The following is a 129,502-nucleotide window of genomic DNA, read 5'->3' as shown; positions in this document are numbered from 1 at the left end:
TCTGTTCTCTGGTTGCAGAGACTTGGAGCTCTCTCTCTCTCTCTCTCTCTCTCTCTCTCCATGCAGATCAGCAACTTCTTTGGAGGCAGAGGCAGCTATGTGGGAAGTCTCTGCAGGTCCAGAATCTTCTGATGGATCAGCAGCTGCTGCAGGTTCCTCTGGGTGGAAACACATTTCTGCCTTTAGGAACATCTGTTTGTCTTTGTTTGGATGGAAAACGGAGGAAAAAAACTTCTTTGGAGAGAAATCTGCTTTGTTTCTTGTTGCTATGAGGTTGTTGAACAAATGTGGTCACTTTCACAGCTTCACTTCAAATGACTTCCAATAGACAGAAATTATACATTTTCAGTTTATTAAAATAAGTTTGTGAAACATTTTTGATGTTTTTTCTGTAATTCTAGGTCTGATGTCTTCATCCATGATGGCTAAAAGAACAAAAACCAAACCAAATCAGTCAGGTCTGTAGTTTGAATTTGGATTAGAAATGAGAAGGGCGACACCTTCTGGCTGGATCCAGAACTGCACCTTCTGCTCAGAAAAGTGTTGAAAAACCTCAATTGTGTCTGTAAAATGTCTGCAGCTTTTTTGTCTGCAGACATGAATAAAGTCTGGATTTGATCCTGAATGAATCTTCATATTTCTTTGTCCTTCAGTCTTTCTTTCAGTCTCAAACACACTGGTTCATTTGATCCTAATGAGAACATGTGTGAGGCTCCAACATGGCTGCCTTCACTGCAGCTTCCTCTTCACAGCATGTGTTTGTGGATCAACACACAAACAACAACAGCTGCAGGTGAGGAAGTGTTGCTGTTGTTGCCTTTGCCTGCTTCCAGCCTACAGGCACAGTTTTCTGCTCCATATGAGCTGGAAAAGAAAATGAATGACACCAATTTTAGGATCCCAACTCCTGACAAAGAGAAGAAATGTGGAGTTTGTCACGTCAACATGCTCCAGCCTTCTTTCTCCAGAGGGGAGTCCAACTGTCCTTCTAGTGATGCTCCGGTAGTCTCAGTCTCCATGTGTTCTCGTCCCTCAGAAGATCAGATTTCAGAGGATGGGCTTGGAGAGAAAAGTGGAGTTGTGCTACTGCTTGTTTGGGAAACTCTGAAATCTGAAGCCAACTAGAGAATTTCTGCTCATATCTGTCTCCACCTGCTGGTGGTGACATCATGGTTTGATGGAGGAGAAGTTGTTGCTGTTTTCTGATCCTCCTGGTCAGGCTGGAAACAGCCTGGAGATGTTGTTCATCCATCACAGGGTTTGGTCCAAAGCTCCAGTGCAGCCTCTCACCTCCTCCACCTTCCTCTTTGAGGGAGGCAGCAGAAGCTCCTCCTCTTCTTCAGCTGGATGATGCTGTCCTCCACCTGCAGCTGGACCTGGATGTTCTCTCAGACCATGTGGCCTCATGGATCAGAAGGTTGAGGGTTCAAGTCCCTTCATGGTTGAAGTCAGACAGAAGAAGAGTTTGGTTTGGATCCTTTCTTGTCTTTCTGTTCTAGTTCCAGGTCTGGTTCAAATAGTGGAATCATCCAAAAGGATGAAAACAGTCCTCCAAGCAGACGTCAGATTGAAAAGCTCATCAAAGAACACATCCAACTAGCCAATCAGCAAAGCACTGACAAGCTGGACTTGTGCTCTCCTTCAGTGAAGAACCTCCTCCTGCTGCTCCTCCATCTTTAGCTCCTCCTCCTCACCATCACTGTGACTGTTGACGTCTTCCAACTCCTCCAGAAAGCTGTTTTCTGATGAACATCTCCTCCCTGTTGCTGCTTTCAGTCCAAACTCACTCTGTTCATGTCAATTCACTCCAGAGAAAATCCTTTTTCTGGGAAGAATTTGCTCCAAGTTTTCCTCCAACTAAGAATCTGCAAACCCAGATGAGAACTCCCAGCAGGAAAATAATTCATCTGCAGGAAACTAGAAAAAGGCCTTTTTGTGGGAGGAAACCATTCCAGATCTTTACAAACACCACAAATCCCAACTTTTCCTCCACTTAGCCTGAGTTTGGCTTCCAGGAAGCGGTGTGTGTTCAAGCTCCGCCCCCATCTCATGAAGCCCCTCCTCCAACATGAGGCCACTGGGGAATTCTGAATGAACCTTTACATTTCAACAGAAATTTCAAGCTAAAAACAGGAAAAAAACTCTCTTCATGTTTGAAAACAATCAAAGATTCAAACAGGAAGAGAAAACAAGGTTTGTCAGGAAATCAACCGATTTGATTGATTGTAAATCTTCTTCCTGTTGGAGTTTGATGAATGGAAGTAGAATGTGTAGAAAGTCAGTTGATGTTTTCCATTTCAGTAAATGAAGGTTTGATCTGCAGATTTCCTGATCCCTTTCTGACTGGGATCCAGACCTGATCTAGACGGGACTCATGAGGAAGCAAACAGCACAGAAACTTCAATATTTCAAAACTCCACATTTGGATCAGGCGTCTTCATCAGAGCACAACTCATGTTTCCAGGACTGTGACTCACCAATAGATCCTCATTTCCTTTACACAATCTGTTTCCATCATTTGGATTTTTCATAAAAACTTGAGTTAGAAAAGAATTGTTTCCCCAAAATGTCCAGTTTGAATAGTCTCCAGTTTGTTGTGTTTGGTTGCTAGGTAACAGGGTCTTTAATGTCTATGATGTCATGGTGGCTTTCAGAGTTGAACTCCTGAATATGACGGTAAACATTTGGATTGAACCAAAATGGGATTGAAGCTCATGCTAAATCCTGATCTCAATGCTGAAAAAACCTCCTCCTAGATTGTGGTTGTTTGGAGAAGTCCTCCTCTTCCCAGAATTCCTGAAAAAAGCCCTCATTTCTCCTGACCATCTTCAAAGCCACTTTCTGCTTTAGTTTAGTCCAAACTTGCTTTATGCTGACAACATTTCCAGCTTGAATCCATCTGAAGAATCCAAGGAAACAAACCAATCTAAGTCTGCATTCATGCCACTTCAGAACCAACAAAGCATGTTTCCAGTACGCTGACTTACCAATAGAACTTGGGATTTCCTTTGCAGAATCCTTCTCCGTGTGTTTTCCTTTGTTTTTCTCCCCAAAACCTAAAGCAGAGATTTTTGCTGAGCTGCAGAACAAACGTCTGACTGCTTTAACCGCCGTTGATGGTTTGTTGGGTTTCCCTCTATAGCTGCTATGGTCTTGGTATGGTGCTAGGTAACGCTGTCTTTGATGATGATGACGTCAGAGTGGCCTCTAGAATGGACTTTTTTCTTGTTACAGGAGCTGTAACCTTTAGGGCACTAGGACCCAGAAAGAGGTCCAGGAAGTGACGGTGTTCAGTGACGGACTGCGCAGCCGCACTTCCTCCAAACGCCACTATTCATCAGCGCGTGGAGCGCCAGAGTCCAAACGGGCTGAAGGCGCTTTGATAAAGCGCTCTGGAATCCAGCTATGGTGTGCTAAACGTCAGGTCCAGAACGGAAGATGCCATCAATGAAGTCTGTCTGTCAGCAGCAATCCAACGCTGATGGGGTTTATCAATTATTTCTATCACTAGAGGAGACATCACGTGGTTCCTCATGGGAGGAGAGCACCGCCATCTTGGTGAGGTCAAGTCACTGCTGCAGTGCATGCATGTGAACACAGTTTTTCCAAAATGCCAGTTCATTGTGCGGATTTCAACTGCCAAAATCAGAGTCCACAAAGGAGGTAAGGAGGTAAAGTACTTCACAGGTAAGTACTATAATTTTTTCTTTTACTGCTGGAGGGGCTTTATTAATAGAACACATGTTGACATGCATGATGCTGCAGGGCTATTATCTATGGAGTCCTATACTGTTCATAATTAAATATTTAAATAAATAAATGTGACCTCATGCAAATACACAATCAACCAATAAATCTCTCATAAATATATAAAAAGATCATGAATTGGTGAAAAAGCTGCACACTGATTTTAAATTAGCCATTATATTATTCAATATATTTCATTTTGCTTTAAAAACCTGTTCATTATTTTAAAACAGCATTTTAAAATATTCATTTTTAATCATGTGGAATCTTATTATAATTCTGTCTTTTTTCAGAACCTTGGATTTCAAAATCAATATTTTCCAAAGTAGCTTTGTTTTTATTTCATGTTGCTGTTTTTCACAATGGCTGATTTATTTCATCAAGAGCTTTTTCAGGAGAATGTCTCTGTCTGTCAATCAGTGAAAGTGGGCGGTGTCTAAACGCTCATTGGCTCATCCATGGAAATCGACTCTTATTCCTCGATACCCGCTCAGCGGTGTGCCAGTCAGAGAGATTACATGTTTCAGTGATATCCACGCGGCTTTGCTGACATTAGAGATCAAATAGAGACAAACTATCTGTCTGCTGCAGAAGACGCAAACATCCACAACTCTGTTTTTGTAGTTTGAGGGTTTGTGTGGACCAAACCACAGAAGAGCTCTGGTCGTCCACGTCTATAAGTCCCCACTCCTCATTCTCATGCCATTCACTCATAGCTCACATCGTGCCTTATGTCGGCTGCAGGAGGCGAGCTGGCGGACCAACAGTCAGACCAGGAGCTGTGCAAAGCGGAACAAGCCTGCTGAGGCCTCCTGAACCTTTTATTTTTCTATTTTCATTGAGACAATGATTATAATCAGGTCCTCTGATTTTATTTTTCCTGCGATGACGTTTCTGACCGTGGTCGGAAAACGCAGCGGAGATCCGGGATTGATTGTGCAATTCTGCAGCCAGGGTTTACTCCAAAAATCAGGCTCTGTACTTTGGAGGAAACCTTTTTTTATTATTACTTTTCCAGGGGACAGGGCAACAGACCCTTAACTTGCGCTCACACATACACTCTCGCGCTGCCTGGGCGCTCTGATTTACACGTAATTTAAGACGTAGTTTGACTGCGCTGAGCTGAAGCAGAGACTCTCTGGGATGATCTCATGAACTCAAACATGGAAACATTGTTATCATGTGGAACTATTCAAAATAAATAAACCTGATCTTTTAACACTCTCCGTGTACATTGTGCATCCATGCATTTTTACTGAGATAAGCACAGGCAACCGCTCCATGTGGCTATCAGGATAAAAACATTAGCTGGTAGCCCCTCCCACACGCCGCATGGTGCGTTCATGGAAACTCCAGTTCATAGAAGCTTAGTGGAACTCCAACAACCACCCAGCCTAACTTAGACCACTACTATACGTTCATGAGAAGATGAAAATTGCTGAACCGACCACAAAACCACCTGAATAATACACACTCGCCCAAAGCCACTTTTATCCGCAAATTTAGAACAAAAACTGCCCAATTTCTGGTAACACTGTGGATGTGTTGAAGTGCATACTCCCCCTAGTGTTGAGGATTGGGCATCGCGCCGTCAGGTTCGCTCAAGCTTCTTCCATCGATGTAGTCAGGGTGCTGCTGCTCATGTCTGAGTAAAGGAGTAGCCAATCACAAAAGAGTCTCCGCCTTGTCTAGTTTGATTGACAGATAGACCCATTCTCCTGAAAAAGGTCTTCATGAAATAAATCAGTCATTGTGAAAAACAGCAACATGAAATAAAAACAAAGCTACTTTGGAAAATATTGATTTTGAAATCCAAGGTTCTGAAAAAAGACGTAGAATTATAATAATATTCAACATGAATAAAATGAATATTTTAAAATGCTTTTTTAAAATAATGAACAGATTTTTAAAGCAAAATGAAATATATTGAATAATACAATGGCTAATTTAAAATCAGTGTGCAGCTTTTTCACCAATTCATGATCTTTTTATATATTTATGAGAGATTTATTGGTTGATTGTGTATTTTCATGAGGCCATATTTATTTATTTAATTAAATATTTATTTATTTAATTATGAACAGTGTAGGACTCCATAATTATCAACATGCTGCATGATGTACGTATAATTTGCTGTCGACATAAATGTAAACTTTATTTAGTTAAACCTATAAACAGCATCCTAGGACTAGGCTATTATAGTAATATAGATTTATACATTTCTGACTCAGTGACTGAACTTTTCTTGCAGGTTTCAGATGGATTCAGACTTAAGGAAAAAGTGGACCCTAGCAATAAAAAGAGCTAACCCAGATGGATCACTGTGGTACCAACTAGCAATACAGTCTGGCTATGTTCAAAACATTTTGTGGAAACAGATTTTGATAGGAGGCCAGACTGTTCACTTGAAAACCGACACCGCAGCATCTATGTTACACAAACTGATCACTCATATGAATCAGTAGTGTAAATCAATTGTTTTTTCTTTGTTTTTTGTTTATTTTTAAAGGGGAAAATCTGTTGTTGACTTTTGGACTTATTGTTGACTCATTATTATAATCTATTATGATTGACCTATCATTGATTTATTGTTATCATTTAATAATATTATTGACTAACTATTGATTTATTATTATTGATTCATCATTATTATTGTTATTGACTTATTATATATTGTTATTTATTATTATTATTATTGACTTATTGATTTATTGTTATAATTTAGTACTATTATTGACTTACTATTGATTTGTTATTATTATCATTGATATATCATTATTATTTTTATTATTGACCTATTGTTTATATATTGTTATTATTTATTATTATTATTGACGTATTGTTGGGCTTTTCTAAATAATTTAAATTACATGTCAAATATGTCTAAAACTTTGAAATGTTTAAAAATAATTTCAAAAATTCTTTGTCATTCTTATTCATTTCAGTCAGACAACTCATGCAGTAGTAATAATATTTATTTTTCACATCTTTTAGTTTGCTTTCACATACTTTGTTGCTTTCACATTCTTTCACATTCACTTTCCTCCAAGTAAGCATTTCACTTTCCTTCAAGTTAGCATTTCACTTTCCTCCAAGTTAGCATTTCACTTTCCTCCAAGTAAGCATTTCACTTTGCATTTCACTTTGCATTTCACTTTGCATTTCACTTTGCATTTCACTTTCCTTTAGTTTGGCATAAAACTCTGTGCAATTCCAAGAGACAAATTTCCATAAACTTTTGGGTAATAACTACCCCTAACGGAGCTCACAGGTGGAAGCCGGGGAGGAGGGTGGGGCAAAGAACGCAGTGCTGCAGTAAAGAAGGATGAACAACTTACACACCTGGACTTAAATAGGATCCTGCACAGGTGAGTTGATTAACTGACCCACCCTAGGGGAGTGGCCTAAGTAAAAGCCTGCCTGAGTTGCCTGCCCGAAATGCTCCCAAGGTCGCTCACTTATGAGAAGTCCTGCAACAATGCATTTTTCATTAAAGTTTGAGCTTATAAGGCTGACTGTTTCTCTTATTTAACAGCAACAAATTATATTTATATATATAAAAATTATATACATATATTATATATTAATTTATATGTATAAGTATATAGAAATATGAATATATATACATTATATAAAAGCTACTTAGATGCCACCAAAGGCTATAGAAATTATTGTCATGTGGGCGTCCTCGACCTCACCAAGATGGCGTCGCGCTCCGCCACTGTCGGCCAGGCTTCTAAAGCGGGCGTGTCTCCTCTAGTGATATAACTCATTGGGGTTTAGCATGTGGAGGATTTGAATGTTCATTTGCTCTCAGGTTGGTTCTGTGCTGGAAGCCCCAACCCTCAGTTCAGTCAAGTTAGAAAGATGCTAACCAGCTGTTCCCTCTGTCACCATGGAAACACTTTAAAGTGGGACAGGATTTTCACGGAGCGGACTTCTAGACGTGGAGGATAAATCCTCCAAGATGAATTCATCAGACATGAATCAAACAGTCTTTTCTCCATAGAACAGAATGAAATCCACTGTGTTTTAGCAGCGTCTGCAGCATCACAGAGACGGTGTTCCACCAAAAACTGGGACCTGTCACATGTTGTTTCCTGGTGACAGAGCTGCAGCTTTAATGTCAATGAGATAGAAGAAGAAGAATCCAAAACATTGGACTGTTTTCATGTGATCACATGGAAGCAGAATTAGGAAATCTCTAGGAAATCTGTCCTTGTTTAGTCAGCATGTTTGAATTGGAGTTTACAGTTAGACGACCATAAAGACGAGTTCACACCAAGAAATGACTTTGATGATATGTTCTTTAAATGAATCGGAGAAAAGTTCAAAACATAAAACATCTAAGGTATTTATGTGTAAAATAGTGTTTAAATTTAAAAACTGTTGTCAAAACTTAATTGTTGTCTCCTGTGTGGAGGTATTTCAGTTCATTACAAACTGACATAAATGAGTAACGTTCACTGCAAACTGTGCAGAAGGCATGTTCTTTCTAAAACTGGAAATAGCACCAACCTTTTTTATCACCTGAAGCTGAGTCTCCATTTGATAATTCAATAAAAATAACATTTCATTTCCTCATTATAAAGCAACTTTATTGGAGCCAAACAGCGCCTGCATTTCCTGAGAAGACTCAGGAAGAACAAGGTGAACCAGGAGCTGCTGGTAACCTTCTACTGCTCAACCATTGAGAGCATCCTGTCCTCCTGCATCACAGTGTGGTTCTCCCACTGCACTGAATCAGAACGGCAGAGTCTCCAGAGAGTGGTAAAGACGGCACAGAGGATCATGGGCTGCCCCCTCCCCTCACTGAAGGACATTTACCAGTCAGAGTGACTAGCATCATCACTAACTCCCCCCATCCTGCTTTCCCTCTGTTTGAACTGCTGCCCTCTGGAAGGAGGTTCAGGTCCATCAGAACCAGGACAAACAGACTAAGAAACAGCTTTTTTCCACAGGAAATCACCAAACGGAATACACACACCTCCACCAACCACACCCACTCTGACTTTATACAAATGCTAAATCTCTGACTACACATGTGTGCAATATCTTGACTTCTGTGCAACAACACAATATCTACTATGCTGCACTCACAGCAACTCAACTCATTCCATTATATTTTGTCCATACAGATTTATATTTAACAGTTTCTGTATATATTGTTCATTTTTTGTTAGAGATGTAAATACAGTTATTCTATTTTATTTTATTTAACTTCATCACTTCAAGGCTGCTGCAATTTTATTGTATCACCATCTAAAATGACAATAAAGAATTCTGATTCTGATTTCTTTCTGGAAGACGCCATTTTTGTCCCTAAATGTTGGATTCAGTGTGAATTCCAGTCCCACTCCCAGCATTCCTGCTCCTCTTTAGCTCCTCCTCTTCCTCCTGATCAAAGTTTGAAGCCCAGAGCCAAAAGTGCGTCTGCAGCTGCTTCTGCTCCAGCAGCCGCTCCCTCTGCTCCTCCTGCCTCTCCTCCTCTGGGAGCTCCTGCATCCTCCTGACTCCTCCCTGTCCTCCAGCATCATCAGGAGGCTTTCAAAAGGCTTTCTGGAAGGTTCCAAAGCAGAAAGCTTCATCATTTGAAGATGGAGGAAGACTCCAACACTGACAGACAGACAGACAGGAAGTCTCCTGGTTTTTCTGCTTCAGAAGGTTTCTGGGAAACTGCAGAGTTTTCTTTGTGGAGCTAAAGAGCTGCTGTCAGTCTGCTTTGGTCCATCAGGAATGAAGGTCAGGACTGAGAGGAACCTGAAGAAAGTGACTCTTCATCATCTGCTGCTGAAGAAGACAGAGGAAGATCCACTGTGAGAGCAGCTGCAGAAAGCTTTCTGCTGTTTTTCTCCTCTGAGAGAGTTTGGAGTTCCCAGCAGTTTGAGTGGAGCTGAAGCAGCAGAGCTGAAACAGACGTTCTTCTGCTCCCATTCAGCATGAACGGACAGATCCACTGAAGGCCTGAAGGCCTGAAGCTCTGGCTTCCAACACGTCTGCATGGATCCAAGCGTGTGCAGTGTGTGCTGACATGCTGTTCTCTGAGGAACATGTTGGTGTCTGACTGGATCTGAGGACACAAACAGCTGCTGACATCTGAGAGGGTCAAGCTGCAGAGTGGCTCCTCAAAGCTCACGTCTCTGCTGCTTCTGTCTGGATCCACCACTAAAAGGACTGTCCAGAGTCGGTCCTGATCCGGTTCCAGTCTTTCTGGCTCCAACTTCTCTTTGCTGTCAGGAAGCCTTCATGTTCTCTGCCTTCCTCACATTTCTGTCTTCTTTCTGGGCTTGAAGCCCAAAAGGAGCTGAAAGCTGCTGACTTCAGTCTGATCCCATGTTCTGGATCATCCGTGTTCCTGAAACACGCTGCTGGAGCCGTGATCAGAGGAACCGGAGAACTTCCCAGAACATGCAGACACATGTGGAACTGTTCTGATCATCTGTGTGTGTTGACAGTGAAGGAGAGCTTTGTCTTTGAAAAACCTTTATTGACTCTGACAGAGTTTCAGCTTGAATCCATGTGGTTTTCATTCTTCCATTGAAGTGGTCTCCAGAAACTAAAGATCTGCTGAATCAATGCTCCTCTGAGAACTTTGGAGCTTTTCTCTGCATCTGTTCCACACTTGAATGTGCAGAAGATCAAAGCGCCGGACGCTCTGAGCTTCAGCGTTCCAGTCAGCAGCTGCTGAACCAAAGCCAGCAGCAGGTGAGGATCTGGGCCTCAAAGCAAACGGACAGAAAGATGAATGGTTCCGATGTCTCCTGGACACATCCATTGGGAGGGGCTCTGGCATGTCCCCTCAGGGTGGAGGCCCCCGGTGAAAACCCAGGACAAGCTGGGGAGACGAAGCTCCGCCCACCTCTTCACATTTGAATCAAACCATTCCTGGAGATTTTGGTCAAAATGTCATTTACCACCCAAAACTACGGCGAGGAATATTTATTGTGTAATAACTTTTTTATATTCCTATTTCAAAAATATATTATGTCAAATAAACAGGGTTGTTGGTTGTTCCCTGCAGTATTTTATCTTCAGTATTTCAATCACTAGACGGCTAACATGGTCGAGTGAAAACCTAGCTTAAAATACCACCAACTCCCTCAAACTGGTCTTCAATTATATATATATATAATAGTTGTCCCCTGCCTTCGCCCATAAGTGGCCGGGATAGGCTCCAGCAGCCCGTGACCCCGAAAGGGAAAACGGTCAAGAAAATGAATAAATATATAATGAACATCTGATATGCTCTATTGTAAAGGACATGTTTGCTCTTTGTGTCATTGCCGTAACATTGAACCTTTTTAAGATTTTGAGAACTGATGAGCTGCAGGAACCATGTTGATGAAGACCAGACTGGTGATGTGAGAACAACGGAGCTTGATCTAAAAGAGTTTAGGATTGCAGGTAGCAGATTGATATTACAAATCAGCCTTTAATTTAAAGCTTTGAGTCCTAATTGTAATTGATAGTATTTTTTTCCTTATTTCTAATCCACACATTGCTTTATGGATGTTTTTTTGTCCTTGACTTCTTAGATATGGTGTTTGAAGAATATTATTTCATGAATCTGGTTTACACAATATTGTTTTTTTCCTTGTGTGACCGAACGCCCTCTTACATTTGTAACCCAAATGGAGACTGGATTTGATAGGTTAAAAACATATAATTTATTAAAAACTTGACACAGATTCCATAAAAGAGAAAGTTAAAATGGACTCGGACAGTTGGACTGCACTCCAACACTGCATGAGGGCGGCTGCCTCCAAGATCGCCTCAGCCCCACTGCACCGGCGGGTAGCCACAAACACCACCAAGGGAGATCTCTGATCCAACTCTCACCAGGAGCACCTGCTCAGGGCCCAAATGCACACAAAAACACACCACAACCCAAACAGTGATTAAAAGAAAATACAAAACAGAAGAGGTGCACCTGAGCAGGTCACCACCAATTTATGGGCTGAAAACAGGGGAGTCCCCCTTACACAGTACTATATATGGCACCCACCAGCTACCATAAGGATAAGAGGAGGCAGCCACCTTCAGCCAGGTCCAGACACCAAGATACTAAAAATGAGCACAAAGCAGTTTAAAAATAGATAAAAGCAAGGGCGTCAAGCTTGATTAAAACATTAAAAACAATGACTAAAAACACTACAGCAAAACAGCAGTGGCAACTCTGCTGGAAAAAGAAAAATAAGTTAGTTCTCCCCTGGGACAAACACATGTTTTACAAACCCTTATATTACCTCTCATGCCCCAGGGTCAGAACTCATGCCACCACCTGTTAATATAAATAGAATTTAAAATGTTGCAAACTCAAATGCTAAAAACTTTAGTAAAAGGACTCAAATGATTAAAAGCTTTAGTAAAAACGGTCCACACGTCAAGCTCACCTACCAAGGCCAAACCAGGAAACCAGCATCTAGATGGAACTCCCACTGCTGCTATTCATCAGCCTTGTGAGCCAATCACAGCTCAACAGACAGGTGCTGGCCATGAATGCTAAACTATGGAACACCATGAGGGACAAACCACCACCCACAGCTCTGTCTGTCACATTTTACCCCCCCTTTTTGTATCCGTGCCCCATGGATAAAAAAACAAAAAAACAAATCTACCTACTCAACACCATGGTCGAAAAATGGCAGTAATGCAACCCTTTAGCTCAGCTACCTGGGAGTTCGTAGCCCCATCTGCCTGATTTAACACTGATGCTGGGAGGTGATGCAGGTTTTTATGTCGTCCTGCTGTGGCGCGTGTAGACCTCCTTAGACCTTCTGCATCAGACCCAGTGGGTAACACAGGAGCTTGGAAAGGTTCTGTAGCAGGGACGCACTCTTCCTGAGGTGTAACATTGTCCACAAGGTCACCTTGAAGGAGGGTTTGTGCATAGGATGGTCCAGACTGCATTCCGGTTACCTGAGGCACTTCCTGCATGTGAGGCAGCTCTGAGGCCCGATCCACATTGGCTGCCTTCATCATGGTTCGGTGGACTTGACGAATCCTACCCAGATCTTGAACGGGTGCAACTGAGTACACAACTCCATCTGGTGTAGGGGCCTGTATTACCTTATGTAAAACAGGACTCCAGGCATCTTGAATCCTGGTGCGACCGCGCATGGTGCAGTTTTTCAGGTACACTAGCTGCCCCTCTGCCAATGGATCACAGAGGGTTTGGCGGTCATGCCGGTCTTTGCGTTTTAGGGCAGCTGCCTGTAGACGTTCCCTGGTGCCATGGAAGGCCACTGCAAGGCGGCGCTGATGTTCTCGCACCCAGTCAGTCACTTGCCCCCGTTCTGGCTCTTCAATCCTGCCCAGAAGGAAATCGACCGGCAGTTGAGGTTCTTGGCCAAACATCAAGTAGTACGGTGACTCACTTGTTGACTGATGAGTAGTGGTATTGTAACAGAACACCAATTGAGGCAGGTATTCTGGCCAGTGTCTTTTCCTCTCTGCTGGCAGTGACCGCAACAGGTCATGCATTGTCCGATTGAACCGCTCACACTGCCCATTTCCCTGGGGGTGGTATGGTGTAGTCCGGGATTTCTGCACTCCGTACAGGCTACACAGCTGACCGACAACAGCATTTTCAAAGCTGCGTCCTTGGTCGGAGTGGAGGCGAGCGGGAACACCAAAACGGAAGAACCACTCCCGAACGAGGGCGCTGGCCACCGTTGCGGCTTTCTGGTCTCTGGTAGGCACCGCCTGTGTGAATTTAGAAAACACATCCGTCATTATCAAGACATGCTCTCTCCCATCAGTAGCTGGTTCCAGAAGGGTAAAGTCCACTGCTAAGATTTGGTTTGGGCGGGAAGCCAACAAATGCCCCATGGGTGCACTGAGTTTGGGCTGAGAGGTCTTTGCCAGGATACATCGTGTACAGTCTTTGCACCATTGTTTAACGTCATCGCTCATTCCTGGCCAATAACATCTCTGCCTTACTAGCTCAGTGGTACGTTCAATCCCCTGGTGGCCATGGTCATCGTGCAGCTGCTGCAGGACTTCTTCTTTGAGGAACATAGGCAACAGCAGTTGTAGGATCTCCTCCCCTCCATCTGGCCGCTGTACCTTTCGAAAGATCAAACCATCCTTACTTGTGATCTTGTCCCACTGCCGTAACAGTACTCGAACCGGTCCTGACAGTTTGTCCCGAGCACTGGAACTTGGGGCTTTCTGTGCCTTCCAGAATTGAAGAAAGGCACCAATAGTGGGGTCTGCTTCCTGTAACAATTTGAGATCATTTAGAGTATATGAGGGAAAAGCAGAGACGGCATACTGGGTAAACTGCGGTTCCTGTCGAACAGCTTGATGTATAGCAACCGGGATGGCTACTCCTTCCAACATTGACTCAGTGTTCATCCTTGTCATTGCTGTGGGTGGCTGCCTGGACAATGCATCTGCATTTGTATTAGCCCGCCCTGGTCGATATCTTACATCATAGTTGAATGCCGACAGCTCGGCCACCCAACGATGCTCAGTTGCCCCCAGCTTGGCTGTTTCCAAATGACTTAATGGATTGTTATCAGTCCACACGGTGCAATGTTGGGCCCACAAATACTCCCGAAACTTTTCAGTCATAGCCCACTTCATTCCAAGAAACTCTAGTTTCATGGAACTATAGTTTTTCTCTGCTGGGCTGAGGCTTCGACTGGCATAGGCGATGGGCCTAACCCTGCCATTCTGCTCTTGAGACAAAACTGCTCCAAGGCCTGCATGGCTTGCATCAACTTCCAAAATAAACGGGAGGTTAAAATTGGCAAATGCCAGAGTGGGTGAACTCACCAGTCTCCTCCTAAGCTCATTGAAAGCTGCCTCACATGCATTGCTCCAGTGGCTCTCCAGGGGTGGTTCTTTTCCTTTTCTGCCTGCCAATTCAGCAACCAGGCGATGTAATGGCGCAGCCAGCTTTGAAAACCCCTCCACGAACCGCCTGTAATAACTGGCAAATCCAAGGAAGGACCGGAGCTCAGAGACAGTTGTGGGGTGTGGCCAATTGGCCACAGCTGATACCTTGGATGGATCCGTAGATACCCCTTCACGGGAGACCAGATGGCCAAGGTAATTGACCTCCTTCCTGAAAAAGCAACACTTTTCCAGCTTAACTTTTAGTCCTTCTCTGTGCAGTCGACCCAGCACCCGATCCAGACGATTTAAGTGGTCCTCTACACTGGAAGAGAACACAATAATATCATCCAGATATAGTAGGAGGGATTGACAATGTTCTGCCCCAAACATCCTCTCCATCAACCCCTGAAAAGTAGCTGGCGCGTTGCACAAACCAAAGGGCATCCTGTTGAACTCAAATAGCCCAAATGGTGTGCAGAAAGCAGTCTTTGGGCGATCTCTCTCATTCACCGACACTTGGTTATAGCCGCTAGCCAGGTCGAGCGTGGAAAACCATTTGGCCCCACAAAGGGCATCCAAAGACTCCTCAATGCGGGGAAGAGGGAAGGCATCTTTCCTAGTCTTGCGGTTAAGCTGCCGGTAATCGACGCACATTCGGAGGGAACCATCCTTCTTTCGCACCAGCACAATAGGAGAGGCATAGGGGCTACTACTTTCCCTGATAACCTGACTATCCAACAGCTGTCGCAAGTGGGCCTTCACCGCCTCATAATCAGAGGGGGGCAACCGCCTATACCGCTGTCTAACAGGCTTGTCATCGAGCAGAGGGATTTCATGTGAAATCAGGTTAGTACAGCCAAGATCACTTTCAGACGCAGAGAAAACTGACTCATGCCTCAACAGAAATGTCCTCACTTGTTCCTGTTCGGTCTCCGATAGCTCAGACAGATCAATGTTCTGTAACTGTTGGCCAACACTACTAACGTGACCCTCGTGGACCTTGATAGAGGCTGTAACCCCAGACTCCTCTGGAATCTCACAAATCCCTGAAGGGAGCCCTTGAACTGTGGCTTGGACCAGATTACCCACAATGCTGCGGGGGTACAGTTTTGTCTGCGTGAGTGCTACATTCACAACTGGAATAAAGGCTGTGCCATTCTCTACACGGACCAAACAAGGTGAAACCAAAAGGCCATCCGGTAACGGGCTACTAGCTGGCTCCAGCAGAACAGACGAGACATTGCCAAAGTGTGGTGCTCAAGTGGCCGCTACCAACTTAACTGTACCTCCCGGTATTAGAATAGGTCTGCGGCCTCTAACCTTGGCCAGGCCTGTTCTGACTGGATGACGCCGGGATTGATGACAATACTGTAGCGCCTGTTGCCATGGAGGTGAAGCATGCACTAGGGGTGGGAGATCAAACAAAGAAGGCCCATGCTGACCAAATAGCACATCATAGCACTGATTGATTACATTCATCCCTAAAACACCAGGCACCGCAGGACGAGGCTGGCCCGGGGGATCTTTGACCACTAGCCACCCTCGTTGAGGAATTACTTTTCCCAGCACCTCAACCGTGAACTCTGCGTAGCCTGTGTAGGGAATGTCCAAACCATTGGCCGCACGTAGGTGCAACCAATGACAGTGCTGAAGGTCATCTTTAAAATGCTCCAAGAAAAAGCTCTCCACCATTGTAGACACCATTGATCCTGTGTCTAACAAACAGTTCACAATTACCCCTCCCACTCTAACAGCTACCTTAGGGCACTGTGCAACAAGGGAGGTCAAGTTAGGGTCAACTGAATTCTCACTGTTAGAGCCAGTAAGGTCCCCTTCCAACGTGTGGCTCAGCATGCTGGAGGGAACTAGTTTCCCACCACCTGGGAATTAAGACCACTATCCCCCTGTTGGGGGGATAGGGTAGAAGGGCTCCGAGTGCGAACGCGTTCATTATCACATTCTTTTGCATAATGACCCACTTGCTGGCATCGCCTACAAATGATAGCTGCACGGTTTGGCTGAGTTTGCCGCGGTGCTCTCTGTAATGTAGCCATAGCATCAGTCAGTTTATTAATCTGCTCCTGTTGCTTTAAGATTAGAGCACGCAACTCCACCAGTTCAGGGCCAATTACACCAACTGAGGGAGGAGGGGCGCCAGGCTTCACATTTGAACCTTGCATAGCACAAATAGAAGGGACTGGATAAAGGCCACCACGACGATCCTCCCCTGGTCTACCTTCACGTTCCCACTGAATTGCTGTAGTCCGTGCCTCCCACATAGACATTTGCGGGGTTAAACGCACCAGCCTTTTTAACTCCCTACGAAGGTCTGGGTCCAGGACATGTTCAATAAACTGGTCGCGCAAGAGTTTGTCTGATTGAGGCACAGACTCAGGGGAGGTCTGCTTAATCTTGTCCATGACTGAGAGCAAGGCATGAGAATACTCTTGGAGGGATTCACCCTCCTGTTGGGTTCTGGAGAAAAATTTCTCTTGCAAGGCTACATAAGAACTTGAACAGCCATACAGCTCCTTCAGAATATTGATAATCTTTTCTGGGTCTTCCCTCTCACATCTCGGCCTATATCTTATCTCCTCTTTAGCCTCACCCTCTAAATGGTCAAAGATGAAAAACGCTTTATCAAGAGCACCTAGGCGTCTAGCACGTACACAAGCTTCAACTTCCTCCACCCAGTCATCGATACCCACCCCCACACGCCCTCGGAACACTGGACACTTTCGCTCCCTGGGGAGGTACATCAATCTGTCCAACAAAGCCGGGCTTGGTGGGTCCACAAAGTCTCTGGGATTAGCTGGGCCGGCTGAAGCTTGGTGCTGTAGCAGCCGATCATTGGCCTCCTGAAGCTGGCGAACCTGGTCTCTTAACTGCTCCACTTCATCTGCCATCGTTGAGGTGGAGTCTCTCTGAAGCGCTGGGCTGGCAATGTAGCACCCTCGTTATTCAAGTCCCACGGTGTGCCCACTGCTGTTTTGCTTTTAAAACAAACAAACTAAAAAGACATAAAAAAACAAAAATCCAAATCCAAGTCTTAAATTCAGTAGAGGAATCTGATCCTGCCGACAACGCCACTTTGTGACCGAACGCCCTCTTACATTTGTAACCCAAATGGAGACTGGATTTGATAGGTTAAAAACATATAATTTATTGAGAGCATCACAGTGTGGTTCTCCCACTGCACTGAATCAGAACGGCAGAGTCTCCAGAGAGTGGTAAAGACGGCACAGAGGATCATGGGCTGCCCCCTCCCCTCACTGAAGGACATTTACCAGTCTCGCTGCCTCAGCAGAGTGACTAGCATCATCACTGACTCCACCCATCCTGCTTTCTCTCTGTTTGAACTGCTGCCCTCTGGAAGGAGGTTCAGGTCCATCAGAACCAGGACAAACAGACTAAGGAACAGCTTTTTTCCACAGGAAATCACCACACGGAATACACACACCTCCACCAACTACACCCACTCTGGCTTTTTACAAATGCTAAATCTCTGACTACACATGTGTGCAATATCTTGACTTCTGTGCAATAACACAATATCTACTATGCTGCACTCACAGCAACTCAACTCATTCCATTCTATTTTGTCCATACATATTTAATATTTAACAGTTTCTGTACATATTGTTCATTTTTTGTTAGAGATGTAAATACAGTTATTCTATTTTATTTTACTTAACTTCATCACTTCAAGGCTGCTGCAATTTTATTGTATCACCATCTAAAATGACAATAAAGAATTCTGATTCTGATTTCTTTCTGGAAGACGCCATTTTTGTCCCTAAATGTTGGATTCAGTCTGAATTCCAGTCCCACTCCCAGCATTCCTGCTCCTCTTTAGCTCCTCCTCTTCCTCCTGATCAAAGTTTGAAGCCCAGAGCCAAAAGTGCGTCTGCAGCTGCTTCTGCTCCAGCAGCCGCTCCCTCTGCTCCTCCTGCCTCTCCTCCTCTGGGAGCTCCTGCATCCTCCTGACTCCTCCCTGTCCTCCAGCATCATCAGGAGGCTTTCAATAGGCTTTCTGGAAGGTTCCAAAGCAGAAAGCTTCATCCTTTGAAGATGGAGGAAGACTCCAACACTGACAGACAGACAGACAGGAAGTCTCCTGGTTTTTCTGCTTCAGAAGGTTTCTGGGAAACTGCAGAGTTTTCTTTGTGGAGCTAAAGAGCTGCTGTCAGTCTGCTTTGGTCCATCAGGAATGAAGGTCAGGACTGAGAGGAACCTGAAGAAAGTGACTCTTCATCATCTGCTGCTGAAGAAGACAGAGGAAGATCCACTGTGAGAGCAGCTGCAGAAAGCTTTCTGCTGTTTTTCTCCTCTGAGAGAGTTTGGAGTTCCCAGCAGTTTGAGTGGAGCTGAAGCAGCAGAGCTGAAACAGACGTTCTTCTGCTCCCATTCAGCATGAACGGACAGATCCACTGAAGGCCGGCCTGAAGCTCTGGCTTCCAACACGTCTGCATGGATCCAAGCGTGTGCAGTGTGTGCTGACATGCTGTTCTCTGAGGAACATGTTGGTGTCTGACTGGATCTGAGGACACAAACAGCTGCTGACATCTGAGAGGGTCAAGCTGCAGAGTGGCTCCTCAAAGCTCACGTCTCTGCTGCTTCTGTCTGGATCCACCACTAAAAGGACTGTCCAGAGTCGCTCCTGATCCGGTTCCAGTCTTTCTGGCTCCAACTTCTCTTTGCTGTCAGGAAGCCTTCATGTTCTCTGCCTTCCTCACATTTCTGTCTTCTCTCTGGGCTTGAAGCCCAAAAGGAGCTGAAAGCTGCTGACTTCAGTCTGATCCCATGTTCTGGATCATCCGTGTTCCTGAAACACGCTGCTGGAGCCGTGATCAGAGGAACCGGAGAACTTCCCAGAACATGCAGACACATGTGGAACTGTTCTGATCATCTGTGTGTGTTGACAGTGAAGGAGAGCTTTGTCTTTGAAAAACCTTTATTGACTCTGACAGAGTTTCAGCTTGAATCCATGTGGTTTTCATTCTTCCATTGAAGTGGTCTCCAGAAACTAAAGATCTGCTGAATCAATGCTCCTCTGAGAACTTTGGAGCTTTTCTCTGCATCTGTTCCACACTTGAATGTGCAGAAGATCAAAGCGCCGGACGCTCTGAGCTTCAGCGTTCCAGTCAGCAGCTGCTGAACCAAAGCCAGCAGCAGGTGAGGATCTGGGCCTCAAAGCAAACGGACAGAAAGATGAATGGTTCCGATGTCTCCTTGACACATCCATTGGGAGGGGCTCTGGCATGTCCCCTCAGGGTGGAGGCCCCCGGTGAAAACCCAGGACAAGCTGGGGAGACGAAGCTCCGCCCACCTCTTCACATTTGAATCAAACCATTCCTGGAGATTTTGGTCAAAATGTCATTTACCACCCAAAACTACGGCGAGGAATATTTATTGTGTAATAACTTTTTTATATTCCTATTTCAAAAATATATTATGTCAAATAAACAGGGTTGTTGGTTGTTCCCTGCAGTATTTTATCTTCAGTATTTCAATCACTAGACGGCTAACATGGTCGAGTGAAAACCTAGCTTAAAATACCACCAACTCCCTCAAACTGGTCTTCAATTATATATATATAATAGTTGTCCCCTGCCTTCGCCCATAAGTGGCCGGGATAGGCTCCAGCAGCCCGTGACCCCGAAAGGGAAAACGGTCAAGAAAATGAATAAATATATAATGAACATCTGATATGCTCTATTGTAAAGGACATGTTTGCTCTTTGTGTCATTGCCGTAACATTGAACCTTTTTAAGATTTTGAGAACTGATGAGCTGCAGGAACCATGTTGATGAAGACCAGACTGGTGATGTGAGAACAACGGAGCTTGATCTAAAAGAGTTTAGGATTGCAGGTAGCAGATTGATATTACAAATCAGCCTTTAATTTAAAGCTTTGAGTCCTAATTGTAATTGATAGTATTTTTTTCCTTATTTCTAATCCACACATTGCTTTATGGATGTTTTTTTGTCCTTGACTTCTTAGATATGGTGTTTGAAGAATATTATTTCATGAATCTGGTTTACACAATATTGTTTTTTTCCTTGTGTGACCGAACGCCCTCTTACATTTGTAACCCAAATGGAGACTGGATTTGATAGGTTAAAAACATATAATTTATTAAAAACTTGACACAGATTCCATAAAAGAGAAAGTTAAAATGGACTCGGACAGTTGGACTGCACTCCAACACTGCATGAGGGCGGCTGCCTCCAAGATCGCCTCAGCCCCACTGCACCGGCGGGTAGCCACAAACACCACCAAGGGAGATCTCTGATCCAACTCTCACCAGGAGCACCTGCTCAGGGCCCAAATGCACACAAAAACACACCACAACCCAAACAGTGATTAAAAGAAAATACAAAACAGAAGAGGTGCACCTGAGCAGGTCACCACCAATTTATGGGCTGAAAACAGGGGAGTCCCCCTTACACAGTACTATATATGGCACCCACCAGCTACCATAAGGATAAGAGGAGGCAGCCACCTTCAGCCAGGTCCAGACACCAAGATACTAAAAATGAGCACAAAGCAGTTTAAAAATAGATAAAAGCAAGGGCGTCAAGCTTGATTAAAACATTAAAAACAATGACTAAAAACACTACAGCAAAACAGCAGTGGCAACTCTGCTGGAAAAAGAAAAATAAGTTAGTTCTCCCCTGGGACAAACACATGTTTTACAAACCCTTATATTACCTCTCATGCCCCAGGGTCAGAACTCATGCCACCACCTGTTAATATAAATAGAATTTAAAATGTTGCAAACTCAAATGCTAAAAACTTTAGTAAAAGGACTCAAATGATTAAAAGCTTTAGTAAAAACGGTCCACACGTCAAGCTCACCTACCAAGGACAAACCAGGAAACCAGCATCTTTTTTTTTTTTTTTTTTTTTTTTTTTTTATTTATTTATAGAACACAATACAAAACAATACCAGAACATTTACATAAAAATTACAAAATATGGCGAATACAAAAGAGAATACTATAATTGGAAAGGAAGCAAAAAGAAGAAAAATTCTTATCAGTATGCAAACATAAACCTATTTATATTCATAATCATAGAGAAATCAGGGAAAAGTATAACATAAGAGAACAACAATTTCAGAGTTGGATAGTGTTGCAAAAAGCAGGGGGATACAAAATATAAATAAACTGTCTTAGACATCAGGAATATCACTCAGGGTGTCATAAATTGTTGTGGCTTTAGGTGAGTCGATTAACTTTATGGATTTTAAGTATAAATTGACCTCATTATTAAAGAAGCTAAAGCTGGGGTGGCATTTCTGTAACCTATTTTTGTGTATAAAAAACTTGGCTAAACATAACACAGTATTGATACACACATTATTTACATTGTTGTGTAGTGACAGGCCAAAGATTATGACTTCTTTGGAAAAGAAGTCCATGATGAATGGAAATTTATGTCTTAACCATTTGTAAACATCCAACCAAAACACTTGTACAACATCACACAGGAAAAATATGTGGTCGATGTCTTCAACAGCAGTTTGGCAGAAGGAACAGCTGTTGTCATCAATGTTGAAACGTAATCTAAGTAGTTCTTTGGAAGGATAGATATCATTCATAATCTTGAAGTGTGTTTCTTTAACTTTTGGGGGAATAGGAAGTTTCATGAAATCGGTTCTTAATTTAGTAACAACATTTTGTTCAAATTTCTGCAGTATATTATTTTTGTTTTGTCGACCAGGAAAAAACCTTTCAATGAACCAATTTCTGATAAATGAGTTATTACATTTTCTGTCCATGAGAGGGCATCCTTCAATTGACAATGTGGCTAACTGTGGTTTTATCCTTAAATGTGTCATTGTGTTCCTTGTTAGAAATACAAATTGTCGAGGAAGAGAATTGCGTACTTTCAAAAATTCTGAAATAGGAGGATTAAAGTTATGTTTTAAACAAAATTGCTCATAATCTAATAAATTTCCCTCCGTATCCATCAGATCAGACACCGACCAGACTCCTCTGTCAAACCATTCAGCACAAAACAAAGATTTGTTTCTGTGGAGGATGTATCTGTTGTTCCAAATGATATTTGAGTGTGGCGAGAAATTATGCACATACAAGATTTTCCAGTATAGTAGAATTTGTTTGTGGAACTCTGATAATGCTATAGGGAGCTTATTAATGTCAAAATCACTAATAAGCACCAACTTTAACCCGCCTAATTTGTTAAATAAATAATTTGGGACACAAAACCAGAAGGATTGGTTGTGTTTGATCCACGATTTCAACCAGTTTATTTTCAGGGTTCCGTTAAGACAGTCAAAATCAATAACTTTGAGACCCCCATCCTTAAATTCTTTGACCATATAGTTTTTTTTCATGTAATGAGGCTTGTTTCTCCAAATAAAATTAAACGTCATTTGGTTGATGGATTTTATCATTTTGTTTGGGATGGCATTAGAGTAAGAGGGATAAATACATCTAGACAAACCCTCCATCTTTGTCAGATAGATCCGACCCAGCAGCGATATATCTCTTTGGAGCCACATATTCAACTCTGTCTTACATTCATCAAGTTTTTCACCCACATTCCTTGATTGGCTTATTTTTTGGTCTTTGTTGATATAGATGCCCAAGTATTTAATTTCTGATTTAATGGGGATATGATTGATTTCTTTTAAGGGTGTGTCATGAATAGCCAACAGTTCACATTTCTTTAAGTTTAAGTTTAACCCTGATGCTTTGGAAAAGTGTTTGACTTTTTCAATAGCTGCTTTAATTTGATGCTCATCTTTTAAAAACAGTGTTGTGTCGTCTGCTAGCTGGCTAATAATGATCTCTGTGCCCAAGACATTTAACTTTTTGATTTCACTACAATTCTTAATATAAATGGCCAACATTTCAGTAGCTAATAAGAACAGATATGGAGAGATGGGACAACCTTGAGGGATTCCTACATCGACTTTGAAACTTGGGGTGGTGCCATTAGGAAGGATAACACAGCTATTGATATTCTGATATAGACCATAGATCAGGTTTCTAAATTTAGTACCAAAACCAAAATTTTCCAGTGCTGTCATTATAAACGGATGCTCCACTGAATCAAAGGCCTTGTAAAAATCCAGAAAGAGAATAAATCCATTATCTTTTATAAGGTGTCGGTATTCAATGATGTCCATAACCAGTCTTATATTATTATGAATTGAACGGCCCTTCAGAAAACCAGATTGTGTTTCCGCAATAAGTTCTGAAAGTCCCGTCTGGAGACGAGAAGCGAAAATGTACGTTAATAATTTGTAGTCTGAATTTCTTAAGGTGATAGGTCTTCTGTTGTCTATAAGTCTAGGATCCTTGTCAGGTTTTGGGATAGAAACTATAATCCCATGTTTCATTGTGGTTGGAAGTGTGCAAGTTTCAAAGATTTCCAAAAAGACTTGATGCAGTAAATTTCTGATATCTTCCCAAAAGTGTCTATAAAAGTCGCCTGTGAGCCCATCTGAACCAGGAGATTTATTGAGAGAGAGTCGACTAATGACAGCATCAAGCTCAGAGATTAAAAGTTGTTTATCGCATGTTTGTTTAAAATTGTCGTCTATTTTGGGGATGTGTTGCGTAATCTCTTTTATAAAGTTGTCACAGTCTGTCCTTGAAAATTTAGAGCTGTAAAGGTGGCTATAAAATCTGTAAATTTCTGAGGATATGGCCTTTTCATCAGTAATTTCTATATCATTCACTAGAAGTGACTTTAGGCTGTTCCTTTTTTGTCTTCTCTTCTCCAGGCTGCAAAAATATGCTGAATTTTTTTCGCCTTCTTCTATCCATCTTGCTCTGGATCTGATGTATGCTCCTCGGGCTCTCTGAGTATAAAGCTCATCTAATTTAGATTGTAGGTTTAATATCTGTTGTCTATCATCCTCAGACGGGTTAGGTTTACAACAAAGATCATTCAGCTGTTTTATTATGTCCAGCTCTTTTTTATCCAGATTTGATTTTAACTTTTTACTAAATGAAATTGAGAGTTTACGAATTCTGTATTTAAGGTATTCCCATTTTCTGACTGGGGAATCAAGTTCCTCAGATGTCTCTATTTCTGAAATCAGTGATTTAATTTCTTGGCAATAATCAATATTTTTAATAAGGCTGGAGTTGAATTTCCAGTACTTATTCAAGTACTTTATACTGTTTTTGGGTTTAATGTACAATATTACGCTACAATGGTCTGTTAGCGGTGCTGCTGATATATTACATTTAACTTCATGACATAACAAGTGATTTGAAATTAACCAATGATCAATTCTTGATTTTAACTTATAATTGGAATTGAACCATGTGAACTGAATTATACCTGGATTAAGGTGTCTCCATGTGTCAGTTAAGCCTTGACCGTCTCAGAAATTGTTAAATGTTCCATTAGGGTGACTAGAATCAAAATTAGAGGGAAATCTGTCCATCCAGTCATCTTGCACTAGATTCAAGTCCCCTCCCACAATGATGTCATTAGATGAATATGCTAATCTGAGTTGGTCCAACTGTAATGAAATTTGCTCCAATAAATTTTTATTCTCTTTGATGTTATTGTAGCCATATATGTTAACCAGGATGAATTTTAAATTATCAATATCTACTATGATGATCAGCCAGTGACCGTGTGCATCTGCTATATGGGAAACAATTTTGCCTTGGAAGTTTTTGAGAAGTACAGCGACTCCTGCCGATCTGGAATTGCCATGGCTGAAAAAAACCTTGTCCCCCCATTGCTGAGACCAAAATGATTTATCTTCATTTGTAGAGTGCGTTTCTTGTAAAAAAACAAAATCAACATTTTTCCCTTTACAAAACAAAAAAAAACTTTTTCTCTTTGTTAGATCTCTTAGACCTCTGGCATTTAAAGAAAGTAAAGAAATACCTGTTTTAAGGTGCAGCATGTAACAAAAAGGGAAACTTAACAGACCTAAATAAGGCTGAAAGTATTACTGAACAAAAACTTTTAAGCAACAAAACCTTGAATTCACAATAACCATCTTAACTAAATATAATGGAAGACTAACTAAAGTCATGGAGTGACTCTCTGACCATTAATGAAAGCATAAGGACCTCGAAACATTGTCTTACAACCATTCTTTCTCGCCTGCTCAACTTTGGGCCACACAGCTTTCCTTGCCTCTCTGTCTTCTTTGATGAGGTCTTCTGCAAAGCGAATGTTGAGGTCTCGACAGACTGGATGGTGTTTAGTCATTCGCCACAGCTCGTCTCTGTATCTCCTTCCTGTGAACTGAATGATGATTTGACGAGGGCGGTTGACGTCGGTTGGGCCTAGCCGGTGTACCGTGTCCAGAATGTGGTCCACTTTCTCTGTCCAGGGTGGTGCGATCTTTGTGATGAGATCTGCCACAATTCCTCGAGTGTCTTCCCCTTTCTCTTCTTTAACACCATTCAGTCTCAAGTTCCATCTTCTCTTGTATCTTTCTGACTCCAACGTTTTCTTTTCCATCTCTGATGTTCTCTGCTCCAACTCCACATTTTTCTCTTTCAGGCGTTTCACTTCTTCTTCCAACTTTTTATTTCTGTCTTTACATTCTTTGATTTCAGCAGAGTTAAACTCCACGGCTTTGGCGATAGCGGATATAGTCAGAGTGTTTTGCTGCAGCTCCGACTTAAAGTCCGTCATCATGCTTTTGAGGCTTTCAATTGCAGCCAAGATTGCGGCGTTTGAGGCCTCTCCGGGTCTGAGAGAGCAGGTTTCATCTGGTTTTGGCTTCTTTTGTGGCGCTGCTGGTTTCAAAGGTGATGCCACGCTGTTTTTTGTCCCCTTTGCATTTGTTTCCATGTCCTCAGGCGTGCAGTAATCATGTGGAAAAAGCATTTTAGCTCTAGCAGCATTAGCTGTAGCTTTAGCATTGGGTTTACTAGCCATGCTTGTATAGTTGTTGGGCGTTTAAGGATCTTCAGTTGGCTCAAAGCTTGCTTTATTTTATCTTGACATCCAGTGGAGAGTCGGTTTTAAAAGTATTCCGTCTTAAAGTAACGTTTTCGAGGTTTTGTTGCGCAGGACGCTTACCGGACGTTTGCTCCCATCGCCATCTTGCCGGGGCACTCCAGGTGATTATAAAGATCGGCGGAAAAAAAAATTATTGTGACGTCATATCCGCTTACCAAGCATTCTTGACAAATATTTTTGTTTTTTAGACTTTTTATTAAAATATATTTCGTGACTTAAAAATGTTGTAAATTATTTTCGTAAAAAAATTAATATTCGGATTATCGAAATGTAAAAGGCTTTTTCAGAATGAAGTCATCAGCGTGACCCGGAAGTAAACAGCAGCGCGCGACGCTAGCAGCTTGTAGCTAGCTTGTGTTCAGAGACCGGCGGCGGTTTTGTCCGGACGTTCGTGACGTTTTTGGACCGAAAGGAGGATACGAACTGTCAGCTTCGAGTGAAAAAGCAGCGTAAAGAAGGTGTTTGTGGGAGTTGGAGCTGAAGATCGGAGCAGGAACCATGTCTTCCCTTCAGTCTCTGAGAGAGTTGATCAGCGAGCGACTAGCTGCTGCTGCTGAAGAAATCTGCAGACTCTGTGAAGGAACCATCGTCCAGTACGAGGAGGAGCTCTGTCGTCAGCGCAGACTGCTGGATGTCATCTGGAAACCACAGCTGCAGCTCCACCACATAGGTATGTCACCTTCAGCAAACAAACACACAATTGAACAACACACGCATGCGACAATTTGACATTTGGCCAAAATGTGCAAGAAATTTAAGCAAATCAGAGTCATTTAGCATAAATCTTCTTTAACTTCAGGACAATATCAGAATAGTTTCAGTGGAATTATGCCGCAAAAACTACAGAGTAGTTGACAACATGATAGCATCGGATACAGATAATTGTAGGCAGATATTGGACAGTACAACGTCCTGACCATGATTCCCATAAGGAAAGAAATCCCTGATTAAATTGACAGATGACTTAAAGCTTAACCTGTTGTCACTTTCTATGGAAGCGATTCTGTAGCATAATTAAAAATAAAAGTCAAAACCAGAAATGCTTTTTCATTTTCAAAATGAAGCTGCATTTTTTGACTCAAAATTTAAAAGAGAAAACAATCCACCAAAATGCTTTTTCATTTTCTACTTCAACATTGATTATTCTGTCTCAGAATTAAAATGATAAAGAGAATGGTATTTGACATCTCTCAGCGTCTGCCCTAAAGACCTCCGTCTGCAACATGTGGGCTTATTTTACCGTGTCTGAGACCAACGACTCACTCGCTGTTTGCAAAACGTCTTCAACAGAAGTGTCACAAAGAGGGTCAAAGGTCAAGCTTTAACACCACAATCTCACAAGCTATTTGAAAATTCACCACCACCATGTGTGGAAAGAATATGAAGCTGCTGTCATTGCTGGTGCTTACCACAGTTTTAGGGGCCACCAAAAAAATTGCAAGATTTAAAGTTGTAGATTTACGAGAAAAAAACTCGTAAACTTTAGAGATTAAAGTGGAGGTGAGCATACAGAGCAGCAAGTGAACGACACGCAGCAGCAGAGCAGACGGACTAAACTTACAGGTGAGTTGAATGTTTATTGATAACGTTTCAAATGCTTGGAAGCTCCTTTGTTTAAGATTTATTAATGTTTTATTTATTGATGGGTGGTTTGCAGGATCTCTTCAGCCGTTGATGAAGGCGTTGGTGTCCCTGCAGATGTCCACTTCAATCCTTTCTTCCTCCACCAAAGACCAGATCTCTACATTTGTGGGGTTTTTCCATCTGAGGAGGAGCACTTTTTGGGGATTTTCAACGTTCTAATGCTAATATAACAGACTATTTTCATTCATCTTTGTTTTATGTTGAAACGGGGCGTTTCATCTGGAGGAGGGGCCGGAACACTGTTTTCCTCTGTATTGGTGTTCTGCATATGACAGGTTAATGACGTCAGGTCACAAAGGGGTTTCTGGGTATGTGAATTAAGGAAAATAAAGCTGCGGTCCTCTACACACAAATGTGTCTTTGAGCTCCTTATTTTACATATGAAACTCTGCTTTACCAACACTGACAATAATTTGATTTTGAGTCGCCAAAAGGTTCTGAATTTCTTTGTTTTTCAAACCTATCCTATCCACATATTTCATCTTTAAGCTAGGCTCCAATAAACAGACAACTTTGGGTTTTTTTCCTCGTTAATCTATGACTTTGTTCTTGTAAATTTGACTCAGAAGTCGTGATTAAAAAAAAAGTCTATCAACTGCCCTAAAACTCCATTTTAAGCGTTAGCACTCATTCAAAGAAAAAAAAGGAAAGTTTCTGGGCATTTGAGAAGTATTTTAAAAAATATCAGTTGACTATTGGTATCCGGATTGGTTCTAAAAAGTCATAATGTTGCATCACTGCTAATCAATCTTCTTCCACTTTCGGCTTCTCCCATCAGGGGTCGCCACAGCGAACAAGTCGCATGGTAAATTTTGGCAATGTTTTACGCCGGATGCCCTTCCTGACGCAACCTTCTCAAACCGGGCTTGGAGCCGGCGTAGAGAAGGGAACAGGAATCACTGCTAATCAATGTTTAATCTAAATCTAATTTGAATAAAAGTTTTAGCTTGGTACATTATGTGGATAATCTTAAAATGAACTTTTTACTCTATAGATGATCAAGAATTTATTACAGATTATGAATTAGCCAAACCTCCTTCCATGCAATATCTTCAACAAACATGTTCCAATAAGACTCCTTCTCAATCATTTTCTGCCAGGCCCCCCTACAAAAAAGAAAATGTTTCGCTTTCGTTTTAACCAGTTTGTTAAGCGTCTTCGTGTCACTTTACCACAGCTGAAAATATCTTTCATTCTCCATGAGGATGGATGGACGCTTTACTTGTAGCGTTCCTTCCTCTCCTGGTGCTTAACTCAAATTCTACAGCCTCTCCTGTGACGGCGTAACTCTTTGAGAATCTCCAGTTGCTTCTCTGCTAGCATGTTGATGCCTGGTGACAACAGCTGATTGCACTTGTAAATAATATGCCTGCTGATCATTTCAGACCCTGACGTGGTGGAAAATAATTCAGAAATGAGTAGCAGGTGTGCCACTACTCTGATCAAATGTCAAAAGTCCATGTCTGTACTAAACCGGTAAGCTGAGGTAACTGACAGCCTATTGTTGCGCCCATCGCAAAACTGATGAGAATCATTAAGTGATCTGTAATTCAGACTAGTTAAAAACATGTCTTAATAGTATTTCACTGCAACTTCATTACAAATATTTACAGCATCTAACAAAAGATCAAAAGGTTATGGCCTTGCCGTATGAAAGTTATTGAACCTTTGCTGAACTTTTGTCATGTTACTCAGCTGTTTTTACAGAAAACTTTCAATTCCTTAAATCAGGATAAAACAATAATAACACAATTTTGTAAGTGCCTGAAGACAAAAATGTGTTGAGCAGGTTTTTCAATGAATATGAATGTTTTTCCTCCCTTGTTTGCTCAGTTGAATCCTTCACTAAGGTTCAGCCATCTTGAATTTTCTTAATACTTGTCCTAATTCGTTGAATATTGTGAGGTCAGATGTCACGCTAAGTCCCTTTGTGAAGGCCTGTTAACATAAACGTTTTAAGTTATGTAACATTGTTCCCTTCAACGTATGAAGGCTTGTAAAATCAAAACCAAACCTTTTGTAAAGAATATCTGCTGTTTCAGTGTGTGTTGAACAAATTAGTCCACTTAGATTTAGTTACCTGCAATAGTCATACGTTTGTAGTTCCTTATCTGGTTTTACAGAGTTTAGTTAATCTCTTACCTCTGAAGGATAATCTGAGCATGAATTGAGTGGTTTCAGTGTTAAAAAGTTCTATCTATGAAAAATTAAAAATGTTTTGAAACTAAATTCTCTTGTAGAATCATTACTATGTAAAAAAAAATAGATTTTCTAAGTAACGGAAGCAGAAAAACCAACTTAATTCTTGTGTGGAACTGTTCTTGAAAAGATTGTCTGACATCCCCCAGATGGGATGGCGTAGAGGACAGGAGGTCAGTGACCACATCACTTCTTGTGTAACGTGTGTGTTCATAGTGTGTTGGTGTAGGGAGTGTGTGAATTAAGAGCTGTAGTTGGTATTAAAATTGGTGGGTAATATTTTAGAAATCCTTGGAGTTTTTGATGTTAAGTGTTTGACCCAAACTCTCACCTCACAGAGAGAAGGCTCTAGTTCAGGGTTCGGGAACCTTTTTAGCCGAGAGAGCCATAAACGCCTCATATTTTTAAATGTAACTCTGAAAGAGCCTTACATCAATGTAGCGTCCCTTTCCAACACTGAGGCACGGAGACTTAAACTCTTTTAAGGTTCTTTATTCTGGTTACTGCAGACCTTAACCACCACTCTACAAATTATTCAGCAACTCCTCAATCTGTCCCGCTGAGAGCGCTTCCCCCAACTTTTCATTCCACCGCTCCCGTACCAGCCCTCCTATTTCCTTATTTGGCCCATAGCTGAACATCATTGGTCCAAACTCCCCAACGACAGAACTGAGGGCCAATCAGATCTCTGCTTGATGTGTTCAATGAACTCCGGAACTTAGAACGCGACCCAACTGCCACCCAGTTAAACTCAGTCTGCTACAATATGTTTAAAAGTAAAAATACAAGTGAATGTGTGCATTTGATGTAATTTCAACACTTTTGAAGTACAATAAATATGTGGATTCTTTTTAAAACCATTATTATGCTGTTGCTAATAAATGATTATTATTTCTTAGCATTAATGTGACTTCTGGTGCTGCATGTTGGTTCTGCTGATGGTCTAGTCTGGTTGATACGTGGTGAGTTTCAGCTTCCTGCAGGCTTTGAGACTTCCATCCGTTAAACGTGATCATAGGTTGGTCTGAATGTTCTGTAGATGTAAGACAGACTGCTTACATGCAGACGTGAAGCCAAACACACACTCACACGCTGCAGTATGTGACGGGCAGCATGTATTAAGTTATGACATTGCATGCGCGATTCACCTTGCTGCCTGTGCCCACCCCCACCCCACCCTTTTCCCTCACACATCCAGTCCCTGCAACTGCATGCTCTTTCTAAGAGACGGAAGTGTGCAGTTAAAGGCAGTTGCAGGCACGGCAAGTCACAGGTTTCAGGCTGTTACAAACTCTGTGAAATAATAAATCATTATAAACTGATAAGTGCACAGATTATTTTTCCTCCAAACACCGCTACTACAGCGCGCCCCTCTAGCATCGGATCATGCCTGAGAAGGACTGGTCTAATGAAAAAAAGATTTTTTGATTAAAGATCAAAAGAGCCATATATGGCTCACGAGCCATGGTTTCCCGACCCCTGCTCTAGTTGAAATCCCAGCCGTAGGTGTGGATATGAGTGTGTGTGTTCTGTGGTCATGTGATGGACTGGCAACCTGTCCATGGTGGACCCTGGCTTCGTCCAACTGTAGCTGGTATAAACTCCAGGATTCCCATGACCCCAAAAGGGGTTCAGAAAATGGATGAATGGGTGGATTATTTTTTTTAATTGAAAATTTAAAGCAATTATCTTCTGACTGAAGTAATTCAAATTTTTATTTTGAATTTGGTACTTAATAAAGAACAAATTGTTTTAAAAGTGTAAACAGGCTTCTTGTTGTTTTTGTGTCCCTGCAGTCCTCCCCCAGCATTGGGTGACTGAAGAGGAAGATCTCTGCAACCAGCAGAGGAACTTCAGAGTGGACCAGGAGGAACCAGAACCTCCTCAGATTAAAGAAGAACTGAAGGAACCAGAACCTTCAGAAATTAAAGAGGAACTGCGGGAACCAGAACCTCCACATATGAAAGAAGGACTGCAGGAACCAGAACCTCCTCAGATTAAAGAAGAACTGAAGGAACCAGAACCTTCAGAAACTAAAGAGGAACTGCAGGAACCAGAACCTCCACATATGAAAGAAGAGCTCTACATACGTCAAGGTGAACAGCAGCTTGATCTGAAGCAGGAGACTGATACCTTGATGGAGATTCCTACTTATGAGGAAGATGAGAACAGTGAAGCAGATCTAAACAATCAGCAGAGCTTTAATGTAACTGATAGTCAGGATGAAGAAGGAAACCAACATGAAGAATCAACATCAACTACAGATGGAGAGACAGACCCACAGAACAGAGATCAGAGGAAGAGAAGAGACAGACATCATGTTCAAAGTGTGGACAGCTCTCACATGTCAGAAAGTCAGAGTGACATCAACTCGGAGGAAATAACTGAAAAACGTGTTCGTGACAAAACTTTAAGGAAAATTGCTTCAAAGAAGAAATGTAAAAAAAAAAGAGAAACCAAAGAAATACTTTTGTCAAGAGTGTGGAAGAAGTTGTAAAACTGCTCAAAGTTTGAAGTATCACATGTCTACCCATACAGGAGAAAGGCCTTATTCCTGTAAGGAATGCGGCAAAAGGTTTGTTCAGAAGTCTCATGTCACGTGTCACATGCTAAGTCACACCGGAGAGAAGCCTTATTCCTGTAAAGAATGCAAAAAATGTTTCCGGTATAGTTCTGTGCTCACTCATCACATGTATACTCACACAGGAGAGAAGCCTTTTTCCTGTAAGGAATGCAAGATGAATTTCAGAAAAAAATCTCATCTCTCATCTCACATGCTAACTCACACTGGAGAGAAGCCTTATTCCTGTAAGGAATGCAGCAAAAGTTTCACTCAAAGGTCTCATTTAACATCTCACATGTTAACCCACACTGGAGAGAAGCCATATTCCTGTAAAGAATGCAACAAATGTTTCCGGTATAGATCTGTGCTCACTAATCATATGTTAACTCACACAGGAGAGAAGCCTTATTCCTGTAAGGAATGCAACAAGGATTTCAGGAGGAAATCTAATCTCTCATCTCACATGTTTACTCACGCAGCAGAGAAGCCTTATTCCTGTAAAAAATGCAGCAAACATTTCACCCAAAGGTCTCTTGTCACACGTCACATGTTAACCCACACACGGTAGAAACAGCTTCGTATTTCTAATCCAACAATCATTCCTCTTTTTCAGGAGAAATAATTGCAGGTATCACAAAAAATAAATAAATTACAGGTATCACTGTAAGTTTCATTTTCTGCAACAAATGATTCTTGTTTACAGAGGTTCATTTTTTTAAAGTAAAGTAAAACCTGTGTTTAAAGAAAAAAAACAAGAAAAAAACGTTTTTTATATGTTCCTAAATAAATGTTCTTCAGCCGTGTGTCAATTTGGAACACAAAACTTTGTGGGGTTTTTTGTTAGTTGCTTTTAGTATCCTGTTACAAAGTGTCAAATAGAAGACAACATTTGTTAGTTTGTATTGGAGTTAATATGAAATAATATTGTTTATGAATTAAATTTGAAATGATAACCAAGTCATAGATCCATCAACCGATACCTGTTAGGTAGCTGACCTCAGTCTAGACCTGTGTTTCTAAGTGAAGCAGGTTAGTTCATCAGAGAAAATGTTTATTAAATGTTTCTAAATAAATGATTTTCAGCTCTTTCTTAAGCACTCTGTGTGTGTCTGTTATTTCTAACAAAAACATTGTTTCTTGGTTAGTTGCAGTTGCACTTGTATTAATTGAAACATATAAATAAATAAAACAAAATATTTTTCAATTTATTTTTTAGCTTATTTGAAATGATATTGTTTTTAATATTAGCTTTACTAAATTATAATTAATAGATCTCTCAACCAATACCTGCTAGTTAAACTTAGTCAAGACCAGGGGTCGGGAACCTTTTTGGCCGAGAGAGCCATAAACGCCACATATTTTTAAATATAATTTCGAAAGAGCCATTCAATATTGAAGTGTCCCTTTCCCACACTGAGGCATGGAGACTTCACCTCTCTTAAGGTTCTTTATTCTGGTTACTGCAGACCGCAACAAACGCCGAACAATTAATTCAGCAACTCCTAAGTCTCTCCCACCGAGACGAGAGAGAGCGCTTCTCCCAACTTTATATTCACCAGCCCTCCCATTTCCCTTATTCGGCCCATAGCTGAACCCCATTGGTCCAAACTCCCCAACGACAGGCTGAGAGACAGAACTGAGGGCCAATCAGATCTTTGCTTGATGCGTTTAATGAACTCCAGAATTTATAAGGCGGCCCAACAGCCAAGTTAAACTCAATCCGCGACAATTTGTTTAAAACTAAATATACAAGTGAATGTGTGCATTTGATGTAATTTCAACATTTTTAAAGTACAATAAGTCTGTGGATTCTTTTTAATAACATTGTTAAGCTGTTGCTGATAAATGAGTATTTCTCGTAGTAGTTTTGCTGATGGTCTAGTCTGGTTTATACGTGGTGAGTTTCTGCTTCATGCAGGCGTTGAGACTTTAAACGTGATCGTAGGTCTGAATGTTCTGTAGATGTGACAAAGACTCACATGCAGACGTGGAGACAAACACACACTCACACGCTGCAGTGAGTGACAGGCAGCGGGTTTTACGTTTTTACAATCCCTGCGCGATTCACCTGCTACCTGTGCCCACAACTCCACCACCACCCTCTGCTTTCTTTCTCTGACATCCCGTCTCCGCAACTGCGCGCTCTTTCTCAGAGACGGGAGCGCGCAGTTTTAGGCACGTCAATTCACAGGTTTCCGGCTGTTACAAACTCTGTGAAATAATAGATAATTGTAAACTGAAAGTGCTGGCGCACATTTTTCTCTCCAAGCACCGATACTACCGCGCGGCTCTGGCATCGCATCGCGCCTGAGAGGGACTGGTCTAATGGAAAAAAAAAAAGTATAATTAAAGATTTGTCCGCGAGCCACATGTGACCATCAAAAGAGCCATATATGGCTCGCGAGCCATAGGTTCCCGACCCCTGGTCTAGACCTTTGTTGATGTTGTGACCTAAGCTACATTTTTTTCCGGGTTACGGGTAGGGCGCGTGGCGTGTCTCTCTGCGAATACAATTATCTTCAAATTACTTAAAAAGTTGATTTTCTCCAAAAAAGAGAGCTGACCATGGCCCCTAAGAAAACCCTGGAATACGAAGACCTCAAAAAGACCCTTGATGATATTCAAGCTACGATGAAGGGCTTTATTGATCAGGTGTCGGCTAAGCTAACGCCAATTTTGGAAATGATGGAAGAGTTCCGAAGATTTCGGGCTCAAAACGAGCAGCGAGAAAACCGGGTCGACATTCTGGAGAAAAGACTGGACGATGTTGAACAGCAAGTAAGGATGAATAATGTATTTCTCACTGGAGTACCGATCAAGCCTCGAGCGAAGCTGACAGCAGGAGCAAGCACTGCTAATGCTAGCGTAGCTAGCAGGGCTGAAACGGAAAGAGGTGGAGAATCTCTGGAACAGCAAATACATTCATTTCTCACATCTAAAGGGATTTCCCTGGATCTCAACACCATCAAGACCTGCCACCTGCTCCCCAGGAGAAAGGAGACGGATAAAGCACCGATCCTCATCAGATTTGTGAATCAAAAACACAAGTTAGTTCTGATGAATCAACGTAAAAATCTCAGAGGATCTGCTGCTTATCTGAACGACCATCTGACCAGAAGGAATGCTGAAATCTCCAAACATGCCAGGCTACTCAGAAAGCAGAAGCAGATTGAGAACACTTGGGTTAAAGGCTGCAGGATTTACGTCAAACCGCTCGGTCCACTGGATCGGTCCAAGGTTCTGGTTGTGAACACCATGAAGGACTTTGAGAAGTGCTTGATTACGGTTGTCTGAAACAACATGCAGTAATAAACCAAAGAGCCAAATAATTTCAAGAAATATGACACCTGGATTCCTCACTTTCTCTGTATGTCTGACGTAACCTGAAAAACAGCAGAGTTCTGACCTGCAGACAACTTGACCTCAACTTTCACCGCAGCTGATATCAGCTGAAGAAGGATATGGACCTGAATCTAATGTCTGCAGACATAACATCGAAGAGAACTATAAACTCTGTTTGTACCAAGAAGAACGGCTGTTATTCAGCAGAAGAAGAAATGCCAACCTTGGACAATCGACAGATTATGGACCCTTTTATTTTTTCCCCTACAGCATTACTTTATAATAAAAAATAAAAATACAAAAAAATAGTAAAACAAATGATTATCCAATTATTGAAAATGGTTAAATTGATCGATGTTTAATGATATTACTTCACTTGCTCCAAAAATTCATAAATTGATTCAAAAATCTTTCCTAATGTAGTATAATTTTGCACATGTTTTTAACTTTTGATACTTGATGAAATTTTGCTATTAAAATTCCTGAAACAGTGTTGTGTCCATTTTACTGATATAGTATTATGTTTTATTCATATGAATGACTTTTATAAGTAACATAATCTGCATATGGTGTGAGAATGGAACAGCAATTCTCAGCCAACGACTCTGCTTCTGTCTGGAAAGGGCTCAGGACAATCACCAACTACAAGCCCAGAGCCCCCCATTGTCTGAACGACCTGCGTCTGGCCAATGACCTGAATAAATTCTACTGCCGCTTTGAGCAGATAGCAGGCAGCCCCATCACCTTCCCCCCCAGCCATTGTCCAGCAACATCCTTTCCCCCCACAACCACTCCCGACCCATCCACACAGCTTCACACCTCAGTGCCCCCCTCCCCCCACTCCCCCCTCTCCATCACAGAGGGAGATGTAAACAAACTTTTTAAACGGCTGAACACCCGCAAAGCTGCGGGCCCGGACTCTGTCTCCCCCTCCACCCTGAAGCACTGTGCCAACCAGCTGTCTCCAGTGTTCACAGACATCTTCAACACCTCACTGGAGACCTGTCATGTGCCAGCCTGCTTCAAATCCTCAGTCATCATCCCTGTCCCCAAAAAGTCCAGAATCACAGGACTGAATGACTACAGACCCGTTGCCCTGACCTCTGTAGTTATGAAGTCCTTTGAGCGCCTCATCCTCTCCTACCTCAAAGACATTACAGACCCCCTCCTGGACCCCCTGCAATTTGCCTACAGAGCCAACAGATCGGTAGACGATGCTGTAAACATGGCCCTCAACTTCATCCTCCAGCATCTGGACTCTCCAGGATCCTACGCCAGGATCCTGTTTGTAGACTTCAGCTCCGCGTTCAACACAATAGTTCCATCCCTGCTCCATGACAAGCTCTCCCAGCTGAATGTGCCTGACTCCACCTGCAGGTGGATCACAGACTTCCTGACGGACAGACAGCAGTATGTGAGGCTGGGGAAGCTCGTCTCAGATACTCGGACCACAAGCACCGGATCCCCCCAGGGCTGTGTCCTTTCACCCCTGTTACTCTCCCTGTACACAAACAGCTGCACAGCTGGTCACCTGTCTGTCAAACTCCTGAAGTTTGCTGACGACACCACACTCATCGGCCTCATCTCTGACGGAGATGAGTCGGCCTACAGGAGTGAAATAGCCAGGCTGGTGTCATAGTGCAGCGCTAACAACCTGGAGCTTAATGCTCTGAAGACAGTGGAGATGACAGTGGACTTCAGGAAGGCCCCAGCCCCCCTCCCCCCTGTCATCCTCTGTGACTCCCCGGTGACCTCTGTGGAGTCCTTCTGCTTCCTGGGAACCATCATCAGCCAGGACCTCAAGTGGGAGCAGAACATCAGCTCCATCACTAAGAAGGTCCAGCAGAGGATGTACTTCCTGAGGCAGCTGAAGAAGTTTCACCTCCCTGAAAAGATGCTGGTAGACTTTTACACCGCCATCATCGAATCCACCCTCACGTCCTCCATCACAGTCTGGTTCGCTGCGGCCACGGCCAGAGACAAGGCCAAGCTGCAACGCGTCATCCACTCAGCAGAGAAGGTGATCGGCTGCCACCTCCCGTCTCTCCAGGAGCTGCACATCTCCAGGACCTGGAGGCGGGCAGCCAGGATTGTAGCCAACCCCTCTCATCCAGGACATAATCTCTTTCGGCCCCTCCCTTCTGGCAAGAGGCTCCGGTCCATCAGGACCAGGACCTCGCGCCACAAGAACAGCTTCTTCCCCACTGCAGTCAGCCTGTTGAACAGTACCCCAACTCCCCCCAGCTGACCCCCCCCCCCCCCCCCACACACACACACCAAAGGTCTATCGCTGCTACTTACAGACCATCCCAGCCCACCTGTGCTCCCACCTTACTCAACTGTATATAGTGTTGTTATGTTAATTTAATTTTTTAACTTATTTTAATTGTACCATACACCAAGGCAAATTCCTCGTTTTGTAAAGTGCGCTCTACTGAACCTGGCAATAAAACCTATTCTGATTCCGATTCTGATTCTGATTCTGATATATTTCAGATGACTGATCTGCATTTGCCATGTTGATTTCTAAAATATTTATTTTTTTACATAATAATTAAGTTATTCATCTTTGTCATGTGCTTTATTGATACTTTATGATTCTTAATTCTGTCTGATAAAAGCTAGGAACCGGATATTGATAAATCATGTAATAAAATGGTTATAGTATAACGGGGTGGGATTATATAAATTCGCTTCCTTCAACTCCCTTTCAAGCATAATTAATTAATATGTCTAATTATCCTACATTTGATTAGTTAATGTATGAATGTACAACTGCTGATTATATAGCTTTGGTGTATTATTTCTACTTAATTGCTTGAAATAAACCATTTCAAATAAAAAAAAAAATGAAGCAAAGTCACAGGGTGCACATCACATACTGTCGGCTCGTCTCTGCTCCTGCTCTAACACTTGGCTGTGGATCCTGTCTCTGGCTCGTCTCGCGCCTTCAGTCGTTCCTTAAATCCATCTGGATGAAGCTCATCTGATGGGACTATTTAACCCTTGTGCTATCTTAGATGACCCCACCCTTCCATTGACGTGTTCTCCCTACCACGACAAAGGTGGATAAAGGTGGAAAGATTTCATGTAATCCATGGACACCAGTGAAGATCACAAATCATTGAAGAAAAAAGGTTCAGAGCTCTGTCTAGTGGGTCTAGATGACCCAACTCCCAATGGTAAAGTGCCTAGGATAACACAAGGGTTAAACATGTAGTTGTAGTGTTAGAAAAGTTAATTGTTCTTTTGGGAGTCCAGGAGGGTATTCCAGGAAGCAGGTTATGCTAGCTCCCACGGTAAGTTTGAGGCTAAGGAAGTTGATAACCTTTTGGTCCCAGAAATGGAGGGATGTTTCAGGGTATGTCAAGTTGCCATAGCAACTCTTGCTCTGAACATAACCTGGTCTGGAGCAGGTTTAGTTGAAGGTTAGTTTTTTTTACAGAGAGGTGAAGCAGCATGGCGTGTCCATTTGAAGATTATTTAGTGGATGAAGAAGCTCAGATAATACTTTTTCCACCGTGAGAGGATAATAAGACCACGTATGGATGTTGGAAAATTAAACTTTTTAACATTTATCTAACTTAAAGATTTTGTTAAGTCAGTTTAAAAATAACACGTAGTTATCAGACAGTTATTTTAATTTCATTCAAATTAATTCAATGAAGTAGGTGTAACTTTGGTGCTGCTGTTAGATTGGCACCGCAAGGAATTGTGGGATACCATTCCCTTTGCCTGTCTGGACGGATTTGGGTTTAAGTGTGGGTTTTTGACCAAATGTGTTTAGTTGTTTAGCTGTTTTACTGTGTTTTGTCTAGTATTTGTCCTGCTATGTTTAATTCTTTCTGCACCATGAGTGAGAGGGAGGGAGAGGAGGATGAGCTAATTTAACATCCCTATTGCTATATGATGTTGCAAAAACTAAAGTTAAGATGATAAAAAAACTGACAAAAAAATTGGTAACAATTAATTGAGTTTTTATTCAACCTAATTTATTGTGTCTATCCAAATCAATATTTGTTTGTACAACTCAAATTTAAATATTTAACAAACTTTTCTATTTTCTTTTATTTAACTTCATCACTTCAAGGATACTGCAATTTCATTAAATCACCATGTAAAATTCTGATTCCAAACTTAATGTCGTATTACTCCAATTCAATTGAATGTTTTTGCATCTTAATTTATAGTACTTCCTGGACCCTTATATGTCCAAGTTTGAGGCCAAACCATCTGGGGCTGACTTGGCCTTGCTCGCTGGGATACGGCCAACATCCAGAAATCTACCAACAGACATTTTTAGCTCTAGTTGTTGAACATTCTATGTTTGGAAGAGGCAGGCTCTTCTAAAAGAAACTAGCAGGAGCCCCAGCGCTGGTCTTTGCTTGGATTTGGTTTAGACTTGTTCAGAGTCAAATGCATGTTTTAAGGGGAGGAGGATTATTTGGTTGTTGCTGTTTTTGTTCCTATTCTTACAATCCACTATATGTCCCGTGTTGAATTCTACTATTAAAATGTGGGAAACAAATGTTTATCAAATCCAAATCAATCCAAAAGCCTGGAGACTGGATGGCCGTGGTCCTCCCTTTGACCTGGACACTGGTTGCCATGGCGACCTGCACACTCACCAAGCTGGAAGTTAGAAGAAGAAAAAGAGACCAAAATGATTGATAAAGCAGGTTTTCCAGGGAAATCCCACAAAGTGCTTTCCAAGCTAGAACTAAGAATACCCAGCATGCATTTGGAAAAACTCCTCAGATTCTTGTGGAAAATGATGAGTCATTGTAAAAGCATTCTCTGAATGCTCAGAAAACTTCCTCTAAGGTTGTGGTTGTTTGAAGAAGTCCTCCTCTTCAAAGAAGTTCTCCTGACCATCTTCAAAGCCACTTTCTGCTTTAGTTTAGTCCAAACTTGCTTTATGCTGACAACATTTCCAGCTTGAATCCATCTGAAGAATCCAAGGAAACAAACCAATCTAAGTCTGCATTCATGCCACTTCAGAACCAACAAAGCATGTTTCCAGGACGCTGACTTACCAATAGAACTTGGGATTTCCTTTGCAGAATCCTTCTCCGTGTCTTTTCCTTTGTTTTTCTCCCCAAAACCTAAAGCAGAGATTTTTGCTGAGCTGCAGAACAAACGTCTGACTGCTTTAACCGCCGTTGATGGTTTGTTGGGTTTCCCTCTATAGCTGCTATGGTCTTGGTATGGTTGCTAGGTAACGCTGTCATTGATGATGATGACGTCAGAGTGGCCTCTAGAATGGACTTTCTTCTTGTGGAACCAGGAGCTGTAACCTTTAGGGCACTAGGACCCAGAAAGAGGTCCAGGCAGTGACGGTGTTCAGTGACGGACTGCGCAGCCGCACTTCCTCCAAACGCCACTATTCATCAGCGCGTGGAGCGCCAGAGTCCAAACGGGCTGAAGGCGCTTTGATAAAGCGCTCTGGAATCCAGCTATGGTGTGCTAAACGTCAGGTCCAGAACGGAAGATGCCATCAATGAAGTCTGTCTGTCAGCAGCAATCCAACGCTGATGGGGTTTAGCTTGTGGAGGATTTGAATGTTCATTTGCTCTCAGGTTGGTTCTGTGCTGGAAGCCCCAACCCTCAGTTCAGTCAAGTTAGAAAGATGCTAACCAGCTGTTCCCTCTGTCACCATGGAAACACTTTAAAGTGGGACAGGATTTTCACGGAGCGGACTTCTAGACGTGGAGGATAAATCTTCCAAGATGAATTCATCAGATATGAATCAAACAGTCTTTTCTCCATAGAACAGAATGAAATCCACTGTGTTTTAGCAGCGTCTGCAGCATCACAGAGACGGTGTTCCACCAAAAACTGGGACCTGTCACATGTTGTTTCCTGGTGACAGAGCTGCAGCTTTAATGTCAATGAGATAGAAGAAGAAGAATCCAAAACATTGGACTGTTTTCATGTGATCACATGGAAGCAGAATTAGGAAATCTCTAGGAAATCTGTCCTTGTTTAGTCAGCATGTTTGAATTGGAGTTTACAGTTAGACGACAATAAAGACGAGTTCACACCAAGAAATGACTTTGATGATATGTTCTTTAAATGAATCGGAGAAAAGTTCAAAACATAAAACATCTAAGGTATTTATGTGTAAAATAGTGTTTTAATTTAAAAACTGTTGTCAAAACTTAATTGTTGTCTCCTGTGTGGAGGTATTTCAGTTCATTATAAACTGACAGAAATGAGTAACGTTCACTGCAAACTGTGCAGAAGGCATGTTCTTTCTAAAACTGGAAATAGCACCAACCTTTTTTATCACCTGAAGCTGAGTCTCCATTTGATAATTCAATAAAAATAACATTTCATTTCCTCATTATAAAGCAACTTTATTGGAGCCAAACAGCGCCTGCATTTCCTGAGAAGACTCAGGAAGAACAAGGTGAACCAGGAGCTGCTGGTAACCTTCTACTGCTCAACCATTGAGAGCATCCTGTCCTCCTGCATCACAGTGTGGTTCTCCCACTGCACTGAATCAGAACAGGAGCCTCCAGAGAGTGGTAAAGACGGCACAGAGGATCATGGGCTGCCCCCTCCCCTCACTGAAGGACATTTACCAGTCAGAGTGACTAGCATCATCACTAACTCCCCCCATCCTGCTTTCTCTCTGTTTGAACTGCTGCCCTCTGGAAGGAGGTACAGGTCCATCAGAACCAGGACAAACAGACTAAGAAACAGCTTTTTTCCACAGGAAATCACCATACGGAATGCACACACCTCCACCAACCACACCCACTCTGACTTTTTACAAATGCTAAATCTCTGACTACACATGTGTGCAATATCTTGACTTCTGTGCAACAACACAATATCTATTATGCTGCACTCACAGCAACTTAACTCATTCCATTCTATTTTGTCCATACATATTTAATATTTAACAGTTTCTGTACATATTGTTCATTTTTTGTTAGAGATGTAAATACAGTTATTCTATTTTATTTTATTTAACTTCATCACTTCAAGGCTGCTGCAATTTCATTGTATCTGATTTCTTTCTGGAAGACGCCATTTTTGTCCCTAAATGTTGGATTCAGTGTGAATTCCAGTCCCACTCCCAGCATTCCTGCTCCTCTTTAGCTCCTCCTCTTCCTCCTGATCAAAGTTTGAAGCCCAGAGCCAAAAGTGCGTCTGCAGCTGCTTCTGCTCCAGCAGCCGCTCCCTCTGCTCCTCCTGCCTCTCCTCCTCTGGGAGCTCCTGCATCCTCCTGACTCCTCCCTGTCCTCCAGCATCATCAGGAGGCTTTCAAAAGGCTTTCTGGAAGGTTCCAAAGCAGAAAGCTTCATCCTTTGAAGATGGAGGAAGACTCCAACACTGACAGACAGACAGACAGGAAGTCTCCTGGTTTTTCTGCTTCAGAAGGTTTCTGGGAAACTGCAGAGTTTTCTTTGTTTTTGCTAAAGAGCTGCTGTCAGTCTGCTTTGGTCCATCAGGAATGAAGGTCAGGACTGAGAGGAACCTGAAGAAAGTGACTCTTCATCATCTGCTGCTGAAGAAGACAGAGGAAGATCCACTGTGAGAGCAGCTGCAGAAAGCTTTCTGCTGTTTTTCTCCTCTGAGAGAGTTTGGAGTTCCCAGCAGTTTGAGTGGAGCTGAAGCAGCAGAGCTGAAACAGACGTTCTTCTGCTCCCATTCAGCATGAACGGACAGATCCACTGAAGGCCTGAAGGCCTGAAGCTCTGGCTTCCAACACGTCTGCATGGATCCAAGCGTGTGCAGTGTGTGCTGACATGCTGTTCTCTGAGGAAGCAGATGCTGCTGCAGACTGGGGGCGGAGCTTAGAGATGACTGATGAAGGTCAGAAGGCGGAGCTTCAGCAGGATGAAGGTGGAATCTGGCTTGATGTCCGATCATAAAATCAAAGTAGATCTTAACCTCATAAATCTAAAACTGCTGTTTATTCAAAGTCACAACTGTAAAGTTTTCTCTTTGATCAAATGTGAATTTTGACAAATAATTCAGACAAATTCTCCAACTTGTGTATTTGAAGAATGTTTTTGACATTAAGTGACGTCATCTGATCAGATGGAGCAGCATGACCTCCATGATGAGCGGTGACAGCTCCATGTGTGTCACATGACTGACAGACGTCTGGATGGGATCTGGATCAGCACAGATCAGGGTTCTGGAGCTCCATTCATGCATGGATTTGGGGAGAACTCCTCCTTGAGGAACAAGCTGCTCCAATTTCTCCTTTAGTCCTCAATCTGAGAAAACACAATGAAAAGACTTTGGAAGAACATTTTTCTTTCATTCTAGGATGGAAATTCAAGGAAGAGAAATCTGGACCTGCAGACGTTTCGATCGAAATCCTTTAGACTAGAAAGAGGATTGTTCTATTTGAGTGAGGGTCGCCACAAAAAGCTGTTTTCAATCTCATCTCAGACTTGGAATCACATTTAATCCTGAAGCTTACTTTCCTGGAGAAAAACACTTTACTTCCTGGTTTGATTGACAGCAAATGTTCCTAAAGATCTGACCCCCTAAAAGCTCCAATAGCAGCTCAGCAGAAACTCTGATCTGTCTTGATGTGGAGGGGCGGAGCCTGAAGAGGAAGCATCTTTCTGCAGGTGGTGCTGCAGCTTTGGGCATGTTTTCCAACTCTTTAGCTTCTGCTGTTCATGGAGTCGTGTCCCTCTGTTCTTGGAAAGGAGAAACCTGCAGAGAACTTTTCCCATTTCCACTCCCTCCTTTCAGCTGCTGCCCACTGTTCCCCTCTGAATCAGGAGGGAGGGGCTCTCCTCTGTTCTGCCCACCCCCATCTAGAAAGACATCAGCACCACCTGAACATTCCAAAGCTCTTTTCCAACCCATTTCTACTGAGAAGGAACCAAACACATGAAGATTAGAACAGCTGGAACAGGATGAGGGGGAAGGCTAAAGATTCAAGTCTGTTTGTGAGTCAAAGACAGAAATCAATAGAAAACACAGAGTTGATTCAAAAGAGCATTTATTAGATCCAAACAGGCTGTGTTTGTTTGTCAATGAGAGTTTCTGGAGAACAAAAAATCAAGTGTGAAACATCTGGAACCAGAATCTAGTGATCCAGAGTTCTGTCCCTGTTCCAGAGACAGAACCAGGATCCAACGCCTGACCCACACATAGATCTATGTCATCCAGAAATGTTCTGTCTGATCAATGATTCCCTCAATCCTTGATTGGTCCATCCCAAACTCACATCTGTCCATCAAATGTAGATCAAAGAAGAAAGTGATGATCTAGAAAAGAATCTGTTTGTCTGCAGGTCTGTTTTTCTCCAGATCCTGGAGCTGCTGAACATCTGAATCCAACCCATGTTTCAGATCAACACTCCAAGTTAGGATGAGAAGAGGAAGTGCAGTTCTCCATCAGTCCACCGGGGGAGCTGCAGCACAATAACTGTCCACTTGATGCTGAGAGAGACAGTGGAGCTGATCTCAGATCAGTTCCTGCTGCAGCTCTGACACTCATCTCCACTTCCTCTGATTCCTCCATCACTCTGCTCTCCACCTCCCAGGAACACCGTCCAGTCACAACATCTCTGCAGACCAGCTGCTGCTGCTGCTCCTCTCTGCTCCTCCAGGAGGAACATCAGACTCTTTAGCTCCACCTGCAGAGAGAAAGTGTAGAGCCAGAGATGAAGGAGTGTCTCCTGATCCTGGTCTGTCAGTCAGTGATGCAGCACAGCAGCAGAAAGAGCAGCAGGAGCTTCAGTCCTGTTCAGAGCAGCAGCTTCCTGTCATCTTCACCTGTTGGAGCTTCTGCTGCTCTGATTGGCTGACTGTTGTCCTGAAGCCTGTCATCATTCTCCTCAGAGCTTCACTGAGAAGCTGCAGCTTCACAGGAAACTCTGCATCTTTGCTCTCAGACTAACTTTAGGACCAAACATCTGGAAGCAGCTGGACTGACTCCAACCCTCTACTGACCTCAGAGTCTGCAGTTTGGAGTTTGGACTCTTCACCAGATCCTGGAGCTGCTGAACATCTGACGACTGAAGGTCGTTGTAATCCAGGTCCAGTTCTGTCAGGTGGGACGGGTTGGACTTCAGAGCTGAGACCAGAGCAGCACAGCTGGTCTTTGACAAACTGCAGTCAATCAACCTGAATCCAGAACAAAGAGTTGAGTTTAAAGACAAAGTTCATGTTTTTCTTCCATCAATTCCTCTGAACAGTTAAGTGCTGATTCAGAAAGTTTAGAAAAAGTCCAAAGATGTGAAGCAACAGCAGCAGATCAGAAGAGTCCAGCAGAAGCAGAGAAGAAGAACATTCAGGAACATTCAGGACAACATGCAGCTGCTTCAGGAAAGAAGTCCAGATGTGTGAAAGTCAAACATCAGCCTGTGGCTGCATCCAAACCAACTGATGTTTCTGCAGCAACAGCAGAAAAAGTCCACTTCCTCTTTCTGCTCAGCTCTTCTCCAAACAGCACTGAATCCTGGGAGAATTTCAGCAGCAGGATGCTGGAAAGTCTTCCTCCCAGTTTTCAGGAGATGATCTTCCAGTCCTTCTCTGCTGCAGCCCTTCAAGCAGAGACTTTCAGCTCCAACAGATCAAAGCAGAGAGAAGAAGGAAGTGATGAGGAAGAGTCAGCAGCAAATGTTGGACATTGATCCCTGATCAAGCATGACTTCAGCTCTGAATGAAGAGTCAGAAGCTGCAGGGAGCTTTGATGGATGATGTGTTGATGTTTGTGGATGAAAAGGTGAGGATGTTTGTGGAGGATGTGTCTGTCAGAGCAGCATCCAGCTGCAGCAGGACTCTGTCACTGTCTGCTCACAAACATCAGCCGCTGGACTCTCAGCTGCATCTGCTGAAACACAGCAGCAGGACTCAGAGTGCATGTGAGCGTGCACGGCTGCTTCTTCTGCACACGCTTTAAAGGAGTCTGTTGGAGCAAAGACACAAAGAAGAGCTGATGGCTGCAAGCAGAACTTTGTGGAGAACAAATGTCAGCAGACAGCTTTGAAACAAGCAGCTGCAGGAGGAAAAGAAGAAGTTCTTCTGCAGATCTTTGAACACTGAAAAAGTGTCATTTATAAAAAAAACTGGCAGAACGCACTAACTTTAGACTTAGGGCCACAAAATATCATCTTGGGGGCTGCAAAGAGCCCGCAGGCCGCAAAAGCTTCTGCCAGTCCAAAGACAAAGCTAGTCCTGAGGGAGGTTACGATAAACCACGGTGCGTCCAAGTGATGGAAGTGAAAATAAAAATGCTATCCCCTCTTTGTATTTTCGCTTTAATTACGACATAGAATAAGCGTTTTTTAAGTAGAAAATAAAAAATGCATATTGAGGTATTGAAGCTTCATTTTCATTTTGGGTCATTAGATGCAGCTACATTTTGAAAATGAAAAAGCATTTCTGTTAATCCATTTTAATTGTCAATTTAGACATTTATAAATGAATTTTGTTACAGGTAAAACAGTGTTAAGAAACCTTTTAATAAAACAAAAATCCTTACTAAAAGTCAGTTATAATATTCTGGAGGAGGAGCTTACCGAGGTGGTTAAAACAACGTACAACTAAAGCAAACACCCTTTTGTGAATTACTGCACACGTGATGGAAACCACACAGCACACTGGGACCCCCCACCAGACACAGCAGTCCACCACCTCAGCCTCCCACCTCCTGAAACAAGAATAAAATTGACAATATCAATAAAAGACACACAATTAAAAATAAAGATAAAAAGGTGATTAGTGTTCAGGGGGGATGGTAAACCGCCCGACCACCGCAGATCAGCTGGTGAAGCCGCCCACAGTCCGGTGAGACGCCACAGCAAGGACGGGTCTCCGTAAGCTGAGAGTTGCGCTCCAGCCGGTTCCGTCGTGGCGGGGGTGACAACCCGGACAGAAATCACGGTTAAAAACAATAAAAGCAAAGCAGCAGCTTAAACCCCTATTTGTGGGGAGAGAAGGGCGTGCAGCCAAGACACGTTCCTGAAAAAAAAGGAAACAAATAGTTTGCAGGAGCCTTAACTGTACATGACGGAGGAAGGCAGCTTAACAATCCTGTCACTGAGAGGAGGCAGATCTAGGTGAAAAAAAGTCACATCACTCTTGCAGACTACTGCCGCCACGCCACAGATGTCCCAAAGCCTGGCCGATTGCTTGTTTACAGGGAACTTTGAACGAGTCTCCTCGTAAATTCCCATTCCCTGTTTCAGATCGGGGAACTAAGTCTGGCTTACCTTACCTACCCGCTCTCTCTTCCTGATGCCTTGATTTATGGCAACAACAAGAGTTCATGTCCGAACAGGGAGGAGGAGGACTTTTAAAGCACAGCCACCAAATTAACATGTGTGTTGCCTGTAGCCTCATGATTAGTAGCACAAATATTTGGCTATTTTCCTAACCTTGAATGAAGAGAAGCTTCAAATCCTTAAAGGTACATTTGTTTTGTGCTAAAATAGTCCATTTCTGAAATCTGTAGCATTATTATTTATGTCCTTACAAGTCTACCTTTTAGTCTCTATTTAGGACTTCATTTCATCTTTAGTACCATTTATTGCCGTTTTAGCAGTTAGAATAGCAAAAGTCATTTTAGTTTAAGGAAGTTAGCTGAGTTTTAGCAAATATTTCTACTTCTTGACATTTCTGTGTTAACATTCATCACCATCTTCGCAGCTTCAGCCGTCAACTCTCAAATATGCATTTAGCAGTAAATAGAACATTTAAAACAGAATTTTGTATTTGTTTTTATAGAAAAATCTGTTTACAAAACTTTTTTTTTAAACAAAGAAAATAAAAATAAAAATTGTGTTACCAGTCGGGTCCAGACAATTTTTATTTTCTTTGTTTTATTTTTATTTTCTTTGTTTAAAAAATTGTGTTACCAGTCGGGTCCAGACAATCTAGCCACAGGGGTTGCAAGCCAGTTGCCTCTGTGCCGGTCCCAAGCCCGGATAAATAGAGAGGGTTGCGTCAGGAAGGGCATCCGGCGTAAAAATTGCCAAAATAACCATGCGAATCATCCACAACACTTTTGACATACCGGATCGGTCGAGGCCCGGGTTAACAACGACCGCCACCGATGCTGTTAACCTACAGGGTGTCGGTGGAAATTTGACTACTGTTGGTGGAAGAAAGAGGGGAGGCAGAAGGGTCCGTGGCCAGAGAGAGAAGGGAAAAGGCAGGAACATAGGTTTGAGAATAGGGACTGTGGCGGGGTCCCGCCGAGAAAGGATGCAGAGGAGCCAAGGTGAGGAGGATCTGTTTTTATTAAAGACCCGGTGAGCACCACGCAGGGCCATGCAGCATGCAGCACTCTCTGTCACTCCCCTTTTCGCCACCTGCAGTGCTCACCTTTAAGTGGGATGCCACACCCACGGGGCGTTGCTCTCAATACCCAGCCAGGCGGCACCACAGGTGGAAATCATAAATAACAATAAATAACAAATACACAAACAAACAATAAAACACAGTGTGGTCCCCCTCGTCATCTGACGGTGCCACACCGTCACACCATCCCCCTCCTCTGAGGGATTGACGATGTGCGGCAATCCCCTCAGCAGTCCGCCGCCGTGCATTCCCCACGCCGATCCGCCAGAAACACGTCCTCGGGTCGCGTCGGTTGGTTGCATGGACTGCTGCTCCACGACGGCGACCCCTCCGATCTGCTCCTCGGTGCCGCTCCGGTCGGTCCCAGCCCCGGCAAAGGCCCTTCAAACGGCAACACGCCCCCGCTGGTCCCCTTCCGGATGGCACCTCCGCCGATCGGAGCCGCCGACAGCAGGTTACAGGCGAGATGATGCGCCTCTCCCGGAGCACTCCCCCGACGGCCCGGCAGACGTCGGTCCGCCCCTTGTCCCGCTCCGTGCAGGCCTCCAACGCCCGCATCCGCGGCAGTGGAACCGGGCGGTATGCCTGTCCCGCCTCCGGCCGTCTTCGCGCTCCGGCGGTCCGCCCCTGCTGTCCGCGTGGTCCGCCGCTCGCCATGGGCGCCGAGTTGGACGCCGTAGTGCTTTCCGGGCACAATGACAGGGAAAGGCAGAGAGCTGGCAGACATGATGGAGAGAAGGAAGGTAGATGTACTGTGTGTGCAGGAGACAAGGTGGAAGGGCAGCAAGGCACGTAGTATTGGAGGAGGATACAAACTGTTCTATCATGGTGTTGATAGGAAGAGAAACGGGGTAGGTGTGATTCTGAAGGGGGAGTTTGTAAACAGTGTTCTAGAGGTGAAAAGAGTCTCAGACAGGATGATGAGCCTAAAGTTAGAAATTGAAGGGGTGATGGTGAATGTAGTCAGTGGGTATGCGCCACAGGTTGGCTGTGAGTTAGAAGTGAAGGAGAGATTCTGGAGTGAGTTGGATGAGGTCATAGAGAGTTTTCCCAGAGGAGAGAGAGTTGTTATTGGAGCAGACTTTAATGGGCATGTTGGTGAGGGCAACAGAGGTGATGAGGAGGTGATGGGCAGGTTTGGTGTGAAGGAAAGGAATCTGGAGGGACAGATGGTGGTGGACTTTGCGAAGAGGATGGAAATGGCTGTAGTCAACACTTACTTCCATAAGAGAGAGGAACATAGTGACATACAGAAGTGGAGGTAGGAGTACTCAGGTGGACTACATCCTATGTAGACGAGGTCATTTGAGAGAGGTTAATGACTGCAAAGTGGTGGCAGGAGAGAGTGTAGCCAGACAGCACCGCATGGTGGTGTGTAAGATGACTCTGGAGGTCAGGAAGAAGAAGATAGGGAAAACAGAAAAGAAGACCAAGTGGTGGAAGCTACAGAATGAAGAAACTTGTGAGGAATTTAGGCAGAAGTTGAGGCAGGTCCTGGGTGGTCAGGATGAGCTTCCAGAGGACTGGGAAACTACAGCAGAGATTATCAGGGAAACAGGTAGGAAGGTGCTAGGTGTGTCATCTGGAAAGAGGAAAGACGGTAAAGAGACTTGGTGGTGGAATGAGGAAGTACAGGAATGCGTCCAGAGGAAGAGGTTGGCTAAAAGGAAGTGGGATGTAGAAAGGACTGAGGAAGGTAGACAGGAGTACAAGGAAGCGCAGCGTAAAGTGAAGAGAGAGGTGGCAAAGGCCAAACAGAAAGCTTACGATGAGCTATATGACAGGTTAGACACAAAGGAAGGAGAGAAGGACTTGTACAGGCTAGCCAGACAGAGAGACAGAGATGGGAAGGACGTGCAACAGATAAGGGTGATTAAGGACAGAGATGGAAAGGTGCTAACAACCCAAGAGAGTGTACAGAAAAGATGGAAGGAGTATTTTGAGGAGCTGATGAACGAGGAAAATGACAGGGAAAGAAGGGAGGAAGATGTGGTTGTTGTGGAGCAGGAAGTAGCAGAGATTGGAAAGGATGAGGTTAGGAAGGCTCTGAAAAGGATGAAGAGCGGAAAGGCCGTTGGTCCTGATGACGTACCTGTGGAGGTATGGAAGTGCCTAGGAGAGACAGCAGTGGAATTTCTAACAAGGTTGTTCAATAAGATTTTAGAGAGTGAGAAGATGCCTGAGGAATGGAGGAGAAGCGTTCTGGTCCCGATCTTTAAGAACAAGGGTGACACGCAGAACTGCAGCAACTATAGAGGAATAAAGTTGATGAGCCACACAATGAAGCTGTGGGAAAGAGTAGTGGAAGCCAGGCTTAGGAAGAAGGTGGAGATTTGTGAGCAGCAGTATGGTTTCATGCCCCGTAAGAGCACCACTGATGCCATTTTTGCTTTGAGAATGTTGATGGAAAAGTACAGAGAAGGTCAGAAGGAGCTGCATTGTGTGTTCATAGATTTAGAGAAGGCGTATGACAGGGTGCCGAGAGAGGAGCTGTGGTACTGTATGAGGTCGTCTGGAGTGGCAGAGAAGTATGTCAGAGTAGTTCAGGACATGTATGAGAGAAGTATGACGGTGGTGAGATGTGCTGTAGGTCAGACAGAGGAGTTCAAGGTGGAGGTGGGACTACACCAAGGATCAGCTTTGAGTCCTTTTTTGTTTGCTATGCTGATGGACAGGCTGACAGACGAGGTAAGACAGGAATCTCCCTGGACAATGATGTTTGCGGATGACATTGTAATTTGCAGTGAGAGTAGAGAGCAGGTGGAGGAACAGCTAGAGAGGTGGAGGTTTGCTCTGGAAAGAAGAGGCATGAAGGTCAGTCGTAGTAAGACAGAATACATGTGTCTGAACGAGAGGGATCAAGGTAGAAGCGTTAGGTTACAGGGGACTGAGGTGAAGAAGGTGCAGGAGTTTAAGTACTTGGGGTCAACAGTTCAGTGTGATGGGGAGTGTGGAAAAGAGGTGAAGAGGCGAGTGCAGGCAGGTTGGAGCGGTTGGAGGAAAGTGTCAGGAGTGTTGTGTGACAGAAGAGTGCCAGCAAGACTCAAAGGAAAGGTGTACAAGACAGTGGTGAGACCAGCTCTGCTCTATGGGTTAGAGACGGTAGCAGTGAGACAGAGACAAGAGGCTGAGATGGAGGTAGCGGAGATGAAGATGTTGAGGTTCTCCTTAGGAGTGACCAGGTTAGACAGGATAAGGAACGAGTACATCAGAGGGACGGCTCATGTTGCCTGTGTTAGCGACAAAGTCAGAGAAGCCAGACTGAGATGGTTTGGACATGTTCAGAGGAGGGATAGTGGATATATTGGTAGAAGGATGTTGGAGATGGAGCTGCCTGGCAGGAGGGCAAGAGGACGGCCTAAGAGGAGATATATGGATGTCTTAACAGAGGACATGAAGTTGGCTAATGTTAGGGTAGAAGATGTCCATGATAGAGTGAGGTGGAAAAGGATGATTCGCTGTGGCGACCCCTGATGGGAAAAGCCCAAAGAGAAAGAAGAAGTCGGGTCCAGACAAAATAAAGGCTGATCGTTATTCCAGTTAAGTTGATCCCCAGCTATCTCTGTTATTAGAATGGCTAATGTTGTTTGCATGGATGCAGTTTATTTTTCTAGCTTGTTCTGTCCAACAACTGAGCAAACAGATTAGAGCTGAAGGTCTTTTGTGTTGGACAGGTGTTACTATCACAAAAAGAGGTTATAGAACTCCATAAAAACAAGAGTGCAATTATTTTATTATCCATTTCTTACATTTAGTCTGTGTGGGGAGGGAGAGGGGAAGAATATGAGAGGGGGGGTGGAAGAGGATAAAAGGGAGAGAGGGGGATACAAGGTTATTATTTTAATCTGCAACAATTATACCAGATCTGCTGAAAAGACAAATCTTACATCAAAGGTAAAATTCTGACACTAAGATGAGTGGAAAACATGTGTCCATCAATTTACTGTGGGTTAGGGGGAGGGATGAAGCAGACAGGGAGCAGTGTGCATGTGTGCACGTGGGGGTGGAGATCCATGCTTGCTGCCAAAGTGAACCGTGTGTTCATAAGGGGAACCAGATCCTCCTCAGCCCGTCAGACGAATTTTCAAAGGAATTAAATCAATGCTGCTGCATTAGTATATAATAACATTGTAATTGTTGTAATGTAGGTCACAGATTCACCATTTTCTGCAAACAATGTAATTCTGAGTCAGTGCTTAAAACTTTGTTAATAATAAAGTATGATATTCTAGTGGTAAACATCCTCAAAATGGTTTCTCCCATTTTCTATGGTATGTCCAATCAGGTCGAAAAATCTGGGTGTGACTGTCTGTGATTGGTCCATAGCCGTTGAACTTTCTGGAACCGGGTAGATTTCATTCCCTTTCACACGGGATTTCTGACCGAATGGACGGTTTTGTCAGACTTCTTTGAGAAAAGAAGCTTTAACCTTAAAGGATGGCCGTTTTTTCTGACGTTAGCTAGTCCGCCTATGGAAGAACATAAACTTGGGAGTATTTAGTAAAATGCTTGTGCTGTATAATTCTGTTGTGTAAATGAGTGTTGCATTTGTGTAATTTATTCCTGACTTAGCTTTGTGTTGTAGTTATAGCTTTAACATCAAAGGATGGTCATTTTTTTCTGATGCTAGCTACCAAACGCAGCTGTTTTAATCGTTGCATGAAGAGAAGCAGAAGGTGAACAGAAGGTGAGGCAGCAGCAGAAAGTGTGATTACTCAAGCAGACTCTGGTTTGTTCGTTTGTGGGATTATTTTGCCAGCTCTTCGTCCCTGACTTCCCGCCTCGTCTCACTGCAGACATTTCTTCAACAAGACTTCAACAGGATGGCGGTGGATGTAGATTATCGTCTGTGAGAATGGTTCACAAACTTGCACTCCGCTGCAGGTATTAAGTACCTGTCTGTTGCTGAGCACTTCAACTTGGACGACTTGGCGCTGTGGGCCCGCGATGGGCTTGGTTGATGGTTCTGGTTGTTTTGATGCAGACAGCTTTTCTCAGTACGATAAGTACAACCATATCTATATAAGCAAATCTTGGGGGGGGGTCTCTCTCAAGTCCACCTGAGTGACGATGGAGGGATGGTCCTTCTGGCTTCCCTGCTGTGGAACTACTCTGCTCTGCAGCTGGTGGAGCCAGAGGTCCAGGCGCCTCCTCCTGCGTCGCCCCGGCCTGCCGTGCGGTGAGTCGCTCCTAAGGTGGTTGTGAGGGAGCACCCTGTGTCCCCTCCTCCAACCAACCCTTTTGAGTGGGCTTGCAAGGTAGGGAAGGCAAAGGTAAGCGTCAGCTCATTGCATACAAATGAAATGAATTTTCCCGTTTTAAACTTGTCCATGTGTTCAAGGTGAATCCAGCTTCCTGAAAGCCAGACCAGAAGTGGCGTGTGCAGAGCAGGTCTGTGGGACAAGGAAGGGACTACATCAAGTGTCTAAATAGTTTTCTCTTTTTTTCTTCTTATCCATAGAAAGCAGGTCAGTTTTAGGAAAAATAAAACTGCAGTGTGTGTGTTGTGTCCACATGATAACATTTCTGTGTTTTCTATTCCACAGGCTGCTCCTCTCCCGGTGTCGCCCGTGCGCTTCAGCCCTGCTATTCTGGATCTGATGGACAAATTCTACCCGTCAGATCTGGACTGTGCTGGAGCTGCTGCGCCTGTTCCTGCTGGGAACAAGGTAACTGTTTTGTCTTGATGCTCTGAGTTCAGAATAGCTTTATAACTGCTCCTAAATACTTTTTCTGGTGTTTGTCATCATTCCTCAGACGTCTCATGCTAGGCATTGCCGGAGGGCTGTGGCTGCATCCCAGAGGGCTGCCCCCAGGCGCCAAGTAAGAAGAGGACACATTACAGTGTAGATTGTTGTAGAAACAGATTTATAAATTAGATGTTTTTCATAAACATTTAATGCTGTGTATTTCTGTGTTCTTTTGTTTTTCACTAAGGCGGAGGTCCCCGAGCACGTGGAGGTGAAACCCCGGCCTTCACCTGCCAGGCGTCCCAGGAAGGAGAGGGTGTAATGAAGGTATAATGACTTTGTATTTTTTTTCTGTCAAAATGCTGCAGCACCTAGTTTATGGTAAAAGTCTGACATTAAATACGTTTCATGTTTGTATGCAGGACCGCGTGGGGGTGACACCTAGGTCTCCTACCAAGGACGTGACGGTGGAGCGGCCTGTGGACCAGGTGAGAGGAGAAAAGGGAAAAGCTCAATATTGATGATGTTTTTATTTATGTTCATTTTAAGATGTACATGTTTGTTTGTGTTCCTACTTAAGCTTTTGTTGTGTGCTCCTTTATTAACAGACATGATTCTTGGGCAAATATGATCAAATTTATGAATTTGATTTTAGGTGTTCAGGTTCGATTTATGATTTAACACAGAAAAAGAACATTTATGTTTTTTCCTTGAAAGTAATGTTTTCTTTTCTCCTCTTTTTCTAAAGGACCAGCAGCAGCGTGGACGGCCTGCTGCAGGAGGTAAGAAGAGCAGCAGAGGTAAGAGCTGTTCTCCTTCCTGCATCTGCTGTGCGGTTCAGCCAAGTTCAGACCCTGTAATCTTGTTTGGTTCCTCTGAAAACTTAAGTGAAGTGGTTCCTGCTCCTGCCAGTTGTAGTGTTGAGGCTGTGTCAGACTCTAGTTCAGTTGACATGGAGGTTGGTGTGACGTTTGGCTCCTCGGATGATGAGCTGGTAACCTCTGAGGTCCAGGAGCCTGGTCCTGTTCCTGCTGCTGGTACGTTAAAGTTCCCCAGCATCAGAGGATCGTTCCACCAGGGCAGTGAGCTGTTTGGGAGCAACAGTGGGCGGCAGTGCATGGCCATCTCTTTGGTGGCTGCTGCCAAGCACACTGTTCAAAGTGTGTTTCAGTGGGACAGTTGTGAGTTGGATTCTGTGCTGCTTGCTGGAGATCAGGTTTACTCGGACCTGCAGAGACAGAACAAAATCACTGACTCTGCAGGTTTTCTGAGAGTGACTGATCTTCCAGATCAAGTAGTGGTAGATGGGGTTAAACTGTCCTGTGTTTTTGGGGAAGTTGTTAGCGGGGATGCTAGAATAGATTGGGTGAGTTTGTTGATGTGGGTGTGTTGGTTCCCCTGAAGGAGGGGTTGGCTAGGATGACGGCACAGTACAACACGTGTCTGCTGACGCTGTGTGAGAACACGTGTGCCGTCATTGCTGAGAATGGACGCTGGGCTATTGTAGACTCCCATTCTCACAGTCCTGAGTGAACAGGTGTATTATTTTGACTCTGTGGGTGAAGTTCATGACTCCCTGCAGAGGTCAGTCCAGGGCATTGTGTTGACTCAGTCTGAAATAGTTGGTGTAGTTCTCTTTTCTGCTTCAGAAACGTTTGACCCTTTCTTAGGAAGTCCTGCAGAAAGTAACTCCCTGAACCTCTGCAAAGGGAGCCTCTTCCATGACACTTCAGTAGATGTTACTGTAGAAGCTAAAAAGACAGCAACAAAACGAAAAATTGAATTAAAAAGTGATAATGCAGGCCCTTCAGGTGAAAGCCTGAAGAAAGTCAAATTAGATGATGTTGCTGTGGAGGAACAGGATGTAATTTTTAGTGAGCCTGAGCAGGAAATTTTCTATTTTAACCCTTTAAATCAGCATGTCTGCCAGGCTCTGTGCTCAATGTTAAATATTGAGTTCCAAAATTTTAATGCCCCACCTGCTCCTCCCATTGGTTTGTTAGGGCCCCCCTGCACCAACCAAAGAATCATTGGAGATGGAAATTGTTACTTTAGGGCCATCTCTCAGGCTGTGAGCGGATCCCAAAACAGCCACAGAAAAATTCAGTTAGCTGCGTGAAACAATTAGAAACTAACCCACATCTGTACAGCTGGGTAATTGGGCGAGAGTTCTCCTCTGTGGCTGATTACATCATTAAATCTAGAATGCGTTTCATTAGAGTTTGGGCCACAGATGTCGAAATTCAAGCCACGGCTGATTTATTACAATAGGAGGAAACGTTTTTGTATTGTTTGATGGCAGGTGGCTTCAGCACCAGAGCAGCGGTCGACAATTATGTGAACACGCCATTTATATAGAAAATTGTGGTGGTACACATTTTGAGACTGTTGTGTGTGTAAAAGATCCACAACAGGACCGCTGTGCTGGTTGTTGTGCCTCTGCCAACAAACAACCAAAAACATATCACACGCGTTCACATGAAAAAGATGATATTTGTTCTACAGGCATAAAGACAACTTCCATAATTGAAAACCAGAGCAAATGCATAAAAGTTGCTTCTAAATACTTGGTATACCAAAAATGACAACAAACAGCAAAAAAGTTTTAAGGAAAAATCTACAGAGAAAATGAGAGGGAACGGTTAAAGCACGTAATTCGGAAAAAATACATGAAAGATGCAAGTTACAGATGGAAAGTCAAGTTAATAAAAAGGAGGCAACTAAAAGTACCATATTTAAAAAATGAGGATTACAGAGAAATGTTTAAGTCAAAAGAGAAAACAAAATATAGAGACGATTCCGCTCACAGGACCAAGGTGAAAGCTCAGAGCATTGGCAAATATAAAAAAGATAAAACACAAAAACTTAAATTAAAGACTCCAAACAAAAAGCGACACAGGGAGAATCCTGCATTCAGAAAGAGTGTCATAAGTAATGTTCAACAGAAGAGGCAGTTGAATAAAAAGAAGGCAGAGAGTTTCCAGGAAGTCATGCAAGACTTCCTAAAAAAGGTGGAAAAAGGTCCAGAGTTTGTTTGCTGTGTGTGCAACAGACTTCTGTTTCATCACCAGGTTTTGCTGTGCGTCAGGGAGACGTACAGCAAATCTATGAAGATGGCAGAGATTGCAGATGTGTGCATTAGTGAGGACTACCTGCACCGCTGCAACATGGACTGTGAGAGCCCGTGTTTGTTTTTAGGGACGGCGAGGAGCGCTCTGTGGATTTGCCACTGCTGTGACTCCAAGTTAAAAAGAGGTCTGACCCCGCCTGAGTGGGTCGGTAACAACTTGGAGGTGTGTCCTGTCCCACCTGAGTTGGCCTGTTTAGTTTAGAGCAGCATCTGATTGCACTGCATATACCTTTCATGAAGATGCTTGCTCTGCCTAAAGGTGGGCAGAATGGTGTTCACGGCCCAATCACGTGTGTTCCTGCCAACTTGGTGCAAACGACCAATGTGCTGCCTCGGTCTGACATGGAAGGGTCTCTGCTGCGCGTCAAATTAAAGCGTAAACTGACTTACAAAGGTCATTATGAGTATCAGTTTGTGGATACCATGCACATTAGGCGAGCCTTGCAATATTTGAAACGCAACAATAAGTATTACAAAGACATAGACTTTAATGAAGCTTGGCTCAATGATTTTTGTAAAGAAGAATTGGAAGAAGAAAATCGCAACGAACCAGAAAAGCAGACGGACAAAAAAGAGGATGAGGCCGATGATGGAGAAGATGAGCTTCTCCATGACAGACAGAATCACTGCATGTTCCAAGATTCTGCTCTGTTCCCAGTGGACATCGGCCAAGAAGTCCTGGACCAGTATTTTGAGGATATTTTGAATTTGGCCCCGGCGGAAGGAAATAATCCGGTCCGACTGTTGACTAATCGAGAAAATGAAGCTAAATGTTTTCCTGTCATCTTTCCCAATGGTAAAAACGTTTACCATGAAAACAGAAAATTCAAATTAACTCTCTTGCATTACTTTAACAACAGGATCCTCCATGCTGACGGTAGGTTTGCACAGAACGTCGAGTACATCTTCTTTGCACAGTACATGTCGGAGGTGGAGAAGGTTGTTTAGAGTGTGTCTGTGGCTCTCAGAAAAGAAAAAATCAGGAAGTGCATCTGAAGGTGTAAGTGCCGATGCACCTACTGAGAAAACCCTGAAGAAGCTGCTGGAAGCAGATCAGGGCTATTGTTTCCTCCGGCCTATTCGAGGCACTCCGGCATTCTGGCAGCTGTTCGTCAGCTGGGTATTCCAACGTGGTTCTGTTCGTTCTCTGCAGCCGACATGCGTTGGAAAAATCTCCTCGACACTGTGTTAAGACAGGAGGGGAGAACCCAGACAGCTGACCAGTTGGATTGGGCTGAAAGATGTGAATTGTTGCGCAGGAACAGTGTCACAGCGGCACGCATGTTTGACTTCCGCTGGCACTGTTTCCTGAGGGTGGTCCTGATGTCTCCGGCTAATCCTATAGGGAAAATTGTGGATTTCTTCTATAGGATTGAGTTCCAGCAGCGTGGGTCCCCTCACATGCACGTTTTGTTTTGGATTGAGGGGGCTCCACGGATAGGGAAAGAGTCGGAAGAGGAGGTCGCAGCGTTCATTGATAGATATGTCACCTGCGAGATTCCTGATGATGATGAGGTGCTGAAGGAAATTGTCATGGCTGTCTAGCAGCACTCCAGGAACCACACAAAGTCATGTAAGAAGGGCGGGACCAAATGTCGCTTCAACTTTCCAAAAACAGCATCCGGCCGCACATTTCTAATTGAAGACGAAAAGATTGTGAAATGCCCCAAATGTACCGACCCGAATGTCAAAGCCGGCGAAGTATCCAAATTAGAATGCATCTGCTGGAAGATTGACATGAAGAAGCAGATTGCTGCGGAGGCATTTGACTTTTTGACCGAAATTAATCGCGTTGTTAATGACGAAAAATCAGAATTCGAAACCCTGGAGCAGATCTTTGAGTATTTCCAAATTGACCAGGAAATATACGAGAAACTGTTCAGGGCCTGCCATCGGAGAAGCCAGGTCGTCCTAAAAAGAAACAAAAATGAAATCTGGATCAACCCCTACAACAAGTCCCTGTTAAAATGTTGGAATGCAAACATGGACATTCAGTACATCGTTGATGCGTTCGCTTGTGTTGTATACATCATCTCGTACATTTCAAAAGAAGAGCGCGAAATTGGCCTGTTGTTGCGAAACACCCAAAAAGAAGCAGAAAAGGGAAACACCAGTGCAAAAGAGACACTGAAGAAATTAGGCACCGTGTATTTACATAATCGGCATGTGTCGGCTCAAGAAGCAGTGTATAGATTGGCTAATATGCACCTAAAAGAATGCTCCAGAAAAGTTGTGTTCATTCCAACCGGGGACAACATCATTAGGATGAGCAAACCGCTTGCTGTTCTGCAGCAGCAAGATGAGTCCGGGTCCCAGTGGATGCTAAACATCGTGGACCGGTACAAAAATAGGCCACACGATCAGGAATTTGACGACCTGTGCATTGCTACTTTCGCATCGGAATATCGGCTATTGTCTAAAAACGAAAGCTCTAAAAATGCGATAGAGCTCCAAAATAATTGCGGTCTGGTCGTAAAACGCACACGCACCAAACCTGCAGTCGTCCGTTATGCGCGCTTCTCCGAGCACAAAAATCCTGAGCGGTTTCATTTGAGTATTCTCCAATTATTCCTCCCGTATCGCACGGACGACGACCTGAAACCGCAGGATTTCAAATTCTACGAAGATTATTATAAGAACGGTACAGTGCGTCTTCGTAGCGGTGAACACACTGTTGAAAGTGTTGGCGATCGGAACCGGGAGAAGTTCGAGCTTGGGGCTGATGCGTTAGAGCTGGCCCAGGCTGAGCTGACGGATGCAGAGTTTTTGGAGGCTGCATGGGACATTTTGGTCCCCGGGGCCCAGTTGGAGCAGCGGGAGAGTGAGATGGAGCAGCGAGAGCAGCTGGTAGAGAGAGGGACAGAGGGGGAACATCAGGAGGACATTCCAGATCTGGATGTTCTCCGTGGAGAAGCTGCTCGACTGGAGAAGAGTCCCGGTCTCAGTAGGGAGGAGGGGCTGTTGCTCATCAGCTCTCTGAATGAGCTGCAGCTCTCCACCTTCCTCCATGTCAGAGAGTGGTGTTTACAGAAGGTCTCAGGTCAGAATCCAGATCCTCTGCACATGTTTGTTACAGGCGGTGCAGGGACTGGAAAGAGCCACCTGATCAGAGCGATCCAGTACGAGGCTACGAGGTTGCTGTCACCTCTGTGTCTCCAGCCGGACGTCGTGTCGGTTCTGCTGACCGCCCCCACAGGGATTGCTGCCTACAGTCTGAAGGCAGCAACCATTCACACTACATTTGGAATCGGTACAGAATTCCGTCTGCCGTACTCTCCTTTGGGCGAGGAGAAACTTAATTCTATGCGCGTTAAGTACCACGATTTGCAGATTTTGATAACTGATGAGATTTCCATGGTGGACCACAGACTACTGATCTACATCCACGGCAGACTGCGACAAATTAAACAAACAGGTGACTTTTCCCCATTTGGAAAAGTGTCAATTATCGCTGTTGGAGATTTCTATCAGTTGCCTCCCGTTAGATCAAATTTTATCAATTTTATCTAAGCAACGATTTCATCTTTTGGTCACCTATGGATAATAAATCGACGTCAGCTTCAAACAAATGGGAACAAGTAGACTTTTTGATCTTGGAGCAACGGAGGTTTTTCTGCTAACCACGCCCACATTCCCTACATGTTCATATCCAATGTGAAGAGGATCCACTCAGATTGGTAATGGAGTGAACCCACACACAAAGGAAAAGAAGATGGCACTTCCCTCAATGTGTCGTTCTGGATTAGTTCTGGACCGGACCGTTTTCTCCTCCTGTCAGCTACGGACGCATGCAGAAGAAGATCCTCCAATGTGGGCCTGGTCCCTGGGAAAGGAGCCAAACACTTTTCCATGAGGTCCTGTGTAGAAGAAGAGAAAAAGGATGAAGCTGACAGATGCAGGGGTCCATCCAGTCATCCAAGTGAAGAAGGTTTTCTTACCTCCAGAGAGCTCACAAAAACAGCTCCAATCAAATGGGCTTGTTCGGAAAGGACGTCCTTGGAGAAGTTCCGCTTGGCGTTGGGAGGCCAAACTCCCCAAACTGCACCAAAAGGAGAAGCTAAGCAAAGACACCGTCATACCGGACCTATACAGGCCATCGGCCGGTGCCCCCACAAAACCTCCCCACCAGGTATGAAGTCCACATACAGAAGATTTCTTCTTTAGATCTTTTTTTCTATAAATATTTGAATTTTTTTCTTCATGGCTCCAGTTTTCAAGGATGGATGGTGTCATCCTTGCAGCCATGGATGGAGAAGAAGCTCCTCCACTGTGGCCCTGACATGCGGGTGCAAACTCAGCATTTTCCCAGGAATTCCTGGCAATCTGTGAAGAAGAGGAGAAATTTTTACTAATCCTGTTGTTCACTGAAGCTCACATGTTCCCAGATGTTTTTGCCATGGGGAAAGTGGGTGGTCCTCGGCTCAGGGAGGTTCTGATAGAGTGATGTTTAGCTTCTCTGGTTCTGAAGGTTTTGGAGGAGGTTCTGCCTTCGGTTAAAAGTTTGCTTGTGTCCGTGCGCAGACAGACGGCCTGAAACACTGACCCAGCTGGTAAAGACGCAGGTCAAAGTCATTGGAATTTATGGAGGAAAAAAAAAAATCATTGTAATGGTTCAACAGAGCTGAAAATCTATGAATAATTTTTTACCTGACGGAAAAATACATTTTTTTTAGCTTCAGCCTTTTCCAGTTTTTCCACATTCTCCGTGTCTACCATGCATTGCTGCACACAGACACCGCTCAATGCAGCGATCACTATTCAAACCACCCAATCCCGCGAGATTTGCGTTCAATCCCAATGCAGGCCTCTAACGGACAGTGTTCTTGAGTAATGGACTACATGCCTACCTGGCACGCTAATGCAAGTCACAAACTTCTTTACCTCCATTTCATTAGGAAGAATATATTATTTATCCCACTGTTTATATTTAATTCATCAATTGGAACATTTTGTTTCAGATTTTCCTGTTCATATAATGACTCAGGAATCCACAGCCGCATCCTCCTCAGATAACTCTAGTCAGGTATTGGTTCAATTCTTCATTCTTCCTTTTTTTTAATACTCCTGCAGAACAGAGCTGCCTGGTCCCGACAAACCTGCTGTTTGCTGCGGTTCCGGGCTGGATTGGACATCTGTAGGACCAGGGCTGAGCACTTCTGCTGTAAAAGGGCTTTAAAGTCCCACTCTGATCATCTGTTGATCTATTTTAAAAGCCTTCTCTGTGGAGGAGCAGAAAAAATAAATGGGCGAACTTGAGACAGAGATGAACGAGTTGGTACCCAAGAATGGAATTCTGCAGTTTGCAAACGGACCTCTTGATGAAGTCCTTTGCACAAATTCTTAAGACAACGATGAATAAAAACTGCAATAAAAGTGGTCTATATTTCGGTTTAGATTATGTAAGGAAAACCAGGAGCTCAAGAAAAAAGTGGAAGAGCTTGAAGAAGAAAAGCAAACACTCTCCACTCCGGTAAAACTGCATCTCAAAATTTTAAAAGCATATCTAACCATCTTTCATCTGAATCCTTTAGGAAACTTCTGGGTCCTCCTTTGATTCCCCCGCTGCTCAGACCAGCACTGCCAGGGACTGTTCTCTAAGGTTCCGGTCACACAGTGAGTTCTGCTGCTTTGAACCTCATGAATTAAGATGAAGCCATTTTTAGCCAAAATTCAACGTTTTTTAATCAACGTTGCTCTGACATTTCTCTGTAATTTCATTCTGAGGACCTCTGATTTTCAATACCTAAAATCTAATTGGTTTCAACCTTTTGTTTTCCTATTTCCGCCATGTTTCGGCGCTTAACTCCCTCTACAATTTTTAACCTATTTTAACCATTTAACTATTAAAATGTTCAGCTCTTTCAGCTTATTCTAGCTATGACTTTTGGTCCTTGAACTTTTCAAGATAGTTTTTTTCCTCTCTCTCTTTTTTAGAAGAGATTTTTCCTGACTCTTTTAGGGTAATAATATGACTAATGTCTTTTTTAAGCTAATATTATTAGATGTATTTTAATGTGTATGGATACTTATTAGTGGTAACAACTTATTTTAAATTATGTAGTAATAACTGAAGGACATTGCTGGGTAACATTTCATGTCTTTTATTTCTCTCATCTCAGAATGGCGCTGAGACAGGTGATTAACATCAGACAGAGGGGCCCATATGCAGCCCCCCCCACCGCTGCACATCTGCATTTTAAGGGAGAAGGAAAAGTCCAAAGTAATTACCTGGGACTTTTCCAGCAATACAGCTTCCCCACAAACTACCATAAATAATAAAGTGGTAATCATTACAGACGGTCACTCTGTAGAAAAAGTGACCTTATTCAAGGAACTGGCCTCCAAAACGTTTGTGGGAAGATATTATATAATGAAAGAGTATAGGCTCCAGGGACATACCCCCCTATCACATTCTCCCCACAAAGCACACGGCCTTCTATTGGACACCTCCTGGAGTCACTGGAACAGGAGGCAGACAGACTCCTGGATCCTCCATCAGTGGTCACACCCCTGATAAGTGTGGACCAGGTAGAAGGTCAACCCCTCCTCACCATTGAGGGAAAGGTTTTGGAGGTAAGAATGTACGAGTCATCTAAATGCTCACAATCTGTCTTAACAGAACATGTCATTTTTACACATTAATTGTCTTCATTAGGTGTTTGCAATCAGGAGGATAAAGAGTGGGAGGAACAATGTTCCAATGAGGCAGCTTCGATTACACCAAGTAGGTACTTCTAAATGTCTTAACACTGTGTGTGTGCATAAAATAACTTCTCACTGCACAGGACGGGGCAGAAGTGAACATCTCTGTTTATATTGGAAGTGGGTGGCCATGTGAGGCTCAGCCACATGAAGCGTGGATCTTTGGTGGGTGGGTTCCATCAGTCCACAAATTACACCACAATAGAGGTAGTCATGTCACACATCAAATCTAAGCTGCCCCCCACCCTGGACCCACACCAGTTTGCATATAGAGCAAAACGATCCACAGAAGATGCAATCTGCTCTGCCCTCCACCCAGTTCTCACTCACTTGGACAAGAAAGACTCATATGTGAGAATGCTGTTCATAGACTTCAGTTCAGCATTTAATACCATAATACCACAACAACTCATCTGCAAACTGGACAGACTGGGCCTCAGCACCTCCCTCTGCAACTGGCTGTTGGATTTCCTCAGCCAGAGGCCTCAAGCAGTTCGTGTTGGCAACAACATCTCCAACAGCATCACCCTGAGCACAGGGGCCCCTCAAGGCTGTGTGCTCAGTCCCCTGCTGTTCACCCTGCTGACACACGACTGCACACCACCCTACAGCTCCAACCACCTTGTGAAGTTTGCAGACGACACAACACTAGTGGGGCTCATCACCAAAAACCATGAGACCCACTATAGAAAAGAGGTGGAGCTCCTGACCATGTGGTGCAAAGACAACAACCTCTCACTTAACGTCAGCAAGACCAAAGAGATTGTTGTCAACTTCCAGAGAGGCCACACCCAACACCCCCCACTCACCATGGAAGGTGCTGCAGTAGAGGGTGAGCAGCACCAAGTTCCTGGGGGTGCACATCAGTGAGGACCTCTCCTGGACGACCAACACTGCATCACTGGCCAAGAAAGCACAGCAGCGCCTCTACTTCCTGTGCAAACTCAAGTGGACCAGTGCTCCACCACCCATCCTGACAACATTCTACAGGGGAACCATCGAGAGCATCCTTTCCAGCTGCATCACTGTGTGGGGGGGGGGGAGCTGCATGGACAAAAACAGGAAAGCTCTACAACGCACAGTGAGAACAGCTGAGAAAATAATTGGTGTATCACTCGCCTCCCTGCAAGACATATACACCACCCGCCTCACCCGCAAAGCCATCACAATCGTAAATGAAGCAAGCCACCCTGCACACAGTCTGTTCAGCCTCCTGCCCTCTGGAAAGACGTATAGGAGCCTCCGCTCCCGCACTACCAGACTCACCAACAGCTTTATCCATCAGGCTGTGAGACTGCTGAACTCACTCCCCTCCCCACTAACAGCGCCAGCCAGCAGGACCACCGGAATAGGACAAACACCCCTCCTCCACTAAGTGTTGAAGGACAAACACTTAAAAACTGAACTGAGATTTCAAATAACTACCTCTGCATAATGCAACTGCACATGTAAATAACATTTATTCCTACCAACTACCTTACCTACAACTAGTGTACCTTCCAGCACACTACCTGTAAATGCACACAGTTGGCTCATGTTGCTTTAAACAACCTGCACCTTATTTTCAAATATTTACTGTTTTCACATTTTATTATTTATCATTACTTAGAGATTAGGCCTGTTTCTTTGTAGTGGATCTGCACTTTACTGTTGTTCATGTCTACACACGGGACAGTGAGAAACGTAATTTAGATTCCTTTGTATGTCGAGCACATGTGAAGAAATTGACAAATAAACCTGACTTTGACTTGTATGGACTAAAACTGTAAAACTGACAATGAAAAAAACACTGCAAAATGACATGTACTCATAGAGTAAAGTTGGAAAATAATTACTAAAACTGTTTTTGTAGGTGGTCATCCAAGCCGTGGAGGAGGTGCAGCTAAAACTAATAGCCGTCAGGGAGGGGAGAGAGAAAGGGGGCCTGGAGCTGCTCCTAGAAGACCATGAGACCTTAGATGTAGGTGAAGAGCTCTGGGACTCTCTGGAGCACTCATTCAAAGATGGGCCTCTCACCATTTAGGCTGAGAAAACGGGGAAGAGGGTGTCAAAAATAACAGTCATTAACTAATCATTTTTTTAAATTTATTTATTTAATGACATGTAACAAAATAAAAGTGTATTTGTTACTATTAATTATAATTTATCATATTTAAAATAGAATTTATTATTATTATTTATTTATTAAAACTAAAATTTACTATTATTCTTTATTGATTTTATTTAAAATAGCATTTATTATTATTATTTTTTGATTGATTGTATTTAAAATAGTATTTACTATTATTATTATTATAGTTTAGCCAGTAGTTGTGGAAGTCATTGTTGAACGTAGGGCTGTGACGATAACCGCATCACCGCACTTTTTTTACGCACTTTTTTTTTTTTTTTACGTTTTGCATATGGTGCGTGTTTGGAACTATAATAAACACATTCATCTTTGCTGATAATTTCCTTTTTCTGCTAGTCCTGTGTTCAGACTTTCTTTCCTTCAGACTGTTGTCTCCTTTTCTCCCACCGCGCGTGCTCTCAGTGTCTGCCTTCGCGCTGCACGTGGCACGCGGCTCCGTTTACACAAACAAGCGCGCTTTCAGAAGCAAACATCCTTATTCTACAACAGAAGTTCCGTCTTGTGAGGAAATATGACAAATTTACTGCTTTCTAATTATTAATTTCATTGTATTCATTTCCATTACAAGCTGCGTGCGTTCCTAAGTGCGCGACACGGCCGCCCACGGGAGGATTTTGTGTTGGGGGGGGGGGGGGTGTGTGTGTGTGTGTTATTGTCCTCCTTCAATCCGTAACACCAAACATGAACGCGCGCTGTTAGATTTCCATGAAAATCACTACATGTTTTGTTTGGGAACTATTTTTTGCAGCGTAACGTTACGTGTCTGTATAAACAAAAGCGGAGCCTCCTGCCCCGCGTTCTTCATGGGTGTCAGGCTTCATGGCAACCGGAGAGGTGACAAAGTGTCTGCAGTTTGTTTATTACTGGGCAATAAATAATATTCTGAGAAGATGTCTGTACCAGAGAGCACAGGTGAAACTTGCGTGCAGCTCCAGAGCGGTCCGCTGCAGAAGAATCAACACACACCCCCAACACGTGGGCACAAGACGCTCCGCGCTCACACACACAATCAATCTACAACACCTATAGTTAGTTCACAAGTTAGATATGTAGTTGTTAGTTGTTGTCATTTGTTGTCATTGTTAACAAAGAATAGTACGTTGTAACTGTATTTATTTCCGATGCGGCCGCCGGGGGATTTTGTGTTTTTTTTTTTTTTTGGGGGGGGGGGGGGGGGGCTGCGGTTAACCGCGCCCCCTGGTGGTTCATCACCGCGGTGATGAAAAATTCGACACCGTCACAGCTCTAGTTGAACGTTTACTTTGAAAAAATGCAAGGCAGCCATCTTAACATAAGACCAAATAAGAAGAAAGTAGAGACAGATAAAGAGACTCACACAGACTGTAGAAACAAAGACTGACAACAGTTTGATCAAAAATGCCATTCAAAAAACATTCAAGCCGGACCCTCTTGTGTTTGCACTGTGTGTCTTGTTTCCAAACCAGGTCCTAGTCTGCAGAAGGTCCAGTTATGTAACACACCCAGCAGTCATTGAACCGTGTCTGACAGGTAAATATGTCCACGTGTGTGAAGGTTCCTGCAGAGACCAACCATGTTTAGTTCCTAGTGAGAGACTTTGTGTGCTATGCTGAAGGTCCCCCAAAGAGGAGAGATAGGGCCCACAACCTGAAGTTGAGACAGTAGAAAGACAATTCATGGATTCCATCCCATCTGGCTGTGTACCAGCAAAGGCCGACTGCATGAAATGTTTGGCAGCTGAACCACAAGCTTCAAGTACAAAAACGTGGCAACTTTTTAAATATTATGTCCAACATAGAATTTCTATTGAAAAGGGGAAGAATAAAGAAACCCAATGGTTAATAATTCTGTCCATGTGTTTGGTGTTTAAATGTTTTTCTAAATCCAGAAAAAGTCCCAAGTACTCGACCACATCCAGTCTGAGCACATTTAAGTCGTAGATTTTTCCCATCTACATTACCATGATCTACTCATAAATGCCCAACAAGTGTATTTGAACTCAACTCAGAGTGACAAACAAAACACCTCATCTCAAATAGACGTGTTCATGAGCTAATGAAGCAGCCCGGCCCCAACTTCTGCAACAACGGGGGCTCTCCTTCACTTCCCAACATCGTTGTTGTAGACAGTTGTCTGGATGAATGTCAACATGCTGCGTAGCATTGGGTTGTACTTTGTAGCAAAAACACAATTTGCCTTGAAAAGTTCATCAAAGACACCAAGTGAGGAAGCCGACCTGCAAGCGATGACATTTGTGTAAAGGGTGATAGAACTGGTGGATTTCTTTCCTACTTTGTCCTACAGCCAGGAGATCGGGTGGAGTGCTGGTCGTGATGCAATCAAGATGTTCTTGAATGTTGGTTCCTGTCTGACACGACATGAAAAACACATTGAGGCTTCTACAATGACACTGCAGTAATATTTCATTCCCAAACTTACTTGTAGAGCTGGGAAATAATGTAATTGGGCACAAGAACATTTGTGGTGCTAATCAATCATGGTATCTGCACATGTAATCTCAACATGACAGCACCAGGCGCATTGTTGAAAATAAAAACACACCTTCTTGAAGACCACCAAATGCTTTTCTGCTTGGGAAGCAGACACTTCCTGGTCTTTCACAACCTTGGGCAGAAGGAGGAACAAGGTGCAACAGCAGCAGAATGGATGAGGTCACTGTCTCACCCTGTGAATACACAAACATTTATTTCAAGTGGAGCATCGGCAAAAGTCAGACAAGTAAAAGAAAAAAATGGGAACTATTGCAACACGGTAGTTGAAACTGTCCTAATTTACAGGAAATGAATAGAGTTTCTACTGCCTGTAACTCTTACCAATGCTGTCATCCACTTCAGCTCCACTGTCAGGGTTATCAGCTGCAGGAGGAGATCTTCAGACTCACTGCTGGTTTGCAGCTTTCTCCATTGTCGGATGACCTTTTGCTTGAATGCAGTCGTCCATTTTTTTAAAGAACGTGTTATTTATTTTTATCTATTTAATATTTAAAAAGTACCTTTCAAAACCATTTATAGGTCAAACGTCTATTAACATTAATGTCATCATTTTTCATAACCGGTCCTGGAGAAAGGGTCACTCAGACGGTAAAGACGCTCACCATTCCCCCTGGCAGACATTTCTTTCACATGTCTTGGTGGTGACGTCCTGCAATACAAAGAAATAAATGAGTTGAATGCTTCATGCTTTGCTAAAGATGAGAATGACATGTTAATCATACACTGAGTCTACTAAGCCATGATGATGAATTAGCCATTCTTCTCTGTCATGTCAGCAGCAGTATGTCAACCATCTTTCTTCTGGTTTAAATACGGAGTTTTAGGGCCAGTTTACAAGATTTTTTTTTTAATAGCAACTTTTATTAAGTCGTTAATTTACGAAAAAGAAAGTTATAACTTTTAAATTATGAGATTTTAATCTCATAATTTTGATCTCATAAATTTACGACTTAAAATCTTGTAAATTTACAAGAAAAACTCATAGATGAACAAGGAAAAATCCCCAAAGGTTTCTGTTTATTGGAGCCTAGCTTGAAGATGAAATATGTGGAGCCTTTTGTGAAGCTTTATTTCCACATAGGTTTAAAAAAAACCAAAGATTCTGAACCTTTTGGCGACTCAAAATCAGATTATTTTCAGTGGAGCCGGCTTTCCAGGGTTCAGTGTCAGTAAAGTCATCTGTAAAATTAGGAGCTCAGAGACACGTTTGGGTGTAGAGGATCACTGCAGCCTTTATTCTCCTTTTCATTCACATAACCTGAAGTTCATCCGTCACCTTATATCATGAACCTGTCATCCCAACACCAATGCAGAAGTAAACAGTGTTCCATACTCTTCCAGATGAAATGTCCCGTTTCCACACGAAACAATAAAGAGGAATGAAAATAGTCTGTTATTTTAGCATTAGAACGTTGAAAATGCCAAAAAGTGTTCCTCCTTCTCAGACGGAAACGTACAGATCTTGTCTTTAATGGAGGAAGAAAGGATGAAGGTGGACATCTGCAGGGTTACGGGGAACTTCATCGACGGGCTGGAGAGATCCTGCAAACCAACCATCAATGAATAAAACCTTAATAATTGTAAATCAAACTAATGAGCTTCCAGACATTTGGAACGTTATCAAGAAACATTCAGCTCACCTGTTCAACAAGGTTTAGTCGGTCTGCTCTGCTGCGTTCACTTGCTGCTGCACTGTATGCTCACTTCCACTTTATCTTGTAAATTTACGACTTAAAATCGCATTTTTTTTATTTTATTTTTTGTGGCCCTAAAACGACGTCGTAGTGAAAGACTTGCTTCCATTATATCCATTTATTATTTGTTCCCCACCAGGTTTTTGGGTAACATGGATTCCATCAACTAAACACAGATGTAATACCATCCCATGTCACTAGAGGACTATCCACACACACAGTTAAGAGTCGGAAAAAAAGTTCCTTACAGTGAAGAAAAGGGTTTAGTCTTTTTTTTTTTCCAGGCCTGATCGATGCTCGGCTGCGTTGCGGCAAAAAACCAAAGAGGGCCTTTTCAATTGCTAAGCAAGCAAGAAAGAAACCGTGCACGTTCTCACGCAGCTGATGGTTTGTTGGCGGGAGAAAATCTCTGCAGGCAAACTCAGCGGTATCCGACTGTGCAGCGGGACAGAGGAGGCGGGAATCTCTGAGGCCTGGGGGTTGGAATCAGCTCAGCTCAGGTGTGCTCGGTCTCCCACAGGGTCCAGATAGACTCGGCTATGGTCAAATGCAGAAAAGTCCCCTTTAGAACTTTGGACATTTGCTTTGGCTCGTTTTTACCGAGCATAGACTAACCAACACGTTACATGCTAAAGCTAGTCGCAATTAGCATTTTTAGCTGCATATTGTAATGAATAAAACGAGCGGTTAATCACATTTAAGAAAATTATTACTTACATAACAACAGTTTCCACATTTCTAAACAGAAAGTTGACTCTGAAAACCATCGTAGCTCCAAGAATTCAGCGTCAGCTCCGCTCCTCACCAACGTCTGACTCTCTCTGCCCGGCAGTGAAACGATTTTTCAGATCGTTCTTCTTAGGACACGCCCACTTATCTCTGATTGGATGGATCATTATACAGACAGATTACACAGCAAATCACATCTCGGAATGACAAAAAAATACATACAGGTTAGGTTGTGGGGCAAACTCAAACTTTTACAACATACTAGACCAAACAAACTTGATTTCCAATGAAACTTTAAACAAAAAACAACTTGTTAACCAAACCAACAAGTGGCCATTGAACATTTTTGATAAATAATACATTTTTATCTTTTAATAGTAGCTTAGTCTGTTTTATTTTTTTATTTTGACTGGGCTACACAGAGAAAAGAACTTAAGCAAATTAAAAAGGGCATCAACTAAACAAGGATTGGACAAGAGACTAATTTCAGCAATTTAAGCAATATTTATTTTACAGGTTCATATCCTTAAAAAGAATTATTTGATTAGAATAATTCTTACGTGCTTGGCCTCTGAGTCCAGCCTTAGCCGTTTATTGGATGGACTCTGAATAGACGACGGTGTCTTGAGAATCAGATGAATCAAGGAATGATTGATGATTGCTCAGAAGATTGTAGCATAAGAACAGAATCTGAAAGAAGACATCAAACAAGTTCTTTTATCAAAAAAATTAAAAATGTGATTCACACAAACCAGTGGCATATTTGGTGGTTAATACTCCGACAGAAGGATCCTTAACTACATCCTGAAACACATGATCATCTAACTCAGACCCAAAGCTGTCAACAAGCTTTCCACCTTTGGTCACAGCAAGGACAACACATTTTGCAAATGGTGCAAGGAAAAAAACAATATTATGTAAACCAGATTCATGAAATAATATTCTTCAAACACCAACATATCTAAGAAGTCAAGGACAAAAAAACATCCATAAAGCAATGTGTGAATTAGAAATAAGGAAAAAAATACTATCAATTACAATTAGGACTCAAAGCTTTAAATTAAAGGCTGATTTGTAATATCAATCTGCTACCTGCAATCCTAAACTCTTTCAGATCAAGCTCCGTTGTTCTCACATCACCAGTCTGGTCTTCATCAACATGGTTCCTGCAGCTCATCAGTTCTCAAAATCTTAAAAAGGTTCAATGTTACGGCAATGACACAAAGAGCAAACATGTCCTTTACAGTAGAGCATATCAGATGTTCATTATATATATATTTATTCATTTTCTTGACCGTTTTTCCCTTTCGGGGTCACGGGGCTGCTGGAGCCTATCCCGGCCACTTATGGGCGAAGTCAGGGGACAACTATTATATATATATAATTGAAGACCAGTTTGAGGGAGTTGGTGGTATTTTAAGCTAGGTTTTCACTCGACCATGTTAGCCGTCTAGTGATTGAAATACTGAAGATAAAATACTGCAGGGAACAACCAACAACCCTGTTTATTTGACATAATATATTTTTGAAATAGGAATATAAAAAAGTTATTACACAATAAATATTCCTCGCCGTAGTTTTGGGTGGTAAATGACATTTTGACCAAAATCTCCAGGAATGGTTTGATTCAAATGTGAAGAGGTGGGCGGAGCTTCGTCTCCCCAGCATGTCTTGGGTTTTCACCGGGGGCCTCCACCCTGAGGGGACATGCCAGAGCCCCTCCCAATGGATGTGTCCAGGAGACATCGGAACCATTCATCTTTCTGTCCGTTTGCTTTGAGGCCCAGATCCTCACCTGCTGCTGGCTTTGGTTCAGCAGCTGCTGACTGGAACGCTGAAGCTCAGAGCGTCCGGCGCTTTGATCTTCTGCACATTCAAGTGTGGAACAGATGCAGAGAAAAGCTCCAAAGTTCTCAGAGGAGCATTGATTCAGCAGATCTTTAGTTTCTGGAGACGACTTCAATGGAAGAATGAAAACCACATGGATTCAAGCTGAAACTCTGTCAGAGTCAATAAAGGTTTTTCAAAGACAAAGCTCTCCTTCACTGTCAACACACACAGATGATCAGAACAGTTCCACATGTGTCTGCATGTTCTGGGAAGTTCTCCGGTTCCTCTGATCACGGCTCCAGCAGCGTGTTTCAGGAACACGGATGATCCAGAACATGGGATCAGACTGAAGTCAGCAGCTTTCAGCTCCTTTTGGGCTTCAAGCCCACACTGTAAACCCGAATAGTCCAATGAGCTCAAAAGTTTTATAATCACTGAACTCAAAAGTAACAAACAAGTTGAGTCAGCTTAAAACCTATAAGCCGATTCAACTTTTGCCACAGTTATATCTTTATTGGACTAAAACATTTTGAGTAAATGAAACCTTGGAGTCAAAACTTATGAGTTATGAGACGTGATGACGTCATAACGTACGCCCATGAACGTGAACTCAGCCACAGAAGTCTTCAAGATGGCGGAGGTCTGATGCGAGTGTCAGCTGGCCCAAGTTGATAACGCACATACGTCTAGGTAAGTCGTATTATTTTATTTTTTATTATATTTTATGACTTTCGCCTCTGTATTATATATTTGTTGCTTCTTTTGATGTTCCTTCAAGTATATCCTTTGTATTCATGACGTGCTCCATGAGTTTGTGTGTATCTTCGAATATTTGTTCTGAATTAAACAATTATGTATGTTTTGCAGTATCATGTCATCAGAGAATTATTGCTTGTGGTTAAAAGAAGTTGTTGGGGCAAAGTTTCAAGTTTTACTTTTACCGAGTTGGTTGGCGCACATTTTAAATTATCTAACCGTTACTAGCTAACCGTTACTACTAGCTAACCGCTAGCTCTGGCAGAGCGGCTGCCACAGCCACATATACGACTCGGTGGGAATTGCCTTTTTTTTCTACTACTTTTTACCACAGGCTCTGTGATTTGGTAATCGTTATGTTTTTGTGTAACTTTTATTTCACGTAGTAACCTAATAAATGCAAATGTGGGCTAAGCTAGCTGCCTTACGCTAACATGTTCTCGTATCTTCTTTTAGTGAACCGGCGGTGCGTTTGAAAAATAAGAGCGGAGGTAAGTTTTGATTGTAAATAACATGGCTGCAATATTTAAGACACGAGCAGCTCCCCGTCCAATGAATCCTCCGGCTATGGAGAACATTTGACCTTATTGACAAATTAAATTAATTATAAATAAGTAAAAATGTCTAAGCTACCTTAATGTTATGTAGCAGTTATAACTTTGTCCTGAATTGTGCTCGAGTTAAAATACTAAATGTATCATAAAGTTTGCTTAAGACTCAAAAACTGTATTTTGGCCACTGGTTTGGTTGTGATTTGTGTTTCACAATGTCAAATATTTTAAAATAACTTTTTTGTCTCTTCCTAAAACATCCTCTATGTCATTCTAGCTAATGCACAAGTATTTAAAAAATATTAATATGCATCCTAGATTACATATTGTGGACAGAGTATTGAGGCTATTGTGAAATGCAGCGGTTTTTCCAAGCTACCAGTAGCTTGAAAAAGCTTTAAAATGTGTTTAACATTTTAAAAAAAATTTTGTAGATGTGAGCGGAGTTTCATCGCATCACAAATGTCAAACTGTTAAAACAGTTTTATTTTGACCTGGACAGACAGACGCAGAGGATGCTGATCTTTTTGAGACAGAAGGCAGCACGAACCGGAAGGCTCTATGCGACTTTCTGCACCTCTATGATAAACAGGTGAGGTGTAACTGCATGGCATGATCAACATTATGCATTAGTATAGCTAAAAGAAGGGGCTGACTTGGGTTGATTCATATTAATTACTGAGCGTTTCTAATTCAGTGAATGACTGTAAATGTTTACTTCACTGGAGAAAAAAACATCAATGTTGATCCCAATGCATTTGTAAATATGAATTTAATGTCATCTGATGTTTGGTGTATTTTTTGAAATAACTATACAATTTTAAGATTATTAAAAAGACTAGATGAACTGAACTGAGCCAGACCAAAGGGTGCAGTCATTTGAAATATGTTTGCCATATTAATTTGTCTTTGTCTCTGTGCAGCAAGAGCAGACTGCTGATGTCAAAGGTACTCCTGTCCTGCACTGGCTTCCCATATACAAACGTGAGGAGGACCCACAGTTCTTCAAAGTTTGGAATGTAAGTACTTTATGATGGATATGCTGGTTAATACTCCAGCTGTGTGGGTAATACAACTTAACCATAAAGTCATGCCAAAGCAATATTATTTGGCAGAGCACATAGTCTCCTAAAATATTGCACTCCAGCTCATCTGTGCTCCTGTACCTGACCGTGGACCTCGACTCTGACTCGTCTCTGGCCCACAGCCGTCCTCTATTTCATCTGGATGACGCCAATCTGCTGGACTTAAAAAATGCAGTTGTTGAGCTAGAAAATGTAATTCTTCTCAAAGAGTTCTGGTACATCGCCTGTCCGTCCTGGGGAGGAGTTTTTTTTTTATTTTATTTTTATAAAGGAGTTTTTACTAACTGTGTAAAAGGGTCTAATGGCAGGGATGTGATGTGTGTAAATGTGATCCTGTTTTCAGATGTCATATTTTTTATTGTACAGTGCCTTATGGAATCATGAGGACTCTTACAAATAGTCTTATTTTGATTCCATTTGATTTTGTATTATATAAGCTCTGTTCTTCCAGATCCTTTTCAAGCAATAAATCAATCTCTACATGACTTTAGTTAAAGATCACTGTATTGAATTAAGCAAATGTGATTTAATTGACGTTTTTGTTTTATTTTCTGTCTTTTTAATCAATGCATTTTATCATTTCTGTAATGAGTTTGATAAATATGTGTAAATTTTTTATTGCTTTGACTACAATGCTTGAAATCATTAATTTAAATCAACTTTAATAATTTTCCTGATGTGTCATTTCTGACCTTCTCCTAAAATGTAAATTTCAGGTTGTAGTTTTTGCATAAAGTTTTCTTCCCTCAAACGATCAATGCTCTTTCTTTAATACTACACTGTTTTTTCATTTGCAGATTAAAGAGTCACCAGAGGCAGACATCAGCAGCACCTCTGTTGGCATTTTGACCGTCAGCAACAACAATACAAGTTCAGTGCATTTCTGTCCGCTCAGTACAGCAGTTGTGGTGGAAGATGAGCTTGTGGTAGGCAAATTTCCTAAATGGGTATTTTTTTGAGCGCTAATGTTTATAGGGAAATGGCAGCCTAAGAAAATACTGTTTTATGTGGGAAAAGTATAAAAAAAAAGGCTGATAAACAATTTTTGCTTTTCTTGAAATGTAAGAATGCTCTTTTTTATAAAGTTGTATAAAGAAATGGTGTAAAAAAGATTAGTGCTCATTTTTTGCTTTTCTTGAAGACTGATTTATTTATTTTTTATGGCTTGTGCACTTTTTCTTAACACAAATTGTGCAGTGTTTTACCTTTTTGTAGTACCACAAGTTGTTCAAATGTACTTGTGTAAGGTGGTTTAAAAATAAACTTGCAATTACAATTCTGCCTCAGTTTTTCTTTTGTAAAAATGGTCCTGACTAAGAAGGATAAAAAAGACTAGTTTAGACTTCAAATGATTAATTTTGAGTTGAGATATATTAAAGTTTTTTAGTTAATTAACTAATGTATTAAGGTTCAATAAAAACAAAATATTCTAGTTCAGTAAAGTAAGAATCTTTAAGTTAGTTAAATAAAAAGTTATAGTTTAATTTTAGTTAAATTGTTTTATTTTATTCAACTCAAAGATTTTAAGTTCAAATAACTTATACTTTTTAAGTAAGTCAACTTAAAAATTATTATGTAATCTGTTTCCTCAAAAATGTTTAGTTCACTGAACTTATTCGGGTTTACAGTGCAGAGAGAAGACAGAAATGTGAGGAAGGCAGAGAACATGAAGGCTTCCTGACAGCAAAGAGAAGTTGGAGCCAGAAAGACTGGAACCGGATCAGGAGCGACTCTGGACAGTCCTTTTAGTGGTGGATCCAGACAGAAGCAGCAGAGACGTGAGCTTTGAGGAGCCACTCTGCAGCTTGACCCTCTCAGATGTCAGCAGCTGTTTGTGTCCTCAGATCCAGTCAGACACCAACATGTTCCTCAGAGAACAGCATGTCAGCACACACTGCACACGCTTGGATCCATGCAGACGTGTTGGAAGCCAGAGCTTCAGGCCTTCAGGCCTTCAGTGGATCTGTCCGTTCATGCTGAATGGGAGCAGAAGAACGTCTGTTTCAGCTCTGCTGCTTCAGCTCCACTCAAACTGCTGGGAACTCCAAACTCTCTCAGAGGAGAAAAACAGCAGAAAGCTTTCTGCAGCTGCTCTCACAGTGGATCTTCCTCTGTCTTCTTCAGCAGCAGATGATGAAGAGTCACTTTCTTCAGGTTCCTCTCAGTCCTGACCTTCATTCCTGATGGACCAAAGCAGACTGACAGCAGCTCTTTAGCTCCACAAAGAAAACTCTGCAGTTTCCCAGAAACCTTCTGAAGCAGAAAAACCAGGAGACTTCCTGTCTGTCTGTCTGTCAGTGTTGGAGTCTTCCTCCATCTTCAAAGGATGAAGCTTTCTGCTTTGGAACCTTCCAGAAAGCCTTTTGAAAGCCTCCTGATGATGCTGGAGGACAGGGAGGAGTCAGGAGGATACAGGAGCTCCCAGAGGAGGAGAGGCAGGAGGAGCAGAGGGAGCGGCTGCTGGAGCAGAAGCAGCTGCAGACGCACTTTTGGCTCTGGGCTTCAAACTTTGATCAGGAGGAAGAGGAGGAGCTAAAGAGGAGCAGGAATGCTGGGAGTGGGACTGGAATTCACACTGAATCCAACATTTAGGGACAAAAATGGCGTCTTCCAGAAATAAATCCATGTTTCAGAAACGGGAACATTCTTGAAAGTCTACCCGGCAACAACTGGGGTTTGGATGAGGAGAAGAAGAAATGTTCCCATTTAGAGAGAAACCAGTTTCTACTCCATCCAGACTCTCAGCTCCATTTAGCTCCTGGATCCACTTTGGAAACGGTTTTTCACAATAAAAGCACACATTTTAGGATTATCAGAGGTAAAAACTAACAACTAACTTTGAATTTGTTCTTTTCTTATTGAAATACAGCAGAAATCTGTTCTCTCAAACTCCTTCAATGTCCTTTTTAGATCATTTCTAAACATTAGTCTGAGTATTAGAACCATAGAATCACTTAGAATCATCATTTTGGTCATTTTTTTTTATTCATAAACTCATTTTTGTCCATTAAAAATAGAACAATTGAAAAGAATCAAATGATCAAATTCAAAGAAAAATCAAACATCAAAGTCAGAGACATAAAGGGCTCATATCTTCACCAATTCTTGTTGTATCAAATGAAAAAGTTCCTGTCTGCAGACACCGATCAGACTGCAGCTCGTTTCTGAATCACAAAGCATTTTAGTTCTTTTCAATGATTAAAGTAACCTATCAATGAAATGTTGAAATATCTTCAACTCCACCAAGTATTCCCCAACATCTGTGTCCAGTTGTGTCAAACTATCTTCTTCTCTGTTGGGTTCAGCTGTCTCAGAGATTAGTAGTCATCCTCAAGCCTTCATCTATCTGATCACAGATGGATTGGTCCTTCTGGAACCTTATCAGACGTATCAGGAACCTTCACTGAGCCTCATCCTATGTTCATCTTTACTCTCCATGAAGTGACTGCAGCAGGAATTGAGAGACCAAACTGTTGACTTAGCAGTCTGTGATCTGCAGGAAAGGGGTTTATTCAGACATACCTCTGGTTTGTCTGAAGATTAATAACCCCTCTTGTTAAAGTAAAATATGTCCAACACAAGAGGCCCTCAGCTCTCATCTGCCTGCCCAGCTGTTGGACAGGACAAGTTAAAAAGAAAAAAAAAAAAAGGAAATGAGGATCTATTGGTGAGTCACAGTCCTGGAAACATGAGTTGTGCTCTGATGAAGACGCCTGATCCAAATGTGGATTTTTGAAATGTTCTTCATGAGATTCAAACTGAATTAACACAGAAAGGCCCAGAGTGACCCCCATTTCTCCAGTGGCTGACTCCGCCCCTTAGGACGTCCCCCTGTGTGGATCAGTGGAACCTGCTGCAAATGCAGGCTCTGGTTCTAACTGCTGGATCAGAAGTGGAATGGGAGCTGTAGTGGTGTGTCTGCAGCTGGATGTGGAACACATGAGGGAGGGGTCAAAGGTCAATGTTGTCAGTCTATTCTCCAACAATGCTCCAACATCTTCAAAGGTTTCTGGTCCCAAATCCAGAGTGGAGCTGGTAGGACGTGATCATTTCAGCCTCAGATTTGGGATCTGTCATCTCTCTGCCACCGTGACACCGAGTGATGAGTTCAGGCTCCAAAGCGGCCCCATCGCTGGCTTTAGGGACTATTCCAAAAGCTTTCAATGATGGCGGGGAATGAACATTAGGAACAGATGACGGCTTGAAATGTCTGCTGTTGGTTTCTGATCCAGACAGAAATTCAATCAAATGTCTGTGAATCCAGGATCTCCTTAGAATCTTTGACTCTAGATTCAGATCCATCTGCTTCAAAGGATGAAACTGCAGCTAAAAGTCTTTCAAAAGTCCAAATCCTCAAAGATGAAACAGAAAGTTCCTAGAAAGTCAAATGAAAAACAGATTGTCTTAGATAAACCCGTTTGGAAGTTAAAGCATAGAAACAAAGAAAGTTCCAAAAGCTAAAAGCCTGAAATCAAGAAAAGTCCAAAGAAAAACAGAAATCCCACATTTGGATCAGTAAAGACATGAATTCTCCAGAAAGATCCAGAAACAGCTCTGAGCAGCAGCCATGAAGGGACTGAGAACAGACGGACATCAAAGCAGAATCCAAGCAGCACCTTCATCCTGATGAAGCTCCGCCCTCTGACCTTCAGCAGTCACCTCCAGGCTCCGCCCCCAGTCTGTGACGGCTGGATGATGCTGTCCTCCACCTGCAGCTGGACCTGGATGTTCTCTCAGACCATGTGGCCTCATGGATCAGAAGGTTGAGGGTTCAAGTCCCTTCATGGTTGAAGTCAGACAGAAAGTGAAGAAGAGGGAACATTCAGAGCAGTTTCTGTGCTGTTTGCTTCCTCATGAGTCCCGTCTAGATCAGGTCTGGATCCCAGTCAGAAAGGGATCAGGAAATCTGCAGATCAAACCTTCATTTACTGAAATGGAAAACATCAACTGACTTTCTACACATTCTACTTCCATTCATCAAACTCCAACAGGAAGAAGATTTACAATCAATCAAATCTGTTGATTTCCTGACAAACCTTGTTTTCTCTTCCTGTTTGAATCTTTGATTGTTTTCAAACATGAAGAGAGTTTTTTTTCTGTTTTTAGCTTGAAATTTCTGTAGAAATGTAAAGGTTCATTCAGAATTCCCCAGTGGCCTCATGTTGGAGGAGGGGCTTCATGAGATGGGGGCGGAGCTTGAACACACACCGCTTCCTGGAAGCCAAACTCAGGCTAAGTGGAGGAAAAGTTGGGATTTGTGGTGTTTGTAAAGATCTGGAATGGTTTCCTCCCACAAAAAGGCCTTTTTCTAGTTTCCTGCAGATGAATTCTTTTCCTGCTGGGAGTTCTCATCTGGGTTTGCAGATTCTTAGTTGGAGGAAAACTTGGAGCCGATTCTTCCCAGAAAAAGGATTTTCTCTGGAGTGAATTGACATGAACAGAGTGAGTTTGGACTGAAAGCAGCAACAGGGAGGAGATGTTAGAGCTTCATCAGAAAACAGCTTTCTGGAGGAGTTGGAAGACGTCAACAGTCACAGTGATGGTGAGGAGGAGGAGCTAAGACTTCCAAAGTCACGTGACTGTGGGAGCTGCAGCAGCTGCAAACATCTGGACTTCCTGCTGCAGCTGCAGACCTTCATGTGACTGTGGGAGCTGCAGCAGCTGCAAACATCTGGACTTCCTGCTGCAGCTGCAGACCTTCATGTGACTGTGGGAGCTGCAGCAGCTGCAAACATCTGGACTTCCTGCTGCAGCTGCAGACCTTCATGTGACTGTGGGAGCTGCAGCAGCTGCAAACATCTGGACTTCCTGCTGCAGCTGCAGACCTTCCTGTGACTGTGGGAGCTGCAGCAGCTGAGCAGCTCAGCATCTCTGCAGACTCAGACGGAGCTCAGAGCTTCTGAAAGGAAATGACAGAGTTGTAGGAGTTTAGTGGCTGAACTTCTTGTAGGTCCTGCTTGGTTCAGGTTGTTGCTGGTGGTGGAAAGAGCTCCTGCAGACCTCTTTGCTGTTGGAAGGATCTTCTGTCTGCAGACTCTCTGATGCTCCAGCAGGAGGCGCTGCAGTGTGGTCCTCCTCATGAGTCCTGAAGCTGCACCATCAGCTGCAGAGCTTCAGAGCTGCTTCTTCTCAGACCACTTTCTTTGGCTCTGATGTTTTATTATATTATAGTTATTATTATTTATTAATCCTAATGAGTTTTCCTCTTTCACATGTGATCATTTATGGTGTTTACATGTATAAAGGGTACAGCTAAAAAAATGTACTGATTTAAAAGAGGAAAAACATTGTGGCTTAAACAAATAAAATAATGCTTTTATTAATAATTATTATTTATTTTACTTTGGTAGTAGGATCAAACAAAAGGAAAAAGAGAACAATGTTTGTCAGAAGTAAAGATCCACCTCTATTATTATGTTTTTAATTTTAAAATTGTTCAAAATTTGATGACACTAAAAATAAACAAAGTCAATGCAGAAAGTAAATCAGATGGATGATCAGAATCAGAATTACTTTATTGATCCCATACGTGGGAAATTTGTTTGATATATTCATATATAATATAATATTTAAACTATTTTTTTCCAAAAACCCTGAAAGGAGGTGATTTCACTTTTCCTACTAATAGTTTAGGTCATAATTTTCAGATTATTGCATATTTCCGTTCGTGAGGACCTGTGTTGTCCAGGAAATATATTACTCTTCTTTTTCTTTCGGTTAAATAAGCCCAAGAAGACCTGGCTGCAGACATTTCTGTTTTTGGCATTCTTCCAAAATTGCATTTACATGCAAAAAATGTTTTATTCGGTGTGGTATCGCATAATAGACCAGAAAATACTGTTCTTAATATCCTGATATTGCAAGGAAAGTTTTATATACACAAAAATACATATTTGAAGACCAAACCACTTTTTATAACATTTCATAAAGAGCACTATTTTTACTTTCAATCACTGCATTACATGAAAAAGAAGAATGGCTTGAAATTGCTCAGTTTTGTTCAGAAATACAAACTTCACGAGTATTACCCAGTATTAGACCATATAGATTGGTTCTATGTTCTTTTATTTTTATTTTACTTATTTGCTTTTATTTATTTGTGTCCTATGTTCATTATCTTTTTGTTTTTATTTCCTTTATTCTTTATTTTCTATTTTAATATGTTTTATTTGGCAATGTTGATTACATGGTTATTGTTCGTATTTAATGGATGTTACCTCAATTGTTAATAAAGTTAAAAAAAAAAAGAAAACCTGGCTGCAGACGACAAAATGGCGACTAACATCATTAGCCGGAACCGGAAGTCCCGTCCCTTTCCCACGTCTCCATTTAGGTTGCTCTTTTTCTGGTCGAAAAAGATTAGTGACAGAATAGTTTTGTTTAATGAAAACTGCCACTTTTTTCTTTTATTTGCCAGTAAGGGTGAAAAAGAAGCGATTTCATGCCGCCATCGACATCATTATGTGGGCGACAGATAACACTCCAGACCAACTGGTGGCGCTAAAGCACCATGACGCTGTTAGCCAAACAAAGAAGAACAGCACGAGGCGCTAGCAGCGTTAGCTTGTTAGCAGGCTAGCAGCGTTAACTTGTGTTCAGAGGTCGGTGGTGTTTTGTTGGGACGTTTGTGAGGTTTTTGGACAGAAAGGACGATACGTGGTTCGTGTGGAACTCTCAGCATTTTCCAAAGTGTCGTAAATGAGTGAAGAAGTGTTGAACGGAAAGACAACGTGGATTGCTGTGATTGTGAGACTAGCAGGTGATCGATCGGAGCTGCAGTGAAGAGGACGGCGGTGTTTGTGGGAGTTGGAGCTGAAGATCGGAGCAGGAACCATGTCTTCCCTTCAGTCTCTGAGAGAGTTGATCAGCGAGCGACTAGCTGCTGCTGCTGAAGAAATCTGCAGACTCTGTGAAGGAACCATCGTCCAGTACGAGGAGGAGCTCTGTCGTCAGCGCAGACTGCTGGATGTCATCTGGAAACCACAGCTGCAGCTCCACCACATAGGTATGTCACCTTCATCACACAGACAGAGAAGCTCTTAGTTCATCTCTCACTGATTTCTCCTTCAGATTTGGGTTTTATTGAGTCTTTATCAGCAGCTGATTCTCTCAGGTTTCTTTAGTGGATATCAGGGTTTTGACCTTTTCCTAACACAGTTGGTACAACAAGACAAAAGATTTTAAGGCCCAGTCAGAAAAAATGTGACCACACATGATAGAACAATTCTGAACAAAATAACAAATAAAATTAGCTCAATAGACTTAAAATTAAACAAGTTATTAACATTTCAAGTCTTAATGATTTCTATTGTTTTGTGAATAGAAAACAATGGGAACACTTCGTAATTACAGGAAAAAAAAACATTAAAATGAGCAAAAATGTTTTTTCTTTTTCTAGATATCACATCTTCCCTATTTTTGTTCCAAACACTCCAATTTTCACAGGACATTCTTAGGGTGCTTCAGCAAGTTTTAACATTTTTTAACTGATTAATATAATTAGGGTAATTCATTTATTGGTACATTTATTCAACATTTAAGTCATTTTTTTCCTTCTCTAAGGCAATTTAAGAGAGTAAAACACACACATTTCAAGTGAATAAACCTTTTCTTTTTAGTTTCATTAGCTATCATCCAAACATCCACAATACTCAATAACGCAGCAACAGTCAGGAGCTTTCAATGATGATCTCCAGACCTCCATCCATCAGTCTGTTGCTCTACACAGCTTCATCTCCTTCATAAATTAAATTAAACCAGGATGGAAGTCCAGGGACTTGGGAAATAACTTTTCCAATGTAGACTTGACCATCTGCAGATGAGTGGCGTACTCTTTTACCTGGTAAGGATGGGACGGTCCTCTTTTCTTGGGCACACTTGGAGACTCTGAGAAGAACCTGCAGCCACAGCAGATTGGATGAGAAACATCAAGTTATCTTTAAGTTCAGTCCATGGCTTATTTCTAGCTTTCCCTGTACTGTCTATTCTGGAAACAATGAAAACATCCTTCCTTCCCCTGGGGTCCTGCTGCAGCACTTCCTGCTGGAAATGAAGCTGATTTGTTAGAGCTCTGAATCTCTCAGCATCACCGTCACACTTCTCCATGTTACTATCATCTTTCTCTGATTGCCAAAGACCTGCATCAGTGATTATTTCAGTCAAGTTGTTCTTCTTTTCAAATGTTTTCTCCTGCTTTCTGTCAAAGCCTCCACTGCTTTTAGTTGCTTCTCTTCATGGCTCTCTGTGATGCTGGCCTCCCTTACTTTGGATTTAGCCTCCAGCTCCTTTCTTCTTTTTCTTACATCACCTAGTAGTTGTTCCAGCTTTTCTGGACATAACTGAGACATCCACTCTGATGTCTTATTGTAGGAGGACATCAGATATGCTTCATTTGTAACAGCTGATGCATTAGGCCTATGGTGAACAAGATAGTCTAACACACTGAATATCCTTTCTGGATCCTTGTTGTGTTTGGAACAGCTTTAGTTCATCTTCTCACATGCTCTCCTGCATCCCAAAATTCCCCCCAGGGAGATGTTCCTTGACAGACTTTTCCAAATAAGTTTTGAGGGCCAGCAGTACTGGTTGGAGCAACTGACCACAAAGTTCCTCATAATCACTTTTCTTGGTGAGAGATTGAAAAACTTCCTCCTTTTCAATGAGGTGGTCTGGAAACAGACGTTCCTCCTGCATGAAGATGAAGAGAGAGTCTTCATTCTCAGAGTACTCTCCAAGGAAATCCACCAAACTTTTGTAGTAGGTGTTCAGGTCAAGGATGTGTCCATCTCCTTCTGTTAGACGCCACAGTGGAGGGGTGACAAGTGGAGCCCTGCACGGGACTATTGTCTTCATCCCACTGCCGCCTGCACCCGCAAAACTCTGAAGATTTATTCCTGCACAATAACAGAGATGCATTGATTTTGTATCGTCTCCCGTCCCACAGGAAAAACACGTCTTTGTATTGATATTATTACAGAGATTTATAAACAGATACAGATAGACAGATAGATAGTCTTTATTGTCATTGCAACATTGTACAACAAGATTAAAGTGCAAAAATAGTCAAATAGTAAAAATAAAATCACAATAAAATAGTATAAAAACAATATAAAATAAATAGCATAAAAACAATATAAAATAAATAGTATAAAAACAATATAAAATACAGCATAACAGACATAACAGACAAAATACAGACATAACCCACACACACGTGAACATTCTGTCATGTTTCATTTATGGCTTGTTCTTTACAGCGTTTAATGTAGTTATTGCTACGGGATAAAACCTTTCCTTGAATCTGTCAGTCCTGGTTTTGATTGACATGAACCTTCTCCCTAATGACAACAGTTCAAAGAGGGAGTGTCCAGGGTGTGAAGTGTCCTTAAGAATGTCCTGGGCTTTTTTGAGGCAGCGCGAGCTGTGGAGTTCTTCCAGAGGGAGGAGAGGGCAGCCGGTGATCCTCTGTGCCGTGTTAATGACCCTCTGAAGAGCTTTCCTCTGAGCCACTGTGCATCTGCTGAACCACACACAGACACAGTACGTGAGGATGCTCTCAATGGAGCATCGATAGAAGGACACCAGCAGTCTCTGGGAGATGTTGTTTTTCCTAAGCACCCTTAGGAAGTGCAGTCTCTGCTGGGCCTTTTTCAGCAGCTCAGAGGTGTTTACTCCCCAGGTTAGATCTTCCTCTATGTGGACCCCCAGGAAGCGGAAGTCTGGCACTCTCTCCACACAGACCCCGCTGATGAACAGTGGAGAAACAGCAGTTTTCTTCCTCCTGAAGTCAATAATGACCTCCTTGGTCTTTGTGGTATTGAGGAGCAGATTGTTCTCCCTACTCCACATCGTCAACTGATCCACCTCGTCTCTATAAGCAGACTCATCTCCCCCCGAAATGAGTCCCACCACTGTCGTATCATCTGCGAATTTGACAGTGGTGTTGCTGTGGTGAGCAGGAATGCAGTCATGGGTGTACAGGGTGTAGAGCAGGGGGCTTAGCACGCAGCCCTGTGGGGAGCCAGTGCTGAGTGTGAGGGCCTTGGATGTGTGTGGGCCCACTCTCACTCTCTGACTGCGACCAGAAAGAAAGCTTTTGATCCAAGAGCAGGTGGAGTGTGGAAGTCCTAGTTCCATCAGTTTATTTACCAGTTTGTGAGGGAGAATGGTATTAAACGCTGAGCTGTAATCCACAAAGAGCATCCGCACATAGCTCCCCTGTTTCTCCAGGTGGGACAATGCAGTGTGGAGGGCTGTGACTGTGGCGTCCTTCATGTCCCTCCAGCCTCATCTTTTCATGCATTCCTCTTTTGTGTTATGTGCAACTTAATTATTAAACATATTTTCACTAATATGTTGTTCACTGAAGGTCACACGTTCCCAGATGTTCTTAGGGAAAGTGGGTTCTCCTCGGCTCAGGGAGGTTCTGATAGAGTGATGTTTGGCATTTCAGGTTCTGATGGTTCTGGAGGAGGTTCTGCCTTCGGTTTGGATTTACGGAGAGTTTTACGGTCAGCCTGCAGCTTTGCTCTAAAACGGTGAAAGAGAAGAAAAGTCTTCTTTTTTCATGTCTCTCCATTCAGCAGCAGCTCACTGACGCGTAGACTTGATGACTTTTGAGTGACGGCTCAGAGGGATGGGATTCCGCTTCTTGCTGTAAAATGTGACAGTCTTTAATGATCCTCCCGTGTGTGCGTGAGTCCGCACGCAGACACACAGCCTGAGGCGCTGAACCAGCTGGTAAAGATGCAGGTCAAAGTCATTTGAATTTATGGAGGAAAAAATAACATTATAATGGTTCAACAGAGCTGAAAATCTATGAATTCATTTTTTCCTGACGGAAAAATACTTTTTTTAGCTTCACCTCTAATGACCGTATTTTGTGCTCTCGTATTTTACGCGGGAAAATAAACTCTCAGCTGCAGAGGATGTGAACAGGTGAACAGCTAGAGAGTCGTGGGAGGGGCTTTGGCTTCAAACTCTGTCAGAGATGGAAACACGGCGTCAGATTCAGACACAACTTTCACTGCAGGAGTTAAAGCAGAGACTTTCTCTGGGATGATTTAATGAACTCAAACATGGAAACATGATTACAGAGTAGAACTCTTCAAAATAATAAACCTGATCTCTCCACATTCTCCGTGTCTAACATGCATTGATAAACACATCGCTCCATGTAGCGACCAGACCATAACTTTAGCTTGTAGCTCCGCCCACACGCGACCGTGGTATCAACCTATAAAGAACACAATTTCTAAGAGGCGGGATGGGGCGTAGCACACCCCCAACAACAGGTTAGATGACAGAGGCCATTAGGCGTCTCTGCCTGGTGCGTTCACTGAGCTTCAGTACATTAGACTCCAACAGCATGAACCTCTCTCAGCTGTTTATTTTCCTCCAAAATACTTTTGAACTTGTCTGACAGTTCATGTCGTCCCTCACTTTGCTCCTTTTCTTCTGCTCCTTTCTTCAAATTGGAAGCATGCTATCTTTGATTTTAATCTGCTAGACTCCAGTGATAACCCTTTTACAGCATTTTTTCTTCTTCTAGCTTTTCTGTGAGGGACTCATTTTCAGTTTCAAGATGCTTTTTTTCTGAACGTAACTCCTTGATATTTTCACTGTGTCGGTCTGCCTGTTTGGTTTTGTTGGGGGATTGTCTCTCCTTTTTCAGCTGCTTATTGAATCATCAAGGATCAAATATTCCCGGTTAGATACAGTATCTAGAATTATTCCTTTCTGTTGACCGCTGGCCAAGAACATTTGGACGGATGTATGGTCTCAAATTCCATTCATCAAGATTGCTGTTTTTCCCAAAATCTTCTTTTTCACAAAGGAGTCTCTTCCACTTCCTGTCCAAGTTTTTCTCTGTAATATCTGGTGCATTTTCTGGGATTAAACATCTCATCCACCTGAGGGTATCTTTATTTAAAGATGTCAACCCTTTCTTTTTCAGTTGGCTCAGTAGAAAAATGTTCCTATTGAAGATCTGCCTTGGAGCTCTGACAGTTTGCTCTGACTTGAGTGCTGCTAAGATTCCCTCTGATAGATCTACATGCAGCCCTGATGAAGCCATCTGAAAAAAGACTAACATTCATTCAAAAATGGCTCAAATCAGGAAAAATAAACTTTCAACAGTTTTCTTATATTTGCTATTTCTTCTTTAAATATTACCTTAAAATCTTTGAGAAGATGAAGCCACTACCACACCTGGCAGGGAGAATTTGAAAGAGTCTTGTTGATTCTTGAGTCCTGACAAAACATGCCACTCACAGAAAAGTGTCACTAAGATTAAAAGTAATCAGTTCGATCTGAAGTAACTGGGAATAATGGCATTGTGTTGTTGCATAAATAATTACTTTGTGGGTGTATTTTTGCTTTGATACATAACTTTTTAAAAACCATGGTGGAATCAGAACATGGGATTTTGTTAAAAAATGTCATTACATTCTGCCTGTACTTTCACACGGTTAAATTAAATAGCACAAAATTGGAAATAGCAAACATTTTTATCTACATTAACAGGTAACCCTTAATAAAAAAAGTGTTTTTCTAGGTATTTTCTTACAACTTTCTAAAATCAGTGATCAGTTTAACTTTGCTCTTGTAGTACAGTTTTACTGTACAAGTGAGAAAAATAATAATATGCCTCTTTTAGCAAGTGATCGCTCATTGTCGCTCATTAACATAATTCTTCTAGACGTTTCTATAGACAATTGAGTCTGTAAAATCGAATTCTGGGGGTTTTCTCAATGTTTAGGGTGGGCTTTGGGAGATTTTAATCACCTTGTAAGTTTCATGAAGCTGGGAGATCGACCCAAAATCAGAAAAAAAGCTGCGGTTGGATCACAAAAATGTCCAGTAAATACACTTTACTTTCCTGAATGAAAGTCGAAGTAGACGCTATTCCAAAATGCACCGCGATGCAGATATTAACTACATAAACTTTCCAATGCGGAAACCAAGTTTTTCAATGGCAGACTGAACATGCGTGAATGGTATGTGCAGTGACACGCATTGCTGTCCCTACTGTTATTCTCTTTTATGGTAAAAACCACAAGAAACAATTTTGCACACAACCTATAGTTTGGCAGACATTGTGTGCCAAAATCTACGATTTAATAATTCACGGTTTTTAGGAAAATGAATTTTTTTAGAATGATTTCCATGAAATTTCACACACGTTCCAATAATTTCAGTCTTCAAACACCGCAGGAGTTTTGTTGAACTTTGACCTCAGGAAGAAGCCGCCATCTTTGATTTTTAAAAACAGCACCTTTAGTATCAGATACTTACAAGAACTTGTCGTTGGGATTTTTATTGATTGTCTCGTAACTTTTTTGGGCATCAATGGCAAGCTACTGTTGTAAACTACTAAGTTGTAGATTTTGAACGTGTAGTGAGCTCGCTAAAGGGGCACACTCATATTACTCCTTTATTTTTCAAAGAGTTTTTCTGAGTCAGTTTATGATGCTGATAGCTATGCTAGCACTTGTAGCCATGTTAGCATAACTAGCATAGTCAGCATAGTTAGTATCTTAATCAATGAGGGCTTCTGAGTTAGTTGAGAAGGAGGAGTTAAATGTGCGTAGTGGCTGCTCAGGAAGCGGGGTTTGGTCAAAGGTGGGTGCTAAGAGTGGCGGTGGTGTCTAGACTCAGGCGGCAAGGACGACAATGGGGCCTAGATGCAGGTAGTGAGGGCTGGTGGACCATAGAGGTGGGCGGTGAGGGCAGGTAGAGCGGGCAATACAACGCCACTCAAGACTTTAATTTGCAATTTCATATTCTTAAAAGGATTAAGAAAATTAATTTATTTCCATTCAGCAGGTTGTGGACTGACAGCTCTTCTTGTAGGGGGGGGGGGGGGGGGGGCCTTTTGTAAAGCTGGGATACAGAGAGAACTTTTTTTTTAAACCACTTCATGACACTCTTACAAGGACGTTTACGTTCCAAACAATGGTCCTTCAGGGGCTCCTCCTCCAAATATCCTGAAAGAGACTGTTACATTTGTATTGGCGTTTTTACAATACATTCCTCCAAACATAAAAAAGCCTTCTTCTTTTGTTTTTGCAGGCCTCCCCCAGCATTGGCTGACTGAAGAGGACAGTCTCTGCAACCCACAAAGGAACTTCAGAGTGGAACCGGAGGAACCAGTTTTGAGGGTTCAGTTGGAGCTGAAGATGGGAGCAGGAACCATGTCTTCCCTTCAGTCTCTGAGAGAGTTGATCAGCGAGCGACTAGCTGCTGCTGCTGAAGAAATCTGCAGACTCTGTGAAGGAACCATCGTCCAGTACGAGGAGGAGCTCTGTCGTCAGCGCAGACTGCTGGATGTCATCTGGAAACCACAGCTGCAGCTCCACCACATAGGTATGTCACCTTCATCACACAAACACAGAAGAAGACCTTTGAGCTCCATGCTCTTCTTTATAGGGACCCGTCTGTCACTCAGTGGTGGTTCTACACTAACTTACTTCCCGGGCGAGTAACCCCCTCTCTCCCCGCACACATAGAAATTTGATGACTTCCTTTTGTGTTCTCTATCCTTATTTTTCCATTTTACACACAAAAAATCATAATTTCATAAACTACATGGATGTCAAACTCCGTCACACAGGCGGCCTAAATCCAAAACACGCTTTGAGTTTTGGGCCAAACAAGAAACATTTACTGAAAACACTAAAGCTAGACTTTTAAACTGAACTGAACATTAATAAAAACAGAAAGGAATATCAATCCAGAAGAAATCAAGTTAAACCTTAAATAACATATAATATTTTTCTCTCCATAAAAATACATTGTCAAAATTATACAAATATGAACATGCTACAGAACACAGCCTGGAGATATGTCATCACTTTGAGCTCTTATAAAACATTAAAAACGTAACCATAGAACTCCTCACTGGGGTTACTTCAAAAATATTTGGCATTTTCCTAATTTTGTGCAACACCAACAGTAAAAACTCAGCTCTTAGAGCTAATGGAAGAATTTCAAAGATTTCAGGTTAAAAACGAGCGACGAGAAAACCGGGTCGGCATTCTGGAGAAAAGACTGGACGATGTGGAACAACAAGTAAGGATGAATAATGTCATTCTCACTGGAGTACCGATCAAACCTCGGGCAAAGCTAAATGCAGCTGGAGCTAGCATTGCTAATGCTGATCGCGCCAGCATAGCTAGCAGTCCAGAAACGGAGAGCGGTGGAGAGTCTCTGGATCACCAAGTGGAATCATTTCTCACGTCTAAAGGGATTTCCCTGGATCTCAACACCATGGAGACCTGCCACCTGCTCCCCAGGAGAAAGGAGACGGATAAACCAGCGATCCTCATCAGGTTTGTGAATCACAAACACAAGCTAGCTCTGATGAACCAACGTAAAAATCTGAAAGGATCTGCTGCTTATCTGAACGACCATCTGACCAGGAGGAATGCTGAAATCTCCAAACATGCACGGCTTCTCAGGAAGCAGAAGAAGATTGAGAACACTTGGGTTAAAGGCTGCAGGATTTACGTCAAACCACTCGGTCCACCGGACCGGTCCAAGGTTCTGGTTGTGAACACCATGAAGGACTTTGAGAAGTGTCTTATTTCGGTCGTCTGAAACAACATGGAGTAATAAACCAAAGAGCCAAATAATTTCAAGAAATATGACGCCTGGATTCATCACTTTCTCCATCTGTCTGACGTCACCTGAATCAACAGCGGAGAGTTCTGACCTGCAGACAACTTGACCTCAACTTTCACTGAGCTGATATCAGCTGAAGAAGGATATGGACCTGAATCTAATGTCTGCAGACATAACATGGAAGAGACTAGAAACTGTTTAAACCCAGAAGATCAGCTGTTTTTTCAGCAGAAGAAGAAATGCCAACCTTGGACAATTGACAGATTATGGACCCTTTTATTTTACTTCACAGCATTACTTTATCATAAAAATATGTAAAAAATAAATGAATAAAAAAATAAATAAAAATACAAAAAATAATAAAACAAATGATTAATCAATTAATGACAATGGTTAAATTGATTGACTTGGTAACACTTTATATTAAGATTCCTTAACAAGCTTTGTTAACACATTAACAAGCATTATAAATTAATTTATAGGGTGTTAGTAAGACATTTATTAGAACAATAAGTCTAATAAGGTTTATTAAATTACTTAGTTAACACATTTACAAGCATTATTATTAGGATGTTTTCAAGATACTAATGATGCATTTACTGATATTATAGGTGCCTAACAAATGTGTCAGTGTTAATAAGCTTAATAAGATTTATTAACAACCTTTGTTAACAAATTAAGAAGTATTATTATTGTTTGGGGTTCTAGTAAGATATTTATTAGCATTATAGATGTCTCACACAAGCCTAAGTGTTCATAAGCTTAATAAGTTTTATTAACTAACTTAACAAATTAATAGACTTTATTAATGTGTCAGATGCTAGTAAGATATTTATTAGCATTATAGATGTCTTGCAAATACCTGAAAGTGTTAATAAGATTTATTAACATCTAAAGTCAGACCATTGTCTTCTAAATCCATATTACTCAACTGCTTATAAGCTTTACATATGTATTAATTAACTTTGTTAATAGTTTATTAATTGTTTTGCAGCACCTCATCTAAAGTGTGGAAGTTTTTTAGCACAACCACAAAGCATAAAGATTGTAAAAAGAACTTTATGACATTAAAACAGACTAAACATACACAAATCGTTCTATAAAAGATATATAATAATTTGATTCAGAAGAATAATTTAAACAAAAAAAACATAGATAGGTGTTGGATGACTCTAGCATCAAAGCTAACACGCTAACCTGCCCATCGAATGGGCAGGTTAACTAATGTCACCATTGGCTAATGAATCTGTCAATCAAACTCATCAGCGAAACAGGAGTGCTCACTTTCAGCCAATTGAATGGCCTCTTAGACTTTGCTTTCACACAGGTGACGAAAAAAGCCCCGCCCATCTTTGATTCTATACCGGTCGGTCGTTAGCGTGTTATCTTTAGCATGGCTCCTGTAGGTTTATTGTCTTCGTTCTTCAAAAATTACTGGCTTGTGCAACTTTCTTGTGGACTTTGAAGCAAGGCAACAGTGGTTGAATGCAGTTGCAGTGAATGCTTAGAATTGTCTCCTGGTGATGGGATTTGCAATGAAGGTTTCACTCAGGATAGATGCTAATACTTTATCCTTATTAGCTATGATGCTAGTCATCCAACACCAGTATATATGTTTTTTTTAAAAAATTATTTGTCTGAATTAAATTATTATATATCTTTTACAGAACGATTTGTGTATGTTTAGTCTGTTTTAATGTCATAAAGTTGTTTTTACAATCTTTATGCTTTGTGGTTGTTTGTGCTAAAAAACGTCCACACTTTAGATGAGGTGCTGCAAAACAATTAATAAACTATTAACAAAGTTAATTAATACATTTGTAAAGCTTATAAGCAGTTTAGTAATATGGATTTAGAAGACAATGGTCTGACTTTAGATGTTAATAAATCTTATTAACACTTTCAGGTATTTGCAAGACATCTATAATGCTAATAAATATCTTACTAGCATCTGACACATTAATAAAACCTATTAATTTGTTAAGTTAGTTAATAAAACTTATTAAGCCTATGAACACTTAAGCTTGTGTGAGACATCTATAATGCTAATAAATATCTTAGTAGAACCCCAAACAATAATAATACTTCTTAATTTGTTAACAAAGGTTGTTAATAAATCTTATTAAGCTTATTAACACTGACACATTTGTTAGGCACCTATAATATCAGTAAATGCATCATTAGCATCTTGAAAACATCCTAATAATAATGCTTGTAAATGTGTTAACTAAGTAATTTAATAAACCTTATTAGACTTATTGTTCTAATAAATGTCTTACTAACACCCTATAAATTAATTTATAATGCTTGTTAATGTGTTAACAAAGCTTGTTAAAGAATCTTAATATAAAGTGTTACCATTGACTTTTATTGATATTACTTCATTTGATAATTTGATACGTTGATTCATGATTTTTCCTAATGTAACATAATTTTGCACATATTTTTAACTTTTGATACTTGATGAAATTTTGCTATGAAAATTCCTGAAACAGTGTTGTGTCTATTTTACTGATATAGTATTATTTTTTAATCATATTAATGACTTTTATAAGTAACATAATCTTCATATATTTGGATACTTCATGGCCATGTTGATTTCTAATACTTATTTTTTACAAAATAATTTAAGTAATTCATCTTTGTCGTATGTTTTATTGATATTTCAAGATTCTTAATTCTGTCTGATAAAAGCTATAGGAACTGGACTTCCGGAATGCCGGCATAGAGGAGACACGCTCAGTCTGGGGCTCCCGCACTCGGTTCACTAAAAACTCCACAAACTCGAAAACAAAACAACAGAAAAGAAGATATGAGTGAAGGAAACACGCTGCGGAAAAGCCAAAGAAAAAAAAAAGAAGTGAACGAGCTGACCGAACCAGAAAGTATCGAGCACGAGATGGAAGAAGCGGCCAGCGAAGCTAGCTCGGACAACGAGAACCAGCGAGGCCACAGCGACACAAAGCTAATGCTAGACGGGCTAGCAAAAATTAGCGCTCAGATCCATGACTTGGACACAGAGCTGCGAGGGGCAAAGAACGAACTGAAGCAAGAAATATCTTCCCTCAGGCAAGATATGGACCGACAGTTCAAGGAGCACCACAACACGCTGGAAAGCCAAAAAGCCGACCTAGCCGAAGCCCAGACTCGCATTGCAACTTTGGAGGAGAGCAACATGGAGGCGAACGGTGAGCTCAAAACAATGCAAAAACAGATGCAACTTCTGCGGGACAAGGTTACGGAATCTGAAGCCAGAGCCCGGAGAAATAACATCAGAATCTTCGGGCTACCAGAAGAAGTTGAAGGGGGCTCAGTTATAACTTATCTAAACGATATGTTTAAAAAAGAGCTTCTCATACCGGCGGACTTTGATCTCCAGATGCAGCGCGCACACAGAACCCCCCCGATGAAACCCAAAGCAGGCCAGCGCCCGAGGCATGTCGTGGTCAATTTCTTAAGTTTTGCAACGAAAGACATGATCCTGAAGAAAGCTTGGCAAAAGAAAATAAAAGTGAACGACCAGCTCATCCAGTTTGACCACGACTACCCAGCAGAAATTGTTCAAAAAAGGCGCTCATACTCGGACATTAAAAAAGTTCTGAAGGAGCGGGGAATCCGTTTTCAAACCCCATACACAAGGCTGAGGGTTCATTGGAAAGAAGGCGTACAAAGCTACAACAGCGCGATGGAAGCGGCGGAAGACATTAAGAAGAGAGGGATCCATATCAACACTCCAAGCAGCGAAAACAGCAAGGGACTGGACCGGACCCCAGCAGCAGAGGGATGGCAGCGCGTCGGAGGGACAGCGCGGCGTGCACAAGAGAGGCTCCAGGAATACCAGAGGAAATAACCACAGGGAATCCGTAAATGGAGCCAATTTAAACAAAAAAGGCCGAGACGGAGCTCACAGACTGAGGAGGAAGGAACGTTGGACAAAGCTAGACTTATGTCTAGAGGCAGGCTCCCATCTGGAATGAGGACATCCTGCCCACCCACCAACGGGGACGAGAGAGGAGAGATGGATCATCCTTTCTCCATGTGGAAGTCAGAACTTACGTTTGTGTTCAGGTTTTACATTTTTTTACAATTTTTGTTTTCAGGGTCACGTTCTAGGTGCATAAATAGGATTGTTATAAGACAAAATGTGTAGTTTGAGTGTCGCCTCGTTAAATGTGAATGGGTTAACCACACCCAAAAAGAGGGGGATAATTCTGCAAAAATTAAAAAAAGAAAATATACAATTAGCTCTATTGCAAGAAACCCATTTAAATGATCAAGAACACGAGAAACTTAAAAAACTAGGATTCAGAAATACATATTACAGTTCATACAAACAAAGCCGCAAACGAGGAGTCGCTATTCTGATATCAAACAAAACTCAATTTGAAACTGACAAAGTCATAAAGGGGAAGGACGGGCAGTACATCGTTGTTAAAGGACGAATGGGAGACGCAGTTTTGACAATAGTCAATGTATATGCCCCACCTGAAAGTGATAAACAGTTTTTTAAATCCCTGTTTAACGTTATTGCTGAAGAGGCCGAGGGTATATTAATCTGTGGAGGGGACTTCAATGTAGCCTTAAACTTTAAATTAGACACAACTAGTAAACATAAACATAAAAAGACTATTGCCAAATTTGTTAAATTATCCATGGAAGAACTGGGATTGCTGGATGTGTGGAGAAGCTTAAACCCCCGTAAGAAAGATTACACAGATTACTCCGCAAGTCACAAAGTACATTCACGAATAGACTATTTCTTTGTTTTTAAATCAGATATTAATAGAGTGGAAGAATGTAAAATTGAGGGTGCAGACGTGTCTGACCATAATACCCAGCACATGAAAGTAAATATATCAAATAGGAAGAAACAAACAACATGGAGACTGAACGTTGGGATTTTGAATAATGAAACAATTATAAAGGACATAAAAACCGACATAAAACAATATATGGATGACAATGACAATGGTGCGGTAGACCCTACAGTGTTATGGGATGCTCTTAAAGCTGTAATTAGAGGAAAACTAATAGCGAAAACAGCATGGTTGCGGAAAAAGAGAATTCAAAAATATGAAGAATACTCTGTAAAATTAAAAGAACTCGAACAGCAGCTTATAAATAAAAATACAACAGAAATATACCAACAAATACAAAATATTAAAAAACAAATCAACCACATATTAGAGGACGAAATAGAAAAAAAGATGATTTATTTCAAACAAAGCTATCAGGAAGTAGGGCCTAAATCAACAAAATTACTAGCCAAAAGAATTAAAAAACAACAAACTCTGAATACAATCTATGAAATCCTTGATCCCGAAACCAATAAAGTAACAAATAATCCAGAGGAAATTGAGAGAATATTCACTAATTACTATAAAAAGCTATATTCACAACCTCCTTCAGCCTGTGAACAAGATAAAAGAAGCTTTCTGGAAAATATAGATCTGCCATTTATCGGATTAAATCAAAATAAACTACTTACAGCTGAAATTACTACAGAGGAAATATTAAAAACCATAAGCTCTTTGAAAAACAATAAATCACCAGGCAGCGACGGGTTTCCAGCTGAATGGTATAAAATATTTAAAGAGGAGCTGACTCCAATACTACACAAATCTTTGAATTGGACCCTACAAAATAATAAAATGCCTATTTCCTGGTCCGAAGCAATTATTTCAGTTCTGTTGAAACCAGGGAAAAACAAACAGTCGTGCGCTAATTATAGGCCTATTTCAGTACTAAATATAGATTACAAGATCTACACGTCTATAATCTGTAAAAGGATAAACACTTTTTTACCTGACATTATTGATGAGGACCAGACGGGATTCATAAAAAGTCGCCAGACACACGACAACATTAGAAGAACCTTACACTTAACTGAAAGAGCCCAAAGAGAACATATTAGTACAGTTCTCTTAAGTATTGACGCGGAAAAAGCTTTTGACCGCGTTAATTGGGAATTTTTATTCTTAGTCTTAGAAAAAATGGGATTTAATAACAAATCGGTTGAAATTATAAAAACAATATATTCACAACCAACGGCTAAAATTAAAATAAACGGGAATTTAACAGGAACATTTAAATTGGAAAGATCCACTAGGCAGGGTTGTGGACTCTCCCCGACTCTGTTTGCTCTTTTTATTGAGCCTCTGGCACAGGCAATTCGAGAAAAACCTGAAATTAAAGGAGTTTCAATGAATGGCGTTGAACATAAAATAGGATTGTTTGCTGATGACCTAATAGCGTACCTCGAACAACCAGAATCATCAATTCCACAGTTTATGAAACTGTTGGGAACATTTGAAAATTTATCGGGATATAAAATTAATATTTCAAAAACTCAGACTCTAACATTCAACTATGTTCCCTCTGAATACATTAGAAACAACTTTAAATTCAATTGGAATATGAAAAGTATTAAATACCTAGGAGTAGAAATAACACAAGACTTTCAACATGTAAACGTTAAAAATTATTCAGAAGTACAAGACAAGATAAAAAAAGACATAGAAAGATGGTCAACACTCCCACTAGATTTCAGCTCTAGAATCGAAATAGTGAAAATGAACATATTGCCGTGGTTTTTATTTCTATTTCAAGCTCTACCAGCACAGGTCTCCAACACTCAATTCGCAACGTGGGACAAAACAATATCCAGATTCATATGGGACAACAAAAGATCCAGAATAAAATATGGCACCCTCCAGCTTCCAAAGAACAAAGGAGGTATGGCTTTACCAAAGCTAAAAGAGTACTATATCGCCTCACAATTACGGTACTTATGCTGTTGGTGTAACCCCCATTATAATGGAAAATGGAAAAATATTGAATGTGAAACTTTACAAGAACCTATTCAAAACATTATTGGTGATAAAGAGTTATATGAAACAAAGAAAAGGCATTTAGATCCCATAACAAACCATACACTAACTATATGGTTCAAACTACTCCAAAAATACAAAATCTTAAATAGTGCAAAAAAATTAAAATGGGTAGCATATGACAGGCAATTTAAACCAGCAGAATATGATCAGACCTTAAATATTGGACTACAAAAGGAATAACAGCATGGTGCTTGCTAGAAAAGGACGGACAGCTGGAGAGTTTTGAGAACTTGACTAAACAATTTCACCTTGAAAAACAGGATTTTTTCAGATACTTACAAATGAGAAACTACCATAAGAAAGCAATACAGAGCGACTCCTCTGGGGATGAAGGCGGGATAGTTCACACAATAACAAAGACATATAAAGATAACAATACTAAATTGATTAGTATGTTATATAGATCATTGATGGAATATGACGAAAACACAACTTTGAAAGCAAAAGATAACTGGGAAAGAGAATTAAACATAAAGATAACTGAACAGGACTGGTTAGATATGTGGAGACACCACCATACCACCACTGGATCTCGAACGTGGAGAGAGTTTGCCTGGAAGAACCTTATTAGATTTCTCATAACACCTAAACTGAAGAGCAAACATTTGAAAACAAATCAGAGCTGTTGGCGCGGATGTGGAGAAATAAATGTTGACCACTCTCATGTATTTTGGAAATGTCAGAATGTGACAGGTTTTTGGAAAATGGTGGGCGATCTCACATGCAAAGTGCTGGGATACAAAATTCCTTTGTTGCCAGAACTGTTTTATCTGTACATGTTTTCAGGAAACTTAATCCACCAAAGTGACAAATACTTATTTAAAGTCATGTCACTAGCCGCTAAAAAAACAATAACCAGAAACTGGGGCACTACGGAGATCCCTTCAAAGGAGCAATGGACTTCAACAATCAACAACATATATTCAATGGAATTAATAACATACAGGCTGAAGCTGCAAGAGGCACAACTACACCGAAAGTGGAAAAAATGGACACTGTATAACAGATAGACATGTGAAACACCTAGACTTGACCTTTTTCTTTTCTTTCTTGTTTTTTGTGATGTTGTCTGAGATGTATGTTCATGTAACAAAAACTAATAAAAATAAAGTTATAAAAAAAAAAAAAAAAGCTATAGGAACTGGATAATAATAAATCATGTAATAAAATGGTTATAGTATAACGGGGTGGGATTATATAAATTCGCTTCCTTCCACTCCCTTTCAAGCAATATTTATGAATGTCTAATTAGCCTAAGTTTGATTAGTTATTGTACGAATGTATAAGTTATGATTGTATTGTTTTTTGTGTATTATTTCTATTTGATTGCTTGAAATAAACCATTTCAAATTAAAAAAAATCTTCACAGATTTCAAAAAATGTCCCATAGCTGCTCACAACAGAGGACACACTCTGGACTTGGTCATTACCGACTCCATTTGCGAGTTGAGTTGATTGGAAGTTTAATTCCAAACGAAGACGGAAGAGTAGTTTGTGTAGTTGGTGGTTTAGACATAAATCTATGTTTTTGTGGTGCCTGCGGAGATGCCCTACCATGTTAGAGTTGCCGCCTGTGAGAGAATATGGTACATGCACATACATAGTGCAGCTTGCAAACCGTTGTTTGTTTGTTTGTTTTTTTGTTGACAACGCGAACGTTGTCAACATAACTCAATGGAAATCCAATATACCTCCACACCAGCGACTTCCGTGAAAGAAGAGGGGATTCGAGTTCTGTTGATGGGTCTCCATGCTATCTTTTGAGTGGCTGTTAGAGGAGGTTGACTCGCAGCACTTCTTTTTTTAAAAACTATATCAACAATTAGACTCGCAGCCCTTCAACATGTTTTTTTCTGCTTTGCAAGTAACCAGACGCAGCATGGGGGCGTGGCAGCATCGACGATTCCATTTTTGAATTTGAAGTTCAAGACTGTGACTTAATTTCGATCGATTTCGATTTAAAGTCGAAATCGTGACACCTCTTATAGAGAATAATAGCAGAACTTTAAATGTGACCTGTGTAAATCATTTAACATTCAATTTAAATTAAATATTGACATTTTTAATGATATATTTGCTTATTTATTTCAAATTTTAAAGAATGAATGTCACATTTATTTAATTATTTAATGGCGTCTATATGTATTATTTCAATGAGTCTCTTCTGGTCCTCCAGACTCCTCAGACATTTTCTCCAATGATCACAGAGTTTATTGATGTTTGACGAAACCCAAAAGTCCTGGAAACATATAAAAGGCTCCTTGTTGTGTTTGTGTTCCTGCAGTTCTCCCCCAGCATTGGAAGATTGAAGAGGAAGATCTCTGCAACCAGCAGAGGAACTTCAGAGTGGAACAGGAGGAGCCAGAACCTCCACAGATTAAAGAGGAACAGGAGGAACCAGAACCTCCACAGATTCAAGAGGAACAGGAGGAACCAGAACCTCCACAGATTAAAGAGGAACCAGAACCTCCACAGATTAAAGAGGAACAGGAGGAACCAGAACCTCCACAGGTTCAAGAGGAACAGGAGGAACCAGAACCTCCACAGGTTCAAGAGGAACAGGAGGAACCAGAACCTCCACAGATTAAAGAGGAACCAGAACCTCCACAGATTCAAGAGGAACAGGAGGAACCAGAACCTCCACAGATTAAAGAGGAACCAGAACCTCCACAGATTCAAGAGGAACAGGAGGAACCAGAACCTCCACAGATTAAAGAGGAACCAGAACCTCCACAGATTAAAGAGGAACAGGAGGAACCAGAACCTCCACAGATTAAAGAGAAACAGGAGGAACCAGAACCTCCACAGATTAAAGAGGAACCAGAACCTCCACAGATTCAAGAGGAACAGGAGGAACCAGAACCTCCACAGATTAAAGAGGAACCAGAACCTCCACAGATTAAAGAGGAACCAGAGGAACTCTGCATCAGTCAGGATGAAGATCAGCTTGATCTGAAGCAGGAGACTGATACCTTGATGGAGATTCCTACTTATGAGGAAGATGAGAACAGTGAAGCAGATCTAAACAATCAGCATAGCTTTAATGTAACTGATAGTCAGGATGAAGAAGGAACCCAACATGAAGAACCAACATCAACTACAGATGAAGAGACAGACCCACAGAACAGAGATCAGAGGAAGAGGAGGGACAGAAGTCATGTCCAAAGTGTGGACAGCTCTCACATGTCAGCAGGTCAGTGTGACTCTGATCTTCATCTCCACACTATCGGTATGTTCACTTCAACAACGGTTCTATCTTGAGCTTCAAGCTCTCCAAACATGCAGTCCATCAACAGCGTGTCCTGGAAGAGTCTCTTCTGTCCCTTCCAGTTGAAAAGACAGAAGACATTGTTGGTCAGTGCAGCCCACAACATTCTTCAAATCAGATGATCTTAGTTAGTCCCTCCAGCTAACGACAAACAGGAAACCTTAACAGATCAAAGAGAAAATTGCTAGCAGATAAAAAAGTCCAATCTGTTTAGTCGTCTGTGGTTCTAAGTTTGTAGTTCAGTTCTTTTCAGCAGATTTCTCTGTCAAACCCAAAATCCCATCTAAACCTCTTTGATGTCTCCATGTCTGCAATTCCAGACATTCAGACAGATTCTATTTCCAAAACTACATTTCAAGGTAAAACCCAAAGACAGGGTCCTGCTCATGGATCTGCAGACAGAAAAGATTCAAATCCCTCCAAATCCCAAATGGTTGGTTTGTCAGCTTGCAAGACAAGGAAAACGTGTCATTCATAGAAACTGACGGGCTGCAGTAACATTAAACTTTCATTTTAAGGCGGGGGCCGCAAAATATCATCTTGGAGGCCGCAAATACCCAGCGGGCCGCGAGTTTGAGACCCCTGCTGTACACTCTGGCACTGGTACACTAGCCGCAGGTTGGAAGAACGAATCAATAGTTTGCTTGCTCATAGCTCAGACGCACATATCAGGTTATGATGATATTTGTCTCCGTTTCCTTCCCACAGATGTTTACGCATGGTCAATTATCTCAAGGCCCCTCCCCCTCCACGCATTTTAGCCACTTACAGTGGCTTTCCCTATTCTTCTGACTAGGGCTGGGCGATATGGCCTAAAAATAAAATCTCAGATTTTATTTTTTTTCATTCGATTTCCGATGTTTTTCCCAATCCCCCCCCCCCACCCCCCCCACCCCCCCAATCAAATGCGAGACAAATGTAACCCCCAGTTCTGGGATAAATAATAAATAAATAAACACACTCTTGGAATCAAAGTTAAGTATAAGATTTTTCTTCTTCTCACTCCCTTTTTGGACTTGTGTTTAAATAATTTTGTCTTGTTTTTGTCTAATTTTTTTAGTCTACACTTGTTTTCACTTGTCCACAATAAAAAGGTTACTTCCTTACTTGAGGTCCCAGCTGTGTTTTCAGTCCCACTTTGTAGTCTAGACTAAGAGGAGACAAACATTCACCTTGACAGTAGCACCATTTTAAGGATTAACAATACAGCTCATATCTGGGGTCTAAGGTTTTAAATAAATTAAGAAACCCCGTCTTCTGCACAGAGATGATCATGAAGCAGCAGGAGTCACAGTAAACATTAATTCATTTAATCGATTTATCGCCCAGGCCTACTTCTCACACGCATTGGTCGCCTCACAGACAGCCATCACTCAATGAAACGCGAGTGTGTGCTCGCGTCTCATGAGTGAGTGTTAGCGTGTGCGCTCGCATCTCATTGATTATTTCATTGATTATTTCACTGATCATTGACATGCCCCTTCCACGTTTAATGTATAAAAATATACGGAGGGTGGGGGAGGCAAATTTACTGGTAGCACATGTGCGACTGAATGTAAAATTTAGTCGCACACTCTCAAATTTTGGTCGCAAATGCAACCATTTTGTCGCAGTCTGGAGCCCTGAAATACAAGAAGCAGACATCAAGTCTAGAGTCTCCTATTTAAAACATAAAATCAGTAGGAACACTCTTTCCACGGCTAATGTTTTTAGCACGTATTAGCCTAATGCTAACCCTTTTTTCAGGTCCTTGCAGCCAAGAAAAAAACACTGGCCACAAAGATTAAAAAAATCATGAGTGAGCAGGCCCTTAATAATAATCATAACAGTAATAAAAGCACATTTAGAAGATCGTCTCCTGCAGCTTCCCGTTGATTTTGCTGTTCCAGGACAGCTACAGCCCCATGAACAATGCTAACAGACATTAAGTGTTTTTTTACTTTATTTGTGAGTCATATGATGCAGTTACATTTTTAAAATGAAAAAGTATTTCTGTTAATCCACTTTAATTGTCAAATTAGAAAAATCTAACCGAAATTTGCTACACATTTACTAAACAATTTTTTGAAAATGAAATGTCAAATACTATTTTCTTTATCATTTTAATTAAGTGACAGAATACGCGGTGTTGAGGAAGAAAATGAAAAAGCGGTTTGGTGGATTGCTTTTTCTTTTTAATTTTGAGTAAACAAATACAGCTTCATTTGAAAATAATAATAATAATGATCCTGTGTTTTGAAACTGTTGCCGGTGAGATGACAGGCGCAGAGATGTGGGCTCATCTGTGGATGAAACGTGAGTGCATGAGTGGGAAAAGCACAAAGCAGATCTGCATGTTTATGACTGCACAGCTGTTTTTTTTGGTCATGTCAGTCATTTTACATCTAATTAATGAAATGATTAAGATTGGACTCCGGTGTTTTCGGTTCATTGACCTGTCTTGCAGTCGAGAAAATGGATTCAAGTATTTCCATTTCATTCCAGAACTAAGCAAACAAGCTATTTTCGTCCAGCCTTGGATCTCTTTTGCTGGTCATGAAGGCCAGTATGGGGTGTTGTTACTTTAGGGTCAAACAGGAATTATATTATTCAGGAAATGCTGAGGCTAAGTATCCCATCGTGCATCACACATTTCCCATAATGCATCTTGACCAATCATGTCCTGAATTTCGGGCCGGGTCGGGTTCTGACTCGGGCTTAAGATCTTACCTGTACTTTATGCTGATTTTGCTGTTCCAGGACAGCTACAGCCCCTTGAACAACGCTAACAGATTTCACCATGCTAAACTTTTGGCTTTTGCTGGTTGGATCAACAGGCACTGATGTCATTGCCCCACCTCCCCGTGGAAATGCTAACTGGAATTGTGTTATGCAACACTATTTGCAGGGTGGATGTGAAAATGAAAAGACAATCCCCTCTTTGCACTTTTATTTTAATTATGACACAGAATAAGTGGTTTTTAAGTAGAAAAGGAAAAAGCATTTTGAATTTTATTTTTTAATATGAGTCATATGATGCAGTTACATTTTCAAAATAAAAAAGCATTTCTGTTAATCCATTTTAATTGTCAAATTAGATATATCTACTGTAACTGAATATTGCTACACATTTACCAGATAACTTTTTGAAAATGAAATGTCAAATACTATTTTCTTTATCATTTTAATTAAGTGACAGAATAAGCAGTGTTGAAGAAGAAAATTAAAAAGCGGTTTGGTGGATTGCTTTTTCTTTTTAGTTTCGAGTAAACAAATGCAGCTTCATTTTGAAAATGAAAAAGCATTTCTGGTTTTGTCTATTATTTTTAATTATGCTACACAAAAGCTACCATAGATAATATTGTCCGAAACAGAATTCATCGTACTGCTTTTGTCAGGAGTCACATCATCAATAAATGCAAGAGAACCAGGTCCAATAGCAGCCATACATGCCCACACCATGACATTACCACCACCATGCTTCACTGATGACATGGGATGTTTAGGATCATGAGCAGTTCCTTTCCTTCTTATACTCTTCTCTTTCCATAACTCTGGTATAGGGCTGTGACGATAACCGCATCACCGCACTTTTTTTTTTTTTTTTACATTTTCAATGTGGTGCTTGATTGGAACTATAATAAACACATTAAACACATTCATTGTATAGTTCCAGGGTTAAGTCCTCAGTTTTGACGCTCCTGCAGCTCTCCTCGTTATCCAACGATTCAATAAAAATCCACAGTCCAAAAGTAAAAGAGAAAAATCTTTAATTCCTTTTCTTTAGGTTGAAAAATGAACAATAATCCACAGTGAACTTAAGGGAAAACTGAATAAATATAAAGAAAATATGCTAATTAACGAGAAGAACTTAGCGAGGTCAAAAAACTGTTTGACTCCATTCCAAAATTGAGACCGACGTGCATCTGCTGCGTGACCACCAGTGAACTACCGAGTCAACCCCCGGCTCCCCCTACTGGCTGTAAAGTGAATAACACACTGAACGCAAAATGGTCATCTCTGGCATTAAGGCGTCTACATTACCGGCCCCTAATTGTTATGAAACCCTTTGAAACAATTACTCAATGTACTAATAAACTTAAATAAGCACTTCTGACAAACAAATAAACATGCGTCTAGCACCTATGTAAACATTGACATACTCATTAGTGCTCATGCTTACTCATCAGACTCCACAAGAAGACACAACTTGGTAATTGGTCGACAAAGTTCGTTGGTCTTAGTCTGCACTTTCACTTGTCGAACAAAACCTTGTCTATCAGGAAGGGTTTGCACGACTCTTCCAAGCGGCCAGGATTTTCTGGGTGAGGTATCATCTACGATGAGAACCACATCTCCCACATGAAAGTTCCTGCTAGGTGTAGCCCACCTTTGACGTTCCTGAAGATGGGTAAGGTATTCCTTACACCAGCGTTTCCAGAATATGTCCGCCAAGTACTGAACTTGCCTCCATCTACGATTGACGTACAAATCGTTTCTTTCAAAAATCCCTGGAGGCAGCTCAGGTTTGGTCTTAAGCAGCAACAGATGGTTAGGTGTGAGGGCTTCAAGGTCGTTGAGGTCGGTAGAAGCTTTCGTTATGGGTCGACTGTTTATGATCGATTCAGCCTCACAAAGCAAGGTATGAAGACTGTCCTCGTCCAAACTTTGCTCATTCACAGTGGTGTTCAGAACTTTCCTCACTGAGCGGATTAATCTTTCCCAGCTTCCACCGTGATGAGAACCTGAAGGAGGATTGAAGTGCCACTGGATGTTTTTCTGTTGCAAATCCTTTGTGATTTTGTTGATATTCCATTCTTTGATTGATCTCTTTAACTCACTGTCAGCTGATCTTAAGTTGGTGCCATTGTCCGAGTACATTTCTGTCACCTGTCCTCTCCTAGCGATGAACCTTCTGATTGCATTGAGGCAAGCGTTAGTGTCCAGTGATGCAGCCACTTCTAAGTGCACAGCTCGAATGGCTAAACACGTAAATATAACACCATATCTTTTGACTTGAGTTCTTCCTCTTCTTACCAGAAATGGGCCAAAGTAATCAACACCAACTCTGGTAAATGGAGGGTCATCAGGAATGACCCTGCATCTTGGTAAATCTGCCATAAGTTGTTTACCACATGAACCATACATCCTCTTGCAAATTACACATTCAGACAAAACTTTCCTTATAGCACCGTGAGCCCCTGGGATCCAGAACCTTTGACGCAAAGTGGCCAACACATGATTTCTTCCAGCGTGTCCAGTGCTATGGTGAATGTGTCTCAGCAGAAGTTTTGAGATGTGTGACCCTTTTGGCAGGATGGATTGATGCTTTGAGTCATCTGGCATTGCAGAATGCCTTAACCTTCCTCCAACCTTTAGTACATCGTCTTGCAGAATTGGGTTCAACTTGAAGAGAGGGTTACTTTTCTTCAAAACTGTGCCATTCCTTAATGCTGATACATCATCTTTGAATGTTCGTCTTTGACAGTATTTCACGATCTCTGTCTCCGCTCTTGTCAGATCATCACAAGTCAAACGAGTTCCATTGCAAACATTCTTACGGAGGTTGGTTGTCTTCAATTCAGTTGAAGCACTTGAATCCTTCTTGGTTTTTATTTCTTTTAGCAAGTCTTTCAACTTTAGGAACCAGGCCACTGCACGCTTTAGTTTTGTCCAAGATGAGTAATAGGTCATCAGTTTGTCCGTGGCTGTTTCAAGCTCTTCAACCTGAATAGTATGTGTTTGAACTGCTTTCTTGACCTCTGGATCAGTGTGATCCAACACTTCCGGAGCAGGATTTTTGGGCCACTGTGACTTATCATGGCGAATGAAGTCTGGTCCTGTCAGCCAATCTTGATGTTTCAGAAAAGCATCCACTGTTAGTCCTCTAGACACGCAATCAGCAGGATTCAGAGTTCCGGGCACGTATCTCCACTGAGAAGGTTTTGAGTGATCCAAGATTCTTGAAATCCGGTTGGCGACAAATGTCTTAAATCTTGCACTTTCGCTGCTCAGGTACTTTAGCACTGAGGTGCTATCTGTCCAAAACACTGAGTCACTGAGGTCCAAATCCAACTCTCTTCTTAAAAGCATATCCATTTTCACTGCAACTGTGGCTGCGATCAACTCCATTCTTGGGATGGTTTGTGATTTTAAAGGAGCGACTCTTGCCTTTGCCAGAATTAGCGTAGACTGAGCCTCTTTGTTTTCACTATGAAGTGTAAGATAACTCACTGTTCCGTAAGCGTCCTCGCTGGCATCTGAAAAATGATGAAGTTGTGCGAAGATTGGGTTTTTGAGTGGCTGTGATTTAACACATCTGTTTACTCCAAAGGAGTCAAGAGCCTTCAGACTGGAGATCCAGTTCATCCAATCCTTTAGAATGTTCTCTGTCAACTCTTCGTCCCAATCACATTGATTTCGACATAAACCTTGCAGGATGAGTTTTGCTGGCAGGATGACAGGAGCCAGAAACCCCAGCGGATCATAAATTGAACTCACGAGTGAGAGCAATCCTCTTCTGGTGTGTGGTCGTTTTTTCAGATTAATCTTGAACTTAAACTGATCAGTCTCAGTGCACCATTGTATTCCTAATGCTCTTTCCACCGGTAGGTTGTCTTTATTTAGATCCAAATCTTGATATCCTTGTGCTCTCTCCTCAGCAGAGATTGCATTAAGGACTGTGCGACTGTTGCTTGACCATTTTGTCAGCCGAAATCCTCCCTTCTTCAACATGTTTCGTAAGTCTTTACATAGACTTACAGCTGTGTCTTCATCACTGGTTGACTTGAGGCAGTCGTCAACGTAAAAGTTGTTCTTCACTGTGTTTGAGACTTCTTGGGTAAACTCGTTCTCAAAATCAGTAGCACATTGTCGAAGAGCGAAATTTGCAACACTTGGAGAGGATGTTGCTCCAAAAATGTGGACAAGCATCTTGTGATCACAGAGCTCTTGACTGTAATCTCCATCGGGCCACCAGACAAATCTAAGAAGATCTGTGTCGCTGTTATTGACTCTAACTTGGTGAAACATGGCTTCTACGTCAGCTTTGATGGCCACTGTTTCTTCTCTGAAACGCAGAAGGACTCCCACCAGAGAACTGGTTAGATCGGGTCCCTGCAAGAGCTCATTGTTTAGTGAGACACCTTGATAGCTTGCACCACAATCAAACACAACACGTAAATTTTGCTTTGTTGGGTGTCTTACTCCATGGTGAGGCAGGTACCAAGTTCGTCCTTGAACTGGTTCCTCTTCTTCATCTTTGAGCTTCACGGCATACCCTTTCTTCAGAAGATCATTCATAACTGCAACATATTCTTTGTGCAATTCTGGGTCTCTTGAAAATCGTTTTTGTAGGTTTAATGCACGTTGCTCGGCAACTGATCGATTATTTGGCATGATCAGTGCTTTGTTTTTTAATGGAAGACAAATATTGTAATGTCCATCCACCAACTTTGAAGATTGTGACACCATGTCAATGAACGTATGGTCATTTTTAGACATCTCTTTGATTTCGTCTTGTCCAGCATCTGGGAAATCTTGCTTGAACTGCAAGTGCCAAAGTTCCTCAAGTCTAGAAACCGATAATCTGTTTGATGTGACCTTTGTCATCATGTTGGTTTCCACTGTTCCACTTCCATTCTTCAATGGTCCGTTTAAGGTCCAGCCTAATGATGTTCTTATGGCATATGGTCCATCGTCCACACTGCTGATCACCTGCAGTGGCTCCATTGCCTTAGAAACATTTGCTCCAACAAGTAGTCCAATCTCTGCTTGGATTACAGGAAGATGAACTTCATTTAAATGAGGCCATTTGATGATGTCTTCTTGTCGAGGAATGTTATCTTTAGTTACAGGGATAGTTTTTTGTGAAAACACCTCTGGCAAACTGATGAAATTGTCTCCCTGTAAGTTGCTTATTTCCAGTCCGGTCACAACTCGAGTATTTACAAGAGATTCGTTTCCCATTGTTCGCAACAGAATGCTAGTTTTGAGTCCAGTCAGATTAAGCTGATTGATCAGAGATTCCGTTGCAAATGTAGCTGAGCTTCCTGGATCCAAAAATGCGTATGTTTTTATGATATGGGTTCCCTTCTGAGCCTTGACAAGAACTGGAACGATTGACAGCACACAGTCATCCCTTCCGGCCCCGGTAACCTCCGCTTTTTCTGTCATTTGCACCAAAGCACTCGATACTGTTTGCTGTTCACTGCTGTCCTTTTTTCCTTCTTCATTGGAGTCTCTTTGAACTTTATGGAGCAGTGTGGGGTGTAGCTTATCACACATTTGGCACCGAAGTTTGACTTTGCAGTTGGTGCTCATGTGTCCATGCCTCAGACAGGCGAAGCACAACCCTTTGCTTTTCAGGAAGTCTATCTTGTCTTTGTGCAATTTATTCTTCAGCCTTTCACAGATTTCCAGGTTATGCTGTCCACCTTTGCAATACAGGCATGGTTTGCTGTATGCATCTACTGTTGTTCCCTTTGATTCAGAACTGTTTTTAACATCTTGTGCCACAATGGTAGTGGTGAAAACCTTCTTTGGTTTTGGTGCTGGTACAATTTCTCTGGGACTTGAAGTGTCTTTGATATTTCCATAGAGCGGGTGCAGCAAATATTTAGCCTGCTTGTTGACAAATTCTACAAAGTCTTTAAACTTAACCCTTTTCCTGCTTTTCTCTTGAAGATCACAAGCCGTCTTCCTCCAGATATCTTTTGCTTTAAAGGGAAGTTTATTTACCAGGGATTTGATTGTAGCTGTGTTGTCCAGATCTTCCATGTAGCTGCTATCTGTCATTGCATTGAGACAGCTGGTGAGAAATAATGCAAATGACTGCAGAGCAGAACCATCTTCTGATTTGATTGGTTGCCATTCCAAAGCTCTTTTTATATAAGCTTCTGCAATAGTGTAGTCATCACCAAAAAACTCTTGTAACATCTGTTTAGCTTTCATGTAGCCTGCCGACGGTTCCATGTGGATGCAGCTTTTAACCAACTCGTGTGGCTGGTTTCCTGTGTATTGTAGCAAAAACTGTAGGCGATCACAGTCATCACTAGATCGACTTTCCACTGCGTGTTCAATGCATCGAATGAAAGATTTGTATTCAAGTGGGTCGCCCTTGAAAACTGGGACTCTGAAGTCTGGAAGTAGTGATGCTTTGTGGTTCTTCACGAGGTATTCTGTTACATTAGCTTGATGAGAAATAGCTTTGCACAGACTGTCAAGCACCAGTTTGTTATCACTTGGATCTGGTTCTGATGAAGCTGGTACAGATCTGGATGAAACATCGACTTTAATGTCGGGTGCAGGTTTAACTCTCTGATCTTCATCTTGAGAATCAGCATTCACGTTGACTTTGCAATCTTTCCTTTCAACTTTACTGCTGCTTGCCTCTGAATATGTTCGTTCAAATTTCTGTAACACATCCATTTTTGCATCTGATTCAGCGAGAGCAGCCTGTATAGCATGTAACTCTTTTCTAGCCTTTAGCTCAGTTTCCTTCCTTTTCTCTTGAGCCTCATATTCTGCTTCTCTTATTTTTCTTTGTGCATGCCACTCTGCTTCTTCTTTCTCTATTGCTAGTTTTTCCATCAAAGCAGCAGCCTTTGCCTTTAGTGATGCTTGCTCTATAGCCGCCTGCAGTCTTACAGAAGAAGATGAAGACAATAAAGTTCCACTCTCTGAAGGTGACTTGTGGCGATGTTTACTGCTCCTCTTTGAGGATGTAGATCTGCTATCTGAAGGTTTTATCTCCGTATTGCATTCTTCAGCCATTTGTGAGCGTTTTGTCACCTCTTTCATCCATTCTTCACATTTCCAAAAGAACTGGTTAAATGTTTGGTTTTTAGGTTCAAACCAACTTCTTTGATCTATTAAATAATCCTCTTGATCCATATGCCTTTGCAAATCCTCATTTAAATCAACAAACTCTTGGTGCAAGTTATGAAAATCAATGCGCAACTTGTTGTTTACAATGTCCACATTTGCATCATCTTCCATTAATAGATCGATTTCTTTTGTCATGCTTGTTAATTGTGCAAGCTTACTCCTGCGTGCTTGAACCTTTCTAGATATATAATCTTCCACAGCCTTTTCAGTCATTTTTATAGTCCGTTTTGTTTAATGTCGCTTTCCCTGCACAAACTCCACTGTAGACAATGTCTGTTTTACCCTTATCCAGGGGATGCTTTTAATAAACTCCTTGCTTCGACATTACAAGTATATAGCCTTCACTTCCGGTGTTACACTCTCAACTCCCCGGTCGAAACCCAAAACTAAACAAGCAATTCCTATTGCTACATCCCTTTTCTTTTAAAAAATTAAATAACTCAGATTCTAACAGTATCCAACTTAAATATTCACATTTTTCAGGTTCTTCAAAATAAAGTTATTTTCTACCAAAATAAAATTACATTCTTTTTTAATAACCTTACATTCTGTTCTAATGGCTTTCTTTATTCCAAATAATATAACATTCTTTCTCCTTCTTTTTTTTTTTTTTTTTTTTTTTCAAAGAAAGTCTCTATAAGCAAATATTAACATCTTAACTGCAAACATAGTCTTTCAGGTATCTTGGCTGGTGAACAACACGTCCTGACTTGGTGGTGGTACTTTGTAGGTCTCCTTGACTTGGGCCTGAGTTTAGCCTAACAGGTTTTGGTGTTGATGGTATTTTTAAGTCGACCTCCACAGCTCTTCTCAGATGTCGACGGTTCCTCCGCAGGACTCTGCCATTGTCCATCTCCACCTCATAGGATCGGTCTCCAAGTGTTTTGCACACTCTCGCCTTGTCCCATAAGCCATGTGGTTCGAAAGGTTGAACTCTGACTGAGTCTCCTGGGTTCAAATTGTCCATGTCTCTTGCTGTGCGGTTGTAATATTTAGATTGTCTCTCCCTGTTCTTCGTCAGTCCTTGGTTGTTCTTTGTTACTTTTGGTTGTAAAAGACTGTCACTCATTGGAATAAGTGTTCTTGTTCTCCTGCTTAAAAGTCTCTGTGCCGGACTTGTGTCCAAGCCTTGTGTTGGAGTGTTTCTGTGATCTAATAAGGCCAAATATGGATCCTGTCCAGCCAGTTTGGCTTTTCTCATGAGTCTTTTTGCTGTTTTGACTGCAGACTCTGCCTTCCCATTGCTCTGAGGGTAACCAGGTGATGATGTCTTATGTTTAAAGTCCCATTTCCGGCTAAAGCTGGCAAACTCTGTTGAGCTGTACTGTGGCCCATTGTCAGAAAAAACAACTTCTGGTATTCCCTGACGTGCGAAATGAGCTTTCAGTTTCCTAATCACAGTACTTGACTTAGTATCTGGTAGTTGATCAATCTCCCAGAAATTGGAATAGTAATCCACTGTAATTAGGTACTCTCTACCGTCAAAGTTGAACAAGTCTGTCCCAACTTTGGTCCATGGTCTGTCGGTCAGCTCATGTGGTCTTAGTGTCTCTTTTTGTTGTTTAGCGTCCACTTTTCTGCATATATCACATTTTGCGATATATTTTTTGATGTGGTCATTCATACCGTGCCAATAAATGCAGTCTCTGGCTCTTCTGAGGCATCCCTCTGTGCCGATATGTGTTGAGTGGATCCGCTGGGTTATTTCCGCCTGCATCGCATCTGGAATCACCACTCTTTCTCCTTTGAAGACCAGTCCATCCTGTGTACTCAGCTCGTCCTGCATAGATTGGAATTGGGTTATTTCTGTCGGCACCTCCTTTTTACAAGTTGGCCATCCCTTTTGAATTGTTTCTATCAGAATTTGTAGTTTATGGTCAGTTTTTGTTCCTGTGCGTATTTTTTCCATGCTCTCCGTTGAGACAGGTACATACTCTACCATGTTGACACATTCTGTCTCCAACTCTGTCTGACTTTTGTTGTTGCTTTCTTGTAGGTAGGCTCTGCTCAAGGTATCGGCTAGCAGCATGTCTCGGCCTGGAACATAGGTTATGTTTATCTCATATTTCTGTTGTCTCAATAACATCCTTTGCAGTCTCTTAGGCGCTTGCATCAGTGGTTTTTTGAAAATGTTTTCGAGCGGCTTATGATCTGACTGCACTCTAACAAGACGACCGTATGTGTATTGGTGGAATTTTTCCATGCCAAATACAATGGCTAAGCACTCCTTTTCAATTTGTGCATAACCTCTTTCTGTGAGCGTTAATGCACGACTTGCAAATGCCACTGGCTTACCTTTTTGAGTCAGAGCAGCACCTAACCCCGTCTCACTGGCATCACACTGCAGTGTCAACTCCTCTTCTGGGCTGTAATATTTTAAAACTGGGACTTGTGTTATTTTTTCTTTCAGTCTTTTAAATGCATCTTCTTGCACATCTGACCATTCCCACAGGCTGTCTTTGTGAGTAAGTTGTCTAAGAGGTTCACAGTCATCTGATAAATGTTTGTAAAATTTTGCCAAATAGTTGATCATTCCTACCAGTCTCTGCACACCTTTAATATCCGTTGGTGCTGGCATCTCTTTGATTGCTCTCACCTTTTCCGGGTCAGCTCTCAGACCATCGGCTGTAAGCAGATGTCCAATGTATGGAACTTCTCTTCTCCTGAGTTTGAGTTTCTCCGCATTCAGTTTTATGTTTTTCTCTCTGCATCTTTCTAGAAAAAGTCTCAGGTTTCTGTCGTGATCTTTCTCCGCTTCCTCAGTTGTATCACCTTTTCCTGTGATCAGAATATCATCTGCGATGACGTATGTGCCAGGTAGGTTCTCCAATGCCTGCATCATTCTGCGCTGAAAAACCTCTGGAGCTGGGCTGATCCCCATCGGCATCCTCAGCCAACGAAAACGACCAAATGGTGTTGCGAATGTTGTGAGCTGACTTGACTCCTCCGTGAGCTTTACATGCCAAAATCCATGTTTCACGTCACATACTGTGAAGACCTTAGCTTTTGACACATCTGGTAGTATGTCATCTATTGTCGGTAGTGGAAAATGACTTCGCTTTAACGCTTTGTTAAGCGGTCTTGGGTCAATACAGATTCTGGGTCTGCCATTCGGTTTCTGCACAGTCACCATACCACTGATCCATTCTGTACTGTGTTCGACAGGTGTTATGATCCGTCTGTCTTCAAGACTTTTCAGTTCTTCCTTCAGTGGTTTCATCATTGACACCGGGACTCTGCGTTTCGGCAGTTTAACAGGCTGCACTGTTGGGTCTATTTCCAGCTCATATTCACCTTTTAAGCATCCATCTCCTGTAAATACATCTTGAAATTCTGTTTTTATCTCCTCCAACAACCAGGTATTTTCTTCTGCAGGTGCTTTTGTCACTGAGCTGTCCAAAGCGTAGATGTTGTCATATTTGACTTGTATTAGCTTCATTGCTTCACTTGCTGATCTTCCAAGTAGAGGTGTCTTGCAGTCCTCTCCTACCACTTGGAACTCTACTTTGTATTTTTTATTGTTTTTTGGATTAACCATTTTGACTTTACATTTTCCTAATGGACACAACTTTGACTTGTTGTACATCACTAGCACCTTATCCGTGTGCTCCATTTTTACGTCCGGGTTCAACAGGTTAATGGGAATGACGTTGCATGTTGCACCACAGTCGATCTGAAACTGTACCAGGCTGTTGTCAATCATCATGCCTGCAAAAAGCTGTTCCTTCTTTTTCCCGACTCCTTCATCAAACTGGTTCACTTCTTCTGCAGTTTGTGTTATGGCTGTGACTGTCAGTATGTCCTCACCTGAGTCTGAATCTTGCTCTGTCACTGTGTGGACCGTTTTTCTTCTTTCTCTCGGAGTGTTTTCCTTCCTGACGGTTTTACTCCTGCATGTTATAGCAAAATGATTTTCTCTGCCACACTTTTTACAGTTTTTTCCATATGCTGGGCATTTTGATTTGATTCTTTCATGCGTTCTTCCACAATATCTGCAGGAAATCCCTCTCTCTTGACTCTTCCTCTCTTTTTGTCTTATTACATGTAACTCTTCCAATGTCTGTCCAGTTATGGTTTTGTTGTATTCTCTTGAAATCTCCATTGCTCTGCATATATCCAGACATTTGTCTAATGTGAGATTCTCTTCTCTGAGCAGCCGTTCTCTCCAACTGGAGCTGCTTGTCCCACAGACAATCCTGTCTCTGATCAATGAGTCTCTTAATTGTCCAAAGTTGCAGGTACTTGCTAGCATTCTCAGGTCTGTGACATATTTATCAATATTTTCACCCAGAGCCTGATTGCGTGCAAAAAATCTGTATCTTTCAACTGTTTCATTAACTTTGGGATTACAGTGTTCATCTATTTTAGCCATCAGACCACTCACTGTCACTCTTGACTCAGCTCCGATGAGCGTTCCACAGAGCTCTCTTCCTCGTTCCCCGATGAGATAGTAAAACAGCTTCACTCTTGCCTTTTCCTCTGTGTCTGGCAGAGCTAGTTCCGTGTAGAGTGTAAACTCTTCTTTCCACGTTTTCCATGCTTTCGGAAGGTTTGCTGCGTCCATACTCCATTGTGCAGGTGGTTTTAATCCTTCCATCTTTAATACTTTCTGTCGTGCTCCTTTCTTCGGCGTCTGTCCTGCCGCTTCAAGCCGTTAGCACCCACGCGGCTAACTAGCTTAGCCTAGCTTAACGGGACGGTCCGCTCCGCTTCTTCTTCACTCACGCACCGGGTGTGTCGCTCGAAGCACCGCTGCCACCATGTTTAATGTCGCTTTCCCTGCACAAACTCCACTGTAGACAATGTCTGTTTTACCCTTATCCAGGGGATGCTTTTAATAAACTTCTTGCTTCGACATTACAAGTATATAGCCTTCACTTCCGGTGTTACACTCTCAACTCCCCGGTCGAAACCCAAAACTAAACAAGCAATTCCTATTGCTACACGTTTTTCACTGCTTTGATCCTCCATATTAGGAAAACATCAAAGACGTTTGACTCTTTGATCTTTGATTTACGGTTCAGAGAAACGGTAGCAGTTACTTACTTCCAGCGATTTTCTGATCCTTTTCTTGTCCAATGTCAGTCTGGCAATAAAGAGTCAAGTTTTTTTGACTAAAATGTATAGTTCCAGGGTTAAGTCCTCAGTTTTGACGCTCCTGCAGCTCTCCTCGTTATCCAACGATTCAATAAAAATCCACAGTCCAAAAGTAAAAGAGAAAAATCTTTAATTCCTTTTCTTTAGGTTGAAAAATGAACAATAATCCACAGTGAACTTAAGGGAAAACTGAATAAATATAAAGAAAATATGCTAATTAACGAGAAGAACTTAGCGAGGTCAAAAAACTGTTTGACTCCATTCCAAAATTGAGACCGACGTGCATCTGCTGCGTGACCACCAGTGAACTACCGAGTCAACCCCCGGCTCCCCCTACTGGCTGTAAAGTGAATAACACACTGAACGCAAAATGGTCATCTCTGGCATTAAGGCGTCTACATTCATCTTTGCTGATAATTTACTTTTTCTGCTAGTCCTGTGTTCAGACTTTCCTTCTTTCTTTCAGACTGTCCTCTCCTCCTCTCCCACCGTGCCTGTCACTCTCTCTCGTCTGCGTGCGCTCTCTCACTGCCTCTGCTGCACGTGGCTCCCTTTACACACAGAGGCGCGCGCTTTCAGAAGCACACATCCTCATTCTAAAGGCCCGTACACACCAGGACGAATATTCGCCAGGCATTATTCGCCACGTCTTTTGTGTTCACACCCAGGCGATTTTCACTGACGACGAGCCGAGCCAACATGCAATTTCATTCCCTGACATTAGATGGCGCTTAATGTAAAACAGAAATACTCCTGTACACAAGGTGGTTTTCACTCAGAAGAAGAGAGCCAGTATTTACGCGCTTGTCAGAATCATAAAAAGAAAACATGAATATTTCAAGCACCAGTAGCTCCAGCTCCAGTTCCAATGATGAAGAAATTATTGTTCTGTTGAATGATGAAAGACGCCGGAAAAGACGCCGATTTTGGGTACATCCCATAGTTACGAGAAGAGAAGAACATGGTGAGTTTTATCGACTGGTACAAGAGCTGAAAATGTATCATGAGCGTTTTCGGGGATATTTTAGAATGTCCGTCATTATTTCTTTGCGTCAGTGTAGACGCTACTTGGCGTCTCTCTTCTTTGCTGGTATGTGTGCTCAGAAAGGCAGTGTTGTGTTTGAGCGCCCCCAAGTTGTGTTTTACTGTAACTTCAGAAGCTCCAGACACGTGTGCAAAAGCGCCATTCTCATTGGTCGAATAGATTTTGACGCGGTGCGTCAAACCAAAAAAACGAACCCGAGGCGTTTTTTAAAAAAGGGACGCTTTGACGCTTGGCGTTTTTTCGCGTCGGTGTACACACTCACATTGGTGCCCTTTGTTTAGTCAGGAGGCGTTAAACGTCGGCAACTATTATGTGCAGCGCAAAGTTAACATGTCTGTATAAACAAAGGCGGAGCTTCCTGCCCCGTGTTATTCATGGGTGTCGGGCTTCGTGGCTACCGGAAAGGTGACAAAGTGTCTGCAGCCTGTTTATTACTGGGAAATATAAAATATTCTGAGAAGATGTCTGTACCAAAGAGTACAGGTGACACTCGCGTGCAGCTACAGAGCAGAAGAATCAACACGCACCAATAACACACGTGTGCGCACCTTCCTACACAAGACGCTCTGTGCTCACACACAGTCAATCTACAACCCCTATAGTTAGTAGTTAGTTCACAAGCTAGATAGGTTGTTGTTAGTTGTTACTGTTATTTGTTAATAAAGAATAATGCATCGTAATTTTATTTATTTCCGATGCGGCCCCGGGGGATTTGGTGTTTTTTTTAATTTATTTTTTATCTTGGTCTCATCTGTCCATAGGATGTTGTTTCAGAACTGTGAAGTTTGTTTTAGATGTTGTTTGGCAAACTCTGGTCTGGCCTTCCTGTTTTTGAGGCTCACTAAGGTTTTACATCTTGTGGTAAACCCTCCATTTAGGGAGTTTTCTTCAACAGGGACAGAATTATTCCTTCATCCACCTCAGTTTTTTTCTGTAATCTCCCGGGTCGTTTGCCGTTGCTGAGCTCCCGGTGCATTTCTTCTTCTTAAGAATGTTGTAATTGTTATAAGGAGGGAATAACACACACCTGGCCATGGAACAGTTGAGAATTACTTACATTACTTTTGGTTTCTTAACCCTTGTGCTATCCTAGGCACTTTAACATTGGGAGTTGGGTCATCTAGACCCACTAGACAGTGTGCTGAACCTTTTTTCTTCAATGATTTGTGATCTTCACTGGTGTCCGTGGATGACATGAAATCCTCTCCACCTTTATCCACCTTAGTCATGGTAGGGAGAACACGTCAATGGAAGGGGGGGTCATAAGATAGCACAAGGGCTAACAAGTGGGAGGCACATATGCAAACTCTTGTAATTCACACACCGCTCACCTGATCTGGAAGTAAATACCCTCAAATTAAAGCTGACGGTCTAATTCATTGTGGTGGTTTATAGAACCATAAATGTTGGAATTGCTACTGTCCCAATATTTACAGACCTGACTGTATATCAGATTATTATTTTGTTGGAATTAATTAATTATTTAGTGGAAACGAAAACCTTTTTTTTTTTTTTTTTTTTTTTTACTTGTCCTGTCCAACAGCTGGGCAAACAGATGAGAGCTGAAGGCCTCTTGTGTTGGACAGATTTTACTTTAACAACAGGGGTTATGAATCTTCAGACAAACCAGAGGAATGTCTGAATAAACCCCTTTTGTAATTGAGGCCAAACTTTATTAGATTCCATCATGTTTGAAAATCTTTGGTGTTGGACCGGACGGAAAAGGAAAGGAGGGAAGAAGAGAGAGAGATGTTAGAGAGAGGGGGGATAGGAGGGTGATAATAGGAGGGGGGGGGGGGGGTAGAACCATGAAGCAGCCTAAAGCAACAACTTTACTGGATGTTTATCATTATGGTAAGGCTCAAGTGTAAAACAAATCTCAAAGGGCGGGGCCTGTCCACACACACATTCAAATGTTATAAACACACCTGTTAACTGCAAAGGTGTCCACATGTCAACATGTACACAAAACATGCACACAATACAGATATTGTTCACACACGCATACTTATGCCTTTAAACCAACTAGTGTGAAATATTTCATTCAATCATGCAAACTATTAGTGCAAAGGTGAGCTAGCACCTGTGCTCAGGTGAGTGTTTATGTTCTTCTAAATGAATGGTGGAATGTGAAAAGGAGGGAGAGTGCCCAGCCATCCCCACCCCAAGACCCCCGCCACAGCAACAGCGGCAGCCAGAACCCCCTTTTTTTTAACCCATGGCAGATCACGGGCTCCGTAGTAATTCATTACGTTACTCCATTACTGACAAAAGTAACTAAATTAAAGTAACTTGTTACTATGTAATTCATTACCCCCAACACTGTTTATTGTTAGTAGTCAAACTACGAGGAGCTGTCCAAAACTCTATACTAAAAAGCATAGACTATATCATCACTGGACATTAGAGTCACCCCCCCCCCCCCCCCCCCCCACTTCCAAATAGGAAGTAGCTGCTGTCGCCAAACTCCAATAGACCTCTATAGATAAATAGGCAGCTGTTACTCAGTCATTCTAAATAGACAGAATTACCATTCTTGCTGTGAAATTATTTTCTTAATATCTTGTGGGTAATCTAAGTTTTTTCATAACATTTTTTCTTTATTGCCAGTTACTCAAGCTATAAACTGACCAATCAGATGCCTCAGTAAAAGGTGTCGTGCCCGCTGGCCCCACCTCGAACGTTTGATTGACAGCTTCTTCCGAGCAGCTTTCAGTGATGTGGGCGTGGACTTTGAACTAGCTTATCATGATTGGCTACTGGTTGTTCTAAAAACGTGACTCAGACCACCTGACTAATCACTGTTGTCTGGCTCAAAATGGTGATTAGATTTGTTGTTGTTATTGACCAAAAAGATTATATCAGAACATTACGTTGTTGGCTTCAGTATCTTTTAGAGCTATTAAGCATTTTGGACCAATCATGAACCATATTTACAAAAAGTAATTAATTGACATACAGTTATCTTTGTTGTAGTTGGACAACAGGGTCATGATTAGTCAGTACAGAAAGTTTGGTGAAAATAGCTTCAGTATCTTCAGAGCTATTGAGCATCTTTATTATGAGTCATTTCTCTATTAAAATTTGATAAAATATAATAAATATTGACTTTTTTCACAAAGTATTGATTGTAGCATAAATATGCTGACGATTCTTCATTACCATATAACTGTAGAAATTCATTTGTTTTAGAGAGATGATTGATTTTTACTGAATGGTTTTTCCTCGGATATTGCACTTTGTTGACAACAGTCTCTTGGCAGCCGTCTCTCTGCTGTGTCTCCGTTTACACCTCAAAGAGATCACTTCTCATTAAAAGTCAGGGGGAAAAAAAATATTTTTTTCTTTTGAAATGTATTTGTAGTTCACTCAGTTGTAGTGTGCTGTGATTCACAGCAGCAGATTCAAGCAGTTGAAATCACTGATTTGAGGTTGTAACTCAAATGAACACATGCAAATGCGAATTTGTCAGTTGTGATTTTATTTGTCAAACTTTACAGCAGAAGATTTTTATAAACAGTTGCAGACTTTTTCTTTTGCCACATTCTATTTTACGTTTTTAAGTTCTCACATCAAATCTTCATGCTCGTCCATGTTGACACATTTTTACCGTCTGAGCTGCCAGCAGCACTTTTAGACTAACACGCACACATAAACACACCCACCAACACCACCACAGGCAAGTTTCTGACCCCGATTGATGGGGCCCCAGACCTCGGTCCTGGAGGTGATTTCTAAATAAAATAAATACAATAACAGACATCCAGGGCTCGACATAGCCATTTGTCCGCTGGCCCGGTCCTGTTTTTCGAGCAGTGCGGACCACAAGACTTTATTTTTCACTTGTCCGTTCGGGCCACTTAAATATCTAACAGTTAATATATTTGTCACCTTTTTCAATAAAGTATATTTTGCGAAAACGTGTAGATTTACCTCGTCTTCATAATTTACTTTTTCTGCTAGTCCTGTGTTCAGACTTCAAGGGTTTCTATGGGAAACTTTTTATCACTTCTCCTTCTCTCCCGCCTGCGCGCCCGGCTGTCACTGCCGAGCACCACGCGGCACGCGCTCACTCTACTTTTTTTTATTTTTTCAAACTTTATTGAATGTAACAATTCAATACAAAACAATGTTAAACAGCAACAACGAAGGAACAAGCCAGTGGGTTATTATTACATTTGATTATAAATCCGACACCGTCACTGAAGAGAGACTGAAGCATGTCAGAGACATGGCAGGAATAGATAGGAATATGTTAGATGGAGTAATGGGTGGAATTAGTAGTATGGACAGCAAGATATTTAATGAATGCGTTGAAGATGAAACTGTATGCACTAAGCTTTAAGCTGAATGTCAAAGAATCAAAGGCAACTCCAAATACCTGAATCTCAGACTCAAATGCAGTAGAATGTCAGAGTACTTCATTTAGTTTTTCTTTACAACACTGTAAGCAGTAAGTATTTCTAGTTAGCTGAACGATCTCAGTTAGACCTGCATGATATGAGGAAAACTCGCGATATGCAATATCAGAGATTAAAATTGCGATAACGATATAATTTGCGGTATATAAACAAACAGCAAAATAACCAAATAACCATTCCCATTTTATTGCAACAGTTTAAAAATTATAATCCAAATCACCCTCGTTGACATAGGTGACAAACATCTAACATAATAGGGCTCATCTGATTGGTCAACAATGTGAAGGCGTCCATCCGATTGGTCAAATGCATTAAGGGATTTATTTGATTTGTTAAATGGTTCAAGCTGCCATTAGATTGTTTTAGCACATTTAAGGTTTATGATTTATTGCGATATTTGCCGTCTTTTGCGATATGCATATTGCAGAGCTGGATTTAGCGATAACGATAAATTTGCGGTATATTGTGCAGGCCTAATCTCAGTAATTTATTTTTATTTAATTTTTCAATTATTTAATTTAATTAAGTAACTAAAGTAACTAAAAAGTAAATGTAACTTTGCAACAGTAACAAAAAGCAGAACGTCAAGGCAGTCAGAGCAGAAAAGTAAATAAAACTTCTTAACTATTGATTAGGAACAAATGTGAAATAGCAGTGATTAGAAGCAGCATGAAAACTTCTGAACTAGTGTTACCTACTACACTGCAGCGCTCTCTTCAAAAAATCTGAAACAGACTAGAGCAGATTTAAGTTTGATATGCTCTATTTTCAGTAATTGAAAAGTATAAAGAAGTGCTAGATGTCACCAGAATGCACCAAATTGCACCATATTAAAATTTTCGGGAGGGGCATGCCCCCGGACCCCCTTAAAGTTGCAACCACCCGCGGAGCGGCGGGTCCCGCTGTGCACTGTGTTGGGCCAGTAACTTTCAGGCAGGGCCAGTAACTTTCGAAAACTACTGGCCCTGTGGGCCACTGCAAATTTCTGGGCTGTGTCAACCCCTGACATGTGAATGTAACTTTATTAGCAGCATATTCCTAACATAACACAGCTGGTGTTGGGCTGAAATAAGCCTCAGAGACTGTGTCAAACATTTACTATAGATGCCTGCATCTTTACTGTCAATAATGGCAAGAATCCAAAACATTCCAATTGTTTTCAGACTTTTTTCCTTTTTGTAATTTCATATAAAAATAATTGGAGACAGAATCAGGTTAAAAGTACATTTTCTGTCAGTCCCTCTGTCCCCTTTCTAATAAAGCTATTTATTTCAGTATGATTTAATTTGAGTATACAGTTAAATGACACTAAAGACCTGTTTGTACCATTTATGAATTATTTATCTGCAAATTAATTTCCCTAAAAAAACAAATAAAATATTTTCTTTCTATAACTGGTTCAGACTACAAGTTATTGAGTGAAAAAGCTCTCCTCATATGGGGGAGGTGTAGGGGGCCTTTTTCAGCACAGTTTGATACTGTTGTGCTAAAGAAAACAAAAAACTTTTTTTTAATTAAAAGTTTTTTAATGTGCATATACTGAATGATACTGCAATCATTTGTATTGATAATTAAGAATAAATAAAGTCACCGTAGTATTTAAAAGGACCTGTTCTTGTGTTTCTGCAGCTCTCCCCCAGTGTTGGATGACTGAAGAGGAAAATCTCTGCATCCAGCAGAGGAACTTCAGAGTGGAACAGGAAGAACCAGAACCTTCACAGATTAAGGAGGAACAGGAGGAACCAGAACCTCCACAGATTCAAGAGGAAAAGGAGGAACCAGAACCTCCACAGATTAAAGAGGAACCAGGGGAACTCTGCATCAGTCAGGATGAAGAGCATCTTCATCTGAAGCAGGAGACTGATACCTTGATGGAGATTCCTACTTATGAGGAAGATGAGAACAGTGAAGAAGATCTAAACAATCAGCAGAGCTTTAATGTAACTGATAGTCAGGATGAAGAAGGAAACCAACATGAAGAATCAACACCAACTACAGATGAAGAGACAGAATCATCATCAACTACAGATGAAGAGACAGACCCACAGAACAGAGATCAGAGGAATAGAAGACACAGAAGACATGTCCAAAGTGTGGACAGCTCTCACATGTCAGAAAGTCAGTGTGACACAGATGTTAGAAAAAATCTTAAAAAGACTAATCTTGGTAAGAAATACAAACAATCTCCAATCAGGTCTGGTAAAAACTCAAGAATAATTACTAACCCGTCTGACTACATGGAAACTGGGTCTGATGAAAGATGTTATATCTGTAAAGAATGTGGTAAAAGCTTTTGTAACATATCTCAGTTCAGAATTCACACCAGAATCCATGCAGAACATAAAAGATTTTCTTGTAAAGAATGTAATAAAAGCTTTAGTCGCAGATCTAAGCTCAAAACACACATGAGAACTCATACAGGAGAAAAGCCTTTTTCGTGTAAAGAATGTAAGAAAAATTTTAGTGATGAATCTAATCTCAAAACACACATGAGAACTCACACAGGAGAAAAGCCTTTTTCGTGTAAAGAATGTGGTAAAAGCTTTAGTTGCAGATCTAGTCTCAAAACACACATGAGAATTCATACAGGAGAAAAACCTTTTTCGTGTAAAGAATGTAAGAAAAGTTTTAGTCGTATATCTTTTCTCCAAACACACATGAGAACTCACACAGAAGAAAAACCTTTTTCTTGTAAAGAATGTAAAAAATGTTTTAGTCAAATATCTAATCTCAAAACACATATGAGAACTCACACAGGAGAAAAGCCTTTTTCTTGTAAAGAATGTGATAAAAGTTTTAGTTGTTCATCTGATCTAAAAAAACACATTAGAACTCACACAAGAGAAAAGCCTTTTTCTTGTAAAGAATGTGATAAAAGTTTTCGTGATGTATCTACTCTCAAACAACACATGAGAACTCACACAGGAGAAAAGCCTTTTTCTTGTAAAGAATGTGATAAAAGTTTTAGTTGTTCATCTGCTCTTAAAAAACACATGAGAACTCACACAGGAGAAAAGCCTTTTTCTTGTAAAGAATGTGATAAAAGTTTTAGTTGTTCATCTGTTCTTAAAAAACACATGAGAACTCACACAGGAGAAAAGCCTTTTTCTTGTAAAGAATGTAAAAAAAGTTTCAGTCAAATATCTCATCTCAACAAACACATGAGAACTTGTGAGACCTTTTCTTGACAATGTAAGGATTTAGTGTAAACTCTAAATTCTAAACTTTTTTGATAAGAGGTCGACCTCTCAACCTCTGTACCAGAATCAGAATCAGCAGAAGACTTTATTTTACGGGAGGGAAAAGTTCTGCATCTCAGAAAAATTAAATATTTTAAAACAAGTTTTTAATGCTTAAAACTTCTGGGGAGAAACCCCAATGTTCTAATGAACTCCATAGCAACCTGAGCTTTCATTTCATGTACACAGAGCCACAGGCTGATGGCCTCCATACCCTATTGATGCAGTAACTTCATTAGAGGGAGGCACAAGTGAGAATTGATCTGTAGAAATGAAATTGTCTACATTTAAAAAAAAAACTTTGGTTGTTTTAATGTATGATTCGCTACAGTAGGTCCTTTGTCCCAACAGCAGTTAGACTATAGAATGACACAGTTTAGGACTGCTGAAACTGCTGTTGTATTTACTTATTTAGTTATGACGTGTACTTTTACTTCCACTTTTTATTGCTGTTTTAACTCTTACTGACTATTTGGTTTTCTAACTGCTATATGTCTTGTTTGGCTGCTGTAACAACTGAACTTCCCTCCAGGGATCAATAAAGTTTTGTCTTGTCTTATCCTGACTTTCCTGAACAGCTTTTTTAGGTTTTCATCTTCTCTAAGCCACAATTATCAAAAGCAAAAAAGTAAAGGATCAATACAATTTAGTCTATGTGTAATGATACTAGGCAATGAGTTTCACAAAATGTGCAAAAATTGTTCACAACATGAATTATTTTAGATAATAGGAATGAGTTGTTTTGAATCATTAGAGCTAACATCTAGTAGAGTTAACATTTATTGGAGATGGGTATTGTTAAGATTTGATCTATTAACTCCTCTTAATCTGCAGCTCTTCACTCTGGTACCTTATTAGTATTCTTTTTTGTGGTGCAAGTTTACACTAAAATAAAATGATCAATAAATACTGTTAAGATTTTTCTATCCTGGCTTTTTGTCTTCTATTTTCTTTATTTTTGCCTCTGAACATTGATTTGGAGGATTGTTCCAGGTAGGATCAACTCCATAGCTGCAGGGGGCAGTATAAGGAAAATGTGAATCCTAATCTATCAGGTAGGTAAATGAGAAGAGGTATTTAACTAGGTGACGGTGTGCAGGTGGGGGTTTTGTCTGGCAGTCATTGTGAGCTGAACAACAAACATTTCAATGCTTGGATGACTTCAGCGACCCCATTGGTATGTTTATTTCAATTTCATTTATATTCTGATATTTGTGGGAACAATTTTCAATAGGGATGGGAATAGAAGCCTCATAGGGGTTCATGTAATTGTGCTGGAAAAATGAACCACCCATTCTGGGCTTCGAAACAACACAGAACAGCGGCATCTGGTGGTGGACTAGATGTATATCGACATGTTTCAACAAAGCTCCTTGGAACACTTCAATGTGGAAATGATGATGAAAAAACGTAAAACAGAAAAATTTTGTTAATGATGACTGAAGAAAGAGATGTATGCATTCTGTTTCTAATCTTTTACTACATTTAACAAATTAATGTTTAATTATACATGCATTCTGTTAGAATAAATGTATACATAAGTTATCCTATATTTACTCTGAACTTTTTTAACTGTAAATAGTGTATACTTGTCTGCGAGAAACAGCCCTGAGAAAGCGGGAAGAATTTGTTTTCTCTGCATTGAACTGGGAATTCACCTTTGACCTTTTGATCCTTGCCCTGAAGCCACAGGAGCTGACTGATGACCCTTGATCTGCAAAAAAGACCCTAATCCCCTGGGGGGAGTAGCAATCTCCTGGGAACGGATGTCTCTCTGTTTTATGACCATTGGGGGCTGTGTGTGTGTGTGTGTGTATGTATGTGCATGTGTGTGTGTGTGTGTGTGTGTGTGTGTGTGTTTACAACCACCTCCTTGTATGCTGTATGTTAGGTAACGCCCTGATTTTAAATAAAAGTGAGGAGGCAGACTCTTGAAAACTCAGAGCACACGTGGAATGGCTTGAGTATGTTCCTGTCTGCTCTCCTCGAGAAAAGAGATAAGTGAGTATGTGTCCTTTCTTCAAGCTCAAAAATAGTTAAGAAGTGTTGGCTTAGTTGTAGACCTAACACATTCTCATATTGCTATCTGGACTTTTCACCCCGCTGCTACAGAAGTGTTAGAGCAGAAGGCATATGCAGGCTTTGCTGTGCAGAGAGACGGGAAGTCACAGCGCAGCATGTTCAGAACAGGAAGTAGGGCCCCTCGTCTGCAGACAGAACTCAGATGTACATCATGCAGGTTTGAGGACATTTCCAGAAGCAAAGCAGAAGCAAGCAAGAGGCCACGGTGAGGACGGAAAGGAATTGGACAGCCACCAGCAAAGGGGTTACGTCTGCCCACAGGAGGAGGAACTCAGAGCCGCTATAAAGACTTCTCCGTAGGAAGTCCCCGGTGCTTTTTCTCTTCTCTGCGGGGGCCCTGTTCCCAGCTGTACTTCTGTGTTTTTCTCTTGCTACTGTTTTAGAACTATTGTATCAGGGAATAAAGTTCTAATCTTTACTGGTTCGACTTATGGTCATTTTCTCCTCGACTACTTGAACACGCAAAGGAAAAAGCTGCAAAACGAAAAGATCTTTTTCCTTCATGATTTAAAAAAAAAGCAAAACAACACAACATGTGACGCTTTCTGTGAGAAGTGCTTGACACA

The 129,502-nt window shown here is 41.7% G+C and overlaps 1 protein-coding gene and 4 long non-coding RNA genes across 16 annotated transcripts; 3 read left to right on the top strand and 2 right to left on the bottom strand.

Annotated features, from left to right (window-relative positions):
- Positions 1-11,390: 11,390 nt before the first annotated feature.
- LOC144989459 (uncharacterized) lies at positions 11,391-12,355 on the bottom strand. 2 transcript variants are annotated; one of them, XR_013653659.1, is made up of 2 exons: positions 12,145-12,355; positions 11,391-12,028 (listed from the first exon to the last, which is right to left on the bottom strand). It is a non-coding gene; the product is annotated as an uncharacterized LOC144989459 (long non-coding RNA). The 2 variants fall into 2 exon arrangements; XR_013653663.1 differs by having other exon boundaries at positions 12,141-12,184.
- An 8,348-nt stretch (positions 12,356-20,703) lies between these two features.
- Positions 20,704-21,468, bottom strand: LOC144989470 (uncharacterized). 4 transcript variants are annotated; one of them, XR_013653687.1, is made up of 3 exons: positions 21,307-21,444; positions 21,066-21,124; positions 20,704-20,908 (listed from the first exon to the last, which is right to left on the bottom strand). It is a non-coding gene; the product is annotated as an uncharacterized LOC144989470 (long non-coding RNA). The 4 variants fall into 4 exon arrangements; XR_013653688.1 differs by having other exon boundaries at positions 20,704-21,236; positions 21,307-21,468; XR_013653686.1 differs by having other exon boundaries at positions 20,704-21,239; positions 21,307-21,463.
- Positions 21,469-26,885: 5,417 nt separating this feature from the next.
- Positions 26,886-34,074, top strand: LOC144989558 (uncharacterized). The gene is made up of 2 exons (XR_013653816.1): positions 26,886-27,244; positions 32,214-34,074. It is a non-coding gene; the product is annotated as an uncharacterized LOC144989558 (long non-coding RNA).
- Positions 34,075-74,402: 40,328 nt separating this feature from the next.
- On the top strand, positions 74,403-77,677 carry LOC111947890 (uncharacterized). The gene is made up of 5 exons (XR_013653587.1): positions 74,403-74,699; positions 75,222-75,256; positions 75,819-75,908; positions 76,240-76,335; positions 77,199-77,677. It is a non-coding gene; the product is annotated as an uncharacterized LOC111947890 (long non-coding RNA).
- A 5,565-nt stretch (positions 77,678-83,242) lies between these two features.
- Positions 83,243-128,855, top strand: LOC144989049 (uncharacterized). 8 transcript variants are annotated; one of them, XR_013653191.1, is made up of 5 exons: positions 83,243-84,406; positions 91,474-91,767; positions 102,202-103,110; positions 125,245-128,031; positions 128,746-128,855. XR_013653191.1 is itself a non-coding variant. In XM_078940834.1 (5 exons), the coding sequence occupies exons 2-5, from the start codon at positions 84,235-84,237 to the stop codon at positions 126,801-126,803; spliced, it is 2,934 nt and encodes a 977-aa protein (XP_078796960.1). In that variant the 5' UTR covers positions 83,243-84,060; positions 84,158-84,234; the 3' UTR covers positions 126,804-128,855. The 8 variants fall into 8 exon arrangements, 6 of the variants coding, with proteins under 6 accessions (XP_078796960.1, XP_078796953.1, XP_078796964.1 ...); XR_013653187.1 differs by having other exon boundaries at positions 128,541-128,855; XM_078940834.1 differs by having other exon boundaries at positions 83,243-84,060; positions 84,158-84,406; positions 125,245-128,855.
- Positions 128,856-129,502: the final 647 nt, after the last annotated feature.

The sequence above is a fragment of the Oryzias latipes genome, chromosome 2 (genome assembly GCF_053564925.1).
Source record: "Oryzias latipes strain Hd-rR chromosome 2, Olatipes_Hd-rR_3.1".
NCBI classification, from domain to species: Eukaryota; Metazoa; Chordata; class Actinopteri; order Beloniformes; family Adrianichthyidae; genus Oryzias; species Oryzias latipes.
This window is presented reverse-complemented; position numbering and strand designations above follow the sequence as displayed.

Bases quoted from the DNA above. Each gene is read 5' to 3' on its own strand.
- LOC144989049 (XM_078940834.1), top strand. From the start codon at position 84,235: ATGTCTTCCCTTCAGTCTCTGAGAGAGTTGATCAGCGAGCGACTAGCT. The intron at 91,768-102,201 runs GTATGTCACCTT...GTGTTCCTGCAG, and splicing joins GCTGCAGCTCCACCACATAG to TTCTCCCCCAGCATTGGAAG. The intron at 103,111-125,244 runs GTCAGTGTGACT...GTGTTTCTGCAG, and splicing joins CAGCTCTCACATGTCAGCAG to CTCTCCCCCAGTGTTGGATG.